The sequence below is a fragment of the Podarcis pityusensis genome (assembly GCF_964106645.2).
Source record: "Podarcis pityusensis genome assembly, chromosome: 16".
Lineage (NCBI taxonomy): Eukaryota > Metazoa > Chordata > Lepidosauria > Squamata > Lacertidae > Podarcis > Podarcis pityusensis.
Genome location: NC_138041.1, coordinates 38296135 through 38433242, shown reverse-complemented (window position 1 = coordinate 38433242; position 137108 = coordinate 38296135). Strand labels below are relative to the sequence as shown.

The 137108-nt window shown below is 43.9% G+C and overlaps 5 protein-coding genes and 2 long non-coding RNA genes across 9 annotated transcripts in view; 3 read left to right on the top strand and 4 right to left on the bottom strand.

The window, feature by feature from the left end:
* LOC308465430 overlaps positions 1–9513 on the top strand; it is a 10060-nt gene extending 547 nt beyond the window's left edge. The window contains exons 2-3 of the long non-coding RNA XR_013980431.1: positions 3809–3877; positions 9121–9513. This is a non-coding gene — a long non-coding RNA (uncharacterized lncRNA). The remainder of the gene's footprint in view (positions 1–3808; positions 3878–9120) is intronic.
* Positions 9514–18491: 8978 nt separating this feature from the next.
* SBNO1 (strawberry notch homolog 1) lies at positions 18492–55661 on the bottom strand. Its single transcript, XM_080985045.1, has 32 exons — positions 55490–55661; positions 51669–51796; positions 50117–50221; positions 48664–48973; positions 47030–47130; positions 45625–45721; positions 44438–44598; positions 44192–44325; positions 43997–44087; positions 42049–42210; positions 41214–41349; positions 41022–41127; positions 39876–40029; positions 37932–38114; positions 37675–37772; positions 35813–35964; positions 34387–34584; positions 33601–33768; positions 33311–33480; positions 32178–32309; positions 31535–31670; positions 29908–30020; positions 28442–28513; positions 28006–28105; positions 27488–27562; positions 25913–26059; positions 25237–25331; positions 25031–25123; positions 23504–23641; positions 22627–22703; positions 22035–22228; positions 18492–19987 (listed from the first exon to the last, which is right to left on the bottom strand). Exons 2-32 carry the CDS (start codon positions 51792–51794, stop codon positions 19845–19847), a joined length of 4167 nt encoding a protein of 1388 aa, XP_080841171.1. The 5' UTR covers positions 51795–51796; positions 55490–55661; the 3' UTR covers positions 18492–19844.
* A 5381-nt stretch (positions 55662–61042) lies between these two features.
* Positions 61043–77659, top strand: KMT5A (lysine methyltransferase 5A). 2 transcript variants are annotated; one of them, XR_013980464.1, is made up of 8 exons: positions 61043–61186; positions 64596–64714; positions 66325–66481; positions 68691–68898; positions 70362–70449; positions 71788–71847; positions 73814–74091; positions 75307–75443. XR_013980464.1 is itself a non-coding variant. In XM_080985422.1 (8 exons), the coding sequence occupies exons 1-8, from the start codon at positions 61177–61179 to the stop codon at positions 75515–75517; spliced, it is 1044 nt and encodes a 347-aa protein (XP_080841548.1). In that variant the 5' UTR covers positions 61044–61176; the 3' UTR covers positions 75518–77659. The 2 variants fall into 2 exon arrangements, 1 of the variants encoding a protein (XP_080841548.1); XM_080985422.1 differs by having other exon boundaries at positions 61044–61186; positions 73814–74004; positions 75307–77659.
* A 3827-nt stretch (positions 77660–81486) lies between these two features.
* RILPL2 (Rab interacting lysosomal protein like 2) lies at positions 81487–89468 on the bottom strand. The gene is made up of 4 exons (XM_080985376.1): positions 88879–89468; positions 84788–84939; positions 82604–82717; positions 81487–81785 (listed from the first exon to the last, which is right to left on the bottom strand). The coding sequence occupies exons 1-4, from the start codon at positions 89239–89241 to the stop codon at positions 81764–81766; spliced, it is 651 nt and encodes a 216-aa protein (XP_080841502.1). The 5' UTR covers positions 89242–89468; the 3' UTR covers positions 81487–81763.
* Positions 89469–93489: 4021 nt separating this feature from the next.
* Positions 93490–95684, top strand: SNRNP35 (small nuclear ribonucleoprotein U11/U12 subunit 35; the record flags this gene model as incomplete). The annotated part of the gene is made up of 1 exon (XM_080985300.1): positions 93490–95684. One exon carries the CDS (start codon positions 93490–93492, stop codon positions 94231–94233), a length of 744 nt encoding a protein of 247 aa, XP_080841426.1. The 3' UTR covers positions 94234–95684.
* A 4065-nt stretch (positions 95685–99749) lies between these two features.
* Positions 99750–132858, bottom strand: RILPL1 (Rab interacting lysosomal protein like 1). Of its 2 annotated transcripts, XM_080985189.1 has the most exons (8): positions 132191–132858; positions 128317–128467; positions 120737–120855; positions 119054–119272; positions 110299–110474; positions 108985–109077; positions 104373–104460; positions 101496–101635 (listed from the first exon to the last, which is right to left on the bottom strand). In XM_080985189.1, the coding sequence occupies exons 1-8, from the start codon at positions 132488–132490 to the stop codon at positions 101630–101632; spliced, it is 1152 nt and encodes a 383-aa protein (XP_080841315.1). In that variant the 5' UTR covers positions 132491–132858; the 3' UTR covers positions 101496–101629. The 2 variants fall into 2 exon arrangements, with proteins under 2 accessions (XP_080841314.1, XP_080841315.1); XM_080985188.1 differs by lacking the exon at positions 104373–104460 and having other exon boundaries at positions 99750–101635; positions 132191–132853.
* LOC308465431 lies at positions 120394–120646 on the bottom strand. Its single transcript, XR_013980432.1, has 2 exons — positions 120522–120646; positions 120394–120446 (listed from the first exon to the last, which is right to left on the bottom strand). It is a non-coding gene; the product is annotated as an uncharacterized lncRNA (long non-coding RNA).
* Positions 132859–137108: the final 4250 nt, after the last annotated feature.

Genomic DNA, 137108 nt, shown 5'->3' with positions numbered 1-137108 from the left:
GCTAAAGTGGTGCTTCAGGTTAAGAACAGTTTCAGGTTAAGTACGGACCTCCGGAACAAATTAAGTACTTAACCAGAGGTACCACTGTATCTTCCTCAACCGCTGTATGGGTTGAGAGTTCAGGTGGTTCTGCCCCAACCTAGAGGTGACTTCTACTCAACTCCTTGGCAGTTGTCCCAGGAGGGGTCCATCTTGCTCTCCCCAGCTGTTTCTCCTTTTCATTGGGATCAGGTGAGGCTACTTAATCTCTGGAGGCAGTGATGGGCCACACAATGAGAAACAAACGGGAGGTAAATCCTGACAAGATGCTGTGGGCTGATGGCTCCCAAGCCCAGGAATTCAGTGGGTCACCTGTTCTGGAGAGGGCCTGAGGGCACTGCACCAACAGAGGAACAGGTAGCCCTGGAAGGCTGTCCATGAGGGAATGTGACCTCAGCTGAGAAGGTTCTCCACCTTGGCTTATGGCTTTCATGGTTTAAACCAGCAATTTGAATGGGGCCCAAAATTGGACTGGAAACCAGTGCAGATGACAGAGCCCCAGAATAATGTGATCACGAATTTTCTAATATGCATGTTAATGCAGGCTTAATTAATTGAGCAATCAACCAACATTTTGGATGACAGCCCAAATGATAATGATATTTAGCATTTTTATAGCTTTTTCAAGTAGGCTTGACAGCAGATCACAGAAATCTCTTGCCATTTAATCAAATAAATATTAATTAAATTTACATATATTTTCATATGACTCATATATTTTCATATGCCATAATTGTATGCCATTCAGTAACAAAGTTCTTTGGGCACCTTAAAATAAAGAATTTATTTTTAAAAAAATAAATACAATTCCCCCCACCCCATAAAATCAAAAGCTACATGCATGCAGCAAAAGACAGCAACTACTCAACCCCCCCCAAAAAATAAAACAGGCCCAGACTGTATAAGTTATTTAAAGATCTTCACCTGGCACAGAAAAGACAACAAGAATAGTGGCAGGGAAGCCGTTTTGTGGCTGGGGTGCCACTACCAAAAAGACCTTTTCCCCTGGTGATTAGCTCCCTTGCTTTCTTTGACAGGGACACCGAGAGCAGGGCCTACAAAGATCTTAAAAGTTAGGGGGGCTAGCTTGATATGATAGTTTTGAAGAGGAAAAAACTTGTTTTGTTTTGTTTTTTAAAAGAGCTTTATATTTGTGTGGCAGCAGGCAACATCTTAGAAGCGGCAGTTCCTTCCAGTGCAAGTATGAAGAGAAAACTCTTCAGACAGCGCCTGCCATCAGCAGTATTTATATTTATATTGAAAATAATTAACTTTTAAGTGTGTTAGAAGGCACCCCAATTTATCACCCCCCCCTTTCTAAAACCTACTCTTTCTATATCAGCTATCTTATTCAAGGGCAGATTTATTACTCATTATTATTGCATTTTATTTACATACCACGTTGGAACGCCAAAGGCCCCTGAAATAGTGAACAGCATTTTATAACAACATGTACAACAGAGTACAAAAAAATCATAAACTAATCCGCAAGTGGAACAAAAAAACACAACATTGGTCAAGCAAGCAAGAGGGTCAAAGGGTCTCTTGCTCACCCTTCTTTCCATAGGCTAGAAACCTGAAGGGACAATGTGAAATGGTCAACGAGATAAATGACCCCAACTAAAAGTATTCAGGGTGTTCTCAACATTCTTTCTACTTGAGAGATTCAAGGTGGACAAGTAATCCATGTAATTAACTGCCAAAAATATTTTTAAAAGCAAAATTGGGAATACTTGAGATATTAAGAGTTTCCACAAAAGTGTATGATGTCCTACGCCCATGGCTTCTTAGAATAAAAAGAATGCAGCCTTTTCTTACAATAAAATAAAAGAAAGAAGTCAAGAAAATACAACAGCAGCATCTGAAAGTTGTAAAGCAACAATTAAAAACACAGAATCAAACCAAATGCAGTTAACGTTTGAAATGACCTGAGGAAATAAAAAGGGGGTTATCTGGCACCAATACCACCACCCCACAAAAACAGGTGTCAGATGAGTTTTTACGGAAGGAGCACACCAGAGATTAGGGGCAGAAAACCTGTCGGCTTCCAGATGGTCTTGGACTCCAGCTCCCATCATCCCTGACTCTTGCTTATGCTGGCTGGGGTTGATGGGAGCTGGAGTCTAGACACCTGAAGACTCACAGGTTCCAGTCCCTGCCATACCACCTGCCCTCAGCTTGGTGTTTTGACAATGAACATAGGGTACAGGCAGGTGTGTTTTTATATATTTAATAATGATTTTAATCTGCTCAGTTGGGCTTACTTCTGAGTGGACAAGCATACAATTGCACTTCAGTTGCCCACATAAAATTGCAGTTCTGAACACATGCACACTATGGAAACAGTGGGCTAACTTTTGAGTAAGTGCATAGGATTATACTGAAAATCTTAACATATGCATTTTGTCTGCTAGATGCTGATGGAGTTCTAAGGGAGGTTTTGTTTTTAAGTTGCTATTTATAGTTAAAAGGGAAGTCATCTTTAACATTTTCCTGTCGTAGGAACCAACTCCTAGAGGCTAAGGTCCCTTTGCTCCCCAATAAAATATATGAGGGGGCAAGGTCCCCCCCAGAGTTGATGGGCATTGCTGTTTAAATGGTGTGTGTGCAAACCTTGTGATTGTGCAATAACACCCCTAAACCAAATCTACTTAAGAAGATAATAGTGTGTCCTCATTTAAGTATAGAGACAGCCTCATCAATTTAATTTAGCCCTCCTTGATTAAATGGCTGCCCACCAGCCAACATTTAATTGGTTAATTTACCAAACAGTGCCAAACCTTAGTGATAGCAGCAATAAACTCCCCAACACTGCAACCCCCTTGCTTATTGTCAAGAAAACTAGGCAGTGACTTGCATTCCCTTCCCTTCCTTCAGGTTGCTCCAATGACTTGTGGAACTAACAGCTGCCTCTTTTTATCCAACTCCCAACTGAAGGCAGCCCTGTATATAGGGAAGGTTTTTAAAAAAATGTTTAATGTTTTATTATGTTTTATATATGATGGAAGCTGGTCAGAGTGGCTGGGGCAACCCAATCAGATGGACACGATATAAATAGTATCATCATCATCAGTGCTTTTTTCTAGGGGGATGCAGGGTGGAGGCATACCCCTAAACATTTTGTGAATCTAAGTTTGGCCTCATTGAGGGGCAGTATTTCAATACAGTGGTACCTCGGGTTACAGACGCTTCAGGTTACAGACTCCGCTAACCCAGAAATAGTACCTCGGGTTAAGAACTTTGCTTCAGGATGAGAACAGAAATTGTGTTCCAGCGGCGCGGCGGCAGCGGGAGGCCCCATTAGCTAAAGTGGTGCTTCAGGTCAGGAACAGTTTCAGGTTAAGAACAGACCTCCAGAACGAATTAAGTTCTTAACCGGAGGTACCACTGTATGAGTAAGAAATTGAGAGTACCCCTAAACATTTTTTAGAAAAAAAGCACATGATGATGATGATACGTCCCTATTTTCATTGGAGAGATATTGGAGGGTATGTGAGAGAGGGAATTTGATGCATTATTGCAGCTAAAAAGTTATCTAAATAGGAAGGCGACTTTCACCCCTCCCCCAATAATTTTTATTGTTTTTCATTTAAATACAAGAACAACCTCTAACTACAGTAACTTGCCCAATGGTAAATTCTTATTAAGTTCCATATGCAGTACATAGTACACAAGCAATACATTTATTTATGTATTCAAGTAGCCTCTCCACGGAGATTCTTGTGTTGATGATGGTGGAATTAAAATATTTTCCGTCTCATTTATAAAGGAAAAGAAAGGAAGTTGGCATCCCACCAAAAGTTTCCATCGATGAAGTGCCTTTAATTACCCTTCTGTGGTGAGTAAGGCATTCTGGTAGAGCCACATTCCAAATACTATTTAAGTAGACTTCAATGGGGATTTCTAGGGACTGTTTCCAATATCAGGCTATTGTTCAAATCAAATACCTTTATTGGCATCACAGTATAAAACATTTCAAGTCACTGGGATAATTAAAAGGACAAGGGTGAAGTTGTTGAGGGTCATAAGGTCACACTGTGATTGTGTGCACTTAGATATTCTGCTTCGCCCTGTCTGTTCCCCAAAAGGATGAATCGTTAGGAAACCTTTCTGGTAAGGTTGTGGCTAAAAAGGAGGCTACTAAAGCAGTGATATCTTTGTCCCGGGATCTGCCAGGAGAAACCTCATTTGACTTCTTCTTGGAGTTATAGGCCGGAAGTCCAACATTTTGCTCAGCATCAGTTGGCGAGGTCTGCTGTGTAGAGAGCAATCTAAGAGAATGTGGTCCATTGAATCAGGTACTTCTTGGTTGCAGGCACACAAACAGGCTTGATATGGAGTATGTGAGAATCTGCCTTTGGTCACTGCAGAAGGGAAAGCATTTAATCTCATGAGCATAAAGGTTCCTTAATGGGAGGGGAGTAGTAGATCCTTTAGATATTTGGCACAGGTTCCATAGGGTGTTGTGATACCTAAGGCCTCCGGAGAACAGAATCTTGGAGAATGAGGTAACAAGCGCTGTCTTTCGTGGTCGTAGAGCAGCTGCTTGATTATTTGGAATGTGTAACTTTTGTCACATGCTTCAAGGCTCTTGAGAGCAATGCCCAAACTACGAATTTTATCTTGAATTGCTCTATACCTACCAAATGAAATGCGATCTTCAAGCACAGCGGTTAAGAAGGAGTTAGATGTTGTTCTGAAGTGGACTTTCAGCCAGGCCTTGGTTGTAGTCAGCCATGCTTTGGTTTCCATCAGATGTTGACTGATTTCAACACATAAGGCTAAGTAACTCATGTATTTAGGGGCACCAAGGATCTTAAAAAGAAAAGTCGCTTGAATTTGTTCAACTTCTCTATTAAATGCTTGTATCCAAATTGGAATGCTGTACAATAACTGAGAAAGGACCTTGGCATTAAAAATATTTATTGCAGCAGGGACCATCCGGTTGCCTCTGAGGAAGAAAAAATGAAGAATCCCAGATGTGGTGCATTTTGCCTGGATGATCATTTGGCATCTGTGTGTTGTCCAGTTTAAATTTGACTGGTAGAATATCCCTAGGTATTTGAAATATTTTACCTGGTCAATGGGGTGATTATCTAGTCTCCATTTGACAATTTGACGACTTTAATAAAAAATCATAATTTAAATTTTTCGTAATTCCCAGGGAGTTGATCTGGCAGAAGGAAGAAAACAAGTTCAGAAATCTTCTAAGGCCGACCTGGGTATGAGAAAGAATTGTGGTATCGCCCACGTATAAAAGCAGTTTTATTTTATGTTGGCATAATGTCGGTGGATGTCCATTTACATCTTTAGAGTGATGAGCCAGGTCATTTAAGAAGAGGTTGAATAAGTGGGGTGCCAAGACGCATCCTTGCTTTACTCCTTTGGTTATATTTATTCTTTTTATCAGTATGTAATTTTTTAATTAAAAGCAGCAGGCATTGGTCAATTCCCATTTTACATAAATTGTGCCAAAGTGGATCACAGGGGTCAGAAGCTCCTTTTAAGTCTAGGAAGGCTACGTAAAGTTCCTTCCTCCCATTTTCCATGAATTTTTCCGTGAGGTGTGAAAGGACTATGCAGTGATCAGTGGTTGATTTGCCATGACAAAAGCCTATTTGTTCAGGCCCAAGAACCTTGTTAGATTTCCTTTCCAAAAATCAGGTATACATTTTGCCAAGGTTTGATAGGAGACTTATTGAACAGTAATTCTCAGGCAGATTCGGGTCACCTTTTTTAAAAATAGAAGTGATGATGGAGTTTAGCCAAACATCTGGTAATATCCCGAATTTGTCAATTAAAGTAAATAAGTTGGCTAATAGAGGGGCCCACCAATCCGGAATGTGCTTAAAAAGTTCACCAGGGATCCCGTCTGGTCCTGGGGATTTATTTGATCTTAACTTCTTGATTATTGAGAGTATTTCATCTGGTTCCACTAGGGTCCAGTCTGGAAAATATACATAACTGGGCCGATTTTGCATAGCTGATAGATTCGTTGGCGCTGTAAATATTGCAGAATAGTGATTAAACCAGCTAGAGGCAGGAATGATGGTGATTGTTTGGTTGGTTGTGTAATGGGTTTAGGGGTTGCTCGTGCGTAAGTTGCCGCCACTACTGGCTAGGTTACCTGGTTGAACCCTTTCTGACTGGACAGCCTCTAGCTTCGTGACTGTCTCAGTCGCTGGCAGAATCCATCAGTGGGCGTTTCTTGAACGTCTTCCAGCAAAGAAGTTCTTTGACGCCAAGTCTCCTCCTAGTCTCCCTGCGCGGAAGCCTTCTGCGCAGGGAGGGTGTGGGCAGCAGAGGACCCGTGCTCTCCCCGCTGGTCCCTGGCGAGGAGTCATGGAGCCTCCTCTCCGATTCCCCCATCTGCCCCCCTTCTCCACTGGTGTTACGCTGATTTCCTTCCCCAGCAGATGGGCTGCCTCTCTCCCTACTGGGACCCTCTCCAGCATCCCTCTGGAGCCTTCCCTCCGCCTCTAGCTCCGATGGCAGTTCCCTGACAGGTTGCTACCATCTTGAAGGGCACCAGAAACTATCCTCAATAATTCCTTGCTGTCCTTCACTTGAATTGCCCTGAGCAGATGATGCCAACGGCCTTCGTATAAAGATTTCTTTTTCTTATGGAAGAGCTCTGAAAGGTGTTTTTTTTCATATTAGGTATTCTTTTAAATGGCTCAGGTTCTTCCTGGATTGGAATACAGTGGCACCTCTAGATGCGAATGGGATCCGTTCCGGAGCCCTGTTCGCATCTAGAAGCAAACGTAACCCATGTCCGTGTGTCTGTGCGTGCGCGGATCACATTTGGCACTTCTACGCATGCGCATGCCGTCACTTTGAGCATCTGCGCATGCACAAGTGGTGAAACCCGGAAGTAACGTGCTCCGTTACTTCCAGGTTGCCACGGAGCGCAACTCGAACGCACTCATCCCGAAGCATATTCAACCCGAGGTATGACTGTAGTTGAAATGCTCGTCTCAGAAGAGATTTCTCATGATGGCATTCTTTGTCAAACCATGAGACAGCTTTACGTGTTTGTCAGGCTATTGTTAATCAGGCTGCTAACAGAATAAATAGTAAGTCTCTGCATTTAAGGTTATTGTTTGAATTTGGGTCTAATGATAATAAGGCGAGAGCTGAGTTGGGTGAGACATTGCTGTGTAATGTTAATAAAATATGAAATAATGTGAGACACCTTTTTCCCAAAGGAGTACACTGACATGCAACTCCACCAGGCATGAAAGCACGGGTCTCTCTCTCTGCAGCCTTTCTAGCATAGGGGAGAGAGAGACGCTGGTGTTTATTTTGGCTATAGGAGGGGCAGTTTGTAAAACACTTAATTTTTTTAGGTGGCTCTTCTGTAATACTTTGAATTAAACTAGATTAGGATTGTATTCAGCTAAGTCCAACTCAGAGTATACCTATTTACATTAATGGACCTTATCCACTAATTTCAATGGGTCTTCTCTGAGTAGGACTTAGCTGGTTACAACCCTAACATTTATAAGAAGTGTGGAGTCCCCCTGTTCATTGTTCCAGTCAGCATATATGCCCTATTTCAAGATACTCCATTCCATCTATCCTCCCAAGAGTCAACATCCCATGACCACTAACCATGCTCACTCTTCATTTGGCTACGTAGGTCATTTCCTTGTCCACTTTAGGGTTTGTTAGTTGGTTGGTTGGTTTTAAATGTTGATGTTGTCTGCAAACCTCAGGACTTCACTGAGTGTACGTCCCATCCTGTGCTGAGGTGGTGCCATTTTGGCTGCAAATGCATTGGCACTTGTGCCTCAACGTAAGAAATAAATTATTGCTCCCTTCCCACAGGGCATGCTTGCAAGAAGGCAGGTCCAGAGTAGTGAGTTGTGCAGATGTAGAACATGCAACCCCCTCCAAGGATGAGCAATTCTGCTAGGTCTTTGTATCAGGATGGATTAATGCATACTTGATACAGGGATAGGCCAAAATTCTCTTCCGCAATGAAGCCTGGAAGTAGTTAATCTGTAACAGCCTCTGCTGAGATGAGCAACTGGGCTAAGAAAATGCTCTCTTGCTTCTCAAGGCAGAGTTTGAAAATTTTTGGTTGACATAAAGTTAAATTAAGAGATGCATACTACAAAATACTGAGTCTCTCTGCTGAATCCTTTAGAATTAAAATGATTTTGACAAAAGCCATGCCAGGGTACTTAATATGAACAAAAGATAACAGGCTTGGAGGTTTCCTGAAAATTGGGAGTTGGAAAGTGGGTGCACACTTTCTTTTGAGTGGTTTGTAAAACACATGTCATTGACCTGTAAAGATACTTACAGAGTGTCTCAGAAGCTGTTGATTTGTGATGCTAAAGGCAGCAAAATTATTGGTTGCTGTAGCTTTCCTTGTGGGATTTTCCTCCTCGGGTGCCAAAATACCTTGCTTGGCCTTGGGTACTATACACCTTGATTGTGTAGGACAGGTGTGTGTTGGGGGGAGTGCCATTTGGTGCTCCACCTTAGAAGAAGGAAGTCTTACACTGGTCCCAAGTGCAACTACAGAGCTGGTATAGTCTTCTAGGTAAATAGATATTTAGTGAAATGCTTAAGCCAGGCATGTCCAAAGTCCGGGGGCCTAAAAAAACCCCCTCCAATTCTAAAAAAAAGCTCAACAATTTAAACTCTAAAAAAAGGTCAACAACTTTGGTTGGTCCTTTGGTCAGCCCCACGGCCCTTCACTTCATCAAATCTGGACCTCTTTGAAAAAAAGTTTGGACACCACTGGCTTAAGCTTTAAACAGAGATTGTTGGGCTCTCTCAGTTCTCATCAGCCGTTCTGGCCGACGGTCTGGGACAAAGGCTGCTGTAGCCCAGAAACACACCCACAAATCATGTTCTAAACAACCCAGCTTACATTTTAAAAGCCGTTTTGATGCTGGGATTGTCAAAACAATTGGCATCAAATCTTTGCAAATCATTATGTTGCAGCAATTCCTATAATCCTTGCAAAGTACCTAATCACAGAGGAGGCGTCTACTATCCAAAGCAGGAAGTTTCCTAGTGGATTGCAACCTTCTTTAAACCTTCCCCTTCCTTTTTTGTTCCTAGAAGAGTCTTCACCAACATGGCCTCTGCATATTTCATATCCTCCAAGTGTCCTGATTTTTCAGTGCTGGAATTACAAAAGCAATCCTGGCTTCTGATTTGATCCCAGAACGTCCCAATTTCCCCTGCCAGTGCTGCTGCTGCTGCTGCTGAACTTAGGGGGAAAGGATGAGCCATCCCAAACTGCGACTGTGAGGGAGCACCCCTTTGCCTCTCCTGGTGCTGCCACCTCCTCCCCATGGCAGCTCTTAGTGGCTGCCGGAGAGCGGGCGAGGAGGAGGAGGAGAGGCGGCCCCTGCCCCTGAGACCCAGCCCCACATGACACACTGGCTCTGAGAAGGCAGGGCCACCCTGGGCAGGAAGAAAGGGGGAGAAGAGCACAAGAAGGCTTGGGGTTTTAAACTAACACCAACTGGCTCCTTTAGATGGAGGATGAATGACACCTTATTTAGAGATGAAGAAGTGCTTAAGAAGGCCCAAAAAACCTTGAGAGACTATTTTGAGATAAATATGAGCACCAATGTGGAAAAAAGAGTAATCTGGGACGCAAGTAAAGCGGTTATGAGAGGGTTCTTGATACAACAGAATGCATTAAGGAAGAGAACTCAAAATGAGAAGGACAAAATATTGGAGAAAATAAAGGAAAGTGAAAAAAGATTGAGAATAAAACCAAAGTCCCAAGAGATTCTGAGAGAACTAAAGTTATATCAAGTACAATACATGAAAATGACGAATCAGGAGATAGAATGGAAAATTAAACAAATGAGACAAAAGACATTCGAGTCGGCTAATAAATGTGGGAAACTGTTGGCTTGGCAAATTAAAAAAAGACCAAAATTAAATACAATTACAAATTTAGAAGTGGAAGGAAGGAATATACAGAACCCAGCTGAGATTAGAAATTGTTTCCCGAGGTACTTTAAACAACTATACACACAAGGGCCATTGAAAGAAACTGATGTAGATAGATTTTTGAAAACAAATGGATTACAAAAAATCTCTCAAGAAAATAAATTAATGTTGAACTACAAAATAACTGAACAGGAGATAGAAGGCGCCATTCAAAACATGCAATTGGGTAAATCTCCAGGACCAGATGGATTGACTTCTAGATATTACAGATCCTTGAAAGAATGGCTAGTACAACCTTTAAAAGAGGTTTGTAATGAAATAATGGAGGGGAAAAGGGCACCAGAGTCGTGGAAAGAAGCTTATATTACACTTGTACCGAAAACAGAGACTGAAAAGACGCAGCTTAAGAACTACCGCCCCATATCATTACTTAATGTGGATTACAAAATTTTTGCAGACATTTTGGCTAAGAGACTGAAAAAAGTCTTGTTGGAAGAGATTCATAAAGACCAAGCGGGCTTTCTCCCGGGTAGACATTTGTCTGATAACATGAGGAACATAATTGACATTTTGGAGAAATTAGAAGTGAATATAAACACTAAAGCAGTTTTGATATTTGTGGATGCGGAGAAAGCCTTTGACAATATTTCTTGGAGTTTTATGAAGAAGAACCTACAAGGTATGGGGGTAGGCCAAGGTTTTGAAAACGGTATAAGTGCAATCTATTAAGAACAAAAAGCTAAATTAATTGTAAATAATGTGGTGATGGAAGAATTTAAGATTGAAAAAGGGACACGACAGGGTTGCCCAATCTCCCCACTGCTTTTTATTTCGGTCCTGGAGGTTTTGCTGAACATGATTAGAAGGGATCAGTTGGTTAAAGGTATACAGGTCGGAGCCAAACAGTACAAATTGAGAGCATTTGCAGATGACTTAGTATTGACGTTACAGGAGCCAGAATCTAGTACCAAAAGGGTTTTAGAATTGATTCAAGAATTTGGTCAAGTTGCAGGATTTAAATTGAATAAGGTAAAAACTAAGGTTTTAGAGAAAAATCTAACACCAATAGAGAGAGAGAGAGAGAGGTTTCAGAATGTGACAGGTTTAACAGTGGTTAAGAAAGTTAAATATTTGGGGATTAACTTGACAGCAAAAAATGGGAACTTATTTAAAGATAACTATGAAAGATGTTGGACTGAAGTGAAAAAAGACTTAGAAATTTGGTCAAACTTGAAGCTTTCACTGCTGGGTCGTATTGCTGCCGTAAAAATGAATGTATTGCCTAGAATGTTGTTTTTGTTTCAAACATTGCAAATTGTGGACAAAATGGACTGCTTCAAGAGGTGGCAGAGAGATATTTCTAGATTTGTCTGGCAGGGCAAGAAGCCCAGAATAAAATTTAAAATACTAACAGATGCAAAGGATAGAGGTGGATTTGCCCTGCCAGACCTTAAACTTTACTATGAATCAGCAGCTTTCTGCTGGTTGAAAGAATGGCTGCTTCTTGAAAACACTGACATTTTGGATTTCGAAGGTTTTAACAACGTATTTGGATGGCATGCATATCTGTGGTATGACAAGGTCAAAGCACATAAAGGATTTAAAAACCATATTGTCAGGAAAGCTTTGTTTAATGTTTGGATAAGATATAAGGACTTATTGGAAAATAAAACCCCAAGATGGCTGTCACCAATGGAAGCGAAAGCCTTGAAAAAGCTCAATATGGAGGTCAAATGGCCAAAATATTGGGAAATTTTGGAACAAGATGGAGACAGATTGAAATTGCAGAGTTTTGAAAAGCTAAAAACAAAGTGCGAGACTGGCTTCATTATTATCAGATAATGGAGGCATACAATTTGGATAAGAAAATTGGCTTCCAGGTGGAAAAATCAAAATTAGAAACAGAACTGTTGGAACCCAAAACTAAGAATTTGTCAAGAATGTATAACTTGCTGCTGAAATGGAATACTCAGGATGAAACAGTGAAATCTGCTATGATTAAATGGGCACAAGATGTTGGACATACAGTGGTGCCCCGCAAGACGAATGCCTCGCAAGACGGAAAACTCGCTAGACGAAAGAGTTTTCCGTTTTGGAGGTGCTTCGCAAAACGAATCTCCTATGGGCTTGCTTCGCAAGACGAAAATGTCATGCGAGTTCCTGTGGTTTTTTTTTCCTTTCCCCCCCTTTTTCTAAGCCGCTAAGCCGCGTATCTGCTTATCTGATAAGCTGATAAGCCGCTAAAAGCCGCTAAAAACCGCTAATAGCGCTAATCCGCTAATCCGTCAATGGGCTTGCTTCGCAAGACGAAAAAACCGCTAGACGAAGAGACTCACAGAACGGATTCTTTTCGTCTTGCGAGGCCCCACTGTAACATCATGTTCGCTGACTGGGAACAGTTATGGACCACAGGTATGAAGTTTACGGCATGTAATGCCCTAAGAGAGAATATTATGAAAATGATATACAGGTGGTACATAACCCCAGTTAAGCTTGCAAAAATCTACCATTTGCCTGATAACAAATGTTGGAAATGTAAAGAAACTGAAGGTACATTTTTTCACCTTTGGTGGACGTGCCCAAAGATTAAGGCTTTCTGGGAGATGATATATAATGAATTAAAAAAGGTATTTAAATATACCTTCTTGAAGAAACCAGAGGCCTTTCTCCTGGGCATAGTCGGCCAATCGGTGTTAAAAAAGGATAGAACTTTCTTTATGTATGCTACAACAGCAGCAAGAATACTCATCGCAAAGTATTGGAAGACACAAGAGCTACCCACACTGGAGGAATGGCAGATGAAAATGATGGACTACATGGAATTGGCGGAAATGACTGGCAGAATCCGTGACCAGGGAGAAGAGTCGGTGGAAGAAGATTGGAAGAAATTCAAAGATTATTTACAGAAACATTGCAAAATTAATGAATGTTAGAGTGATGTTGGATTGAAGTTAAGTGGCTTCTAGCTGTACAGGCTTTAAAGTTATAAATATATCAAGATTAAGGATTAGGATTAAAAAGGTTAAAAGAATGGAAAAATTGGTTTTTAATAGGTAAAAATTTAATGTTATAATATATTAAGATTAAGGATTGGGATTAAAAAGGAGGGAAAGAAATTGCTGGATTAACAAACTGAATTGGAATACAAAAGAGGGAGGTATGAGGAGGTCCGGGAAATAAGTAAATATAAAAGAAGTGATGAAAAGACGGAATTGTTTTTAACTGTTTTTTCTTTTTTCTTTTTGTATTTTGCATTGTGTATTTTTCCCTTTATTCTTAAATTCTTCTTTTTTATTAATGTGATTCTTTTTTTGTGAAACTTTAATAAATATCATTAAAAAAAAAAAAAAGAAGGCTTGGGTTTTTTTTTTTTAAATGCTTTTTGCCCCTGCGTCCAATCTTGGCCCTTTCCAAAATTTATTTATGGTGTGTGTTTTTCTTTTTGTAAATCTACCAAAGAATAAAATAAAACCGGGATTAAGTGGTTTTCTCAGCATGGTGTAGTGCTGGTGGCACTCGCCCTTCTACTGATAGGAAATGCTCTGCAAGGGGTGGGGACACACAAAAATGGGGCATCAAGGAGGGTCAGTTCCTGGGGAGTGAAGAATGTCCTTATTTTCACCTGAGGGTATGATACTTGATGGGAGTGGTAGTCCAAAACATATGAGAGTGCCATGTTGGCAAAGTCTTGTCTACTCTAGACAATAAATAAATTTAGACACCAGAAGCTGAGTGGACAGACAACTCAATGAATAGAAAATCGGGGGGCGGGGGGCAGGGGAAGAGCAGAAAATGAAGCATTGTAGCCATAAGGGACTATTGCTCACCCACCCACACAAAAAGTTACAGGTCTGCTTCTATGTCGCTATCAGTCTCATCCCCACCTTTCAAGGGTTGCACATTTCAAGATAGCGACAACCCATTTGGGAATTTATTCCAAGGCACAGTTACTTCATCTCTTGCTATGTGGTAACAAAGACTTTATTTTAACTTGGAATCTTACATTTCTATTCCCCTTTCACTCAAAACACTGTCCAAGTAAGCTTAAATTAAATTTTAGACAGTGGAGTATATTTTGAAATACATGCATGTTGCTCTTTGTAAAACGTTATAGCAGTTGAACAGACTGAAACTAAAACCTAAACTAAAACAGGCAAATGAATCATTTTACATTAAACCAGAAGAATCAACACATCAAACCAGGAAAAGCAGCAAAAGACTATGAAATAAAGCCATCCCCACAAAAAAAGTAATTTTCAGCTATCGCCAAGACAACAAGAGGGAATAAGCTGAATGAACCTCCTGGGGAGAAGGTTCTGAATGGGGCTACCACAGAGAAGGGGCTTGCAGAACCCAGGGTGGAGACATGTGGCCTTCAGGTGTTGCTGGGACTACCATTTCCATCATCCCTGGCCACTGGGCCATTCCATCTGGGACTCATGAGCTGGGAGTCCAGCCACAATTCCTTCCTGAGAAGTATCTCAATCCTAGATGCTGATTGTTGACAGCATATGCCCCTGTTAAATTCTGTTTGGATTTCCCTCTCTCATCCCACCATCTTGTGAAGTTCTTCAGAATTCAAGAAGGGTTGAGCAAAGAGCTAAGGTTGCATAAACACAGCAAATTCCAGGACGAGGTGCATTTGAACAGCCTCTGCAGCCCCAATTCAGAACCAGAATGCAGACTTGTTTCATGAAAGCAGTATCTGAACTGGAATAGGTCCTCTGCTTTTGTCCATGTAAAGCAGTGCAATGCTATTTATTTGTTGTGCCTTGCTAGCTTTTGCTGTAGCCTTTGTCCAGCTTTGCAGGGCTTCAGCGGCACCTTCTGGCAAAGCACAAGTAGGTCCATTAAAAGGAGGAGATTGTTAATAAACAAATGGGAGGGAGCAAAACTTTACAGTTGGGTTTGAACCTTCATCTCACCCCTAACCAAAATGATCAATTGTCAGGGATGATGGGAATTGTAGTTCAACATCTGGAGGGCCAGAAGTCCCCCATCTGTGCTTTACAGCCGTGACAAAAGCCAACATCCTTTTTGACCATGTAACTTTGGTCTTATTTAAGTTTGTGTAAATCACTCTAGGAACCAAGGGTAGGATATAAACTGAACAAGCATTTCTCAAATTCAGTAAGTGAAGGCACACACTTTGAGGAAAAGACTGAGACTAATTTCACTCCCACCAAAACAAGATTTACTTTTTGGAATTAGAACCTTCCTTAGATGATCCCACCACTTCTACTGGAGTCACCACTGATTTGAACATACCTCCTGGTTGTTATGAGGCAAGCCCAGAGCACGGACTCCAGAGCGTGGCCAATTCAGCTGTAAAGGGACGCGGGTGGTGCTGTGGTCTAAACCACTGAGCCTTGCCGATCAGAAGGTTGGTGGTTCGAATCCCTGCGACGGGGTGAGCTCCCGCTGCTCTGTCCCAGATTCTGCCAACCTAGCAGTTTGAAAGCACACTAGTGCAAGTAGATAAATAGGTATCGCTCCGGCAGGGAGGTAAACACCATTTCTGTGCGCTCTGGCTTCCATCACGGTGTTCCGTTGCACCAGAAGCAGTTTAGTCCTGCTGGCCACATGACCCAGAAAGCCGTCTTGTGGACAAACACCGGCTCCCTCGGCCTGAAAACGAGATGAGCGCCGCAACCCCACATTTGCCTTTGACTGGACTTAACCGTCCAGGGGTCCCTTTACCTTTTTTAAATGCCGCTGTGCTGAGAATGGTTGATTCAACCACACCTTAAGCAGGTTAATGGAAAAGAGGCAAGTACTGTGGTAAATCAGTGACAAGCTGGCCACCTCCCCCTTTGCATGGGTTCACAAGTGCCTTCACTTGTTTAATCCTGAGTAATTGAGACATGCTCATGAATCCAGGCAGTGTTTGGGAGTTAGTGGTGTGAACTTAGGTTAAAAAAAATGGTAAAGGACTTCCAGGTCAGCGCCATTGGTGAATGGCAGAGTTCCTCCGACCGGAGGAACGGGCTCTGTGGAAACTGGGTCTTCCCGCCGCGGCGAAGGTGGGGACCCGTTAGAAATCCCAGGCAGAGGAAGCCTGGGAACGTGGGGTTCGGCAAGGCACCAGAAGCGCCCCCCTACTCGCGGGGAATCCCATTTAGGGGCTCCGGAGCGAAGTGGGGTGAGAAGCGCGGTGCTGCAAACTGACTGCTACTTTCACGGAGTGAAGCCACACAGTCATTGCCAGAGAGCGCTGACTTTTTCCTGTGGACAATTGGACTTAAAACAAGTACCTGTGAGTAGAAACGGAAAATTGGATCAATAAATTGCTTAATTTGGTATCGAAGCGGGAAGGTGCAAAACAGGAAGACCGCCTTCCGCTTTTTGTATATAGACTAAAGCAAAAATTTTGTAAGCTAAAGCCGGGAAAGCTGTCAAAAAAGCCTAAATTTCCTTCATTCAGAATCACTGAAACCCCCCTTGGAAGCAGGAGAAAAGGGGGGGAACTCTGTTTAACCCCTGCAGGAGAGGGAGTGAAGAAGGATAAGTTTCCACCGTCTCTAACCTGAGAACGGGGTGTCAGAGACAGAAACTGCTGGAGAGGTTCATTGACTGTGAATGGAATATTTTGACAGATAGCTATGAAGAGAGACAAGTTGATTCTAATGTTGCCTTTTGCATTCTAAAGAAACAAAATATCTGAAAAACATCTGAAATATCTGGAAAATGAAAGTAACTTTCCTTTGCCTTTAAAAAAAAAATGGATATAAATAGAAAGTCTCCTCTAGAGGGAGCTTGTTAAATTGTTGCTGCAGTATACTTGAGGACCCAACATCTGTGACATTAAGATCGTGGGAACAGTCTTTTCTGACCTTGACCAAAGATGAGCTGGGAGGAAGATTGGGTGCTTGCTTTATGCAAGACAAATGCCTTGCTGGAACAGATGCATGAGAAGATGGACTTGATGAATGAGAAAATGGATTTGACTGTTGTGGTTAATAACTGTGGACAAACAGGGAACATGGATACAGAAATCATCCAGGGACCAATCTATGATTCTGTACTGACTGGGCAAGTGCAGCTGACAATGGAGGAAGATGCGGTTGCACCTCAAATAATACAAATGGAGAGACCCGAGGCCCTACAGGAGCATAAGCCGTTGTCATTGAAGATTGAAGTTGAAGTGGGCCAGGGGGAGTTTGGAGATGAGGAGGTTCCTAACTTCGGAGAGACCTTGAAATATGATTTTAAATACTTTTTGGATTATATCGAGGACTGTGGGGAGTGGGACTGTGGGGAATGGGCGGGCTGGATGAAGGGAGGTGGAGACAATTTTGGGTTGGAATCCCCCAGAGATCTACTCCTCAATGAGAAAGGAAAGAAATTAAGAAAGAGACCAACAAAAGACAAGGAAAAGGGCAAGTATAAACAAGAAGAAGAAGATCTGCAGAAGGGACATGGAAGAGACTTAAGGGCCTCGGACATAAGGCTTCCAGGTTGATGGACTAGATGGAATGGACAGTAAGGACTGACACGACCCGAGACCAGGAAGAAGAGACGCTGGATGATGATTGGAAGAAAATTTATAAAGGAAACTTTTTATTTAGAATTAGCTTAATGAATATTAGGGGAAATGTTGGAATGAAACTATATGACTCTAGCAGAAATGATATCAGGAGCTATGTATATTTGAAAACTAAGATTTAAGCTTTAAGGTATTTTGGGGTAAGATAAGGTTAAATAAATTAAGGTAATTTGAATAACAGAATATGGGGAAAGATGGAAAGGATTTGCTGAGTTAATTATTAGGTTAAATTGTTAAGATATATTTTTTAACAAAAATTGAGAAAGATGGAAAGAATTTGCTGAAATAACTAATTAAACTAGAATACAAAAAGGGAGGTGTGAGGAGGTCAATGAAACAAGCAAATGGAAATTATAGATATGCAATTTGGGATTTGTGTCTTTTTCCCCCCCTTCTTTTTATTCTTCTTTTGCTGTATTGATGTATTGGTTTTTATGTTCTGCGTTTTTCTCTTTTTTTGTGTGTTGTAGTGTTGTTCTTTATTTTTTCTTTTTTTGTAATTTTGAAATTATTAATAATTATTATTAAAACAAAAACAAAAATAAAAAAAATGGTAAAGGACCCCTGGATGGTTAAGTCCAGTCAAAGGCGACCATGGGGTGTGGTGCTCATCTTGCTTCAGGCCGAGGGAGCTGGCGTTTGTCTGCAGACAGGTTTCTGGGTCATGCGGCTGAACTGCTTCTAGCAGAAAGGAACACTGTGACGGAAGCCAGAGTGCACGGAAACCTTCCCACTGCCACAGTACCTGTTTATCTACTCGCACTGGTATGCTTTTGAACTGCTAGATTGGCAGGAACTGGGGCAGGTCACACAATTTGAACCGCCGATGGAGACAGTCGATTGGCAAACCCAAGAGGCTCAGTGGTTTAGACCACAGCGCCACCTGCTTCCTTCTGGTGTGAACTTAACCCATGACTCAATCACTAAAATGTTCTGAGAATTGTGACAGACTGATGAAAAACACAGGACTCATTGCTTGTTAGAACAATAGCTTTTTTATTTATTTGACACCTACAAGATTTTGGTATCTTGCAGTTCTGTGGACAGGTTTATACAATCTCAAATTTTCAATAGTGCAACCTGTGCAAGCAAGAAGAAAAATGACAAACATTGTTCTTCACTTTCTTTATAAACATCTACTATTATAGGCAAAACAAAACTTACCCATATTTTTTAGATAAGTGACTATTCACATTTTGTACATTTACAATTTTAAACAGCTCCAGGATAAACTCTACAATGTCTTACAACATAAACAAAAGTATTCAAGTTACGGGGCAACGGGGGGGAAAATAAACCCAGCATACACATCGGAACCCTCACGTGCTGCTGCCCCCCTCCCCCCCCATGTCTAATTTACAGCTCAAGTATTGAGTAACAAAAAACAAAAACTTTTTTTAAAAGGGCTGTAATGTGAAATGGAAGTAAATTTGCACTTGTGTTTCCTATAAACCTCACTGGATAAAGGAAACATTTGAGAAGGAAAGAAAAAAGAAAATAAATCGGGCTTTTTTAAAGCCATTCTTGCAGCACACAATTAGGAACACCATTAACACATTTTAAAAAAGGAACTTTAAAAATTTAAGATGTTTTCATCACACACGCACACAAACATGTTGCAGATTCAAATATATAACCTCTAGAAGAAAGCCAGAAAATGCAATTGCTGGGCCTTTTTCTTAAAATGCAATCCTCAATGCTGTACTGAGATTGTCTCTCTCTTCCTTTTCCATGTTGACTTTTTGTGTAGGAGATCCTGCTCATGCCTAATCCAAAGACATGCACAGCCCAAACAAAAATCGGGAACAAACTTGAATGTGTGGTTTGCAAACTTTTAAATTTTCATGCTGCTTTTTAAATAAATGTACTTTTTTATTGAAACCTGTGTTGCCACAATTATATATATCATCTCTACAATATGAACTCAAAATACATGCATCCGAGGACCTCTCCCGCAGCAATGGCACCGATGTACTGCATTAAACCCTGAGCACTGTATGACAAGGTGAATGGATAGGTTGGTTGGGAATTTTCAAGCCTCTTCAAAAACAAAAAGTCATGGTTTGTAGCTTAAGTAGGACAAACATTTTTTGTAAAAAGAAGCAGCTCTGTAAAGAGCATTGGGGGGTGGGGTAAAAAAAGGACACATGGACCACTGTGAAACAATGTTTGGCTTTCAGTTTGACCACCCTTCAGGTGTCTCTCCACTTCTGCACAGTTCTAAGAGAGCATGATGGAACTGAAAGTTATTTCTTTGGAATCTGTCCCTGATATTTTTTTTAAATGCAATGATACGCTTGTACAGCCAAATACCAAAGACTCTCTTTTCTTATGCATTGTTGAAGTTGGTAATGCTCTGTGGGTGATGCTGTTGCCATATTTGTTGCTGTTGCACTGCAAGCTGTTGTGACTGGTCTGATGTCGAAAGGAGGTTTACAAGGGGAGACACACAATTTGCGGGAATGATCAAGCCTGCAACAGAAAAGATTGGGTCTTATTTCACAGACATTCATGCTGCTTGGAAGCAACGTACAGTATCCTTCTTGACTCCAAGGCAGTGAGTGGTCCTCAATTAACTGACCACCTAAAATCTTTTACTCTGAGGACAATCACCAGCTTTGTGGATTTATGGTGGCTACTGATGTCCAATCCCATATACTGTGCACACACAGGGATACCAGCTGCTGCCATAGATATTAAGGAAACAGGTAAGTTCTCCGTGCATCTGGGATATTGTCCTTCTTTAAGCAGAATTTGGCCACAAGAAATGCCGTCTGACCACTCCTCCTCCCTTTTTACCTCATTTAGGGGATAGAGGCCTGATTAGAAAAGGTTACTTTAAGCATGATCAAGGGCTTGTGGTGAGCCCAGTACACCCATCCCTCCACCTTTTCAACTATGAATGAATGAATTAATCTTTATTTACGTCAGCCATTGGCCATAGCAATAAAACAACAATACAATATACAATTTTGTATATTGTATATTGTATTGTATATTGTATACAATATACAATTTTGTATATTGTATACAATACAATATACAATACAATATAAAGAATAGAAATGAAAAGTCAATTATATAAAATACATTTTAGGGTTTTGAATCAATAGTCAAATAGTGGATCTTTTCCTAACTGCCCCAGCTAAAAACCTTGCAACCTTTGCTGTCAAACACCTGCTCATCTTGATCTGCCAAGAGAAAGGTCACTGTGGCAGTGGTTAGGCGACCCTGAATGGACAATAAAAGAGGGGTGATAACCTCATTCCTCAAGTCTTTATAAAGAGTGCAAGCCAGAAGGGGATGCACCACCAATTCGGTACTGCCATCTCCACAGGGACATAAGTGTTTTTCGTGTGGAAGCGAGAGTAAAAGTGTGTCTACATTTTAGAATTGCTAGGTTATGCAGATAGGGTGCCAAAGAGTCAAAATGGGACGGTGGAAAATACAGTGGTGCCCCGCAAGACGAATGCCTCGCAAGACGAAAAACTCACTAGACGAAAGAGTTTTCCGTTTTTTGAGTCGTTCCGCAAGACGAATTTCCCTATGGGCTTGCTTCGCAAGACGAAACGTCTTGCTAGTTCTTGCGAGTTTGTTTCCTTTTTCTTAAAGCCGCTCAATATCATTTAGGCACTGACAAATTAGACTGTTTGCTTTACTAAAACCCAAAGTGAGTAGCTGTTGTGGTGATAAACCACAAGAGTGAAGTTTTTGATAGACATTTTTTGTCCAGGCGCTCTTGTGACAATCTTGCAGCACTAGGGATATTAGACGAGGGGGATTTAAGCTTAGGCGAAGCCAATAGTTAAGTGTCCTACGCCAGATCTGTAATTCTACTGAGGGAAGATTAGCCTCTAGGCGCAACGATGCGTTTGGGACTCAGTGGTACACAGATAATTTGCCTTACGAACTTTGATTGGACAGCTTCCGTAGATTCAAGGTGAGTGCCTGTCCAAATCTGAGCCCCATATAACAACTGTGCTAGTGGTTTAGCTCTGGAACACTTCCAGGACTGATGGTATAGGTTTACCACCTTTTGTGTAGAAAATGCGTGTCAGAATTTTGCATTTCTGGTGTGCTCCCCATGACCCCGTAGACTGGGAAATAAGGCCAAGATATTTGAAAACTTTGACCTGTTCAATTAGCTGGTTGTCCATGCGCCATCTATGGGCCCTATAGTTTCTTGAGAAAACCATGACTTTGGTTTTCTTGTAATTCACGGCCAGCTGTTCTCTCTGACAATATCCTGAAAATGCTCTCATCAGTCTTTTTAGGCCTACTTTTGCTTGGACTATGAAATGCAGGCCCTTTGCTCCTCAGTGTAAGACACTAAAGAAACATGCTGCAGATTCTATAATGTATCCTTGGGGGGGGAAATAAAATAAAATGCAAAATGAGACTTCTGTTCCAAGAAACCAACAATACACAAAACTAGTTGTACACTTTTTAAGGTTAGAGAGACTTCAGGAGTTAAGACTGCCACATGGACCAAAAGGTAATGACAAATTATCAGACTTGCCTACAATCCTCTGTCCATCCTCCGTCCGTAGCCGAACGATCTGCATTTTAACATTTGTACCGCTTACTGAGGCTAGAACTCCTTCTACCTTTGTCCAGACACTTAGGACTGAACCACACAGGACATAGTACGTCCGACAGCGCAGGCCAACTTCACAAACCAGGCCCAGGCCTGCTTTTTTGCAGTTGCCTCTCCTGAAAGAGGAAGGAAAGGAGGAAAACTTAAAGGTAGATCCTTTTCTTTAACACATACACAATTTTTAATGAAAAGCAACACACAAGGATACTGATGTCCCACAATATTTTCTGAGTAACACTTTGATTTTACATAACAAATTGTTGCCACACAACAATGAGCTGCTCAAGCATGCAAGTCAGACAAGAATAGAGGATAAACTTAGTTCTGAACAAAGAAGGTTCCTCAAGCCTAGTTAGAACTAGCACAAATCTCAGGCTCGCTATTTCTTGTGGAAAAGCTGCCAATGCAACGCTGTGGTGAAGCTTTCACTATGCTCCCATGTGAAGCTTCTTTTCTCAGAAAAGCCCAGCACACCACACTAGGCATTTTGTACCGCAGCATTTCAAGAACTCACCAGTAAGCATGGGTGCAAGTGTCTGCTGATGACGTGTACTGCTCTAGCCAGTGGGCCACAGCATCGTCAGAAGGAACCTGAAAATGAAATAAATTAGATATTACATATTTATTGCAGCCAGATTTGGCTTCTTGATTTCCAAGATTAAGAGTAACTTTACAGGTCCCATTCAGATGCACGGCCAAACCATGCTCTCATGGTACATGGATGAGAAGAATCCCAGGGCACCTCAGGCTCACATGCTCTTCCTGCCCACGCAGCCCCCAGTCCTTAATGATAGAATACCATAGCTCAACAGTTGTCTGAAGGTGCGATCTATGGTTTGCAGAAAAGCACAAATCAGAGTTTGCTTGTTTGGAAGAACTGGCCAACTCTGATTTGGAACAAGAATCATTTTTATTTTTATTTTGCCAGGGGGAGAGAGGGAGGGTGCCACATGTGAACAGAAGGCCCTGCAGAAGAGGACTATTTAACACCAAAATTATGGTTTGGCATTATGCCTAATTTAGTTGTAATACCAACTATTCAGCACCAAGTATTTCCACAAGGTCATCTCATTTGACTATGGCTGCAATCCTAGGCATGCTTTACTTGTGTAGGAAGTAAATAAGATGGGTAGTTAGCCAGTGTGCGAGAGGGCAGCCCAGGTGAGAAGAGGCAAGCAGCAGGGGTGGGGTATGTGCACAAATTATGGGTCATGTGAATAAACTACTCTTTACATCTAGGATCTGTGTATTTTAAATGTAATGAATGCATATTAAGGGTATTCATGCATACTTTGTTTCTCCCTTCCGCAAGATTATAGGTTTAATACATATGTGGTATTTTAATGTTTTCCACGTGTTATAGTTAATTTTGTTTTTAAAAAGCAAGTAACCTTTTTATATTTTTTCTTTATTTCTGCATACGTCTCCAATTTCAATTGTTTTCCGGTATTTGGTCTATATACTAGAAAAAGCTTCTTTTTGGGATTCACTTCTTTCACCAGGATGGCAGTTTTCTTATTGTTTCGTATCTGGAAGAAAAAAAAAAAGGGGGGGGGGAAATACTGTGAAAATGCAGTATGCATTACTTACGATACTGTCAGGATTTAACATTTATTTAAAGACAGACCAGGTTTAGAATGTGTTGGATGAAGCAAAACTTACCAGAAGAATAAGAAATCAAGATAACAACCTTTTTATTAAAAAAATGGAAATGGTTTATTGAATATTTATACATTGTAAACAGATAAAAACATTGGCAGGAGTATTGTAATAACCTGGTTTCATAAGAGTATATATTTAAAGACGATGAATAAATGAGCAAATTAAGTTAATTTGGATAAGCAGAAAATATTAAAAATAAATTTAAGGAACCGCAGAAAGGGGCAAGGAAGTCAAGTTTTGAAATGTTAAAACGATTGTAAAATTAGTGAAATGTATAAAATTAGTGAAATGTATAAACTTGAAAAGTATGAATAAAAAAAATTTAAAAGGAAAAAAGAAAGAAAAGAAAACAGTCCTGGTGATGGTGAAACACATCCCTAAACGCAAAACAGAATTTGTTTTATACAGAAGCAGAGTTGGCGGCTTGTTTACACACACGTTGTGGTAGCAGTCAATAAATCACACTACACTCCCCAGAAGAAAAAAAGAAACTGTTGGATGAAGTTAAGGAGGCAACAAAAATTTCAAGGAGGCAGCTTTATGGCACATGCAAGAGTAGTTCTGTCCTTCTGACCCAAACCTCAGCTCTGCTCCCAGATCTGGTCTGAGGGGGCTGCTATTCCGGGAAAATCCATCTTTTGCCACCATACTCTCAATCTCAGGCTCCCACCTGAAATACTGACTACACAGTGCTTCAAATGCTTAAAGATACACTGCATAAATGTCAAGTATTATTTCTTTATTACCTTAAGAAATTATTAGGTTTGTAAGAAGGTAAAAGGTAAAGGACCCCTGGATGGTTAAGTCCAGTCAAAGGTGAATATGGGGTTGCGGCACTCATCTCGCTTTCAGGCCGAGGGAGCCGGCGTTTGTCCATAGACAGCTTTCCGGGTCATGTGGCCAGCAGGACTAAACTGCTTCTGGCACAATGGAACACCGTGACAGAAGCCAGAGCGCACAGAAACAGTGTTTACCTTCCCGTCACAGTGGTACCCATTTATCTACTTGCACTAGTGTGCTTTTGAACTGCTAGGCTGGCAGAAGCTGGGACAGAGTAACGGGAGCTCACCCAGTTGCAGGGATTTGGACTGCTGACCTTCTGATCCGCAAGCCCAAGAGGCTCAGTGGTTTAGAACACAGTATCCACCCACTCCTTTTTTTACCTTTCTTTTTTTGCTTTTATTACACACAAGATATACTAATGTCCAATGAAATTAACATGCTTTTGGGTGGAAGTTTGCAGAGAACAATCTCACCTGAAGTGATAAATAAAATCCATCTTCTGGTCCAGTTTGTTCAGCCCAAATCTTAGTTGCTTCTTCCCAAGACATCCCTCTCTCCACACTTATCTAGAAAATACATTAAAAGTCAAAGGGTACTTAGCAAGAAGTTTTACCATTTAAGAGTCAACAAAAAATGTCAGTGGCTCATGCAAAGGTGAACAATTAACCAAGAAACTTACAGTATACAATTCAACATGTCCTGAGGTAGAATATCCTGGTGTGAGGAATTTTTTAGCATCTGCCTTCCTCACTTTCTCATCTCCTGAACCCAGATCTTCAAGAAAGAGAGTCACAAGGTGCGTATGAGTACAGGACATAAGAGAAGAACAAAAGTCTGCAATGATTCCTGTGTGGAGGAATCACCAGTCTCTGAACAGCCTCCTCTACTGAGGCAGCATATCACTCTCTGAGGCATTTCTGAAGAAAAGAAGGCAGCACGGCACATAAAAGCAGCATTACTCAAGCCTGCCTGCCTTGCCATCACAAGAAATACATGAGCAGGGCTACAGAGGCATGAGATGGAGGCCAGGCATCTGGGGCACTGCAACCCTCAGTAAGCATTACAGAACAGCACAAGAAACAGTGACTATGCATGCGATGCCGGAATGGCAGAAAGAGAGAGCTCAAACAGGGGACTAATCAAGGAAGCAGGTCTGAAGAACTTCAGTTGTTTGGCTCTTGCTGCTACTAAAACCATGGAGCACTTCCTATCCGTTCAAGGCACCATCTCATTCTTGGAGAGGCTGAAAGAGGTGGTGGCTGGTTTCCATCTGCCTCTATTACTGGCAGTGGAAGAACGTGGGCTCTGAAAAAAGCCTGGCATAGCAGGTTGTGCGAACAAACTCATGCTCTTACCTAAAATGCCCATGTCATATCTTCCGTTCTTTTTAGCATTCTGTATTACTGCATTTAACGTGTCTGAGAAATACTGGAATAAAGCATTCTGCTGGTGCACTTCCATACCCAGAATCCGGTTTAGAAATTTTCCTATATTGTTGTAATCTAGAACAAGAGGAGATGAAGCACTTTAAGACAGATATTTGGGGGGGGGGGGGAGTGGAGGGGAGAAACACAGCATTTTATTTCATCTTTGTTTTATCGGTGGAAAAGCACAATCCTGGCAGTGTAAACAGAAGGCAGGAACCTATGGCCTTATGGATGTTTTTGGGACTCCCAGCTCCCATCAGTCATAGCCAGAATGGTCAACAGTCAAAGACGATGGGAGCCATAGTTTGGCAACATCTGGAGGGCCACAAGAACAAGGAGGAGTCTGCCAATTCTTTGCAGGGTCATGCCACAATTCCACAGAAGCACAAAACACCTGCAGTGTGCTGTATTGGGTACCAAATTCAGCTCCTGTTTTCAACATTTCCCGTAGCTGCGGGGAGCACGGCAGCATTTTCCATAGCTCTTTGGCTCAACTTTATCTACAAGCACCTCTGCTAGTAAAACCAGAATTGTGCACAACAGGAGAAATGATGGAATACAAATCTCCTCGATTGGTATAATTAAAACTAGTTGATGAAGTTAGCTGTCTTGGAAAATAATTTATTTTTTGAAGCACGCAGTACACACAGCCCCACCCTTGCTATAAATGCAAGTCATCCACCCACAATGAATGCAACCAAGATCCTACATAAATGGATTGGTTAACTGTAAGACAAATCATGAAACAATCTCCCTTAAAGTTCAGAGACATACAGAATACATTTATGGGTATTCTCCAATTCTCTGAAGAGGCAGATCTGTCTGGCACCTATTCCACTGTCTCATGGCTCATCACAAGGTTACAACTGCATTATGTAGATGCAGATGGAGGTCATAGCTGACGTATCCCTATAACCCCCTTGTGTAGGCACCAACTGCCCACCTTTCTAGCTCAGTAAGTTATTTGCACTCTGTAGTATTTCTTCCTTAGTTATACTAGGCATTCTAGATTATTTTATGAGCAAGGATATAGGCAACTGTATGAGGTACACACTCTTCCTGAACTCTGTCTGAGCAGTTTCTTCCCACCCTACCAACCTCAAATCTAACCATAAAAGCTGCATTAAGTTCTTCTCCTCCCCCTCCCAAGCCCCCTTCTGTATTAGGTCAGTGAGGCAGAGGGAAAGAGACAGGCTGGCTTCCGTCTTTAGAGCCATAAAGGACTTCAAAAGCACACTACCAATTTCAGATCACTGTGTTATCTGAAACCGTAGCTTTGCTTTGTATAGTCACACTTGAAGACTTCGGCCTGTATCCAGCCAAGTTCTGCTTAGAGTAGACCCACTGAAATGAATGGACCAAAGTTAGCCATGTATTAATTTCAATGGGTCTACTCATAGAAAACAACCCTTTCAAATTTTGCTGTTGACTTACAAGGCCATTACAGATTTTTTTTTATTTTTTTTTAAGTCAGTTACATAGACATTAAAAAGGAGCAAGTACCTTTGTCAAGCGTGAGAATTCCAGACCGGTCTTCTACATTTATTAGGCCCACACCTATTAAACCCTGACGGACATCTAGGAAGAACAAAGTGAAGCTGTCATGGGTTCCATTCTTGCTGTTTACTAGTTTACTAAGGTAATTTAAGTACCATCAGTATTTGTGAAATGTAACCAAACATTTGATGGTTTCCCTCCCCTAAAAACTAACACAACTGATTCAATGTGCAAGAGAGGTCATATGGCAGTACAAACAGGTGTTGTTATCCACTACCCAAAGGCCCAACGATTCCGTAGCTGGAATGCCATAATTAACCCAAACCATTTGTACTCTCATATCCAAGTTCTGAAAACAGATCATGCAATTTCAAAAGGAACTGTTGAATTTAGTTGTTAGGAAAAGGGACATATAGTCTCACCAAACAATTAGAGTACATAATTTTAATTCACTCTATGAAACTGTTTCCCTTCACTGATAAATGTGATTATCACCTCAGTATTTTTTCAAAAAATTCACAAACCTTTAAAGAATTCTCCTGGATAGTCAGCAGGTGGAGACACCAACGGCGAGTCTAAGTTCACAATGGACTTCATCACTATTTCCAACGCATTTCGGCCATACTGTTAATGAGAGTGGGGGAAAACTATTGTAGCCACCATAAAATACAAACATCCTTCTTTTAAAAGTATTATGTTTTCCCCTAGAAAGTTAGGACACTTGCCTTTCACATCCAAAATCTGGCCAATTTATACAGGCAGTTTTTATTGTTTAATGTTTTACTATGTTTTTATATGTGCTGTAAGCTGCCCAGGATGCCTGGGGAACTTCCAGAGCTTATAACCCCAAAAGGAAAAAGGATAACGATGCAAAGAACCGCCCCCCCCCAATAACAACCTATTTTTTTTAAAGTGTCAAGGCAAGATAGGCGTGCTTTATTCAAAAGGTGTCTTGCTTACCTTGTTGTCGAAGTTGAACCTGCTGAGGTCTCTCGTTTCTGTTGCTCTTCTGTCGCCATGAGTGAGAGCTCCCTATCAAGAGACAATAATTTTGAGACCAAGTTGTTTTTATAATATATCATCTCCTAAATGCTTAACACATCTTTATTCACCAGTATTTCAGTTATCCGCTGAAGAATGCCTATCATCTGAAGCCAACAGCCTGGATCCAGAGATAAGCATAATGAAGGGGCTGGTGGAAATGGACTTTCCCACTCCCTCCTCCCTCTTGCAGTCTCCAACCCTTCCTCTCTGAGAGTCGGGACCTGTTGACTGGAGAAGACCTGCAGTGCAGGAGACAAAGGGAACTCTCAAAATTAGATAGAGGTGCCTTCTTCCAGCAGAACTCTCACTCATGGAAGCTGAGTCTTGAGGAGCAGGTGGAAAATTCTGTTTCCACCAGCCCCCTTTGATATGCTTATTTCTGGATCCAACCCAATTGGCTTGTGCCTCAGCACATAACAAACATAGTGCAATTTTGTTTGATGAGAGGTACATTTTGCCCACTTGATTAAGAATTTAATCATCCAGGAGCATGGAAGATATTACAAAAAGTTGGCATAAGAAGCCAAAAGTATGTCAGAGAATAAGGCTCATCAGGTAGTGACTTGTACGACCACAGCCAATAAAGATGGGTTGTTGTTTTCTCGTTAAATATTTTTATTGAAAGTTTTCAACATAAGATACAATAAAAGCCAAACTAATCAAAAAAAGAGATACAGAAAAGCCAAATTAAGAGAAAATAAAAATAAAACGGCAAGGGGGAGGGGGAGATATAAAAGCCCTCTATCACAACTGTATCATGTCCTTTAACCATATACAAAAAGGTAGACCTTCCCAGCTCCCACCTGGGAACTTCTGTTTCTTCCCCAAGACTCCCACCCTGGGGGATCTTTTCTACTCTGTCTCCCACACAGAGCCCTTCATCATCTACCTCTCACTGATGGGAGGTACATTTTGAACACCTGATCATGTCCACAAGACAGATCCTGTTCATTCTGCAGAGTAAAGTACAATCTATACTGGGGATAGGAAACCTGTTGCCCTGTAGAAGATGCTAGACTCCATCTCCCACCAGCTTCTCCCAGCAAAGCCAGCAATTGGAGATGATGCGAGTTATAGTCCAGCAACATCTGGTGGGCCAGATTCCCCATCCTGCATCTACCCAATGATTTGTACTGAGTCTCCAACATATTAACATAAATTGGGAACTGCTTAAATCCCTCTATGAACCCCTACCCCACACAATTTGAGATACCAGAGCCACTCTCTAGACCACAGAATCTTGATGTTTTCTCCTTTGTTTTCAACTTTAACAGAACCTGGTATAATTGAGAAATGTGTTTTCAAGTTTCTGTGTCTTTAATCAAAATCTGCTCGCTTGCAGTGAATTTCCTAGTCAAAGCTACACCCAACAATCCGCTTACCAAGCTCTCCAGGCGTTTGGCAACGATTGACGCAAATCTTTGTTCTCCAGCCAGTTCAGATATTAGGAAGACATATTCTGGTGCGGTCACTTGGTTGGACCTGTGAGTTCGGCCTGGATAGGAAGAAAAAGAGGTTTTGTTCACTCAAGTCACCCAGCATCAGCCACCCATTCTCAAAAATATTGGATAGGAAAACAAAGGTATATTTGGAGGCCACGTTCTTCACAACAATAAAATAAATGATTCAATTAACCATCTCAAACTGTTTTCCAGGGAATTCTGTGGTTCCTTACAAATTAATAAGAGGTTTATTTTATGATTATAAAAACATTTCTTTACTGCCACATCATAAAATACCAGGGTGGGGTATAACAGCAGAATAGAAAACACTATGAAAACAACAATACATATAATAAATTGAGCAGCTGATCAAAAATTTTAAAATTCAACAGCCACACAGGCCTGCCAAGAAAAAAAGCTTCCTCTGTGAAAATCAGGAATAGCCAATAGCTTGCTAACTGCTATCATATCCTCCTTTCAGTATACAACCACAGACACGGGTGGTGCTGTGGTCTAAGCCACTGAGCCTTTTGGGCTTGCTGATTGGAAGGTCATCATTTTGAATCTGTGCTACAGGGTGAGCCCCCGTTGCTCTGTTCCACCTCCTGCCAACATAGCTGCTCAAAAGCATGCCAGTGCAAGTAGTAAATAGGTCCTGCTGCAGCAGGAATGTAAACGGCGTTTCCGTGCGCTCTGGCTTCTGCCGTGGTGTACTGTAGCGCCAGAAGCGGTTTAGACTTAGAAAGCTGTCTGTGAACAAACATCAGATCCCCTGGCCTGAAGCAAAATGAGTGCCACACCCCATAGTCAGTTCATATGAGGCACAACAGGCCTAGGAAATGTACACTGGTGGGATAAGACCCCACACACACCAAGAAGGGAACACAATCCACAAACACCAGAACCTGTCCAAACCCCATGTTCATTGCCAAAAATAGTCTGGACATAGTATTGACTTGAAAGAAAGAAAGACCACTCTCTGCGGAGTGGACAACACCAGGCCTAAGCAAATTTGAATCACTCTATCCTTGGAGCTAGTAGGAGGACTAACTCTTGAAGACAAACAATTTTTATTGAACTATGAAGATTCAACTTGCTTGTGTTTGAAGTTACATTTTGGCTCAGATATACCCTAAGTAAAGAAACAAGAATTTAAACTTTACTTTTTAAGGAAACTGTTTTAGAAGTGAATACTTAACTGCCTTGCAAGTCACTTCTTCCATAGACACAGATTGAATTGTGTTCAGTAGTTTGTCTCTGTGGCAATGGAAATACAACTCAAACTAGACAGAACTAGAAAACTCTGTTCGAAGAATCCTACCATTATGTACAGATCAATGTGTCGTCAGATTTCATTATCTTCTGGTACTGTGCAAAACCTAGCATAGACTGAACTCTAGTTTACTTATCAGAACACTATGTAATTTGAGAGCCTACACACATCTGTTTAGCAGCATTGCAAAAATAGGCTACTCAGCTAAAACTCTCTTACTGCAAATCTTACTCAACATTATGTGCCTGACAAAGAAGCATCATTTCCAAGTAAAGCCAAGACAAAACTGCTTACCAAACTGCTGTATTGCCCTATCTGCACTCCACGGCAACTCCAGAGTCATATGTACCCTTCGCCTCTGGTTCTTGGCTCGTCGATCTGCTTGCAATGAAATACCAGAGCTGGCTGCTTCCGAAATGATGGCAATATTCTTTAAGAGAGAAAGAATGGAAAGGTTGGATTTTTAAATTAAGTCTATGGACTGTAATTCAAAAGGCAGATCACATTCTTTGCATGCAGAAGGGATCTCCAAGTCACCTTTAATGAAACAGAAGTTACATGTGTTTTATCTCTATTTTACCTCTTTAGCTACTATTAACTTTAATAATCTTTTGAATGTTTTAAGTAACTGTTTTAACAGTCTTTTATCGAGAACAGAGTCAGAGGTTTCCTGTTACTGTTCTGCTCTTGTTTGATAGAGACCATCTTGGCTTTGAGTCCTGGAAGACCTGCAGGCCTTGTCCACCTGTCCTGGGAGGGCAGGACCCTGACTGACTCCAGCTACAAGAGGTGAGGCTGCTGAAGAGGACAGGGACCATTTTGGCTGTATCTTAGTGCAGACCCAACCAAAATACTGCCAAGAATTCCCTGACATCTGTCCATCTATTTTATATGAATCTTTCCTTGAGAACTGATGTAGAGTAACGAAAATGGTTACCTTATCTCCATCCATGAATCTTTGCTTCTCTGTGATGTTTAGGATTTCAACAGGAACATCTAGCTCAGACCTGGACTCGTAAGAAATGCTGCCATCATCATTACTCACGACTCTCCCTTTGCGACCTGTCATCTTGGGAAGAATGACCTGTTTTAGCATGCTAAATAGTGCTTTTAGGAATCTATTAAATACTTCCAAGCAATTTCACATGCACTCAAGAGAAAGCTTGTATGATTAAACATGCTGCCCATTTCTAGCAGAGTTTGTGTCCAAAGCCTGACTCGCCCTAACAAACGTTTAGGTTAAGATAAATTCTGGTTTCCTTATTCTCCTCATGTGTCCTGATAACACCTGAAGGCTCACTCCAACGGAAGTAAGAACTGAGGGGTTGGTGGGTTTGGGGTGAAATAGTGACCGGTCAGAAGCCAGTGAGTTATTTTTAAAGGGACACGGAAGAACTTGTGTTTAATAACTTCTCTATGAACAAAAGGTTGCTTTTGCAACTGTTTGGTTTTTCCTATTTGACAAAAGAGGGGGAGCAGGGAAGTCAGGACAGTAGTGCTGGCTTTCTAAAACACCTACATGCTGAAGACATCCAAGTCTACTTCTCTACCCAATAACTTTTGCCTTCCATTCAATTCCTTATCTATTAGTGTCTTATATTTCCACTTGGAAGCATCATCACCTAAAGCTCAGGATATCCCAAACTCTGGACTTCCAATCACTGAAGGCAATACCTTCTTTCTTTATTGACAATGTCACCATCCGTGTTGTTGATATAAGAGAGAGAGAGAGAGAGTGAAAGAAAGGGCGGGTGGACAGGCAGTTCTCATCAACAGTTGCCCAGAAGGGAATGTAATCCTCAGGCTAAAATAGGTTTGCTACCCCTGTTATTAGTGGAAGGTAGTTTGACTCTAGGCCAATTAATGCAAAGGCACTGGCATGAACATCACTAGGCTTTATTTTATAAAATTATGTTTTGGTTTATCAAATCTTTATTTAACTGCATTTAATGTTAAACATGATAAGGTATGTGGATGTTCTGTAGCAATTCCTGCTCTTATGTTTGCACACCATAACACCTCAAACTACAGGTCTGCTTCCCACACAGTTACTTGAGTTCCAGCACCTACCTCAGCCACATTCTCAGGACCACCCAGTTCATCTATAAGTTCATCCAGTGTATTAGGAGGAAGATCTTCTGATAGTTTTTCCAATTTATCAAGCAATTCCTTTTTCATCTGCTGGGCTCTCTCAACAGCATCCTGACTTGTTACATAGCTGGTATGTGTATTACTGTTAGCTGCAGCATATATATAAAAAAAGGAATGGTGGTGTTTAGAAATGTGAAAGTGTTGTTTCCCTTGCTGGAAGGAGCATTCTGGCTTCAAAAGCCAATTCAGAAGCTGCACATTCAACATACCAGACGTATTTGTAGTAGAGGAGGTAACTACTGTGGAAGAAAGAGAACTGGGCCGTTTGGATCCAAGTCCAGACGCTAGTAAGGCACTCTGAATGGAATCTGGGTCTATGCTTTTCTTTTTTTTCTTTTCTTTATTTTTTTTATGTTCTTTCCTAATTAGCCAGGGGTCTGAAAAAAAATAAAATGTATTAAAGGAGGAAAAAAGGCTTCTGGAAAAATATGAAAATTATGCACCAGAGCAATTTCTTTTGTAGGTAAATCTTGTATCAGCTTAATGAAAAACAGTACAATTGTAACTTATGCACATTTAACACATGCGGTTTCAGCTCTATGTGGTTAAAGGTTGGCCGGCTGAAATCACACAAATTAAATGTATAGAAATGTATGGAAAGCAGAAAGCTTAAAAGATCTTTTGTGCAGGGTTTTCCCAGCACAGAAGCTTCCAAGCCTTGCTTACATGGCTCTTGCAAGATCTTGTGGGAACTTGAACAGCCTCTTGAACTTGAACTCTCTTATGAGAGCACTCCAGAGCTTGAACAAGAGTATTCCAGAACTGATCAAGGCCCACTTACTAGATGGCTCCAGAAAGGTAAGGATGCTTGCATGGCGAGTAGTTCAAGTATACATGCTTGTGTGTATATCCCTGGAGCGTAATCCCCCCACAAAATGTGATGGTACTATACTCAGCCTCCGCAAAGTAATACTACAGTGAATAGTGGCAGCACATGCAACAAAGCAACAATTGAAAAGAAATACTAAATTACATGATACCCATTATTATCTCACCATCTTCATCATCCTCGCTAGATTCATCCTTAAATGGGTTGAAGTCATCATCTTCCCCAGAGCTTAAAAACCTGGAGCTCTCATTGTCACTCTCTTCATTGTCCGAGATGTCCGACTCACTGTAGCTTTCATCAGAACTGCTCCCAGCTAGCCCGCCAGTTTTACGCGCTTTCTTGGCTTCTCTGCTTATTTCTTCACCTTTTTCATATGAAAAGTAATTAAGAGGTGGCTATCACTGAGTGGCATTTACCCCCACTATTCTCTCTATGGGTTGTTAGCTAAGACTTTGTAGATTTTTTATTATTTATGTATGTTTAACAAGGTGGAAAACCATATCAAAAAAAAAGAAAAAAAGAAAAAAAGAAAAAAAGAAAAAGGGGGGAAAGGGTCTTGTTGTATTCCTTGCACATTAACAGGCTTCCTTTCAAGTTTTCTTCAAAGTATAAAATTACAGCTTCACTGGAACTGATAAAAAAGGGCTGGAGATGAGAGCACCTCACAGGACATTGCCAAGTTTACAAGCCAAATGTTAAAAACCCAAGGTCGTACGTATGTGTGTGAGTTTTCCTTTGCTTGTTCTAACTGTATGGAGACTTTTCCTGTAACAAGTCATGATATTTCACTGCTGTTATCACCTACTGTACCAATTATAATATTTTACACAAAGTTAAGGAGCTGGAGAGAAGGGTCCTCATGGGAGCAAAGCAGTTTAAGACCCTGGTCACTCTGATGTGGAAACTGGGATGGGAGGCATATATAACAGCAGGGGTTGCTGAAGGTTCTATTGTTTGTTGTGGTGCAGCAGGACTATTAAGTCCCTATATAGTAAGAATGAGCAGTGCAAAGCCCTCTGCAATCAATTTCTGAACACTCAAAATTAAATGAGCACCACTTACAAAAGGGGTGGTTCAAATGAGATTTGCTTTTCACATCTCTTGATATTTAAATCAGTTCAGGCATTAGAGAAAGTGACAAACATAGTAAGTATTTCAGACAAAAAGCTTCACAGCAGAAGACAGACGCTATGGTCTGTTCAAATAAGGAAGAACTTGCAGCTGAGTGTGGGTAAAAATCAGTGTACCGGTAGCTTGAATTAGTTCTTCAGTGACCCAGTGCCAAGACTCCCTGCTCTATACAATTGCTGATTAGTCTTCCTTGCACACCTGTGAACACAGTTACTTGCCAATACTGCTAGATTGTCCTATTTCATTTCATCTGTATCCAATATTCAAGGTGGCGTACATGGCTCTTCCCCTCATTTGCTCCCCACAACAACCCTGTAAGGTAGGTTAGAATGAGAAACAGGCCCAAGTTCACCCAGTGAGCTTCATGGCCAAGTGGGGATCTGAAACTTGGTCTCCCAGGTCCTAGTCCAAAACTCTAACCACTATCTTAACTATATTAGAATAGCATTACAACTATGTACCTTTGCGTTTCTTCATTTTGTCCTCCTTGCAAGGGCTGTCTCTAGGAGAGTTGTTATTACTTTGAGCAGACAAGTCGATTCCCAGCAAGCTAAAAAGCTTCTTCCTGTCAGGAGCTGGGAAATGTTTCTCAATGAGAGACTGAAATACTCCCCTGCAGATTTAAAAAAGAAAAAAAACAGTTTTGCTTGGTTGAATGGGCAACCTAAAAATTCTCTTCTCCCAGCATTTTTAAATGCTGCTGTTTATGTAGTATCTTCTTGAAGGTCTGACTTGTTTCAGGCAGATGCTATTAAATCTCAATTCAGTCTGAACTGCCGCACCAAGAGCGGCAATGAATCAGATGGGGACTGGTTAGTCTTGGGTCAATACAGTTCAAAAGAAGACCATCCACAGTACTGCATCATGGCAGAAAATTATGAAGGACCATGACTTGGCATGTGAGAGTCACTGAAAGCACACTATATTATATGCTGCTTGAACAAAGACCAATCAACTAAGAAACCAAAGACCTTAGAAACCATCTCCCCTCTTACATGAAATTGCAATTTCCACAGCTCCAGAGGCAAACCGATCACAGAAAGTAATAGTACCACTTTATTCTGCCTTGATCAGACCACACTAAGAGCACTGTGTCCAGTTCTGGGCACCACAAGTTAAGGATACTGACAAGCTGGAATGTATGCAGAGGAGGGTGATCAAGATTATTGACGTTCTGGAAAGCAGGCCTTATGAGGAATGTTTGGGGGAGTTGGGTAAGCTTAGCATGGAAAAGAGGAGACTATGATAGCCATCTTCATATATCTAAGGGCTGTCAAAAGCTGTAGCAAGCTTGTTTTCTCCTGCTCAAGAGGGCAGGACCCAAACCAATAGATTCAAGTTACAAGAAAGGAGATTACGACTAAACATCAGAAATAACTTTTTGACAGAGCTGTTGGGCAGCGGAATGGACTCTTTCAGGAGTTGTTGGGCTCTCCTTCCTTGGAGGTTTTTAAGCAGAGGTTGGGTGGCCATCTGCCATGGATGCCTTAGCTGAGATTCCTGCATTGAAGTGGGCTGGACTAGATGACCCTCAGGGTCCCTTCCAACTCTACAATTCTAATATTCTATAAACAATGATGCAGCAGAAGGCTGCATAATTAAAAGAACATTTTGCAGTCAGAGATGAGATTTTTAAAAATAACTTAAAATCAGCCTACAAGGTGCCGCTATACCCAGCAAAGTCACTGTGCAAGTCGCATGGCTTCTGCTTCTTTTTGTCCCACAACCCACATACACCTCAGGTCTGCTCCCAGGGTTCCTCCCAATACACCAGAGCAATCTGGGGTGTGCAGGGGAAGGATGCTCTGGTGTGGAAGCAAAGGTTGCTCTACTTATGCAATGACTTTGCTGGATACAACCCAGTGAATACATGAACTTATGTACAGCACCTATAATGAAAGTAAAGAAACTTGTAGCAGTTATGCGATGATTTTAGAGCTGGCACGAACTTTTCCTCAGGATAAAAGATCCAATTAAGTTCTGTAATATTCTTTCCTATTGTTCTCAATCACTGTACACTCTCATTCGGATTCAAAGAGTTTCCAGAAATTCTGATTGCTTGGGGTGAAGAAAAAAGGCAGCTGCTGGACAAACATCTCCGACATTTGCAGTTTTCAAACAGCATTGAAAGACTAAGTGCAGTTGATTAGCCTGCCCTCTTCCTCCTCCACTTTAGCGAGCCCTCCCTCCCTTCATGTTCATTTTTTAGTAAGCTTGCTGGCGAAACCTATATTGATTTTTATTGTACACTTCTCTGCATTTTACAAGAACCTGAAAAACTAAGTTACTTCTCCCAGATTTGTATGACTGATAGGAGACTTACTTTGCTGTGGAAACAAAGTCGTTCAGTTCCCCACCACCTTCTTCCAAAGCTTCTAAGGTTCTTGCTTCCCCTGTGGACTGCAACCCAATGACTACACACTGGAAAGAGAAAAGGACACTCAGTTTAAAGCTCTTCCAAATATACAAAGCATATCCAACCCCACCCATCCACACACATCCGGTCACTCTGACATTCCCCTGAGAAAATGAAGCCATGTTTTGAAAACATTCTAGAGTCAAGGCCAACCTGAAACTTACTTTGCCATTCTTTATTTCTTCTCGTGCTAGCTGTACCACCCTTTTCACTTTGGAAGCTATGCAGAGGTATTTGAAGAATCTCTGGTGGGCAGACCAGAACTGGCCCCACATAGACTTCTTCATCCGCTGCTCAGCATCAATGAGGTCGGCTGCTTGCTGGAATTTCTCCCTGGCACTTACCCACTGAAAAAGGAACACCAGAAATTTTTCTATAAGTAAACATGATGAACTTCTACGGTGTAACTTTACCATCACAGCAGGATTAACCTGAGATGATTTGTCCAAGAATGTTTCAGTTTATCACAGTTGTTTTCTAACTTGCTACCTTCAGGGAATCAAGGATGTATTGTTCTAAGGTGCTTAGTCAATTCAGAAAGAGTGCTGCCAATAACTACAGGACCTCAGCGTTGCCTTCTATGAGTTGAATACACCCTAAAATGGGAGACGGAACCTGGTGCCCTCCAGATGTTGGACTACAACTTTGATCTTCTCTAATAACTGTCCATGCCGGCTGGCGCTGACAGGAGTTAGAAATCCAACATCTGGAGAGCCACAGACTCTCCATCCCCACCCAAGAATATACCCCATGATAAAACAATGCCAAAGAAGACTAGCAACAATGAGTCTCCTGTCTTTCAGGGAAACTCACTCACTGCACTGATCTTCTCATTGAGGAGTCCCAGGATTCCCTCTAAACTACTGCACTATAGAATGATCGCTGTAACTTTGTTCAAATCAATAATTTTATCATTAGTGCTTTTAATCTGACTCTGAAGACTGCAGTTACATTATGATGTACAAGACACACACACCTGAATATTTAAAAGTCAGGACAAGTGACAGCCATCTCTTACAGGCTTTACAAATATGCATTGAGAGGTCCAGTAAAAAAAACGCATTTTCAAAGGATGGGAAACACATCAGTGATAAAATAATAAAATAACTTATTTGAAACATTTAAAAACATGTTCTCCTATCTTCTTTCTAAGCCTTCACCAATAAGAGCATGAAAACCAACTTTTCAAGGAAATATTTTTATTTCCATAGTACAAGCATGTCTCAATCCAGAGAATTTACACATAGCACTGAAATCAATGGGATAAGTTAGCCATGACTAATTTGAATTATTTAAAATATTATTTATTATTGTAATATCAATCTCACGTGTAGAATAAATAAATTTAAAACACACTACTTAAAGAATCAAGTGGTATTAGTCTTAACAGGCAACATTAAATTAACAGGCTTCAAATACCCAACAAACAGCAATGTCTTCAGTTGATAATGATAATGGTAATGTGTCAGGTGGAAGAAGTTCCCCAACTGGAGCATCAGCACCAAGAAGGATCTTTCTCAGGTTACTGCATCATATGCTTCAACATATGTGGAGGGCCGCCACCACAAACCTTAACACAACCCTTTAGGTAAGAGCAGAACCACTGTACTGCCAACTGCCAACCTACACAGCCAATCTAGCAAAATACCACGGGTGTTGGTATTAAGAGCTGCTGAGAGATCAAAGAGGAGAAAGAGGGTGGCACCTCCCCTTCCGCCCTCCATGAGAGCAGCCAGGGCTGACTCAGTCCCTAACTCAGGCCTGAACCCCAACTGGAATGAGTCCAGATAATCTGTATCCTTCAATAACATCCGGATGGCCATCACCCTCTTGAGCACCTTCCCCAAGAACATGTGCAACTGGGCAACAGCTTTTACAAACTGCTGGGTTCACTCTCCCCACCACCACCAACCGAGGAGCAGGCACACTACTGCATCTTTAAGAGTGGCAGTTACCTCCCCATCCTGCAAATATTCATTTACCACACCTTGGACCCACCTGGTCAGCCACCCTACACCAGTCTGGATTAGGGTCTGTGTGTTCAACTACAATTCAAAAGGTACAGTGCCTAGTTTAACATGTAAAATGCTGTATTTAAATACACTTACCATTTTTACAGATTTATTATACATTTTAACATAGTGATGTGAAAGCTGAACCTCATCAATTTTGAAGGTTACACCCGAAAAGCTCAGCTGCCTTGCTATATACATTCCTCGTAGCTTCATATCCATAGCAACAATTTCCATGGCACCTACACCTCTGAAAACAAACAAACAGAAAGGAACCACCAAGGTAATTTATAAGATGGAAATTATTTTAAAATAGAGAATTCTTGGATTTATTAGGGAAAGCTAATGTTGTATTAAAGCCTGATTAAATATGATTTTTCAATGGAACAAATATCTTCAAGCACTATCACAAAATGACACCACCACCAGACTGAGTTGCAAGCACCATATTTTAAAAACACACTATAGACATGAGAAGAGAGAATCTGTCAAGCTTTCTATTATTTACATCAATGGACGACATGGACTTTGCCTCAAATAAGAAAGTGTGGTGTTTTATGTCTGATTCTTATACCACAGTGATATTTTAGTATGGTGGCATATAGATACTTTTTTTAAAAAATAAAACTTCCAAGTGACACAATGCAATGCAGTATCTGCTTTTGAAGGTAGAAATGGGTCCTTTACTTGCCATCATTGACAGAGACCTCTACAGACAAGATCATCCCACAACTGCTTTTGCATCTCTAGGAAGTCTGGCACTGAACTGAATAGTCTTCACATTTAGGTATTCTACTTACAAGCATGAATTTTGAATAAGGCAATTCACTATATTTCACTAGAAAGCATTTCAGATTTTCCTACAGCAAGTCTCCATTTTGTTTCATGCAGCTCCCCAGATTTAGTATAGTATCAGTTTCATTTCTGAGTCACATGAAATACTCCTCCCTCCTCTGTCTAGGAATTAAACGTTTGTTCTTACATCCTCTGGCAAATAATGTTGCCTTCAAATTCAAGCCCTGAGTTGTCCCCCTAAAACAGGGAAATCTTCAAGAGCCATGTGCAACTTGATAACAAATAACACCTCATATGAAACTGTCTTATAGAGTCAGACCATTCCCATGAGCCATCTTACTGAGGATAACCATTTTCATGCTGGATCTTCTTCATATAAATCTTGAGCTCTACCACATAGCCTGCATATTATACAACAAGAGTTGACATATGGAGTCAACAACTTACCTTCTTTCAACAGCCTGAATAAAGTCACTGAACTCCCTAAATGGAGTTCCTTCACCCCATATCCCAAGGCGGTTCATATATGCCATATTGCGTGGCTCAGATGCACCTGAAAACAAATATCTAGATTAAATTTCATACCTTTCCACCAACTTAAGTAACAAAACAACAACACATTTAAAACAGAGTACATACCTGTGGCACTAGCATAGACTACTCTGGCTTTTGGAAGTTTATTCTGCAGCTCCAGAACCGCCAAACCTGTCTTAGTTGGTTTTGACGACCCAACAGGACAAAGATTTTTAGCCTTGTGACATTCATCAAATACTATCTGAACATATTGTTAAGGAATAGACATTAATAATAAAAATAATCTTACTCCCAAGGAAGTTTTGACTTACAGTGAAACAGAAAGATTGGTCATAATGTTACCCAATTATAAATAAATAATGCAGCACAATCCTAAGCACTTCTCCTTGCAAGTGAGCCTCACTATGTTCAGTTGGACTTTCTCCCAGATAAACTGGATAGGGTTGCAACAGCAGCCGATTAATCATACAAGTTTTAGTCAATCAAATGTGCATATTGGTTGTTTTGGTATGACATATATATGCATGTGTTTCAGTGGACACCTTGTAAGATCATTCCTTCTATTTGGAAGAGAATGAGGAACACCTCAAAACAATGTTTAACATACACAGTTTTTAGAAGTTTTTGCAAGTAAGAAAAGGTGCTCCATCTGGACAATCAACTAAGAGCTAAAAAGTCAATCAAATACTGCAGCTTAAAGATCAGTTTAGCTTTTTATTAATTAACTAGACATCCATGTCTTTACATTTAATTATAAATACAAAAGTTTGACTGCTTGGAAACACTTCTACACTTGACAGATGTCTTTCCCAAGTGACTGAGAGTCCAATAATTTAAAATCAGCAAGACACACATGCTTAAGAAAGTGAGTGCAGGCACAGGTTTAAAGAGCTATGGGAAGAGTCTGTTATTGTACCAAGTTAGAACACTGAAAAGATACAACTCCATCAAAGTCATCTCCGCACCAGTGAAGAAGTTGTTTGAGCCTGGTTTTATATTTACCCCCGGACTGACTTTCTCCAATAAGAGAGGAATAGGTGGCAAATATGACACCTTTCTTCACACTCCCGTTGTGTTTTGAAGAAATTTTTCCATATTTGAACTAAAATAAAAATACCATATTAGTATAAAAGACACCCTGCAACTGGCACAACTATTAGTTCCTTAAACTTCATTTACAAACCTGTACATCCAACATTCAATTTCCATCAATATAATTATTGTAAAGTTGCAACAGGATGCACATACCCAATATAAGCAACTATGTTAAGTGCAACACAGTGATCTTAATACCTATACTTTCTCCTACAAAGATCATACACATTTCCTCTATTTTTAAAGCTAAAGTTCAAATGAGAACTGTTCCTAATCTTGGCAAGTTTGTCCCTGTGCCACTTTTTGTTTCTGCTGAAATAGTTCCAATACCAAGACACATGGAGAAATGTTTTTTGCCTGAAATCTATGGTCACAAGTTACAATACCCTTTTATACTGTACAACCCTGGAAAATGCATTTCCTTAAAGGAAAGGACAGCAAAAAGGTGGGCTAACTCCCAGCATTCAGTACACTATAGTAAGGGAAGAAGCCCAAATATTCAACCCTGCAAAGAGAATTAGACTTCTTTATTCAGCGTGAAAAGTGGCACTGGTATGGCACATTCAGTACAACTTTGCTCTTTATTAGAAATAGGGATACTGCAGGATTTTGTTTAGTACACATTTTTTAATGAACTGACTTGATTTGTACTTCCCAGACCAATACACAGATTGTAGCAGTTATCCTTCAGTTTTTGCACTTGTTCACATTTTGTGACAAAGTTCTTGGCCCAAACATGTTCCAAAATGCTTATTTTATAAGAAAAGAGTACAGTCATACCTCTTGTTAGGTTAGGTTCAGGTTACGTTCTTTCAGGATACGTCCTGCCACGACCCGGAAGTAACGGAACAGGTTACTTCCGGGTTTCGCCGGTTGCGCAGACGCTCAAAATGACGTCACATGCATGCGCAGAAGCGGCGAATCACGACCCATACACACGCGGGTTGCGTTCTGCTCATGTTACGAACGGGCTCCGGAACGGATCCCATTTGCAACCAGAGGTACCACTGTACTGTAGTGTGGTTAAGAAAATTCACAACTGATGCAGAACAGAGTGGATTTATGAGTGAACACATGCAAAACAGAAGTGGACTAGAAATAGATCTGTCCATTCCCAATTAGAAACCTGCACAAATGCAGTTCTTTCCAAAAACTTGTTACAATGTTATGCAGAGCTTCCACCCAGATCAATAAGACTCTTTTCCACTGTATATTTAACATCTAGTTGCCACTAACTCATTTGTTACTATTATCTTGCAAGTTTAATAACAGATTTGTTAAATCTATGAATGTCTAAGAGATAGTTAAGACATGGGAGACTCATGTAAATGATGTTTCATAAAACTAATCATATTAATTAATTAAGTCTAGCAAGATATCCAATGCTGTAAAGCAAAGGATTAAAGAAGCATTTCCCACAACTAAATTTGTTGAGAACTACAAATTTCAGTGGAAGAGTTCAGAAGCAAATTACTACCCAAATAAACTCAAGAAAGCTCAAGCAATTGTCATGTGTTTTAATAACTGGACACCCCCCACCCCAATCCTGAAGTGCTCATCAAGCCTGTAACAGTGTTCTAACACCATGCCAACATCTTGATTTTATAATACTGCACTGGAATAGCGGCATTGTAAGCAACTGTGTGCTATTATTGCAATTTAGGCAGGAAGGCAACAAAACCATAAACAGCAGGTTTTAGCATGTCTAAGATATACAGCATTCACATAACGTGCATCTCACACAAGCATACCTAATACTTTGCTTCAACTGTACATAGTAAAAAAATCCACACCTTGTTTAATGAATGAACCAAAATGTTTTTTGCTCCAATATCTCTCAGATCTCTTTCTGCATCATATTTCAAATCATTTGAAACGCTAAACCTAGGAGAGAGCAAACACAACTGTGAAGATACAGGCAAAAAAAATGTTAAGGATCTTGCTTGCCTAGCATTCCCCCCCCCCCTATTTAAGTGATCTCTACTTACCATACTGCCCTTTTTCTACCCAAGAGGTAGTTCTCATATATTATTCCAGCTATGGTCCTTCCTTTTCCTACACCTGCACCATCACCTATCAAGAAACCAGCTCTGTCTCCATTGGGTAGGAATGTTTCATGTTGCTGCAGAATGTTAAAAAAAGGAAGATAAAAGATTCAGTGACACACCAACCCCACACCTTCTATAGCTGAGCGGGAACTTTTTGTTTTGAGTAAACATGAAACCATGACATACCTGTGCTGCGTATGTAACAGCTTCAAGCTGCAATGCTGACAGCCAGCCACTATCAATACTCTCTTCAGGAATTGAAGACTTATACCAAACTTCTGGAGGGGTAACACTGGAGAGAGAACTGGTTTCTACCACTGGATCAGGATGACGCAGACCAATTTTTACTGTTTGTAGAATATAATACAAATATTATAGGCAACATCCGACCAGAGGTTACTTCAGCAAGATAAATTTTTAGTGACTCTAATTCAAACATTTGCTCTTTATAAAACTAAAGCTAAGAACTGCTCTAAATACAAGGCTCTTAATCTACAAAGCCAGCAAGAATTCTGAGGGTTTATGAAGTAAAGGGCAGAAACTAGAGTTCTATCTCAGTGTGACTCATGATTTATATACAGCCTTGTTTGCAAGATTTACATGTGATGGTACAGGCCTAGTCCTATCTCCTGAAGAAATGCAAGGGACTAAAGATGCTCCACAAAAAAATCAGATGCATGCAAAGCAACCACACTGCCTTAGACCACATGATAAAGCCACCTTGCTGAAGCTAATGAGGTTTGAGTTGGTAGAATGCCTGGATGGGAGATCCCATGTATGTCACCTTCAGCTCCATGATGGAAGATGCAAGACATAAATGTACTCAACACATGAAACAAACATCTGCTGATTGCTTACTTACTGATTGCTTGCTTACTCAAGCAAGAGGCAAAAATGCCCTGAAGAAATAATTCATTGAAGTGATATCCTAAAAGGAGCCTTGGATAAACACAAAGGCAATTCTGCCTATGCAAGGAATTCCCTCTTCTAAATTCCTGCATTTCCCCTTGGGCAGCACATACTTCCATTTGTGTAACTATCCAGTATGTTTTATTACATCATGCTAGCCCCCGCAACACTAGGACGAAAAACATCTAGAGATCTGTGGAGAGCGAAGAAGGCAGATGTTCACCGTGACATCTTGTATGGATGGTTCCCCCCTTTATGATTTTATTGTCTAAATTATGCCAATGAAGGCTGAATGAATGAATCTAGAGATTCGTTGAGACCCAGTCTTCAAATGAAAAGAGGCAGGAGATATAAAAATACACACTAGAACAATTATCTACTTACAAGAAAGATACTGGTATACCTATGTACTGTAGTTTAATATTTTTTAACAGTTGAATAACCTATACAGTTGAATAACATACACTTTATGGGCATGTACTCTGCATACGTCTCTGCATGACCCATTTCTTCTTCATCCTCTTCTTCAGGCTCTTCTTCCTCTTTTGCTACTGGAACTTTCTGCAGCAAAGATGAATATTTGTAAATTGTGTTGATACAGAAACAGCAACACTAAAGACTAATCAGCAAGATGGAGCCAAAAGACTCTGCTACACCAACAGAGAATAATGCTTATCTTTTAAAAGTGCTATGCCAGACTTCCAGTGTGCTGCAGGCTATGGTGGACAATGGGGTTCGCTCATCCTGAGCAACCCAACTGCTGCGAGGAGGCGGGAAGGGAGCACTGGCAAAGCACCTTCTCTAAAAAGCCCAAAAGGAAAATTCAGGTTCTGAAGGCTCCAGTGGTGTCTGGAACACCCTCTAGTAGCCCCCAAAGCTCCGGAGGGAGCCATGGGAGCTCTGAGATTGAGCACAGACACAAGGCACGATCAAGACCTCACAACAAAATGCTTCATTAAAGCATTTTGCCATTAAAGCAGCGACTTCTCTAAAAAGTAAAAGGAATTCGGGCCAATTTGGATATGGTCATTTAAAACAACAACAACAACATTTAATAAGAATATATCAATCGGATCCACACCCAGGAGGGAAAGAGGAGGGCCGCCCTGCAAGCAGCTATTGATCTGCATGGAATAAAATCTGCAGGGACTAAGAGAAGAATACATAAAATACCTGCTAATGATTTTTCTTTTTAAGCATTCCAGTGGATGAATCGAATTAACATTGTAATTTGAGCTAATACTGGATGCATAAATTTAAGGCTTTAAAGTTCTTTTCCTGCAAGCTTGCCAAACATTGGAAAGGTAAGAGAAGAAAGCAGGACGTGAACTTTGTGGATTATCAATACTTTAAAGAAACATCTTTATTTCATTTGTTTCTTTTTATGAACTAAATGAGACAGACACTGTATGTATGCATTTAAAATTTAAATATTAAATTGGGATTGGCTCGGAAATATTTTTAGAGCATGCCATAAATGGGTGGTTAAATATATTTATTATTGCGATTGTTGTTTCCATAATCATCATCATCATTATAAGGGTCCAATAGAAACCAGAAACAATTTGGAGGTGGGGTATTTATTTTTTTAAAATAAACCTAAATCTTGACAGCTGTAGGCACCTGTGAATATAGCTGGGTAAGGAATTCCCAAGTCACAGTACCACAAGAGAAAGGCTTTCCCTAATCTCTGGATAAGCAGAGCAAGACCTCAGTAGATCTTAAGGAGTAGACTTATTTGTTACAGGAGCAGGGCACTCCTTCAGTAGCTTCTATATTTGGATTCTGGGTGCAGGGAACTAAAATTTTCAAGAGCAGTGTTCAGTTAGAGAGCAATGTATACCTTGCTGCTGAGGAAGTTGCACCTACCATTGTAGGAGAAAAGCTTCTCATTTTCATGTCATTTATCCATATTCTTGCTACCTCTTTAGTAGATGCCTCCTTTTTTACAGTACCATTGCTTAGATCAGCTACAAAGAGAAAATTTCCAAGTTAATATATAACAAATTAAATTTTCTAGAATACAATCAAATCTTCTCTATAGTTGAATGCTGAGTCAGAGCATGTAAATTTCTGCCAATCTTAAACAAACAAACAAACAAACAAACAAACAAACGTTTCTCAACAGGTTCTGCCACAGCAACACTAAACAGGTTGCTGGCTGTTAGACCAGGGCTACTAGTGCAGGTGCCACCGTTAAATCAAACTTACATCTGGATCACCTTGAAGGGTGGGTTAAAGAGAGGAAGCCCAATTCCCAGTTTTAGCAGTGAAACCAAAGTTTATCTTACCTGATTTGGTGGCATTTACCACCATTGTAGAAACTACAATTATTTCTGGAAGAAAGTCAACATTTTGGGGTCTAAATAATTTTTACATTATTTAGATGAACACATAATTTAGCAGTCTCTCTTCATCCAAATCAATAATATGGCAATAGTACTCATCACTTGATATGATTCTGGGATGTGTATGTTATGTTCAAAGACTTGTAGAAATTATTTAATTTCCATGTGTCACATCCATGGCCCCTGGACAAAGTGTACTTAAAGAAAACAATTTCACCACATCTTTATGAATCAGAATGTAAGGCTAAAATGCAACTCTATTTTCACAGGAGATTTTCACAACAGGTAACAGCGTAAATGCTTTTTAACATTCATGTGCTTCTATGCCACCTAAGAAGAGTCTATTCATTCACAGAAATAATGCCCCCCTCCCGAGGAGTCTTTATCTTTCTGCAAGAGTTTGCTTTCCATCAGTCTGCATTTAGAGAAAATGAAACAGAGCAAGTATGTTCTAAACAAAAGTCCCGTTTGCAAAGGTACTCAAATGTAAACTTCATGACACAGGTTAGCTTTTAATGCACACCATGCCTAGCAATTCACCTACATTGGCCTTCACTAACTTGGTGCCCTCCAGACATTTTGGACTACAAGTTCTATCAGCAGTGCTGCCTGTGAAGGTCATCAGGTTGGCAGAGATTGGCCTACAGTATTACATGCTACAAAGTTTACTACTTATTTAGAAGCGTCACATTAACATAGTTGGCCTGTCCAGTTTATGCTTGCACACCATTTTGTTTTAAGATGCTGTACCAAAGAAATCAGGCTGAATACCAAATATCTAACATAGCCTTCTCCAATCTGGTACTCTCTGAATCAGGCTTCCTCAACCTCGGTCCTCCAGATGTTTTGAGACTACAATTTCCATCATCCCTGACCACTGGTCCTGCTAGCTAGGGATCCTGGGAGATGTAGGCCAAAAACATCTGGAGGGCCGAGGTTGAGGAAGCCTGCTCTAAATGTTTTAAACTATGAACTATCATCCCCAGCCAATGATAAGAGGAGATGGTAGCTGCAGTCCAAAACTTGGACTGCTGAGGAAAGGTGATCTAGCATAAAGACAAATGGCTAAGGAGTCAACAATGAGCACGCTAGATTATTCTGTTCAAGTCCCCCGAAAACTAATACTCCATCCAGTCAGCCTCTTAAGCCACTTACTTGCAGCTGTCGCAACCGGCTGAGCAATGTTGGGAGGTGGCTTCAGCTTCATCAGCTCATTAAGACTATTGTTTTTTAGCAGATCTTTTAGCTGGATCTGGTCCTTGGGAGTTGTGGAAGTCAGGGCATTCCGAACTGCTGGCGCTGCAACTGACGGCCTGGTAGTGGTGCTGGTCTGTATAATTTTTGCTACAGTGATCGTCTGCCTGGTAGTGGTGACTGGGGTTGTTTTTGTCATTACTATGGTAGTTCCCAGAGTAGGAAGCTGGTTTATTTGATTCAACACAAAGGTTGTAGTTGATGGTGGTTGCTACAGAAAGAACAGAAAGATCATTACCGTTTGCTGGAAAACCAAACTTAAAACTGTTATTTAGTCTTGGCTTGCAAGTGAAAGCAAAAACGTAAAACTGAATAGTTCCGGTTTCAATTTCAGACTCCACAGCAGTGTCTCATTTGTTTGATTGAGCTGGGCAAGTGTTTGTATAAAATCTTAAGTTTTTTAGAAATTTGGTTATAATATCTAATAATAAAAATTAGTGCTTGCAATAATTAATATAATGAAAGCAGTGAATGGAGGAAATGGAGTTGGCCAACAATGCAGCAAGAATGAAAAAAAATTTAATGGCATGCAGAAACTGTGAGCAACTGTGAGTTGGTGGGGAGGGAATTAAGATGGGGTACTTATAAAGCTTTGTTTTTTGTTTTTAAAAACACATGCTAAGTTAACTCTGGGGCATCAGAAAAGTTCTCAACACAACTTACCCTATGCAAGTTTCCTAACTTAGGTAAAAGTTAAGTAATTTTTAAAAGATTTTCCTGGATTCCCGCCTCCAAATTACTATTTAGTTTTTTTGTTGAGCTGTCATTTTAATAGTGGGTGGCATCCAATGTTTTTGTTCTGAGTGGATGGGGCTTTCATTCACGGGATCAAGAACAGTGCATTATACAATGTTGATGGTGTGGGCAGTTTGGGACCTGTTTAGTACAACAGGTCTTAAGAAGCACCGTATACTGTACAATACTAAGGGTTCCAAATATACTCAAGTAAAATGTCTCCCCAAGGTAGATTTGGCCCTAACCATACAATACATACATGAATCAGCATGATATGCAAGACAGTGAACACTGAACTCTACACTGTAGTTTAACACCTTTCCCATAGAAAAAACTGTTTCTTCATAGCTCAAGCCATTCTTTGATACAAGGTATCTGTGCTTACTCATTTTTCTTTCTTCATGCAATCAATTCCATCAGAGGCAAATTTCCAACTCACACACTTACCATATTTTTCCGTGTATAAGACTAGGTTTTTCCCTTAAAAAATAATGTCAAAAGTTTGGGGCCATCTTATACACGGATACATCTCTCCCCATTTTCTTAAATCGGAGTCCCCCAAAATAGGGGGCATCTTATAGGTTGAAAAATACGGTAATTAAGGCTTTACTTCTCTTACCCTGATGTTCAGTACAGCTGGAGAAGATGCAGTCTGTGGTTCTGTTTTAACAGCAAGTGATGCTTCAGTCTCCATGCCCAGTTCTAAGGCACTAACTGGGGCTGACTAAAGAAAGGCAAGAGAATAAAGTCACATTGTGGAACATATCTTGGAAACAACATTCAATTAAGACAAGCATCTGACTTGCTTTGCCTTTTTATTTATCTATTTAACACAGTCTACAGTCAAGAGGAAGCCAAAGGCAGTTGGTCTCTCAGCCAGCAATGAAATTGCTCAGCAACCTGAGTGAATGGCTTAATACCAAATGACAGTTGGAGGAGAGCTTTTTTTCTCAGATATATTCCAAAGAAGATACTGTATGCGCAGACATGCAATATGTGTTCACAACAGGTATGCAGATATTCCACACAAGATACTCTTGCACTTACTACTGAAAAATAAAAAACACTGACAACTGTGACCTCATGCAATGTCTAGATGACAACACATATTTTTATATAGTGATTGTACGAGTCCTCTTCAGGCATCTGCGATGGAGTTTCTATATGGAGTGACAGTGGTGCCCTGCACGCTCACCCTCCATGCAAGCGCAGTGCTGTAGCTCAGTGTTTCTCAACCTTTTTCCGACCATGGCTCACTTCCGATTTTGTTTCCTTCCTGTGGCCCTTCTGTCCTACTGGACAGCTTGGTGCAAACAGTAGTGGAGTGTGGAAGTGGGAAGGAGAAGGGGAAGCAATGCTGCCATAGAGTATGCGTGGCGATTCATCCACTGGGAAGCGTGGTCACTCCTCTGTTCACGCTACTTGTTTTCTATTTTCTTATGTTTGTGCCATGGCCCCCCATTTACCCGTGGCCCCCTTGAAATAACCTGGGGGGGCCCAGGGGGCCATATGGCCACCAGTTGAGAAACAATGCTATAGCTTACACCATTAGCCTACACACATCTTCTCCTCAGTATCAAGAGGAGGGCAGCACAGGGAACAGTAGCAAGAGTTGGGACAAGCACACAGCCTCTCTCCATATGACTTCAATGGCATGAATCGAAATGCTTAAATGAGGCTAGGTTATTGCAATTAATTTTGAAGACAAGACTGACCAGGTGATGGATCTGATATTATTAAATGCTTAAAATTTTGCAAGACGTAAGCAGCACCACAGGCAGAAATACAATATGTTACAATGTCACAAGAGAAACTTTCCTAAACTTTCTACCACTAGGAGCAGCACATAACCCAAAAAGTTTATTTCCTAGGTTTTATCACCCTATCTCTAGCCACAACACTAAAGCACATTATTGACTTGGAACTGGGCAAATTTAATGTACAAGAGGCTAGGATACAATGTTTGCACCCAAATTGAAGTTAGGCACACTTATTCAACAGCCATGTTACTTCATATCCAAGCTATCACTTTGTTTTAGTGTAGAATAGGTAACTTTTAAAATATCATTCTTTTCCCTTTTCAATCACCCAGTATCAGCACTGTACTTGAAAAGAAAAAGCAGCTCAAACGTTATTACAGTAACCAATTTAAGTGTTTTTGTTTTATCAACCTGCTGAACAGCTGGAGCTGGGGTTGCAAGACCCATATCTGTAGACTCAATATCAAACAGGTCATTTGGGCTGATTCCACTCTCACTCAAAGCAGCCAGCAACAGATCTTGTCCTGGTTCCACCATCTCTGAAACAAAGCAAATTTACAATTAGGTGGTTTAAGTGGCAAGAACTCAAGAAGACAATCCGCCTGTGCACTTTCCACAAGCACAGCTACAGCACCTATGAAGTTACAAATACTTATAAAATTATAAAATTATTCATAAAGCATTTAAGTCTTCACGGCATTAGGTGAAGAACTGTTGTTCCTGTTAGGTAAAGTCTATTAGGTTAGGTCACACTTCTATTGTTCCAAAGAACCACCATAATGTCACTGGGATTTGCTTCTAATAAACTGTATAAAATCAGGGCACTGGAAGGTTTGGTCAGAGCAGTGGAACTTAAGTTACAAATAACTATGCTGTTAGATATAGAGCGATTCTGACAACAGTTCATAGTTAAGAGGACTGCACGCCTTGTTTCGCCAAGCCAGTGATGGCCAACTGTTTTGACAAGTGAACCTAAAGTCTGAGGTATTAGGTCAGAGGTAGGGAACCCTTAGCCCTCCATATGATGCTTAACTACAACTCTTATCAGCCCTAGCAAGAATGGCGAATGGCCAGGGATCTTGTCTTCTGCGCATGATAGTAGGCAGGAGTGCAGGCATGACTATGCCACACGTAAGCTAGTGGGTTCTTCTACTCTCTTCCAGGAGTGCCTGTGTCACATAAGAAAGGGGTATCACATGTTGGCCACAGCCACCTGGATAAGTTGGCCAAATTATAAAGTATCACCCCCCAATACTTTTATTTTTCTGCTTTGGGTCCTTAATATGGACATTATCACTTGGTTCTACTTTTCTGTAAAGTCTGCTCAGCATATATGGTTGCTATACTCTGACCATATTCAATACTGTTAACTTTAAACGCAGAGCCACAATTTCTCTTTCATTTACTACAACTGTTTGCATTAGACTAACCCTTCCCATAACAAGGAAGGTGATACCATTAGTTTCCAGTAATGAAGAGCACAGAGTGAACTACCAAAAAGCAATACTAAAACACATTTACTATTAAGGTTATTCTCCCTTGAGTTTTGAATGAACTGAATTGGTCTCTAAAGTTGTGTGCAGCTTCATCAAGAGCTCTACTAAGTTTTGACAATTTCTCTCTCTCTCTCTCTCTCTCTCTCTCTCTATATATATGAAGCCTTCCACCTGAATCATTTTTAAGGTGGATTATAGTGGTTGTAATAAAGTACAACACTTTGCCCTCCAACTGATGGATGGGGCCTTTGAAAACAGTTTGGAAGCTTCAGTTACTGCAGCCTCACAGGTTTAAGATGAACAGAACAGAACACCAATTCTGTTCACATTAAATTGGTTGCCTGTATGATTCTGAGCCCAATTCAAAGTGCTGGTTTTGACTTTTAATATTCTTTATGGTTCAGGAGCCCAATATTATTGGGAAAGGCATTCCAGAATTGAACATACCTGGACCCTTAGATCATTATGTGAGGCCCTTCTCCAGGTCCCTCCTCTGAGGGAGGCTTGGAAGGTGGTGGTGGCAAAGGGAGACGGCCTTTTCAATAGTGGTCCCATATCTGTAGAATGCTCTCTTTAGGAGGCCTGCTTGGCACCCTCACTGAAATCTTTTCAGCACCAGTCTAAGAGACAATTTACCCAGGCCTTTGATAAATTCAGTTGAGTTTGGTTTACAACCAAAGCTTCCTGTAGCTGTTACTGGGGGTGGGGTTTTTATATGTTGCATGAGACATTTTCCCCTTGCCTACAGTACAATGTATTGTGTATATGTTTTTAAATGCAAGTCACTTGCAGACATTTTAGGTAACAAATGATTAATACATTTAATAACTAATAATATGAAACTAGGTCATGGATAAAATATATTCATTTTTAAAAGAGAATCTCAGGAAAGCCTGTGAAAATTATCACAGTCATTTATCAGGATTTTAAGTTGAATACAACAGCTTTCAAAAAGTGCCATTTATTTCAAGCAGAATGTTTTCTGTCTTTGGAGCAAGAAAATATACTCATGTTCACAAAATAGATCCAGGTAAGTTGTTCTCCCCTATCAAACTCTGAGAATTATGTTCACAAAGTTAAACCAGCAGGGTTAATGGCCAGGGATGATATGAGTTGCAATTCAGCAACTTCTGGAAGGCCACAAGTTCCCTGGCTCTGGGTTAAACAGACTTTGGATCTATTTCACAAATTAATGTTTTCCAAACAATGATGATTCCACAGGAATGCCGCGAAAAAGTTCCTATATGGATCACCAGATCTTAGCCTTCCACATAAACCACATGTGCAGGACATAAACCTCCAGGTTTGGTTAGATCCACCTGTGTAATTGTTATACACATGGTATTGATTGATCAACTAGAACACCCCCTCTTAGTAGCAGAATTTTACATTTCCCTCAAAGATGAAAGTCTGCTTGCTGAGATAAGGAAAGAGAACTAGAAACATCCAGGAATGAAAATGATTTCTGCTTAGTCAGGCAGGCAGAACAAACTACAGCTGTCCCCACGTTTAAATGCAGCCAATTCTCTTTAGAACTTACACACCTCAACAAGGTAGCTCAAGGCATCCTTTGACAAAGGGCTATAAGCTGAAGATTGTAACTTCTTTCACAAACAAAAGAAGCATAAATTCCAGCTCACTGAAAAAGGCTCCATACATTATAGAGCAAGCCAGAACAGCCAGCTGCTATTTCAAAACACTGGAGTTGAAAGACCATGCTTCTTTACTATCTCTAATCTTGATGTATCCACTGATATTAACATTTAGATTTAAGCAAGGTGTGTGCAAGGACCTTGGTTTAGAAATGATTAGATTTTTTTTTAATGGACCATATACAATTACAGTGCTATACATTAGGGGATTACCTGTTACACACTCAGTCCTCACCATCTTTCTTCTCTGCCCAGCCTGTGTGGAAGCAGGGGGTGCTAGATGATTAGTTCAATTAAGGTGGAAACAAGACCCTGCCCTAACGAAGACACTAGGTCAGTGGTAGCCCATGTGCTGTCCTCCATATTTCACTAGACTACAATACGCATCAGTACAAGCTGGCATAGCCAATGATGAAGCATGATGGGAACTGCAGTCAAACAGTAACTCGAGGGCACCAAGCTAAGCCGCACCAGGAGCTGCAAGGCTTTTCCAACAGTAAAACAGCTTGGCATAAACCGCAAAGAAAGTAGAAAACCCCATTCCTAATGGGGAAGGAGGAAGAAGACCCCTTGCACCATAGACAAATTGAAAGGAAAACCCGTAAGAATTTTTTTTGGGGGGGGGCGAGTGTGCGAAGGAGACGACACACCAGCTCAGTTACTTTCTTCCCAGGGGTGGCTTTAAAGCAAATTCCTCCTCTTTTATGTGTGTTATATGGGGCCAGTTATGCTTATTCTCAAGCTGAAGGGCTGGGGGAAGAAAGAGCCCCCTCCCCGCAATGCAACGGAGAACTTCAGGGCTCTGCGCTGTGTTGGTGTTCTTAAGCCCGTCTGGGGTGCGCTGAGGGGAGGGAAGAGGCGGCAGAAAACGTTCCCCTGCGCAGCCCTGAGGGAGGGGACCCGAGAGCAACACCTGAGAGAAGGTGCGTGTGGGGGAGGAGAGCGGGGGGGGGGCGCTTCTTCCTTCAATACAGCAAAGCTACGAGAGACAGAGAGAGAGAAGGCGGGGCGGCAGCGGAGGGACCCCCCACCGACGAATGAAAACCAAAAACGCCCCAGAAGGGTCGGGGCAGGAGGGACTCACTCTGGCCGGGATTCCTTCCGCCGAGCTGCTCTCCCTCCTCGACGCCTCAGCCGCTTTCTAACTCGCCGCCGCCATCTTTGCGCGCCCGCCTGCCCTCCCCTCGCGCAGAGAGGGCAGGGGGAGGGAGGGGGCGGCGCGGCGGCGCGCGACGAGGGAAAGGCTCGCGGCGGCGGGTGACGCTGCGCCACGTGACCTCAGCAGGACGGCTCGGCTGCTGGAGCTGCTGCGGCCGCCGCCGCCTTCTTCTGCCCGGAGACGCGCGACGCCACTGCGCAGCCACGTGACCATCGCCCGGACTCCGCCGCCCCTCCCGTCTCCCTTGCCCCTCGCGCCCAGGGAAACGCCAGTGCGCACGCGTGCTCCTTGCTCTCCGCGGCGTCGTCACCACAAGCTCCTTCGCCGCCTTCCCTCGCATCACGTGGCGGGCTGCCCGGACGATCCTTCGCCGCGTCCCTCGGTCACGTGGCCCGCCGTTTCCTCACGCTCTTCCCTCACTTCAGAGGAATGCGAAGGGGAGGGGGAGGCGCGGCGGGGGGAGGTTTCTCAAATGCGAACCCCCTCCGTGAATCCCGACGCCGGCTCGTAGTTCGCTGGAGTAACCCGCAAGCTGCCGCCTCAGGCTCGAGGGCCGGCCTAGGCCCGATTTTTTTCCCCGTTGGGAGGGGCAAAAAGGAGGAGGTCGAGGAGACGACCGTTGGGAGTCACGTGATGCTGCTTCCCAAGATGGCGGCGCCGTGCGTGCTCACGCAAGACTAAGAGGTCACACGTCCGGCCGCATCGCGAGAGTTTGTTACTCGTGTGGTCTGACGGGAGAGAGTCGTGCCTCCCGAGAGAGCCATGAGGAGAAGGTCCGGGGGCGCAGATAAGGCACCGCGCAGGCGCGCACGCGGGTCTCTCTTTCGCATGGGAAGTATCCGCAGCAACGCGTGTCGCGTTTGGCCCCATTCCCTAAATGTAGCTGCACGTCCTCGTCTTCTGGAGCCAGCGCGGCGTAAAAACTGAAGCCCAGTTGCTCTGCCTCTCCACCTCTCAAAGTCGAATTCCATTTCAGAGAAAATGCACACGCTATTTCTTATTACCACTACTGTATTTAGTATAGAAATACAAAAATACGTAACAAAAAACAGTGACTCCACCCACGCACAAAACCATTTAAAAGGCTGTACGTAGATGGGTCAAAGGCCGTTGGTGTAGAGGAATGTTTTTGTCTGGCACCTACCGTATTTACAGAGAATCTTATTGTTACCACATATACTGTGACTTATACTATGAACGCAGGTGTTGCACTGCGCAAAACTCCCCAGTAAAGGTCTCATGGGGAAAGCTGTGTAAAAAATTTCCTGGTGTTTTTATTTAGAATCTTGTCTGATTCTGTTGGAGTCTCATCATCACACAAGGGGCAGAAACAGCAGATGCCCATCAAATGGGACTTTGGTCATATCCGTAGCACAATGGCTTCTTCCAAAGAATCCTGGGAGGTGTAGTTTCCTCAGAGTTTCAATTTCCACCACGCTTAACAAACTACAGTTCCCAGGATCCTTGGGGGAAAGCCATGTGTTTTAAATGCACTGACTGCTATGGAAAAAAGGTTAAGACTGGATCTGGAAGTCGTTTTCCATTTCTGAAATAAATCTTCCTGTTGCCAGTTCTCAGTGTTTTCATTTTCTGTGGTGTAGAGCATTCTTCAATATTTTAGGCATCTTTTTATTCACTCACAGTGTGATAGGAATTTTATTGTCTTAGATATATGATAATGTTCATAAGTGTACCAACCAAGCACATACATAGATCAGCACAGGAAGGCCAACCTGAAACCATTTTGATTCCTAAACTGAGCAAATGTTTTCTCTGCAAGGTCAAACTGGAAAAGCGTCCCCATTGTCTTTTCCTTCACAAATCCTGTCTTAAGGGTATGTCTGTGTTTGAATAGGGTGTGAGTCTGTGACCTGGCCCAGGAACTAAGTATTTATCACTACAAAAGAACGGCCAGGCTCCCCAGGCAATCCAATTAAGTAACCTGCCAGATAGGAGATAACAGGAGAAAACCATTATTCAAAATTCTGTTTTAGACCGCCTTTTCTGTGATGTAGGTGTGATGTATCTGAGGGATGGTCTTAGGTTACACCCCTTCTGTGATGTATGTACAGTGGTACCTCACAAGACGAATGCCTCACAAGACGAAAGAGTTTTCCGTTTTTTGAGTCTTTCCGCAAGACGAATTTCCCTATGGGCTTGCTTCGCAAGACGTTTCGTCTTGCGAGTTCTTGTGAGTTTGTTTCCTTTTTCTTAAAGCCGCTAAGCCGTTAATAGCCGCTAAGCCGCTAATAGCCGTGCTTCGCAAGACGAAAAAACCGCAAGACGAAGAGACTCGCGGAACGGATTAATTTCGTCTTGCGAGGCACCACTGTATGATGTTTCTGGGGGTGGTCCTGATTTACAGGATGGGAATTTCAAAAGTCTTTATAAGGCCTTGCATACCATTTTTCTGGGTCCCTCCTCTCTCCTGTGGGTGAGGGGAGCACCCTGTTGCAATAGATCAATAAAGATCAAGCTTAATAGCTACTTTGCTTCTCAATATTCTCTGATTGTCCTCTGTTATTCTCTCCTACCAATAGGGAACCTATGTAAGGACTCTATATGGGCTCTTGGATACCCCATAAGGGAAAAGGGCAATTTTTGTTTACAACACAGGGGAGACTCTGTCTTTATGATTCTCCTGAGACAGACGGATACCAACAACAACATACATACATATACTTACATACACACACATATATATAGCTGTCAACTTTCAGATTTGAAAATAAGGGATCAGCAGCCTCACCTGTCCCGGGGACAGTCTATGGGATATCTAACAATCTGGGATAGCAGCAGGAAGCAGTGGGAAACGGTGCTGGAATAAGGGAATTTCCCGCAAAAAAAGGGAATGTTGACAGCTATGCATATACATATGTTGGGAGAAGCAATATATATAAAAATGTATTGCTTCTCTCAGCCTTGGATTCAAGTAGAACTCAAACATGGCTCTCACCACTATTTTTCTTGAAAATTTGGTGCTGGAACTCACCATTAAGACCTCCCTCAGTCTCTTAGAATGGCAGTGGTCCCCACCTGAGAGGTGCTGGAACTGAGTTCATGCGAGTTCCAGCTGCAAAAAAAAGCCCTGGCTCTCACACTCAACTTCTGCCTGCTTCTAGCCCAGCTCTCTCTCACACAGGACTCTGGTTTTGTCTTTCTTACAGGAGCCAGGTGAGAGAGCACCCCCACCCATTTGTCCTTTTGACAGAAAGCCACTTCCATACTTAGATGATAACTATGACCTTTCCCTGGCTAATTCAACAATGGAATCTTCCAAAGGATTTTAACCCTTGCTGGATTCAAGAATTAGAAGGGATGCAGGCATCATACAGCCTAACCTCCACTCCAGTTTACACCATTATGTTACAGGATGCACATTTGAGGTGTTTTGTGTTTATTTAAATATTAGATGAATTGTTTTAATGAATTGGCCTTCATGGTACATTCCAACTCTACAATTCTATGATTCTAACTTGTATTTTATGTTGAGACACTCTGAGACTTTTTATATAAAAAGCAACTGTTAAATAATAAATAATAGCTATTAAAGAATAATTTCACTTGTGAAGAATACTCACAACTTCAGCAGCGCCATAGTTGCATGTCTCCTCAGAAGTAAAACTCATTGGTGGTTCGGTAGTTATGCACTGCATATCGGGAGTGCAAGGTCTGCACTGTGTTTTACTCGAGCTCCAAGATTCACCAACAGGAGTCAGGCGAAAGAGACGTTCACTTAGGGCTCACCCATACTGCTGATTAATGTGGGTAGAAAGCTCCCTGTACCTCCACTGATTCTTTCCTGTCTATAAGATGTTGTCCCATAGACAAGTCCTGTTGTTGTTGTTTAGTCGTTTAGTCGTGTCCGACTCTTCGTGACCCCATGGACCAGAGCACGCCAGGCACTCCTGTCTTCCACTGCCTCCCGCAGTTTGGTCAGACTCATGTTTGTGGCTTCGAGAACACTGTCCAACCATCTTGTCCTCTGTCGTCCCTCCTCCTTGTGCCCTCAATCTTTCCCAACATCAGGGTCTTTTCCAGGGAGTCTTCTCTTCTCATGAGGTGGCCAAAGTATTGGAGCCTCAGCTTCATGATCTGTCCTTCCAGTGACCACTCAGGGCTGATTTCCTTAAGAATGGATGCGTTTGATCTTCTTGCAGTCCATGGGACTCTCAAGAGTTTCCTCCAGCACCATAATTCAAAAGCATCAATTCTTCGGCGATCAGCCTTCTTTATGGTCCAGCTCTCACTTCCATACATACTGGGAAAACCATGGCTTTAACTATACGGACCTTTGTTGGTAAGTCCTATATCACTGCTTTCCCACACTTTCCTCTCCCTCAATCCAGACTTTCTCTTACCCTCTCCTTTATGGAGTATCCCTGATACAGTATGAGAAAATATAGATTGTGGGAGGGAAAATGAGGGAAGGGTAGGGTAATTTTAAGATGTTTCAGTATTTTAACCTTTGCATATTTTAAAATAGGTTTGTAATTTTTCCTCAGTGTTATTATTTAATCTTTTTGTAAACCGATTTGAGTGGTGGGTTTTTTACAATCAAACAATGAAACGAGCAAGGGACACGGGTGGTGCTGTGGGTTAAACCACAGAGCCTAGGACTTGCTGATCAGAAGGTCGGCAGTTCGAATCCCCACAACGGGGTGAGCTCCCGTTGCTCGGTCCCTGCTCCTGCCAACCTAGCAGTTTGAAAGCACGTCAAAATGCAAGTAGATAAATAGGTACTGCTCCAGCGGGAAGGTAAATGGCATTTCCGTGCGCTGCTCTGGTTCGCCAGAAGTGGCTTAGTCATGCTGGCCACATGACTCGGAAGCTGTACGCCGGCTCCCTTGGCCAATAAAGCGAGATGAGCGCCACAACCCCAGAGTCGGCCACGACTGGACCGAATGGTCAGGGGTCCCTTTACCTTTACCTTAATGAAACGAGCAAGCAAGCAAGCAAGCAGATTCCACACCTGATTTACAGCCTTAGGGTGCAACCCTAAATCCCCTTATTGGAGAAAAGCCTCAGCTTGAACTCTGTGGCACTTTCTATCAGATACGTGTTTCCTTATGCCGGGGTTTCTCAAACTTGGGTCCCCAGCTGTTTTTGGATTACAAGTCCCATCAACCCTAGCTAAGAGGACGAGTGGTCGGGAGATAATGGGAGCTGTAGTCCAACAACAGCTGGGTCCTTCCGCCTGCTACACATAATAACTCGAAACTGTTACACACACGTGGAGTTAGTCCCGCCGAGAGGAGGGACAACTATCACCCTTCTCCTCCTATCATGCGCCTGCTCTCCCCCTCGCTCGCCAATCAGCGGCAGCCGAACGCCAATTTTAAACACTCCTCCTCGGGAAGCTGTACTGAGGTTCAAGTGCAGAAAGGGAGCCGTAGCCAACCAGAGGCCCGGGAAACGTGAGCGGCGGGCAGCCGGACCAATCGAACAAGGAGAAACTCCACTGTATCCATTTTTTTGAAAGCGGTTGAGAGGTTGGGGAAAGCTCCCGCATCTTTGCTGCGGGTTGTCCAAAACGGGGAGAAAGGAGCCCCCCTCGGCTGGTTCTCGTCTGCCCCGTTTGCTGCTGGCTGTGAGCTTTGCTACTGGCGACCATGAGCAGAGGTATTCCTCCCCATTGGTTTGAGGACTATTATGGGATGGGGTTTCGGGAAGAATTTGATATGGGAGGAGCGGGGTCCCAAATGGAGAGAGATGGTGGGGAGTGGGGGGGCAAAGATGGGAAGTGGGGAGGGGTCTGCCTTTTGAGGAGTGAATTTTTAAAAGTGAACGGAAGCTAAGCTGCAGGATGGGAGATGGGATTTTTGGTGCGTGGGTGGAAAAATTCAAGTTGTCCTGGGGGTGGGGAGCAGGGGCACCTTACAAGCGGGAACCATGGATGGTGGTCCCCAGTTTTAGACGATTATTGCACTTCTGTAGGGATCTAACAGCAAAAGGCGTGGGGCTTTCCCCCGGCCCTGATTCTACCAGTTCTTCTGATATCTTCTGAGCTTTTACAGTGTGTAACTGTAATGGATAGTTGCTGAAGGGAGTTGAATTATACCAGTGTTTCTCAAACTTGGTTCCCCAGCTGTTGTTGAGGCTATGTACATTGTCCCTGCATAATCCATAGCTAGCAGGACCAGTGGTCAGGGGGGTGGTGTTGGGATGTGGTTGTTACCTGCATCTAGGATTAGTTGTCTAGCAGCATGGCTTTTAAAATTGATTAAATCTGCACTCTCAGTGTCATTTAGCCGGGAGTATGCCCCAGTGAATTCAGTAGGACTTACTTGGAACATGGTTAGGATTTGTGCTGTAAGTTTGTGTAAATAGCTACCTGACAGTTCTGAAGGGCCCTATCTAAGGAGAGGCATTCCTTTCTGAATATGAGATAATGCCTCTTCTAAAGGGGAACCCTCCCATCCACGGCTTTCATAATTTTAATTTTAAAAAATCAAAAAGAAGTCTGCTGTTTAATTAATATTGGAAGCACTTCCAATATAAATAAATAAAGGAAAAGGATTTGAATCGATAAATTGTGGAAGCTTCCGAAATTAAGATTTGTATGTAGAATAAAATATAGTGTTTTGTTAATTCACCCTTCTGAAAACTGTTGTTGTTGTTTTGGTATTTTTTAAATTTGCATTTTCACATACTGTACAACAAACATTTGAAAGACAAATAAAAAAACAGCAACAGCAGCTAGTTGCTTAATTCTCATGGAAGAAAGTGTAACAGGCAGCTTAAGGTTAACGCCAATACAAAGAGAATGCCTACACTGTGAATTAAGGTCATTAGTCCAGTAAATTCCCCAAAGGTTTCCATGAGTTTGATGTGGTTGTCTGATTTGATAATCACATCATCTTTAAGAGATGAATGGATGCCAAGCAGTGTAGGAGGATAAAAGATCCATTTTGCCACTGGCTGCTTTGATCTGGCATGTCAATTTCCCAACCTGAGCAACTGACCAAACATGTATGTACCAAGAATCAACAGACAAACCTGCTGCAGACCCCCAAGATTTGGCTACTTCCAGATGTGTAGCCACAAATAAGAACATTAGCATCTCCCTCTAGAAATTGTTTAAGGTTAGGAGTTCAGGTGATGGGGGGCACTGTAAGGAATGCATAATTGAATATGAGATCACCTCAAAAAGGATGCTGAAGAATTGGAAAACGTTCAGAAAAGGGCACCCAAAATGATCAAGGAGATGGAGCGACACAGGAAAGTACAGTACTTATTTACACAGTGCATAGTTAAACTATGGAACTTGTTTGCACAGGAGGTAGTTATGGCCAGCAACTTGGATGTCTTTAAAAGAGGATGATGAGACAAATTCTTGGAAGAAAAGACAACCATTGGCTGCGAACCATGATGCTTCTGCTCTGCTGCATGGTTGGAGGCCGTAATGCTTCCGAATGCCAGTTGATGGAAACTGCAGGAGGCGAGAGGCTCTTGGGCTTGGATCCTGCTTGAAGGTGGCCACTGTGAGAACAGGAGGCTGGGCTAGAAGGGACACTGACATGATCCAACAGTCTCTTATGTTCTTAAGTAGTATCTGAGGTACCTTGCAGAAATGTTAGGAGGATATGAACCGTGATACTGTGTGCTGGGAAATCTGAAGGAATATGGAGTTGAGGCAGTTATATGTGTAAGGTTGCAGCCATGGGCGAGTGTCTGAGGTCCCAGATTTTGTAGCCCAACCACTTCCAAGGAAGCAATTTGCTTCTGCTTAAAGAGGTATAAGGAGCTATTCTATGACTGGAGCTATTCCATGACTAAGCCATCACTGTATACATAGCTGTCAACTTTTCCATTTTCTTGCGAGGAATCCTATTCGGAATAAGGGAATTTTGCTTAAAAAGGGGGGAACGTTGACAGCTAGGCACAAATAAACTTGTGATCCTACACACCAAGGATCCTTCAACTTGGCACCCTCCAGGCGTTTTGGACTACAACTCCCATCAGCCACAGTCTGTATGGCCAACAGTCATCAATAATCTGAATTGTAGTGCAAAACTGAACACAGTGAATATGCACAGATAAATGTCAAATGTCTGAGGCTGCCTGTATTTATGACTTGGTTGTTTTGCAATTATTCTGTTTCCCTGCCACAATATTTCAGTCTATAGGCTGTGGAGCATGTTTAGGTACAGAGGCAGGGCAAAGAGTTAGTTGGCAGATAAAGTGCAAATGACAGCAGAACTCTCTGGGGAGGAGGGTTTCTACTTTGTAAGGGGTCTGGGGCTCCCTGTGGAATAAGAAAAAAGCTTTTTAAAAAACTATCGTGGGGGTGCATACAATTGCAGGTTCTTGTGTGGCATACAGAAATTCAACAAGTCGTGTTTGTTGGTGTCAGTGCCTCTTCAATGTCGTCCTGCAGCACCATTATTAAAGAATCTGAAGTCCTAATAAAAAGGTGTGAGCTCTAGGGGTGAAGGGGGAAGCTGAGTGGTAGCAGGAGGTGGACTGTTTTGGGGGCGCCGGGGGAAAGCCATGCTATGGATCAGGCGCTGTCATAAATACCAGGAAGGAAGGAATGGTAACTTGGGAAAGTCATCCAGCGTTATGTGTGTTTGAAGAGGCTGGAAACTATATCTGGGGGTCTGGAAGTGGGGTAGTTTATGCTCAGTGCATATCAGGGCCGCTGTTGGGGGGGCATGTGCGGGAGGGGCGGAAAATCAAAGGGAGAAAGGCTTTTGCGGGACTTGGGATGAATGGCGATTTGGTCTGTGCCGGAGCTTGAAGGCTGCTTGCTGCCGGCAGACGGAATCGGGGGCGGGGGCGGCTAATCCGTGGGGTCGGGGGGGGGGGGGGACGGAGATGACCCCTGGCTGCTGAGCTGCCTGCAGCGGCTCCACCTGGTGGCCGGGAAGGAGCCTGGCCAGCCCTTTAAACATGGCGGTGGTGGGAAGCGGGGCGGCGGCGGCGGCTCCTCTTGCGCGCCGGGGGCTCCGGGCATGAGCCGGCGCCGCGCTCTGACCGCCGCCTTTGCCCGTCCTCTTCCCGCCACCCGACCCCGCTCCACCCGCAGGCCGGAGGAGGAGGAGGAGGAAGATGTCCCGACCCCGAGAGGGCAGAGCCGACGGCGGCGCGGAGGTGGTCGCCGAGAGCGCCGAGAAGCGGGGCGCCAGCCGGCCCAGGATGAACGGGGTAAGCCGGGGGGATCGCTGCTTCCCTTCCTCTCCCCCAGCCTCGGATCTTCCCCCTGCCCTTTCCCCGCAGGGACACGCACGCTCGCTCTCTCCTGCCCCGCAGTTGCCGACCGGAGACGGCGAGGCTGCTCGGCCTCTCCAGCGCGCCCGGGGCGCAGCGCGGCGCCTCCGAAGCGGGCGGAAAAGGCCTCTGGCGCGCCAGGCTCGTGGGCTCGGAAGCGCAGCCGGGGACGCCGCGCCGGGGGCTCCCCCCCCGGGTGACCCGCCCCCGCGAGGGCCTTTGCTGTGCGGCAGTCGGGGGCCGAGGGACTCCTCCTGCTGCTGCTGCTGGCGGCGGGGCGCCGTCTGGGATCCTCCCCGCCTTCGCCTTTTTGGTCATCCTAGGGTCCCACCAAGTCGGAAGGTTGGAAATGGCAACTCAAGATCCTGTTTTGGAAAAGAGCCTTTTAAAGTAGGGTTCTCAGGAACTTTAAAAATTAGTTGGGGCACAGATCTGGATGGTAGCCTTTTATGGGCTCCCCCCCCCCCCACGAAGAGTATTTTATACTCCAGATTGTGTATGCTGTCCACCCAGGGCAACTCTGATCAAGCAGGCTGCATCAATCCCCATTTTATAGATGAGGCCAGAAAGGAATTGGGTAACTGAGGCCAGCATTGCTGAGCAAGAATTTGAGCTCCTTGCTCCAAGCTCAGAAATATAGCACTAGGTCTTAACATGAGTCATTTTTCTTCCTTTCTCCTCACCCCCCCCCTGCTTGCTGCTACTTTCATTATCACTACTGTTATTGTTATTTCTAAAGTGCTTCAAAAGCTAAATGCTGTACAAAATTAGACCTTTTCTCCTGGGATAGAACTGTTGGTCCCTTGTACCATTTTGAAAGTGTAATATTTACTTGGAAACAAATCCCCACTGTTTTAGTGGGCATTGCTCCCTAAGGCAGGAGTTACCACTGTGGTGTCCACAGAGGCTCCCCCTTCTATTCTCCCTAGTAGAATAGGATATGGTGTGCACTTAGTTGTGTCTGGGTAGAGCCCTGATATTTTCTCCAGTTTGCAGATTGTTAGTGTTACTAGATTATCACCTGCCCTTCACCAAAAGGTACCAGGGCAGGTCAGCAGCTGTATAGCCCTGAATGTGACAGAGAGGCTTGTTGCCTTCCTGCCTCAGTTGTAGGCTTCCTGGTTAGCCACTGGGAGTGGCAGGATGCTGGACAGGATTCGATCTTTGGTTTGACCCAGCAGGGCTTTTCTTATGTGCTCAGTCCTATTCATGACGTGGAAGAAATTCACATTGAGTCCAGTAGCAGTTACTGCCATGTCAGTGTGCTATGATTGTATGCATGTGCACTGCCACTAAGAATCCTAGTCATGTTTCTCTCTTCCAGTGTTGCATCCTGATATTTTATTGGGAATTGTACACACTGTTGTAAACCTCAGCTTCAGGGGCTAGAAACTTGGTGAGTTCCCCACTCTGCCCGCCCACCCACCTCCAAAAGAAAGCTGGCGTTATCCACCACAATTCTAGAGTTGCATTTTTAAGAAGCACAAAAATATGCCAAGAGAACCCGTGTGCCTGCATACTAGAATATTTTGACTGTTTCATTTTAGGAGAACATATTTACTTGCCAGTCCAAAATCTATACCTACATGAGTCCAAACAAACCTCCTTCTGTACGACCTCCACTTCAAGAGGAAAACTCTGCCACACATCATGAGGCAAAATGCCAGAGCAAAATGGGGAATGAAAGCTACAGAAAAGGAGACGGTAAGCACGAGCTTTTGTTATTAGCAACTTGGTTGGCAATGGGGCCAAACCCATTTCGATCAAGGTGTGTGTGTGTGTGTTTGCACGCACATGTATGTTTCTTTTTAAATTTGTTGCCTAGATTTCACTCAGAGGGAAAACGCTTTTTCACAAGCACCATAAGAGGTTTCTTACAGTAATGTTGCATCATCTCTGTGGGCGCTGCATCTTTCCCCTTCCCCACCCCGTGTTGTATCCTCACAACAGCCCTGTGAGGTAGGTTAGGCTGAGACGCAAGGATGAGCCCAGATCCATCTGGAGAGCAGAGATGTGAACACAGCTCATCCCCCCCAGCCCATCCACATTCAACTTTTCAACGTCACACTGACTCTCAAGCTCTCTAGAGTCTAGACCAAGAGAGGCTAAGCCTTTTCACTGCAAGGGCCACATTGCTTAGTTGGAAAAAAAAATGAGGGGGAAGGGGACCAGTACCTCCCCAACCCCAAGCCAACATGTTTGGTGTTTACAGGGAGGATTTGCATATCCTAGTATCCAGGGCATTTCTAAGGTGGAGGTAGAGACATGGGGTGGTATCCAGTGCTGGATTACCCATTAGGTAGGCTAAGTACATGCTTGGGGCATGAGATGTTTTATTAAAATAATGTGGCATTTGAAGAAGCATCACGGGAAAATATAGTCTCATACTCTGCCCACGCGCCCCCCTCTTTTCTCTTCTCTTTTTATTACTTATTCCCACCTAAACCAGGGGTCATCCTACAAACGTTAATTTAACTAATGCAAAGGAATCAGATCCTGTGTTGTAATAAATATATGTTTTATTACTGATATAGTATTCTGAGTTATATGTTCCTGATTTGGTCTCATCCCCCGTCCCCTGATGAATATTGTGCAATTTGGTTTCTTTGTTGTTTTTATTTTGAATTACATACCAGGGAGGGTGCAATAATCATTTCAGTCCTTAGGGCCTCTAAAGGTCTTAATATGTCCCATGTTGTGTCCACTGTGGTGCTGAGTTGAGGTCACTTACAGACTGACTTGTTCCACTGGTGAAAAGTGTCTCCCCAGTGGAACGCTGTTGCGCTAGAGAATGCCTAAGTAGGATGCTGGCAATATCTGTGACGTAACAGACTGCGCAATCTCTTGCACAATGGGCTTCTGCTTGCACAAAATGGTTGCGCTGGATTTCTCACTTGCGCAATGTTAAATCCCATCTGTCCACTAGCACTGGATACAGCCCAGAGGTAACATTCAGGTTTGTTGCTCTGCACACCTTTGCCTCTGGTCTCCTCTATTCCTGGCATGTGGCCTGAGGAATGTTGCCCAGATGGTAATGTAGCCCTTGAGGCAAAAAGAGAGAGAAGATTTCTATATATATATATATATATATATATATATATATATATTGAATATTTTATTAAGGATTTTCTTGTTTTACAGAAGTGTAGTGCCTCGTTGTTGTTTTTTTCATGTAACATTTTTACAAATCCGTTTCATTTGTTGAGGCATTAGGGGGAGAAGAAAAAGAAAGAAAAAAGAAAGGGGGGGTGGAGAGAGGGAAGATGGATGGGGGTGGGGTCGGGTGGCGGTGTTTCTATTATGTTTAATGTATGTAGAGTTTGGTGTCAGCGTTGCTTGTGTTGTTCACTTGTGTTCCTTTGGTGGTGAGAGAGGTTGGGGTTGGCCTAGGGTGTGATTGTTTGCTTGTGATTGGCTGTGGTGATCTTTATTTTCGTGTGTGAGTGAGGTGGGTGGGTGTTTTGGATCAGGTTAGCCATATTGATTTGTATGCTGTTGGTGGATTATTGTCATTGTCCTGTTGGGCTGTGTATGTGATAAAGGGGAGCCATACCGGGGTGAAGGCGTCTTCTTCTGTTTGTCCCCGTGTCAGTTTCAGTTTATTAGTTAATTTTTCTAGTAGGGCTGTTTCCCATACTATTTGGAGAGAGAAGATTTCTGAGACGTGCGGTAGAGGAACCAAGGTTTGGGTGGGAAGCAGAGCTCACTGACTTCAGCACTCGCGTGTCCATTCAGTTGTTGGATGGGTTTAGCCGTCAAACGCATCTGTCTATCTCCACAGCCTTTTTCGCCTCCTGCGGGTTAGAATAATGTTTAAGCTGGAGCACTGTTTTGACATGGAGCAAAGCAGATGTGAGCCTCATCTCCTTTCATGTTGATTTGCATCCCCCCCCCCCCCGGCCATCATTTGCAGACAGGCTAAATATTGGCAATGCAGCCGACAACACTATGAAATCTGAGGACCAGAACAGCAAAGAGTGTGAATCTCCAGCCTCCTTCTCTAGTCCCAAACCTGAAGCCCCACAGCCTCCAAAAGCCCTGCCTCCAGAGCCCGCTGATGCAGCAAACAGAAAGGAAGCCCAGAAGAAAGGTAGCAAGACCAAACCTGGCTCCAAGAGAAAGTAAGTGTGGCTCCAAGGGTGGCTGTGGAATGCAACTGATAAGGCAGCTTTCAGGCTTACAGTCTGAAAGTCATGATGCAAAAGGAAGAGCAGAGGTTGAGGGAGGAGTGGGGGAAAGCGAGCACTGCTCCTTAGTTTGGGAGTTCTTGTAATATCCAGCTGGAATGGAAAATAATTTGAAGAGAGGAGGACCACATGTTGCTGGTCTCTCAGCAGGGCTGATGGCAAGACCCTGCAGTCCCGTTTTTCTTCCTTTCTTGTAGCCTGATGGAATGGCTTTTCTTGGCTTAATACAGCTGCCACTTTTTAAATGGGGCTAATGCCTGCTTAGGGACGCGGGTGGCGCTGTGGTCTAAACCACAGTCCCCACGACGGGGTAAGCTCCCGTTGCTCGGTCCCTGCTCCTGCCCATCTAGCAGTTCAAAAGCACATCAAAGTGCAAGTAGATAAATAGGTACCACTCCGGCAGGAAGGTAAACGGCGTTTCCGTGTGCTGCTCTGGTTCGCCAGAAATGGCTTAGTCATGCTGGCCACATGACCCGGAAGCTGGACGCCGGCTCCCTTGGCCAGTAAAGCGAGATGAGCGCCGCAACCCCAGAGTGGGTCACAACTGGACCTAACAGTCTGGGTCCCTTTACCTTTTAATGCCTGCTTATTGTCAGTAGGTGCCATTAGAGTGCAGTCTGTAAACAGTAAAAAAATACTGTACATGCAACTCCTGTTTTGGATGCATTCTGAGAACACGCAACTGTGCTCACGAGCATCACCACAAACCTCTAAGTGGCAGAAAAAGGGGGTGGGGTGGGTATATGCATGCTCTGCCGACGCACATGATGACCCAGAATGTAATCCCTGTGCAAAACGAGGGTTGCCTGTACTCCCAGGCATAGCAATAATGACACCTAGTGGGAATAACCAATTATAACGTGAAGAGGATAAAAAGGACACACAAGAGGAAGAGGGGAATCATAGAGTTGTAGAGTTGGAAGGGACCTCAAGGGTCATCTAGTCCAACCTCCTGCAACATAGGAATCACAGCTAAATCACAGGAAAGAGGTAGGACATTTAAAAATTGATCACATAAACTGATTGTATAAGCGGTGATTTCAATTGCAAGGTGATTTTGGGTGTTGTTACGGTATAATGTAGGGCTTGAGGATCTGTGGTTGCTGGATGTTGTTGGACTCCCAACTTGCATCAGCTGCAGCTGGCATGGCCAAAGGTCAGAGGTGTTGGGAGTCCAGCAACCTCTGAAAAGCCACAGCCCCCCTCCCCCATCTCCAAGCCAAAAGGATGCAGAGCTTTGAAGGGACACTGAGCTCTTTCCCAAGCAGAATGGGGATGTGGCAACCTCATAGGCGTACTCAGCACAGAGATGCCTCATCCTGGGAGAGACGAGGCTGATTTAAGGGGAGAGTGGGGGAGCCCCTGGGCATTCATGTGGCTTTCTCCATCTCTCTCAGAGCCCAAGGGAAAACGCAGCAGAACCGAAAGGTCACAGATTATTACCCTGTTAGAAGAAGCTCCCGGAAGAGCAAAAAAGAATTACAGGTACTGTCTTCTCTTGTAGTGCCTCTTAAAACAACTTTGCCAAACCCCAAACACCCCTTGGGGACAGATACTCCACCAAGGAACTGTGAAAACTCTTACAAAGGGTACCATGGGAATGACTGCCCCATCTGACAGCCCAGTTCCTTGTTTCTGGTTTTGTTTTCTTTTAATTCCACTTGCTTATTTAGTCACTTTTTGGGGCCAAGCAAAGCCTAGTAAAGCAACATACAGAGAGAAACTTAAGGTATACGTACATACAGATGCATGGGAGGTGCTGAGTTAGATCATCAGCGTCCTCTTAAAGGCAATAGTAGAAAATTGTATGGCCCTGGCAGTCAGCAGGATTAAATCCTTCGCTCACCAATCCTGATGGGGTCTGCTTTGCCAGCCCTGTCAGGCAGGAAGTGGCAGAGGAGACCCCTGCAGGGTCAAACTTTCCTGAGGGTTTAATCCCACTCAGTTTGCCCATGTGTGCTGGGGATTTAAAGAACAGTGCTGTGCTTTGAGATGTCAACACTTTGAAGTCTCAGTTTGGCCTGTTGGGGGAGAATCAGGATCTGGCTTAAGGTTCCCTACTCCTCTACTGCACATGTAACCGAAGCAATTGCGTTACATTACATTGCACCTCTGTTGCATGAGGGTTTTGAGGTAATGGGGTTTGGGGGTTATTTTTAAAGGTTTCTGTGGCCTTTCTGGAAGGGTGGCATCAAGAGGAGGTCTATGAACTATTTGCTGCCCCCAATGCTGTTGTTTCTATGTGACATTTTGGCTGTAGGGACTAGGGACCCTGTGGCCCTCCAGAGGTCGTTGGACTTCAGCAGCCCTCAGCCCCAGGCAGCATGGCCAGTGGCCCAAGCTGGAGGAAGTTGTTGTCCATCAACCTTGGGACATCGTAGGTTCTCCACCACAGACATTCTATGAGGCTTTGAGAATCCTTTTGCCACTTCATGCATATAACAAAGCCAAGACTTTTGCTTCAGATTTTATCATTGTGCAGTAGCAATCCTATGTGCATTTACAGGGAAACAAGTCTCGCTGTGATCAGTTTGACTTCCCAATAAGTGTGTGGTTGTGTGTTAGGATTGCAGCCCAACTCTTTTGCTTAAGTGCTGTATCCCTCATCATGTTTGCTTGGGAGCAAGCCTTCAGGAACTTTCTAAATAGTAGCACTTAGGCAGTGATCCTGTGCACACTTTGCATGTCTACTCAGCAGTAGGCCCCATGGAGCCCAGCAGTGCTTCCTCCCTAGAAAGTGTGCATGGGATCACAGCCCTAGGCTCATTCTTATAAATGTAGTGTTTCCAAGTAGCATTGCTATGTTTCTTGATCTCTTTTCAGATAGAGGAGAAAAAACGGATAGATGACTTAATAGAGAGCGGCAAAGAAGATGGCATGCAGGTAACAGCAACAGCATCCTGGCACTGCTGCTGGCAGTGGTTGTCCTCCAAGGGCAGGCCTGGGCTGCCAGTGAACCTCCAGGTGAACTATGGTTCCCATCAGCCCCCGCTAGCAAGACCAGTGAGCAGGAGTGATGAGGCTGTAGCCCAGCAGCTACTAAAAAGCTACAGGTTCCCCATTCCTGCCTTGGGGCAGCCTTCCCCAACCCGTTTGGGTCACAACTCCCATCAGTGCCAAGCAGCCCAGTTGCAATCCCAGGAGCTCCTCCCAGTCCACCAGGTGCCATTTTGGCAACGCTGGGATTCTCCTGTGGAGAGTGAGTTAGCTATTAGTATACAGCAGGGGTACTGGGTAGGATATTTTTAAGGTAACCCCACCCCCCACCCCAAGTGGGAGGTATTTATTTTTAGTTGTTTGTAGTATTACAACAGATTATTGTAATATTGTAATGTAAATATTTTTAAAGGGTTTTTTGTTGTTGCCTTGACCAAAATAAAGCAACTAACAAATTTAGTAAATACAAATAATCATAATTCTGTCCTCCTCTGACCTCCAGTGAGGTAGCAGCTGCTCTGTGCTGGGTTCAGGCCGACTGCAACAAGAGAGCGGAAATCGGGTGTTGCTGCAGCAACGGTCGGCCTTGGACTGAGTCCCACACAGAGGCAGCAGTTCTGTCCCAGCCACAAACTCTGCTTTCTATTAAAGGGCCCCAGCCTGCTCCAGCAGCCTTTTACTCTAACAGGGCAGGGGAAGCTCTGGTTGCGCCGAGGGCTCTGTGGTGAAATCTTCTGAGGACAGCAGGGCGAAGTCCTTGGCTTTTGGGGGGGCCTTCCCCGTGTGCAGTTCTGCTTCTGATTCAGAGGCCCCACCAGCAGTGCATATTTAAAGCAGTGTTCCACCCCTTAAATTTCCCTCAGAGAATCCAGGGAATGGTGGTTGAACAAGGCTGGGCCAAGACTTTTTGGCAGCTGAGGCAAACCACAAAATGGCAACACACCCTGCCGGGGAAGAGGGGGTGAAGAAGATCTACATCTGGAACGAAGGGGGATGAAGATCTACATTGGGAAGGAAGGTGGGAGGAGACTGGCAGCACCCTCTATTTGCCTGTTTGCCATGGGGGGGGGGTCCTGCCAAGGAGGGCACCACAGTTCCAGCCTCCAAGGAGGGCACCACAGCCATTGCTGCCACTGTGGCAGCAGCAGCAGGCAATGGGTTCCTTGGAGGCCGGAACTGCTGCCCTTGTGGCTCCTGCTGCCCAAGACAGTCGCCCCACCTTGCCTCATGGGTGGGCCAGCCCTGGTCCTGAGAATCATTAGGAGACCCTCGTTCCCCTCACAGAGTTGCAGTTCCCAGAATTCCCTAGGAGTAAATACTGGCTGTTAAACCACTATGAGAATTTTAGCTCTGTGAGGGCAAACGGTGTGTGTGTGTGTGTGTGGGTGGGTGGGTGTGGGTGGGTGGGTGGGTGGGTCTCCTAATAATGCTCAGCACCCTTAACAAACTACAGCTCCCAGGAGTCTTTGGGTAAGCCATGACTATGTAAAACAGCATCATAGTGCTTTAAATATATGGTGCTGTTAGGGCCAGAGTCCCTGGACCGCTTCTCCAAAAGAAAGGGAAATCTGACCCCAAGGTAATCAACTTGGTGCCCTTCAGATGTCACTGGACTCCAGCTCCCATCAGGCTTAGCTAGCACAGCCAGTGGCTGGGAATGATGGGAGTTGCAGTCCAGCAACAACTGGAGGGCAGCCGGTTCCCCACAGAGCTTTGGGGTGTTTGATGTCTTAGGCAGTAATCTATTTTAGAAATTTGGGAGGTCTCAGAAGCAGTTCATAATATGTTAACAGGGATCGGCTCCTCAAAGATAGAACGGGGGAGATCCCAGTGGAGACCCACAAGTCCATAGCTACAGCTGCAGTCGTCCCTGGCCTGCGGGTAGGTTAACATGTCTTCTTCTTCTCTGCAGATTGACTTCATTGCTGGTAAAGGGCGAGGGGTCATTGCAACCAAGCATTTTAAACGAGGGGAGTTTGTGGTTGAATATCACGGGGACCTCATTGAGATCACGGATGCCAAGAAACGAGAAGCTGTATATGCCCAAGACCCTTCCACTGGCTGCTATATGTACTACTTCCAGTACTTGAGAAAAACATACTGGTGAGCTCCACTCCTTCTGCGAAGATGCATCTTACATCAGGGCTGGGGAGCCTGTGGACTTCAACTCCCATCAGCCCCAGCCAGTAGGTCAGTGGTCATGGATGATGAGAGTTGTAGTCCAACAACATTGGGAAGGCCACAGAGTCCCTACCCCTAATTTGGAGGGTGAGGTAATGTTGCTTCAGACAGCTTCGCACTTGGGGTTTTCCTTGGCTTGGAGATATGGGGGCGGGTTCCTGAATGAAAATGGAAGGGGCATATTTCCCTCTTATCCTGGCAAAATATTTACTGAGAATCAGGCCATGTTAGAGTAGTTTGGAAGCTTTTTCTGCCTATGACTCCCATGACACAGAGCCAGGATGGGAGACATGTGGTGCACCCGACGTTGTGGGACTCCAATTCCCTTCAGCCCCAAAGGGCCAGGGCTGATGGGTGTTGTGTTCTAATGTCATACAGAAGGCTGCAGACTTTCCCACCAGTGTGCTAGAGCACTGGTTCTCAAAGGGTGAGGCAAGTGTGGTGGAAAGATTCAAGGACAATTTAAACATTTAAACATTTCACCATAGTATAGTATAGTATAGTATAGTATAGTATAGTATAGTATAGTATAGTAATAATTTCTTTTGGATACACAACCAGGAACAGTACTCACGCTTTTCTTCAAGAGCATTGGCTACTCTACAGTTCTCCATGACATATTGTTGTGAACAGGGATTTTCAACTCTGACAAATATGGAAGATCAGAAAAGAGAGAGGCTTCTTTATGTTGATGAAACGAGAGTCTGTTTGTCTCAAATTACGACCTAATATAGATGAGATTACCTGGAAAAAGCAAACTTACACCTCTCATTGTGTTTGTGTACATACTTAAGGTACATATTTAAGAGGCTTGTTTATAATTATTTCTGGGAATGTTTCATGTTCTTATGTAGCTGCATTGTTCTATACTTTCTGGATATCCCAAGATCACAGTATAAAGTAGTTGTGTTCTATGTAATAAATCAAGCACTGCTGGGAATTTTTCTTTTTCTTTTCCAGTGTATTTCTTATCAATAAAAAAAAACAGTGTGGCATGAACAAATTTTTATTCTGAAACAAGTTTGAGAACCACTGGCCTAGAGCAGCTTTTCCCAACCTTGAACCATCAGAGGTTGTTGGGCTACAACTCCCCTCATTCCTAGCTAGCAGGGCGAGTGCTCAGGGATGATGGGAATTGCAGTCCAACAACATCTGGGGACCCAAGGCTTTGCTAGAGAAATTGTGCCTTTCTTGATTTAGCGTTCCTTATCTTCTCTGCTCTAGTGTTGATGCCACAAAAGAGACCCACCGTCTTGGAAGGCTGATCAATCACAGCAAATGCGGCAACTGCCAGACAAAACTTCATGACATTGATGGCACGCCCCACCTTATTCTGGTCGCCTCCCGTGACATTAAAGCCGGCGAAGAACTCTTGTACGATTATGGAGACAGGAGCAAAGCTTCCCTTGAAGCCCACCCGTGGCTGAAACATTAGCGCAACTTCCTGGAACGGACTTACCAAGAGGACTCTTGTTTACAGCTCTTGTGGTAGACCCCCTTCCTGAGTCTGCTCTGTAACGGTGATTTGAGATGGCCGCTGCAGGGTGGAAGTCTTCCAGCCCTACCCCAAGCAGACTTGAACCTGAATTCCTGGTGATTTTAATACATTATGCTCATCTGGATTGCCTAATCCTCACTTCCTCTACCCATCTGCATACGAACAGAAGAAATAATCAGTGATTCCTGACTTGGGGTTTTGGGGACTGAATTTTTACTGATGAGAAAGCAGCTTTTACTAAGGTTTGTTTGTTTTGAAGTCACAGTTTTGCTCGTGCGAGGGAAGGAGGGAGGGCGAGGAAAGGATAATATTAGGAAAATAAATGTCTGAGGAGTGTTGACCATCTCAGGTGAATGTCAGGGGCAGGGGAGATACCTGTTTCCCCTTCCTCTTTGGCCACTGCTTCCGTGAATGCCTTTTCCGGGGCACATCAGACACTTCCGAACTTCATCTGGGATTCTCTCAATTCACAGGTGGGTTCTGGTGCTATTAACAGAAATCAGATTCCTGCAACCATTGGGTCTAATCTAGGCAGAGATGTACTTGTCCCAGTAACCCTGGGGGCTGCAAATGGGGAGGAGAGGAAGGAGAAGTTTTGTTGCACAAGCAGAACAGCTGCACTGGATACAGTCCTGTTAGGTTGGCAACTAGATGGGCAAAGGGGTTATGTGAGGCTCTGCTAAAGGTGAGCAAAGCTTTCTCCTTTCCACAGTGACTGTCCCTGCAACCCTTCTGGCACTGATTATGCAGCTACTGCTTCTAGATGTACCTTCCTGGCTAAAGGAAGTAAACTGGAGCGAGTTGGTCTGTCATCACCTGCCTTGGACAACCATTGACTATATGGTCTGCCACCCTTCTCTGAAGCCTGGGATGGGGAGCATGTGGTCCACTGGTGGACTACAGCTCCCATCAGCCCAACCCAAGCAATGACCAATGTTCAGGGAAGATGGGAGTTGTAGTCCACTAACATCCCGAGGGAGCCACTGGTCTCCCCTCCTGTCTTAAACCCAGCACGGATAAGTAGTCAGAGAAGGGAAAAGCTCTTCCTGCGTTTTAGGCCCCAGTGAGCGGCCTCTTGCCACCTTGGGATGGCCACACAACTGTCCTTGTTTGGCTTCCTGTCACCAAGTCCTCCAGTGCTGACATAGGATTTAGGGACCCAGCCTCTGTTTTTCTTTTTTAAAAGAGCTGTGAACTCCACTCCTGAGGTTGCTGGATTATTATTTTAAATTTATTTTAAATAAAGGGCGTTTGATCCACGTAGAACTGTGAAGCCAACATGTTAATAATTAACTGCACTTTCTCTCTGATAGAAAAGAGGGAGAAGAATAACTTGGAGAAAACTCGATGCTTTTTATAGAATCAATGGCCGACTTTTGCCTAAGGGGATTTTTTTTTAATGAAAGTTTCTTGGGACAAAGCTCTTTTTCAACAATCTGGCTGCTGGGAAGCATCAATCAGTTCTGGTGCGAACATGAGATTATTTATTTACTCTTGACTGCTCTGTGGGGACCATGTCCCCAAACTTGGACTTCCTCTTCTCTCTCTCTCTGGGTGGGTGTACATACACACACACACACACACACACACACACACACGTATGTGCACACACATACAGGCACCCTTGGCACACCTCCGATTAGATCTAGTGGGATTAAATAGGTACTTGCAGTATATCTCTTAGGGCAAGGATGGTGACCCTGTGACCCCCAGATGTTGCTGGAATCTAGTTTTCATCACCCCAGATCACTTGCCATCTTTGCTGCCATGGCTGGGAGGCAAAGTCCAGCAACATCTGGGGCACATCAGGTTTCCCACTCCTGATTTTGGGTGTGCTCCTCAAGCTGGCACCAAGTGCTCTTGGACCTTGGCTGCATCCGAGGCTCTGGGAGACAGTTGGGGTGTGTATGTCCATGAATACTGTGACATCCTGGTTGTATGCTTGAGCAGCAAGTGGGGTGGGGTGGGGCAAAGGGAGATGGGACCTGACTTGGTAATGTATTTTTAAAAGCTTAAAAAAGACACCTTGAAGAAAATAGTATTTCTCTGTATAAGAAAATAAAGTGATGTATTTATTAATGATGAATTGATTGCTTTAGCCAGCATTGTGGTTCTGCCTTCACACTTTCCCAGCTGTCTCTGACTATGTTCGTACTGGGTGTCATTGGACTACAACTCTCATCATCCCTGGCCATTGGCTGGCTGGTTGAGCCTGATGGGAGTTGAAGTCCGCAACACCTAGAGGGCAACAGAATGGGAAAGCTGCTTTTGAGTGTTGTCTATGAGGTCATTTTATTTGCCATGTGCGAGCATTTGGGCTTGTGGGAACACCAGTGGCAGTTTTGGGATAGCACAACCGGTTTGGCTGCACTGAGTTCCACACTGCAGGGGGGCGTCACAACTATGCTGTAGAACAGAGCATGAGAAGCAGAGGGTGGGGGTGGTTGCCACTGGGTACACTGGGAAGCTCTTAAAATCCCGTGGCTGCAGCATGGAGCCAGATTCAGCCTGATTAGCGCACCTAGTCGTAAATATTACTGCCCTGCTCTTTGTGAAACTAGGGTTCAGTTCCCTGGGCCTCCAAAACATCTACTTCATGCATGGCATAAATTAACTTATGGAACTCACGGCCTGTTAAGATGGCTGCTAACCACAACGCTTGTGATCTGCACCCTCTTTTGGAGGCCATAGGCCCCTGAATGCCAATTGCTGGGAATCACAAGTGGGGAGGGTGTTACTGCTCTTGGTCCTGCTTCCGGGCTTCCCAGAGGCATCTGGTAGGCCACTTTGAGAAAAGGATGATGGACTGTTCCAGTGTTTCTCAAACTTGGGTCCCCAGCTGTTTTTGGACTACAACTCCCATAATCCCTAGCTAGCAGGACCAGTGGTAGGGAGATGATGGGAATTGTAGTCCAACAGTTAAACCCAAGTTTAAGAAACACTGGGCTAGTAGAAACACTACAGGACACTTACTGTGTTCTAGTGGTTGTGGTCTTCCATATGTTGAAAGTTTAAAGAAAACAGCAGGGAGCTGCCTTATGTCAAGGCAGATAATTGGCCCATCTATGTTGGTGCTGCCTACATCAGAGTTTTGGATCCTGTGTCCCTCCAGATGTTCCCAACTACTCCCATCAGCCCCAGTGAGTGTGTCCAGCAGTCAGGAATAATGTAGTTCAAAATGCATGGAGAGTACCAGGTGAGGGAAGCCTGCTCCACAGGTTACTGGCCTCTGACTTCCACCAGCCCCGGCCAGCAGGCAAATCGTCAAGGATGAGGGAGCACTTAGCCAGCCACACTGGGGGTGGTGGGACACAGTTTCCCTATCCTTGTGATGAAACATGGATTCAGCCAAGTCAGGGAGGAAGAATTTGCCAAAGGCGATTCAGGTGTGATGGCGAGATGAACCCTCCCAATGCTGTGAGGGAGTGTTTCACTAGATGTAAGGAAAAACAACTGTGGATGGCTGTTGCCTTCATGTTATTCTCTGTGGCTTTGCAGGACTGCTGCCCTGGTCCAGCAGGGCTCATCTTTATAGTCCTCCTCCTTCCCGTGATAGCAACATCCTGTACCGTGATGAACATTTTTTTCCTACCAACATGATTTTCTGACCAATTCATGATAAGACTCTCCCTCCTGTGTGACCTGGGAGGTTATGCCACTGAAGGGGCTGTACCCCCTGACTCTCAAGAAGAACATCACAGCAAGGCGAAGACTAGCTTGGACCCCTCCATCAGCCAGAGAAGGAGTAGGGCTGAGGACCTGCTTTTTCCTACCAGAGAGAACATTTGGCTCTAAGTGCTAGTTGCCCTGTGGCTGCAGAGCTGCAAGGAGGCACCCTCTGTCATCACCCATCAGCCAAGACCTCTGGGAGGCTGCTTCCCCCTCCCCCTGCATCCAAGGAAGGATGCTGCAGAAAGGTGAACACCAGTGATGTACTATACAATCACATGTGGGTATGAGAGGGTTAACCAGCATTTAAATTGGACAGGAAAATTGGCTTCCAGGTGGAAAGATCCAAATTAGAAACAGAATTGTTAGAACCCAAAACTAAGAATTTGTCAAGAATGTATAACTTGCTGCTGAAATGGAATACTCAGGATGAAACGGTGAAATCGGCTATGATTAAATGGGCACAGGACGTTGGACATAATATTATGTTTGCTGACTGGGAACAGTTATGGACCACTGGTATGAAATTTACGGCATGTAATGCCTTAAGAGAGAATATTATGAAAATGATATACAGGTGGTACATAACCCCAGTCAAGCTTGCGAAAATCTATCACTTGCCCAATAACAAATGTTGGAAATGTAAAGAAACTGAAGGTACATTTTTTCACCTTTGGTGGACGTGCCCAAAGATTAAGGCTTTCTGGGAAATGATATATAATGAATTAAAAAAGGTATTTAAGTATACCTTCCCCAAGAAACCAGAGGCCTTTCTCCTGGGCATAGTGGGCCAAATGGTGTTAAAAAAGGATAGAACTTTCTTTATGTATGCAACAACAGCAGCAAGAATACTCATTGCAAAGTATTGGAAGACACAAGAACTTCCCACGCTGGAGGAATGGCAGATGAAACTTATGGACTATATGGAATTGGCGGAAATGACTGGCAGAATCCGGGACCAGGGAGAAGAGTCGATGGAGGAAGATTGGAAGAAATTCAAAGACTATCTTCAGAAACACTGCAAAATTAAGGAATGTTAGAGTGATGTTGGATTGAAAATAAGTGGTTTCCAGCTGTACAGGTTAAAGTTAAGGATAGATTAAGATTAAAGATTAAGATTAAAGATGTCTAAAGAAATGGAAATTTGATAATAAAAGGGAAAAATTTAAAGCTATATGACATTAAGAGTAAGGATTAGGTTTAAAAAAGTTGAAGTTATATATTTTAACATTTTATTAAATTAAAGATTGGGATAAAAAAGTGGAAAAGAAACTGCTGGACAAATAATGTGGATTGGAATACAAAAGAGGGAGGTATGAGGAAGTCCAGAAAATAAGTAATTTAAAATTGGAATTGGAAAAGAGAGTTTGTTTTTAATTGTTATGTTTTATGTTTTCATTGTTAAGTTTTGTATTGTTTTTTGTGTGTGTTGTTTTTCTTTTTTCTTTGTTTAAAACTTTAATAAAAAATTATTTAAAAAAAATAAAAAATGAGAGGGTTAACCAGAGCCCTGAGCTGAAGTTGCCAGTGAGTGTGAGCAGGTTCCCAGCAGCCTTTTCTCCCCCAAACTTCTTTCTCTCTTTACCACCTGCTGGAACAAGCTGGAGCTGCGGCATGGCTCCTAGCTACAAGCAAAAAGCCAAGTGAACTCAATCTCTAAAAAGAGATTTGTACAGCCTGCATCTTTGCTAACCCAAATATTATATGATCCTTTTTGTAAGGAAACAAAATTCTTTTTCTTCTTTGTTTTTACTGCCAGCGGAAGTAGACTTGTTTGCTGTAACTTCTGAAACGTATTTGCACTTCACTTATTTGCAAAACTAAGTGTCTGTGATTTATTCTAGCCTAAGTATTTTCATGGGTAACGTTAGTTTAAAGTTGGATGATGGCAGATGTAAATCTAACCAAGTTTAATGTGCTTGGAGCAATCAACACTGTTAGCTCTGCTACAAGAGAGTAAGGATCTCTCTTCCAAACCCCTCCCTCCAACAAGTTTGGCCCCATTTGTTGGCCAAAGAAGAACAGCTGCAGGGAGTTTCCTACCACCACCACCACCACCACTGTCCCTTGCAAGCTGCTCTGATGAGTATCATTCAATTGAAAGCCAGATTGTAAACCTTCACAATAAATATAGAAATGATATGATAGGCGTGCACAGTCCAGACAAATAGTTCTTTTCCCCGCTGTGAAGTAAACCTTGTGAAAAGCAACAAATCAATAGGCAAACCTCAGAATGATTAAAGAAACAAAGGTGTGTACCAATTTATTCCACTCTTTGCAGGCATACAAGCCTTTCCCGTAGGACGGCTGCACCCATAATATGGGTGAGAAACATTTTGTAGCAACAAGGAACTTGGGAAAGGGATGCTAACTTTGCACAGAAACACAGTGCCCCAACCTTCCTGCTGCTGCAGTAAACAACCAGCACAGCCTTCAACTAGTGCAGTCCTTGAGTTTTTGCTCCAGATGTTGTCTCCCATGCAGCCTTCAAAGCTCAACAAGGGAGGCTCCTCTTCAAGGCTTTTTAAAAGCAAACCTGCATTTGGAAGGAGGAATAGATGGTGGGTGAGGATGAGGTACCCAAGTGCAGTGAGGCAACAACTAAGACCAGGGCCACCATCACAGGTAGGTACAGTGGGGCACATGCCAAGGCCAGTGACCCACTGTCACCCCGTTCAATGGGGGGAGTAGGGACATGTAACCCTATGATTGTAGTAGAGACTACCAAGTCCAATCATTGGCTTATATAGATTAGTATTGTCTACTGACTGGCTCTTCACGCCCCCAGCCTGACCTAGAGATGCTGGGATTGAACCCGGGACCTTTTGCTTGCAAAGCAGATGCTTTGCCACACAGAACTAGAGCCCAGACTGTGCAACGGAAGGTGAATTACTGCAGGAGGGCGATAGGCCAAACGTGGCCCACCAGGGAGGACATATTTGGCCCACAAGTCCACTTTTTTTCAACAAGCAGAGTCACCTGTCAATCAGCTGACATCACTGATGGAGTGGCCCCAGCTGATGAGTGGGAGGTGGGTTCCATTCTGTGCTGGCTGCACAGGCCCATTTCCCTGCTGGGAACAGACGTGTGCAGCCAAAGTGAGGCTGAGGGAGCTGTGACCCTTCAGATGAATGTTGGACTCCGGCTCCCATCAGCCCCAGCCAGCAAGGCCAGGAGTCAGTGATGATGGGAATTGTAGTGCAACAACTGGTTCTCCATGCCTGTTTTAGCTGATTCTAATAATGGTGTTACCTTGAAAGTAGATTTCAGCTTCCCCTGGTAATAACTAGACCAACAGGACTGCCTAGGCTTTCTTTCCTGCCCCTGGCCCACAACTACAGCAGCAGAACTCACAATCGCTTGATGGTGGTCTTTTCTTCCCTTCTTTGACACGAATCTGAAGTGGTTACCACAGTCGGAGCCTTCTGCAAGGGATCACCCCAGTCTTGCTTCTCTGGAACAAGGCCACTGACAGAAAAAGAGAGGGGATTATGCCCCTTCTAACATGACATGTGGACGTCATATACCCTTTTGTAATCATTAAGCACGAAACTGGTCACAGGCACACCATACATTGAAAGCATATTTTAAACTACCGTATTGGCTGGAATATAAACCTCACTATTCCCCCAAATTCCGACTGTGAAAAATTAAAGTGTGGCTTATATTTGTGGCTTTACGGTCTGCAGCCAGGTGCGTGGGGCAAACAGCGCCAGGAGTGCGGCAAAGTGGCGCCAGCCCTGTGCATAGCCCCCCATCCTCTCCTCCAAGGCTAGGAAGGGAGAGAGTGAGGAAGTGGAAAGGCCGCCGGCAACACAGCGTCCTCCCTCCCCCATATGCAGTCATGAGAAGCGAGGAAGGGAGCGGCTTATATTTGGGTTCCCCTCCCCCCCAATTTTAAAGGTGTGGCTTATATTTGGGCTAATACGGCACATGACTTCCTGCTCCCCTCACAACCTTAAAGAATTTTGGCAACTTAGCTCAGGAGTTTTAAACTTCGACATGGCATGTGAATACTATCTCCTGTACCGCTCAATATCAATTTTGACAGCACAGCACTGGAAAGATCTTTCCAATACCTAACTAACAATCCTAACAATCCTTGCAGCTTGTAACATATGTCCAACAAGTTCATTACTGTGTAGGTCTGTTATCGTCTGTAAAAATATTCAGTTTAAGAAACACTGGTGCTACCTCAATTTATTTCTGTGTTATTATAGTCATTTCAGCAAAACATAATAACCAAAATACTTTTACATCAGGGCAGTCCCACCATACATGGAAATAAGTACCCAAGAACAGCAGCCTCTCTAACAATTCAGTGATGATCATCACTGCTAAGTTTCTAGGGGTCAAGTACCACCTATGTATTAATTTCAAAATCAGTTTCAAGTTCCTCACTGAAACTGATCTGAAATGAGGCTTCATCCACAGTCTAGTCCACTGATCTGACTATTTCTTCCCCTAAGCCTTGTTTTCACTGATATTTTAAAGAGTCTAAAGAACATACATAGATCTTAAGAAGTTAAACCCTTCTCCCCTGCACTGATTTTACAAAGGATGAGAGTTGTTCTCTCTGGTCAGTGGAACACTATTATTGTTGAACCAACATTAGCAGTAAAGAACCCCCCTCATCATACACACAACTAATATTACTTCAAAGTGGGTGGAAAGCCAAAGGAATCACAGGTGACTGAACATCAGGAAGATCTTTCTGACAGGAAAAGGGGTTTGATAGTGGAACAGACTCCCATGACAGATGGTGGATTCTCTTTACTTGAAGGTTTTTAAGTAGAGGTTGGATGGTCACCTGTCATGTATGATCTAGTTGAGATTCTTGGACTAGAGGACCCGCGGGATCCCTTCCAAGTTACTCTACAATTCCATGATTCTATTAACACATCTGCTTTTGCCTTCCAAGAGTTAAACATGGTTTATGTAAATCTATTTTCCATCTTAAGACCGGTTTTAATTTTTTGTTTCAAAGAAGGGAACATTGATATTGGAAGCCCACTCCCTACTTCCATTTCTGTTTGAACCAAGATATTCTCTCTCTTTCTGACACAACTTTGTCTCTCTCTCTCTCATGCACACATTCACACAGAACCTCTCTCACTCATCCTTATCACTCTCTCCATCGCTGCAACCCAGCCCAGTAGGCTGCTGGAAGAGGGACAGATCACACTTACTAGAATCCTGAAGCTCTCACTTGCTGAGGGCTCCCTCTACTCCTCTGTCCATTTCTGCTTCCCCCTGCCGCCCTGTCTTCCACTTCTCCATCTGTTTAGGTTCTTCCCTATTTTTCCTTTCCAGCCAGCCCCAATCCCGTGAAATTAGAGGGCCACTATCAGTCAAGCAATAAACACATGGATGTATGTTACCCAGTGTCTAAATCAGAGCTACACAGCTTAATTCCTCAGCTGCTCACAAACTGCAGATAATTGCACAGTCCAGTACAGTAAGTCTGCATTCCAGCAGGAAAAATGTATTTGACGTTCCAAAGGGCTGCCTTAAAAAAGCCATAGCCTAGCAGCTTACCTCTTGTAGCACTGCAGCTCCTCCTGGGCCACCAGCAGCTGGGCCTTCAGCTGGTTGCGTTCCTGAAGCACCTCCCTCAGCTCCTGCAGCGTGAATCGCGGGCGGTTTGCGTCCGTGAGGTCTATGATCATTTTGTTGGGGCCAAGGTTTACCTACAAGGCAGAACAACAGCAAGACTCAGGTGGTGCATGCCAACAGAAAGGGAGCCAAACAAAATGGCACCACCTGTGCCTTCTTGACCACTTCGATCAGCAGAATTGGCACTTTTACAGGCGCCACATAATACCTGCACCACATCTGTAGGAACTCAATCATTTAGTGTGACAGCAACGACACTTTGAAACTCCCTGCCTATTGATACCAGGCAGGTGACTTTACTGTATTCTTTACAGTAGCCACTGAAGACACTCTTATCTAGACAAGCTAACCCACGTGTTTAGAAAATTTAACACAGAGTTTTAATCTGTGTTAGTCTATTTAATTGTGGTTTTAACTTTCTATAATTTATGGTTGTAATTTTCTTAGTGATCATTTTTATTGGTTTATCTTTTTTGTAAACTGCTTTGATGGTTTCCCCCCCTGATGGATATAAATTTTACAAAATGAAAAAAAGAGGCCCATGGAGAAACAAGAGCAAGGCATCGACGGGGTTGAGGAGATCCCTGACATTTAGGTGCACAAGATAATCCTCACCACCAGCCCCAAGATCTGAGCACACTCAGTAAAGTGGGAATGCCAGTTGTAAAATAAAAAATGGAAATGGGAGGGAATCAGAACATAAGAAGAGTCTGCTGGATCAGGCCAATGGTCCAGCTAGTCCACCCTCCTGTTCTCACGGCAACCAACCAGAGGCCTGTGGGAGACCAGAACATGAGCCCATGAGCCCGCTCTCCTCCAGCTAGTATTCAGAAGCATTGCTCCCTCAAACCACGGAGGCACAGCTGAGGCACTGTGGCTAGCAGCCATTGCTGGCCTTCTCCTCCATGAATTTGTCTAATCCTCTGTTGAAGCCATCCAGGGTGGTGCCATCACTGCCTCCTGGGGGAGCGAAGAGGTACTTTCTTTTATCTGCCCTAAGTCTTCCAAAATGCGGCTTCACGAGATGCCCACGAATTCCAGTCTTATAAGAGAGGGAGAAAAACTTTTCACCATCCACTTTCTCAATGCCATGCATAATTTTATGAACTTCTATCCTGTTGCCTTACTCGCCTTTTCTCTAAACTAAAACATTGGAAACGCTGCCACCTTAACCCTGTGGTCCCTTTGAGCTTCTTCCAGGAGGAGGGCACGGCTGGCCAGAATCCTGAACAGCACTGCTCCTGCTAGGAGGCAAGGGGGATACACTTCAACATTCTGTCGCAGATCCTACTTGCAAGACCATATGAGACTTAAAGAAAAAATCAGGTATTTAATGCTCCATTCCTATAGTTTGGCAAGGGCCAGGATGCTTACAATAAAGAACGATGTACACACTGCAGCATATAAAAACACAGGTCAGCTGTTTGAATTTGAAAGCTAGGAGAGAACTGAGTTCAAATTCCAGCTTTGCCATGCACCCCTGGGTGGCCTTTGGATAGTCACTTATCTTCTGACTTCTGCGCTGCTGTGTTATTACATTTATATCCCACCTTTTCATCACTCCAAGGAGCTTAAGTTCTCCTCAGTTTATTTACCATCAGAACAGCCCTGTGGAGTAGACTAGATGGTTTACACCCAAGTTCACCCAGTGAGTTTCAAGGCTGAGTGGGGATTTGAGCCTGGGTGTCCCAGGTTCCAGTCCAACACTTCGTTTTTTCCTTATTTTTCCCATTTTTATTTCCTCTTTTCCCCTCCGTGAATTTTTGTAAAACAGGAATAATAATAATTTTCCTTTTAGGACTGATTGCAAAGTGTAAAACTTGTGTAAATCACTTTCTCTTGTAGGACTTCAAAAAAATTCACAAGCATGTAGTTTCAGACTAGGACCAGGAATGCATCTCCAGGCAGGGCTGGAAAAACCCTCTGGGATGTTGGATAGCCACTGGCAGTCATTGTAGACAACTAGGTAGATCGATAATCTGATTTGGTATAAAGCACTTTCCTCTGGCCAAGCACTCCCTCTCAGCCTAGTCAACCTCACAAGGCTGTTGTGAAGAAAAAGTGCAAGAGATTTGATGTATGCCAGAGATGGGGAACCTGCGGTCTTCTGAATGTTGGCCTCCAACTCCCATCAGCTTCAGCCAGCAGAGTCAATGGTTGGGGAGGTGGGTGTTGTAGGCCAAGAGCATCTGGAAGCAGAGCACCAGCAAGGGCAGACTGGCTAAAAATCTATGCACAGCATCTAAAATAAATGTGTGGTCTCATTTTTATGGTAATGATAAATATGTTAACATTCATACCTGATGAGAATCTTAAGATCCTAATGACTAATATCAATTATGCAAACACCCACACGATTGCTACCAAACTAACCGCACACTCTAAACATTAAACTTCCATGTGTAACACAGCAAACTGTGCGTCATGCAACGAGTTTGTTGCATTCACACAGTGTTCTCTTACAAAAATGCACAACTGCAGCTGCGCTTCAAAAGATGAGACTGCAGCATTACACCATCAAAGCACAGGCGCAAACAATCGTACAGAGTTGGAAATGCTCAGTTCACGGCACAAGTTTGCAAGCTGTAATTCAGAATTCTGTGTGCATTGCACATGAAACATACATTTTGTTGAGAATCAGATAAAACATATGCAAGAAAGTCTGGCTCCCTTTCATCGGCCCTGTCTGGAAGGTGTGTGTGTCACAGATTCCCAGTCCTCAGTGGACATCACCCTGAGCTTGGAGGAAGGGTGGGATAAAAATGTAATAAATTTCAACCATGTGCATTATTTTCACTTCTGCTCTTGCATGTGATCTGGCATGGAGCTATGACACTGCAAACAGGGGAGAAGGTTGCCACATTGCGATCTTCACAGAGGCATATCTGCTAGGTGCTGTGGTCTAAACCACTGAGCCTCTTGGGCTTGTTGATTGGAAGGTCAGCGGTTTGAATCCCTGCAGTGGAGTGAGCTCCCGTTGCTCTGTCCCAGCTCCTGCCAGCCTAGCAGATCAAAAGCATGCAAGTACAAGTAAATAAATAAGTACTGCTGTGGCAGGAAGGTAAACGGTGTTTCTGTGAGCTCTGGTTTCTGTCACGGTGTTCCGTTGTACCAGAAGCGGTTTAGTCACATGACCCAGAAAGCTGTCTGCAAACAAACCCCGGCTCCCTCGGCCTGATGGTGAGATGAGCACTGCAATCCATAGTTGCCTTTGACTGGACTTAGCTGTCCAGGGGTCCTTTACCTTCTTTTTTTTTTTAAGCTTCCCAGATGCATATTTGGCTAGGCGCAGAATGCTGGCTTGGCTGGTCAGTTCTCTTTTCTCCACTCAGCTGTGGGACACTGGAAAGAACTGCCTGGCTTTGTGCAGGCATGACGCTCCTTCCTTTCCCCCCTGTGAGTATTTCTTTCCAACACTTGCATGACTGATACGATACGATGCCTGCAGACAGCTTCCTGTCCAAATGGTGCCAGACCCAGATAAAGGCATCTCTTGCATCTCCAAACCGATGATGACGGTGATAATGAGTCCCATCAAGGGAAAAGGCAGAGTATAAATAAATATATAACAGTAATAATAATAATTGTAATGGGAACCTAAGGAGTTGCCTTATACCAAGCCAGACCCTGGGTCCCTCTAGCTGCTGAAGACTCTCCCAGCCTGCCTGGAGTCGCTAGGGAGCCCTTATCCCTGCAAAACAGGTGCTCTACCCCCTGAGCTATGGCCCTGCACATCTCATAATGCGAACCCGTGTTGTGTGGTGGTGAGAGTGTCTGACTGGATCGTGGGAGACCACAGTTGGAATCCCCACTCAGCAATGACGCTCACTGGGTGACCCTGGGCCAGTTGCACTCTCTGCCTCTCTCTCGCCTAAACTACCTCTCAGGGTTGTCGTGGGGATGAAATGAAGAAGGGGAAGAACTGTGTGACCACCTCGAGGTCCTTGGCGAAAAAAGGTGGGGTATAAATGCAATAAATTACAACAACAACTCAGTCCCAAGTTTGGACAGACCTCTTTTGTGCTTCCGCTGGCTGCCTGCTCCCGGAGCCCCTCCACCTCTCTTCTCAAGCTGTCTCTCTCCATCTTCAGGGCTTCCACCGTCAGGTTGGTCTCATTCACCAGCGCCTCCAGCATCTCCAGGATGCTGACGATCTTGAACTGCAGCTGGGCCACCTTGGAGGGCACGGCCACGCGCGGCTCGCTGCTGAGCTTGTGCAGCTCCCTGCCCAGGACGTAAGAGATGTCATAGACATCCTCAGCAGTCAGTTGGAAGGGGCTTTTCTCGAAAGCGCTGTCAGGCCCCCCACTGCCTTCCTGCTCTTCATCTTCCTCCTCCTGCTCCTCCTCCTCCTTCTGGTGCTGCTCAGCTTGCATGCCAAACTGACGGGATGCACCTGGGAGATCCAACTGCGCGGAAGGAGGAAGGGGTCTCCGGATCGCAAGGAGTTGCCTGTTGCAAACTCCAGCCACTTCCTTCCTCCTTTGAAAGTTTCGAGCAGAGGCCAAATCCAGTCCGCCTTGAGGGCGAAGCTCCCGAGGACCCAATCAAAGACCAGCGGGAGAGGTGGAGCTAAGGGAGGAGGGAGCAGGGTTGCCACAGGGATGCGGGCGCGCGGGCGGGCGGGGGGGGGCGCAAGCAGTGCGGTCCCGTGACGAGGGGGCTCCCTTGGCAAGAAATTTGCTCAGCTTCCAGTTGTCCAAGAGTTATGTGCACGTGCTTGTTTCTCAAAACCACACCCCCCAGTGCATTTATGACCCATATCATAAAAAAAAAAATAAACTTAATGATTTCATCTGTAGGCATTCTACAATAGAGTTCAGCAAGGCACTTGCTACTCATACAAATACACGCATGTGCAAAGCAGTTGCATCCACATTTATAGCACTCTTAATAGCATAAAAACTAACTTCATGATTTCATGCAATGTGTACACATTACATATCAAAAACCCCAAACACCCATATTTAAAGCGTTCAGTTTAAAGCTTTTCTGAAAATAATAACAAAGTTTTTTAGTGTTAGAGAACTAAAATAATTATTACACATAGAAATAAATATAACCACAGTGTACTTACTGCACAAAGGGTGCAGATACTTCTGCTGCTTTTCCACCTGCATAAAGCTAAGATCGCATACAAAGCACTACGGTCACATCCATACCATACATTTATGGCACTCTTATATTACTTTTAATAGTCATGGCTTTTACCTCCCACAAAAGAAGATCTGGGAAGTTGAAGGGAAGTTGAAGGGCAGAGAAAGTAATTGGCCCAGCATATTCCTGAGAACAACCAGTGCTTACACTTTTAAATCACATTTGAAGCACATTCTTTCCCTCAAAGAATTTTGGGCAGTGCAGTTTACCGCAGGGTTACACTTCTAGCAACCCTATAATGTCGTTTAAATGTGTCTGAAAGATATACAGGCAGCTCCGTTTACGTGCGTTCAATATGTGCATGACCGAGTATAGGCACATCACACTGAACTCAGAAGTGACCTGGAAACGCCATAAATACATGACTGAAACATCGCTGAAGGGGGGGGGCAGAACAGGGGTCTGCAGGCTTTTTCAATGCATTCCCATTATACTTGATTTCATTGTGTGTGGTGCCCTGTGTAAACAGAGGGCTGCCTGCAGTGTATATGCAACCACACTTGACTTCTGTCAATCTCCTGGGGGTTGGACTCAATGACCCTCAGGGTCTCTTTCAACTCTCCAATTCAATTGCATGATACAGGCTATTGGGATTCGGAAACCATTTCCAAAGCTGAATGTGGTTTAAAAACTGCCTCCTCCTCATTGTCATGACTGTAAGCAACAGAATACTGACTGTTACATACGCTTCAGGTTACAGACTCCGCTACCCCAGAAATAGTACCTCGGGTTAAGAACTTTGCTTCAGGATGAGAACAGAAATCGTGCGGCAGCGGGAGGCCCCATTAGCTAAAGTGGTACCTCAGGTTAAGAACAGTTTCAGGTTAAGAACTGACCTCCGGAACGAATTAAGTACTTAACCCAAGGTACCACGGTATTGTTTAATGGATAGGACATGTATTGTACAGCTGCTTGTAAATATAACAATTTTTTTTCTTTACCCAGAAAAAAATGAATTGTACAGTGGTACCTCAGGTTAAGAACTTAATTCGTTCTGGAGGTCCATTCTTAACCTGAAACTATTCTTAACCTGAAGCACCACTTTAGCTAATGGGGCCTCCTGCTGCTGCCGCGCCGCTGGAGCACGATTTCTGTTCTCATCCTGAAGCAAAGTTCTTAACCCGAAGCACTATTTCTGGGGTAGCGGAGTCTGTAACCTGAAGCGTCTGTAACCCGAGGTACCACTGCACTTTCTTACTGACTGGATTCAAAAAGTTTTTTGCTGGTTTCTGCCTTTTTTTTTGAGCGGCCATGAAGGGAGATGGCAAGGCAGGCCAAATCAGTCCCCTGAGACGCTTGATCCATATTATCCAATAAAAAGAACTATTTGACACCCTAGAGACCTTTGGGCTCAGTAAAACAAGGTTTTGTAATGTGTTGGGCTTAGAAAAACCTGCTTCTTTATTATTATTTAGCAAAATGTATATACTGTACTGCTTTTAATATATATATATATATATATATATATATATACAATATCTAAGCAGTTTATGTGAAATGGTATAAAATTGCTGTGAACTGCCCTGAGTTCTTTGGATGAAGGGCAGTACACAAATTAAATAAATAAATAGATAAAATAAAATAAAATAGATTTTAAAATCAGCTGAGTTTTAAAACACACACACACACACACACACACACACGTATATAATAAAATTACATTTCTAAGTTGGGTTGCCTAAACAAAAAAGTGTTTAGCAGGCGCTGGGAATAGTACAACGAAGACGCCTGCCTAATAATAATAATAATAATAATAATACATAACTTTCAAGGCATAATAATAGGAGGGCGCTGAGGTAAAACCAGGTGTAATGCGCGACCTCTGCCGCCAGGGGGGGCCGCGGATACCGCGGCAGGCCAAACGCGTTTCCGGTTCCTGCCCCGCAGATTCGCGCTGGGTTGCTGGGGAAATTCTTTTGGCGAGTCCGGGCCGCGGAGCCTTTGAAAATTAACAAACCAACCAACAAGTATTAAGATCCATCGCTTTTCTTGCCAGGTCCACGGGATCTAGTGGTGGCGAATGAGCCGCTGCCAATGAGAAGCCGCCTTGCGAACTGCCTGCCTGGTGGGCTCCGCCTTGTTTCCTCTGGCAGGTGAGGATTTTTCCCCTTGGGAAAAAGGAATCATTGGGCGGGGGGCGGCGTTGGCTGCTGGCTGTGCAGGCCCTTCTCGGGGGGCTTTTGAGCCGCCGGGGAAGAGGAGGAGATCCTGGGCTGCCAGCGGATCAGAGAGAAGCAGCTTGCTTTGCTTCTGCAAGTTTTCCTTTTCTTTTTTTAAAAATAATTTTTATTAACAAACCAATCAAATCACATTAATTCCACATTATATCAATACATACTAAATTCCAAATATTTCCAAATATTTAACCGAATTTTTTTTTTTTTTTAAATTGTTGGGGGTACCCATGCTTCGAGCTCAGAAAGTTTTCCATTAGGAGACTCGCCTCCTGCTTCCCGGCCTCTGGGGCTTTGCAAGGCAGGCTGCGTTGGGACAGACACACGCACACAAAAGGTTAGGCAGAAGTTCCACGTGGTGTTAAATCTCCGGATTGTTCAAGCAGAATATTCCTGCACTGGATGCACAGCTTGCATTTAAAACGCACGACTCTCCCACCAAAGAATCCTGAGAACTAGTTTGCCAAGCGTGCTGAGAGTTGTAGCTCTGTGAAGGGGTAAACTACTGTTCCCAGTTACCTTTTTCGGGGGGGGGGGAGCCGTGTGCTTTTGCTGTGCAGCGCACATACAACCCAAGTCCATTGGTCTCTACATCTGGGCTCCGACCCACATCAGTTCTCCAGGATCTGAGGCAGAGGTCCGCCCCATCTCCTGCTGCTCAGTCTCCTATGGGAGTTTTCACAGGGGGTTGTTTGCTGCTGTGGCAGCACAAGGTCCTTTGATTCCTTTCCGCTGAGCAGTGCTGAATCATCTGCAAGGAAGGGAGAGGGAGGTGGGACGGATGAGAGCCCAGTGTGGTGGAGTGGTCAGAGGGTCATACTAGGACCCAAGAGAGACGAGGGTTCAAAGCTGCCCAGAATGGCTGGGAAAATCCACTCAGATGGGTGGGGTATTATTATTATTATTATTATTATTATTATTATTATTATTACTCTCCTCGCTGGGTGACCTTGGACCAGTCACTGCCTCTCAGCCTTTTGGAGAAAAAGGTGAGATTTAAAAACTGCAATAAATAAATACAATACATGAAATTAAGAATGGGAAGAGAAGGATGGTTGTGGAGGAGGGCAATAAGTCAGATCTCTCACCTCCCCGAATTAAATTTTTAAAAATGGAATGAGGAATGTGACAGTAATACAAATATAGTCCTGTAGCAAACCAACACTGACTTGTTTTACATTACAGGTAAGAGGTGTGCTAAATATCATAAATAGATTTTTTTAAAAAGAGGAGGCACAAACGGAAACAGGAACCCTGAAATCTGGAATGCACTAAAGGCTCCCCCTGCAGACAATGAACGAGTGGACGCCCATTGCAAAAGAGTATGATCCCCTCAAAGCTGGGAGCATTGATGGTACAGATGAAGAGCCCCACGACCGGGCTGTTTCGAGGGCCATGACAGCACGGTATGTCCCCAACCGAGGCGTTTCAGGGGACCCTCACCTCACGCTGTTTGTGGCCAGACTCAACTTGCAAACCACAGAAGAGAAGTTAAGGGAAGTCTTTTCTCGGTACGGAGACATCCGGAAGATCCGCTTGGTTCGAGACCTAGTCACTGGCTTCTCCAAGGGCTACGCGTTCATTGAGTTCAAAGAGGAGCGTGCCCTTGTGAAAGCTTACCGAGATGCCAACAAGCTGGTTATTGACCAGCGTGAGGTATTTGTGGACTTTGAGCTGGAGAGGACCCTCAAAGGGTGGATCCCTCGGAGGCTCGGGGGCGGCTTTGGGGGCAAGAAGGAGTCGGGGCAGTTGCGGTTTGGTGGCAGGGACAGGCCCTTCCGGAAGCCCATAAATTTACCTGCCATGAAAAGTGAGTTTTACGGGGAAGGACAGGCAGAAAAAAGAGAGAGAGGTTGGTCCAGGGACTGGAAAAAGAGGAACAGAGACCAGAGGCGCTCCGAACGGGAGTGGTCACGAGGATGGGGAGAGAGAGATGGAGCGCGGCACTCCAGAGAGGAACGGAGCAGAGGCAGAGAGAGGAGAGATCGAAGTCGGGACCGCAGCTCAAAGAAGCAAAGAGATGAAGACAGGCACTGATGGGCCGCTCCCTTCCAGTTCTACGCAGCCACAGAACACCAGTGGATTATGGGAAATTGTGGGCCCATCTTCAAAAGCAAACTGGGACAAAGCCTGGATAACTGGCTCGTAAGCTTCAAAACAGTGGGGTGTTTTCATCATCACGCTCCACTGCACACTTAATGGGTTTTCCTGTATGGTGTTGCAGGTTTTGATGAAATTGTTTAGTCGTCTTGCTCACTCTTCTACACCACCCTGTCCAAGCTTTTTGGTGCATATGACCAGTGATGCACAACATACGTGGAATTCTAACAAACAGAGCAGAGAAAGGAAATCTCAATTTGACTAAGGGGAATGTAATAATTCACAGGGCAGGGGGAAAGGAGGGCCTGCAGTGTATAGGCAGGGAGGGTGGGTGAGGAGAGGGATTTTAGAGAAGCAAGAAAAGGGGCCAGATAGAAGGTTGCTAAACAAAAGGAGATAAAGAGTAGGCCAGAGGTGCTTAACTCGTGTCCTTTGAGATGCTGCTGGACTGCAGTTCCCATCATCCCCAGACAGCTTGGCCAACAGTTAGGGCTGATGGAAGTTGTAGTGCAGCAACACCTGGTGAACCGCCGGTTCCCCACTCCTGAGATAAGCAGTGGGTTGAGGAGCATGTGGTTCAGTGGGATGAGAAAAGGAGACACTAAGGAGAAGCAAGGGTAGGCCGGGAGGGTTCTCCTGTAGGCCTTTGAGGTAGGAGTGAAATAGAGCAGCAAGACTGTGGACTGGGATAGGGAACCTGGGACCCTCCAGATGTTGCTGGACTACAGCTCCCATCATTCCTGACCACTGGCCGTGCTAGCTGGGGCTGATGGGAGTTGGAGTCCAGTGGTGTCAGGAGAGGCACCAGGTTCCAGCAGACTGGGCCTAGGAGGTAGGACTGGATTTCTTGTATCAATTTGGATTAGGAGCCAAACCTTTGCCTGAGGTCTGTGGCTTATAGAAGATGCAAAAACAGACAACCTCTTGTTAATCCAGAAATAGTTTATTTAGAATATTAAAAAGATCTACTGTTAACATAGCCCTATACCCACCCATTCCCTCCAAACATGCTGTTTATTGCCTTTTTTTTTACCTTACAGTACCCTGAATCTTTATTAAAGATACACATTCACTCCTTTTGCATATCACACAGTTGTGTGCTAAGCCTTATCAGACAATTGCATTAAGGGAATGCTCAAGTCTGTGACACTTAGCGAGATGTTAGCGCCTTGCTAGGAACTGAAAGCACATTGGCAACCCCTGTAATATGGGATTGATATGGCATGGAGACTTGTGACTTGTTTTGATGGTGGTTCTTCTGGGGTTTTTTATTTGCCCTGCACACCTTTGAAATGCGCCCTTGGGAGCATGGTTGGGTTTGAATCCAGCCTTTGGGTTAAAAGTGTTTCCCAAGCCCTCCTGTAGTGTAATAAATTATGCAAAACAAGCATCTTTGCAGTGTTTATTCAGGTTGTTGCATCTGTGTGCATGTGATAAAGAGCAAAAATAAAAACAAACCCCCCTTTAAAATTATAGGACTATGGGGAAACTCAATTTCAGCAACACTTAAGCATGTAAAATATTAACAAGGATTTCCATTATTGCATTCATACTGTAGTCCAAAGTGGCTGGTGTCCATTAGGACAGGTAGGCTGTAAAGCAGGAGGCCAAGAGGTGGTGGAGCCAGAGCCAATGAAAGGGTGGAACTCACCATAGTTTTGTCTCCATTCTCCCTGCTAAGTCAGCGCCATCTCCCTGGACTGGTTTTAAGAAGGCAGGCAGCTGGCAGCTGCTGAGGGCAGACTGAGATTGGTGGGGCACTGCCCCATTTGCCCTAATAGACAAGCCTCCACTGTACACACAGTTCCAATGATGACCTCACGGACAGAAGGCAGCTGCTGATGTTGCTGCACAGGTCAAGTTCTTGGGATACACTGGACTGCCTGTTCACAGAGCCATGGAAAATGGACGAGCTGCATATTTGGGGCAGCTCTCTCCACTTCTTCACAAGCAGTCGGAGAACAAGAAATGGCAAACAGAGTTTTAAAAAAGAGCTACATGCCAAAAGCTTTTAAATACAATCCAAAACCTAATCTGTATTAGGAGCAACAAAAAATGCTTTCCAGTTTTCCAAAATACTTCTAATTTAAGAAGAACTGGGGAGGGAAGAAAAATCAAAGAATTGTAAGAGTTTGTAGGGACCACAAAAGTCATCTAGTCCAACCCCCTGCAGTGCAGGAATCTTTTGCCCAACATGGGTCTTGAACCCACAACCCTGAGATTAAGAGTCTCATGCTCTACTGACTGGCATGATGTTAAAGTCCTGAAATCCACAGCTTGTGGCAGCCGGGAGGAATTGTACACTGGACTTGAAAACTGCAGGCTTGTAGGGCAGCCTTGTAAATAAATAAATTCACAAAATTTACTAACCCGCACATAATTTTTTTAGGTTCCTAAAGGGTTAATATATTCTGCTGACCACTCCTCTGTATCAAGCTTGGAAACACAGGCTAGCATCTTAGCAAGCTCTTAGGAAATATACAGGTTTGTGGGGTGGGGTTTATTCTGTTATGGCTACCATAGAAACCCAATGGGCTAGTGGTGGAGGAACCATGATCTGTCCTTGTCCTCCTCCAGCCCACTAACTTGCTCGCAATGTATTGTGTCATATGGCTACAAAGCAAGTTGGTAAATAATACAGGGTTGCTCCCAGGCTTTAGCATTGTGTAGTATTTTATCTCTTCCTCTGCCCTGCTTTGTTTAGCATCTAGCTCATGGAAGAACTCTGAGGAACTCAAAAGCAGGCTCATAACATGACATTTTCACTGGTTCTGATAAAACAAGCCTGGGGATCCTGTGGCGCTCCTGAGACCCGGTCTACAACTTTCATTATCCCTGGTCACTGGCCATGCTAGAAGGGACTAAGAGTCTCACTATATCTGAAGAGCCATCTGTTCCCCATCCATGCAATAAAGGGATTCTGCCTATTGGAGTAGTATTTTTAGTCGATCAGCACAACTACCCACAATGTTTAGCTATAACAATGTTAAGTGACGGCAACCAGACACGATGAAGCAATGGTTGTCAGTGGTCAGTTTTTGCCAGACTTCTCCACCTTTTGCAGCTGCACAAGAAACAAATTTAGGAGGCAAAGACCCTGCCCCAATCATTGCTTCTGAATTTTGGAAGAACTTTAGCTGCATGGCCTGACATGAAGTCACTGAACATTTAGCGGCAAAACTGCTATCAAGCAGCCCAGTTCTTAGCTTGCCTGCAGCCTGGACCTAAGCCTATTTACTCAAGCAACTTTCCAAAGAGGTTAAATGGGACTTGCATCCTGTGCATGTAGGATTTTCGTTTAACTGAGAAGCAAGTCCCTTTGAGAATCCAAGGGGAACTGCCTTTGCTTACAGGTATTTGGGATCAGTTGGGTTTGCTTACATTAGAGAAATCTCAGTCATCCCCTAAACCCATTTTTAAAATTCAGTATTAAAATCTGCCATATGCCAAGTCATACCACTGCTCCATCTATCCCCAAACAGGCTACTGGGAATGGCATAAGCTCTGTGAGCTGAAGACTCTCCCAGCCTTGAGTTCTTTTATAGTAGAGAACCCAGTTCTTTTAAGGGGCACTTTAGTACAGTGGTACCTTGGTTTGCATATGTTTTGGATTACAAACATGTCAAACCCGGAAGTGCATGTCCTGGTTTGCAACCTTTTTTTGGGATTACAACCCATTTTGGATTACAAACAAATTATTTTTGGAGGGCCCATTGGCGAAAGTGTGCCTATGGTTACAACCTGTTTTGGTTTACAAACGGACCTCCGGAACGGATTATGGTTGTAAACCAAGGTACCACTGTAATTCCAAAATATACATTAGAACAAAACAATACATGTATTATACCAACCAAAATGTGGACAAAATAACTGTGCTCACAAGCTTCTGAGTTCCCGAGAACTGTGCATCAGGCTAGATGCAACTGGAGGATTCAAAAGCTTTGCACGCTATTTTGTGACACAGCTAAGAATGGACCCACTGAAACTAAAGCACACAACTAATTTAAATGGGCCCACTCGAGTTTAATTCAGTTGAATACCACCCATTTTGGTTGGTTTAATGGAGGTATTGCCTTAATTCAGCCTTCGCTGACCTGGTGCAGATGTTCAACTGCAACTCCCATCTGAAGGAATCTGTAGTCCAACAGAATCTGCGGGGCATCAGGTCAGCGCAGGCTGCCCTGTGTGCTGAAATGACTGGAATGAGTGTCCCTCCTTAAGTTTATGAACACTTGCCTTAAACAGGCTTATTCCCAACAGGAAGAGATTTGTTTTGGCCACATAAATGGCTTCTTTAAGGATCAGGTGGGTCCAGGCAGCTGCCAGGCAACACCAGACCCTGTTCCAGGAAGAGGGTCTTTCACATGAGATAGGAACTCTTCCAGTTGGAAAAACACTAAGTAAAAACCCTTACAGCTGAATCGCAGGGCTGTTAGTGACAGTGGCAGCTCTAGAGATACTTGGAGTGTCCACACCACATAAAAACAGTGGCCAAGGAGTCTTGCCAATACTACCAGCCTCCCTTTATATATAGATTACTGTGATCATCAGAGGCCACCAGAAAAAAATCTTGGTTTGCTTTTTCCGCAACCAAATTAAGACAGGAATTATCAGAGTTAAAGTGATTTTTAGCTCAAAGGTCATCCGGCTAAGTTCTGCTGAGGGAAGGCCCATTGACATTCATGGACCCAAGTTAGTCACGTTCATTATTTTCAATGGTCTACTCTGCATATGATCAACACCAGATACAACCTATGCTAGTTTGTGTTCTGGAATGGCAAGCTTTTTTAAAAAAGTATTTTATACACTGGCCCTGCTATGTAGAGAAGATTCACTATGCTTTTAGTATTCTACATATGCTATTAGCCCAATGCTGAGAACCATAAGTGTAATTGTTACCCATATAGCATTTATGTTTAACTCAGAAAAATGCTTGAAAATGTTTGATAACCTTTACAACAGTCCGCAATGGATTTGTGGTCCAGAATTTTTTATCCCTGTATTGTAGATGTGAGGCTGAGGGACTAGCAGCTTGGTTAAGGCCACTAAGTTGTGAAGGGGAGGTCTGAACAGGAGACCATCCAGCGCAAAGTCTTAGCTAATATACTGTGTGGAGGAGAAGGGTCTTCGCACAAACCCCTGCATTATCTCCAATGAATATGTGAGGGGGAAGCAGAAAGCTGGCAGTTAGCTAATACACCAAAATGGGACAATTGACCAACACTGAACAATGACCAATCAAGTTCCCACTGAGTTTGGGGTGGGGGGATCCCTACACACACATGACATCATTCCATTTCATAGCAAACACAGGTGATGAGCGACAGCATGAATGGAGCCAAAATGAGATTGCTGAGAAACAAGAGGGAGGTAACATTACACTCTGGGAAACCCAGAGGTTTGCAAAAGTACAAGAAAACATCCTCCCTCTCTTTTTTTGAAAAGCTCCTGCCTGCCTATTAAATAAATCCCAGTGAAGATGGAGCAGGCTTACCAGCCTCGGAATGTTGAATGCCAGTTGGAAAAGTAATATGGAAAATGGTAGGATGAGGAGGGACTTTCTTGGAGGAAATGGCTGGCTGCAACCTTGATCAGGAACACTCCTGCTGGGAGTGGGGGATACACGGCAACATTTTGTCGCCAGTTTCATTTGTTCTCACTATAATGCCAAGTGGGTGGTTGCCAGGGTTGGGGGCACGGCCACTGGCCACATCAGCATCCATGGGACCCCATAGGTATGAGCTGACTCCTTCATCGCACACTTAATTTAAGCATGGGGTAGGCAGGAGATTGCATGGAGACTCCTTACATCAACTTTGAAAATATATTTCCTGACTTTGCCAAATGGCACAAAAAGCCTTGGAGGTAGGCAAGTATGTGTGTTACCCACATAGGTGAAAAAACTCAGACACAAGCACAGTGTGGCAGTGTGACGGCCCTGTCGTCACATCGATAGATCATGTACCATGTAGCAAAGCCACCTCAGGGACAGCCCTACTGTGAGCAGGGTCCCCAGCGCTGATCACTCAAGGAGCACATTTAAAGCCATATCATACCCCTTTAAACAGTCATGGCAATAACTACTCTAGGGTGCTGCAAGATGTTACAAGAGAGTTGTTACAAGAGAGTTGTCTATTCCTGACACGGAGCTACAATTCCCAGAATGGTTTAGCAATAAATCCTCCTTCGCAGGAAGTCTGAAAATTATAGCTCTGTGAAGGGGTCAGGGGTCTCCTAGCAGCTCTCAGCACCTGTAGCCAATTAGTTCCCAGAATTCTTGAGGAGGACACTACTTTAAACATTTAGTGTGCAGCGGGCTCCATGGAGGCAAAATTTGTTTCAAAACCGACTTTTGTTCCCAAAGCTATTGAAGAAACAACACCTGTGTTTTCTGTAGAAGAAACTGCCCTCGCAATGACAGAGGGGGAAGAGGTTAGGATACAAGGAGGAATTTTTAAAAGGGTTAGCATAAATTTCATATGTTTAGTTTCCATTAATACATCAGAAAATTCATAGCAAAAATGCAAGGCACCATCACCTTGTACACCATGCTTTAGGCACTATAAATAACAAACCAAAAATAATAATACATAGTCCTGATCCATTTGGAAGGCGATCCAATTCCAGTATGTTGCATTAGTCATTTTCCACCATGGATTCATTCCTGCAAAAGGAAGGCCCTGCTTCAGCTTCAAACAAGACTTGCATTTGGGCATGACAGCTATGACTAGACGCCACTTCTCTAGAACAATCATTAGAGGAAGATGACGGCTGAATGATCAGGACGAAGTTCCCATCCCCAATAAATTGGGCAAGGGGAGTCTTCAGACATTAGCAGGACCTTGAATGCAACTCTTCAGCAACAACATAGATCTCTTTTTTTGGTTTAAAGTGAACTTTTGTTAAGTGAAGTGAATGCAAGCTTTCAAAAACAACCCACAGGCTTGTTAAATTAGCACACAGCAACGACCCTGCAGGGTGCCCACACCAGAGTATGCAAAGCCATTGCCCCAGGATCTTGCTTTCGGAGTGTAGTCACCAAGTAAACATCAAGGGATTCTGTGTGGAAAAAGAAACCCCTCATTCCAACTGGGTAAGGGGTTGGGAATGGGGAGGAGAGCCATATCCAGGTGCCACAGTTCCTTCATCTTTTCTTGTGTTGTTACCATTGCAACCGCAATCCCTGGGCTCCAGTCACAGGTGTTGTAGGGCCTCCAGGCCTTGTTCGGTGTATGCATCGTCTTTGTTAGAGTTGGCCCACTCGCCAAAGGAACTCTGAAAGGGGGCATTTCTCTGCATCGCTGGCATCCGCTTCTTATCACGGGAAAAGAAACTAAACCTTCCAAGAGAAGTGGGGTGTGGAGAAGAGGAGAGAGGTTAAGGCGTTGAAACTTGGAGGAAGGATTTGAAAACATCTTTCAGTGCTAAGTGATGCAACAAACATGGTCAAGCAATGCAAGAAACCAGGCCAAATTCTAACAGGGGAGAGAAATCTCTTGTTTTGGGGGAGAGAGGTTTAGAAACAGCCTCTCAACTGGGACAAGAACCACATAAGTACCATTAGTGGAAAAGTGTAAGCCTTCTGTAGGTATTTCTCCATGCCATCATAATATGCTGGATTCAAAGTCACAGGGGGCAGTTTATGTGCACAGAGCAGGTGCCCCCAGGCCCCGGGTCCAAGGTATTTTGCCACCTGAGGCAAAGGCCAATATGGCACCTGTCTCCCATGTATAAAAGCTGACCAGATTGACAGCTGAATCTTCCTTTGACAATGGCAGTGGACCAGTCTTCCACTGCAGGATAGCTGGGTGGGGGGCCCCACAGGGCAGGCCATATGACACATCCAGCGCTGTCCACTTCTCACCCCACACATTCTGTATCTGAGGCGGCCGCCTCACTCTGCCTCATGGGCCAGGCCTCTTCCTCAAATGCTCTCCCCGTAAACACAAGGACAGCTGAGAGGGGGCAGCGGGGGCAGGACCAACAGGCACACTCCCACCCCCTGCAGGCCATGGGATTATGGGCACATAGAGCAGGCTATCTGGAGGGGGGCTTGTGATTTTGTACCAATTACCTCAAGTGACATTGCTTTCTGTTTTTACACCAAGTGAAGGAAATTAAAAAAGTGAACAACTAGGGAGAACAATATTTCAATGTTCTTATTATTATTACCTTAGTCTGTGTGAAGGGAAAGGGATTTCTGTGCATTTTTTGAATTATCTATTATGAACACTCAATGAAACTGTAACTTGCCCCCTTCCATCCACTCCAGCCAAATTCTGCCCACTTAGAAATGAGGGGACTTTCCAACAGGCCAGATTTTGAGCAGGTTTTTGTGACAAGCACAGATCTAATTCCAGCCAACTGAAAGCTGTTGGCAATTATCCTTATGTTAAAATTTTATTTGATTCAGTCTTGGGCAAGCTATTTCTCTGTCAGTCTCAGGTTCCAATTAGTAACATGGATTGTGGGGATAAATGCAGAGATTAAGCAAAGGGTCTCCCAATATACACAGTTCCAGTTATTTGTATGTGCAAATCCAGCCCAAATCCCCTCATTTCCAAAAACAGTTTGTTATACAGACTGGGAAGAAGTTGGGGTAGCTATTTGACAGGTGCAAGTCCAAAACCCAGATTTTTAAAAGCACAAATTCAGCAGTCAGTCAGAATTTGGGCAGTGTACACTTCACAGTTAGTAGCATTTCAGCACAATCCTGTGACATCTACTCAGAACCAAGACCCTTCAGTTGAATGGGGCTTGGGTCTCAGGTACATGAATTTATGATTATAACCTGAATTACACTATGATCTTCTATTGGCACAGCACAGTCCAACAGAAGCAGAAGAAGCCAACCATCTTCTTTGAGATGGCCACAATTAAAATATACATTGAATTTAGAAGCAGGATAGAGGGGGACAGCCCAGGTGTCCTGGTAGCCCAAACACCTACAAAGTTGATGCTGGCACCTCCAAACTTGAGATGGGTCTCCAGCCATGACATACAGAGGTGAGCACCTGTGTTTGGGCATCCATCTTAACAAATATATCCTTTACTCCAATTTGGGATGGTCTGTGGGCATTAGAACCAGGTCGTAAACCTAGGTTGCCAACTTGACAATGCTTGTTCACTGCTGTTTTGAGGTTTGATACCCATTTGAGTCTCATTACAAGCTGACATGTAAGATGACAGGCTATGCTATCCTAACATTTGGGGCTTTGTCAGTTAAATCAATATTGCATATCATATTTTCACCTGTTGCGATTAAATTTAAAAATAAAAACAAAAATTGCTGTGATCTGTCAGTAGGCAGGTTTCAAAAAGCAAGATTAAACAACATTAGTGATTAATATGCTCCTATCTAATAGGTCAACAATAGGTTCTTGTTTGTCTGAACACCCGCTCCATCACTGGCAAAGTACATGTCATGGATGCCTAAACACATCCTAGCTGCTGAATGGGAATGGCTCACTATCAGAATGTTGACAAAGTGACAATTCTACAATGGCAGCACAATGCCAGTTGAACAAAGTAGGCTTATAAGTTGTAGCCAGACAAGCAAGGGAATTTCAGGTAGAGCACTGGGGGCTGGGGGCCAAAGGGCCAGCAATATGGTAGGAAGGACCTGAGTGTCATATATAATTTTTTAACCAACTGTCCACATATTTGCTTGAAAAACTCTCAGTTAAAATTCCTTGTCTATTAAGCCAATTATTAAACCAGGGATGGGTAACCTGTGACTCGCTTAGTATTGCTGGACTACAACTCCCATCATTCCTGGCCACTGGGCATTCTGGCTAGGGCTGGTGGGAGTTAAGAGTCCAGCAACATTGGTGAGGCCAGAGGTCCCCCTTCTTGCATTAGAAGAAAGTGCAAAGGGGCACAGACTGCTTGGTAAATAAGCAGTTACATCATGCAGCAGAAGAGCATTCTGATTGGCCATCTTCAAAAAAAAGTTTTATGATCCCACAGTCAGCCAAGGAGAATACAGCCAAGGTTAAGGTGAGGAACAGCCACACATCATGCACAAATAGGAGAACAAAAACTCCACAGTAACCAATTAAAAAGAGAGTTCCTACAAGGGACATAAGTCTTCTTATTGGCTGCAATGTGGGATCATCAGGGATCAATCCGGCAGCTACCATAGGCATTATAGCTGTAAACATCCTGGTTGGGAAAGCACAGACACAAAAGAGAAAAGAGGCTTAAGTAAGAAATTAAAAGGTATTCAAGTACACACAAGCACAGGAGAGGGGGGGAGCAAATAAAGGAAGCCAGAGGAAACGACAGACACAAGAGCTGACTTACACAAAGGACAATGTTTTTACAAGGTGGGGAAGGGTCTGTATTGCCCAGAGAGCCTCTGATCTCAAGGAGAGTCCTTCTGAATCAAACCAATAGAGAGTCAGTTGTGGGGGAGTGAGAAATGTCCTTATTATCATCTGAGGAATGTTAGAGAGTATGAACATAGGATCCAACTCCTAGGGGCTGAGGTCACTTCAGCCCACCCAGCAAAATACTGGAGGGGTCCAGCCCCTCCCTCCAAGTTGATGGGCATTGCCATTCAAATGGTGTGCATGACCGTGTGATGTGATTATGTGGGGCAGGGCTTACCTGCACCTCCATTATTTTATTCGAGTTGGCACACCTGCCCAGGAATGTTAAAGTAGTGCAAGAGGGCTTGACATGTTTACTGTGCATGTGACCTTAGAGCTTAAGACACAAACAGGGAAAGACTAACTCCACCATGTCCTGCTTGTGAGTTCCCAAAGGCATTTGAGGGCTCTTGCACTAGCGGATGGGTAAGTTTTGTGCAAAAGAGGAATCCGCTGTACTAGCAGAAACTCATTGCGCAGTCTATTATGCCTGGGGCTGCCATATGTCCAGATTTTCCGGGGGGCGGGATATCCAAAATGTGGAGTTTTGTCCTGGATCTTAGGCAAGTCAATCAAAAAATTGCAGCTCAACAATTTTGGGGTCTTTCTAAAAAAGTTGCTTATCTATTCTTAGGCAACCGTGTCTCACGGGCACGAAACATTTCACCAGTGTAGTGTAGCTGCTGGAGTGTCGGGGTGAGAGAGTTCAAATCCCCACTTGGCCCTGAAGCTCCCTGGGTGATCTTGGGACAGTCTCTGCCTCTCACAGGATTGTTTCAGGGATTAAATAAGGAGGGGGAGAACTGTATATGGAGGGGGAAAAGGTGGCATGTAAGTGCAATAAGTATACCACTGGCTTTAACTTAGTGCTCCACACAACCCATACATTAATAGCAAATTCCTTTGCTGAGCGCCTGTCTTTATGTAGCCAAAATGGCACCATCCATGCACAAGACAGGAAATGCCAACAGGTTTGGGGGAACCCAAAGGTTTGTAGAAGTACAAACAAACATCTGTGGGAGAATAAAACTTAGGGGGGCACAGAAAAAGCCCCATGAGGACTGAGCATGTTCTCTATGCATGGATGGTGGCTGATTGCTGGAGTGGAATGGGACATCATGTTGGGACCTGGAAGGGGAGCAATATCCCACTGCAACCATTTGCTGCAGATGCCACTTGTTGCTGTTGATTAAGGACACAGCTGAGATCACCAGAGCACTTTTTTGCTTCTGACCTAAACACAGCTCCGAGACATTCCCAACAGAGCTGCTTCTGGGAGATGCTATTATTAGAATAAAAAACAACACACAGAGTTGTTTTTATTCTGAACGGGTTTTCTACAGTTACACAGCTTGGCTGACTGGGTTGCATCAAGCCTCCCCCCACGTCATTAAACACACACACACACACACACACACACACACACACACAGAGAGAGAGAGAGAGAGAGACAGAGAGAGAGAGAGGCTTTTGTCTGTCTTCTTTTTAAAGCCAGCACTGATCATCATGTCAGCAACAAACAAGTGACACAACCTTTGAAACAAAGGGCCCTTTTTGCTCAGTGTACAAAACGAGGTAGATCTGGCTTCTTAAAAAACAACAACCATGTAAACGAAAATCCCTGCTCAAAGATTTACAATTTAAAAATTTCCTAATCGGTTTTTGCCTCCATTAATTTTTTTTGGTCCATGACAGCGACACAGTCACCATCCTGTGCTAGCATCTCACACAGCTTGGGGAGCGGAGAGGGACGTCCCTCCTCAAAACACCTCTTTGCCAGTGCTCTCCATTGCTGAACCTCTGATACTAATAGAAGGAAAGGTACTTTTCACCTACAAATGAGTAATGAATCACAAACTGGAAATTAAGCACACTTTTTTGAAAGTTTAATGCTAGGAGAATCAATACTTTGGAGGAAATATGGTTTAGGATGCTAATGTGGAAAAAAGGGGGTTCTTTTTTGGCACATCTAAACATTTGGGACAAAGCTCTCTCTCATATAGAGATTCAAAATGCAGTTCGTCACTTTGGACCCACCCACCACCCACCCACGTTGCTTCTTAATCCCCTCTCCATAGTCTCAAGAGGAGAAAAAAACAAAAGAAAACAGAACTTCAAAGGAATTTATGCTAAGGACATAGTGAAGCACCACATGCTTACTGCAGTTTGGTGCTTGCCATTTTCTAAGGTAGCAGCACCAGGGTTTTCCAGGAAGCCCACACCCTGGTCCGGAGATGAGAGCTTGGCAGGCATCTAACTGTATGCACTGCCCGGCACTCACTCTTTTTGCACTGCAGTACCAACAGATTTGGTGCCAGTGCATCCTGGCATTGTCTTCTACTGGCACACGGAACAGCAGGGCAGGAATGAGAAAGCCGGAGCCCCCCAGGGGCTGCTGGACGGTCATTATCCCAGACTGTTTAGCCATGTTGGCAGGTTGAAAGTTGGAATCAAACCCTATTCTGGAGGGCTACAGCTCCCCCCCTTTGCAGTAGGGCAGGGGTTGCCAACCTGGTGCCTGCCATGAGCTTCACTGGCACACCAAGGCAAGGGCCCTGGACTCTGGGCTTTCTTTCTTTTTAAGTGCATCTCTAGACCTCCTAGAAAGAAAGGTATGAAGAAGTCACCCTTCAGAGTAATTTCTGTGAAATGAACAAGGCTGCCAGTTTTTTTAGCCAATGAGTGAAGTTGGAACTGTGACGGAAAAGTGCACTGTTTGGACATGAGGAAATAAGAATCCCTGAGGTCCTAAAGAGCTGCTGCCCCCCCCCCTTTAATACACTTTTATTGTTTCTCTATAATCTTGCAAGCAGAAATCCAACAGGTCATACCTTTTATGAAAATACAATTACAGGGAAAGCTTCACCATGATTGTTCTCTCTCTAATTTCATGTTACTGCCCTGCCATCACAAGGCAACCATTTTGTGACTGGCGCCCCAGCACTCTCTCAAAATTCAAAATGTGCCCCCACCCTGGTCCAAGAGAGTTGGCGACCCTCGTTGTAGGTGATGACGCACACATTAAGAAAATGCGTGCTGCTCATTATTTACATAGCACTATTGGTGCAGCACATAGCGCTTTTTGGAGTCCAAGAGGAGCGGTCTCTTGCCTTAAGGAGTTTATAGTCTAAATTTCAATGCAGGGGAAACAAAAAAAGGAAGCAGGTAGAAGGGGAGTCAAGAGGTAAGCAGGTGGCAATATGCAGTTGTTTCAAGTACACGTTTAGGCTTGGTTACAGACTTTGCTGCAGAAGGGTCATTATTAATTATTATTATCTGTAATTTATTATTTGCTTCTAAACCACAGTCTCAAGGCAATTTACACATAAAATAATTTAAAATGGTTAAAAACACTAACAATGAATACATTTAAAACAAGATTAAACCCCAAACAAGTGTTTAGGGCCACCTAAATGTGGCTCACACACCAATGTGGCGATTGGGCAGGTGGGCAAATCACATGCTTCCTTGCTCCACCCACTACACATTAAAAAACAAATTCCTGCATATTAAAAAGTAGCTCACCAGTGAGAAAAATCTGTAGTTGGGTCTCATGGGGAAATATTCAGAGAAAGCTTCACGCTAGGAATAGCCAAGGTAGCAATTTGTTACTACTGACCCCAGGGGAAAATGAGTTTGGTATGGGGGAGCAAGTAGGCAGAATGCGAGATCCTCCTCACCCCTTGCCCTGCCAAGCATAAGTCAGACTGGCTTCCTGTGTTGAGGTGATCGCCTGGGTGATGGGCCATGAAGAGAACAAAGGAACGGGGGCTCAGTGTGATAAGATAAGTGGGTGGGGCTACTCCCTCAACACAGAGATACTTTGAAGGACAAAGCCTAAGTTTAGAGCTGAAAGGGGCAGTGCTGTGACCTAGAAGTAAAGAAGCAAGCTGGAGAGTCAGAGCAAAGTTTGAGAGCAATTTTGATTTATTCTTGAATCTACTGCACTTATGGAGGAAGCAAGACCCTTATATATGTGTAAATAAACCATACACCAGACAGGGCACCACAGTCTCTGTTGTGTCTCATTCCCAAAGGAAACACGAACCCTGGGTAAGCACCTGGAAGCCCTGGAATCTCGCAGTACTCAGAGGTTGGGGAGGCAGGCAACAGTATTTAAACTGTGTCAAAATGAATCAAACAGATAAACGAAAAGAGGTGCTTTGTGGCATTATGGAGATTATTCAAAGGACACTGAGCACCATTCTTTCTTAGAGCATTTTTAAAAGCCCAGGGACCCCAAGAAGCATAGGAAAGCAAGTTTCTTCCCCCCATGCTTGGTTTAAGGCAGCCTTGGGAAGAGGAGGGTACTTACAGTCGTTTGATTCCAGATTCCTGCTGAGTGGATGGTTTTGAGTGAATAATGGTTGTGGGTTGGGGAGACCTCATTTCTTCATCAGCCTCATCACTTTAAAAAAAAGAACAGGAAAAGATACGAAATGTATACGTTAGATACCAAATACTCTCATTACACCTAGGAAAAATTAGTCACTCACTCTTCACACAGAAAGGAGAGAGAAAGCATACCTCTGTCAGTGCATATAATTGTGTATATAAATAAAGGGGCCTTAGTCCTCTTGTCCAGCTGCCTGCTCATTGCCAAGTGCCACAACCGTATCCATGACAGGCAGATGCCCAGTCTCTGCTTAGATACCTCCAGCAAAGGTGGAGAAAAAGTGTGAGGAAAAGGGGCCCCATGCAGTGTAGAGAAGGGGTTCCCAAATTGTGGGAATGATGGATGGGTCCGATATAAGCTTTATTCCAAAACATGTGGAGGGTACCACATTTTCAGAGGCTGCACCAGAGAGCCACTCCCAGTCAGAGTAGACCAGAACTTTCTAAACTGTTTCGCAACATGTTAGTGTGTCAGATGCAGTGTATATGTGTGTCATGTGAATGCTCTTTTAAGGGATTAGTTTAGCTAGTAAAACTGAATTACTGTGTCTCAAAACGATGCATGTCTAAAAAGTGTGTCACCAACATGAAATGTTTGGAAAGCTCTTGAGTAGACTCATCTGGGCTAAAGAAACAAACAGCCTGACCTGGTATAATATAGGTTTACTGATTACTGCCTGAACATTTTTCCTTATCTTCATAAGAAAAAGGAGCAGAGGGAAGAAGAAGAAGAAGAAGAAGAAGAAGAAGAAGAAGAAGAAGAAGAAGAAGAAGAAGAAGAAGAAGAAATTGGAGGAAATAGCTTGAAATATTCTTGGCCCTTTTGACTAGCGGTGCATTTAAAAGTGTACCTAGTGGCTTCTGAAGAATGTGAAACTTGTGGTTCTCTAGATGTGGTTGGACCCCAACTCCTATCAGCTCCAGACAGCATGGCTAATGGTCAGGGACAAGGGGAGTTGCAGTCCTGCAACACGTGGAGAGCTGTAGGTTACCCCCAAGTGGCCTCACCCAAGAGAGCTCCCCATTCTGGCTCCACTCCACTTCCAACTAGTGTGGGCTTGCAACTGAAGTTCAGTGCTAACACACACACACACACACACACACACACACACAGAGGAACTGAGCAGACGACTGCAGCCTCAACAGGACTGATCCCACTGAAAAGCAAACCGGCTTCAGTCCAACTGCTTCCACATAGAATCAGACTAGAAAGGAGCTGAAAGCAACAGCGCACCTCTTATAATACAGAAGTTCCTCTTGCAGCAGAAAAACTTTAGATTTCAGTTCATTTCTCTCATGCAAAACATCTCGCAGCTCTTGCAAAGTAAACCTTGGACGGTTGGGATCCTTCAAATCCATGGCTATCTTCTCAGATTCTGAGATGTATTCATCATTGTTTGGTTCTTCGGCCTGCGAGGAACAAACAAAAAATCCTACATTAATACATGGCTTGGGTCTTACAAGTCGCTTCGACTGCATCGTATTTTTTTCATAAGTAACCTAGGGCAAGCGTTTAATCTTAAAAACAAACAGCCAAGGCTGAAAAAGGGGGCAGCCAATGATGACGGTACTGGCTGTAGAGAGCGTATGGTAATGTCATCTCTCTGCCAGGGTCTATTATAGAGAAAGCTGGGAGCAGCTCTAAGGATAGAAAAGAGGCAACATCACCATAAACCAACAGACTATAGAACAGCAGAAGAAAGCAACCATTCCTTCTAAGGGTCTGTGCACAAACAGACCTGGCGCCTGGCTGTGGAAAACTGGGTATTGAAGCCAAATCTTCCCCACCATCTGAATGAACAAAAAGCCAGTCAGATGATAATAATAATTTACATTCTTAATTATGACTTATTGATGCATTTGTTAATATTTATCATTCATAATAAATGTCATATTTGTTTAACAATTTTTATATATTGCTTAATCAACAGAAACCTCCAAGCATTTAAAATAAAGCAGTACAAACTACCATATTTTTTGCTCTCTAAGACTCACTTTTTCCCTCCTAAAAAGTAAGGGGAAATGTGTGTGCGTCTTATGGAGCGAATGCAGGCTGCGCAGCTATCCCAGAAGCCAGAACAGCAAGAGGAATTGCTGCTTTCACTGCGCAGCAATCCCTCTTGCTGTTCTGGCTTCTGAGATTCAGAGTCTTTTTTTTCTTGTTTTCCTCCTCCAAAAACTAGGTGCGTCTTGTGGTCTGGTGCGTCTTATAGAGCGAAAAATACGGTATATGCTGGATAAGCAAATACTGTAGCCAGAAAGTATAGACTATATAATCCGCTTTTCATAGAACTGTAGTGTTGGAAGGGACCACGAGAGTTATATAGTTCAAACCCCTGCAATGCAGGAATCATTTTGCCCAACGTGGGGCTTGAACCCACAACTCTGAGATTAACAGTTTTATACTCCATCAACTGAACTATCCCAGCCCAGAACAGCAGTCAGAAGACATTTAAAATATCCATTTCACAATAATCCTAAAAGCCAACACAACACATATACACCTAGACAATTCCTAGCACACACAAACCAATCTATAACACCAAACCAGCAACCAAAACCTGCAATCTGTCAAGGAAAACAAAAAAGGATGCCCACTCTACTCCTCAGCTTGGGAGAGATTCAAATTATCTCCTTTTGTTAAAAGAATTCTAAGGTCTCAAATATAGAATAAATATTTATAAATGCACACGTATCTGAATATATAAACCATGTGTCTGAAATAGTATAGGAGAGCAATCCTGAAGAAATTTTGACTCTCCCAATGACCTCAAATATTGCTCTGAAGTAAAGGAAACAAATGAGGAAAGCTTTCCCGTTGTCTTTTTGCTTACAAATTCTTCAGGAACTAAAGTATTAACCATCACAAAAGAATGGCCAGGCTGCCCAGGCAATGCAATCAGGGACTATTATCAGGTATCCGGGCAGACAGGATTTCTACTGTAGACCCGCCTCCTATGATGTATGTATGATGATTTTGGGGTGGTCTTTGGCTAAGGGGGTTGGGCAATGTCAAAAGTCTTTAAAGCTTCCTGCACACTTTTGTTCAGGGTCTCTCCCTCCTTCTGTTGCAACAGAAAAATAAATGTCTGCCTTGCTTTCCACTGGATTCTGCCACCACCCATTCTTCTCTGACCGATCATGGACTTAGGGGACACAAGAGTCCCATGGGGAGTTGCGCAGCAAAAGTCAAACCTGAATTTTTACATCAGTTGCATGTTCACATTCTGTTTTGGGAAACAAATCTCACATTTCTTTCTTCTTCCTTGGCGCACAGTGTAAAGCATTTTATTTTAAAAGCTATATACAGAGCCAGATTTAGAAGCAGACAACCGAGATGCCAACTGCCTGAGGCACCAGGTTCTGGAGTGCAGTACAGTAGTGTCTGAGAGAGGGCATTTATTTAGCTACTCTTCTCTTAACTGCTGGCTTTAAGCCATGGTTTTCCCAGTAGTGATGTATGGAAGTGAGAGCTGGATCATAAAGAAGGCTGATCGCCGAAGAATTGATGCTTTTGAATTATGGTGCTGGAGGAGACTCCTGAGAGTCCCAGGAACTGCAAGAAGATCAAACCTATCCATTCTGAAGGAAAAAAGCCCTGAGTGCTCACTGGAAGGACAGATCCTGAAGCTGAGACGCCAATATTTTGGCCACCTCATGAGAAGAGAAGACTCCCTGGAAAAGACCCTGATGCTGGGAAAGATGGAGGGCACAAGGAGAAGGGGACGACAGAGGACGAGATGGTTGGACAGTGTTCTCGAAGCTACCAGCATGAGTTTGACCAAACTGCGGGAGGCAGTGGAAGACAGGAGTGTCTCGCGTGCTCTGGTCCAGGGGGTCACGAAGAGTCGGACACGACTAAATGACTAAACAACAACAACAACTCTTAACTGCTGAAATAAATACAAACAGTACAAACAGTTCAGGCCCACTTGTAAAGCTGGCAACCCTCAAGCTGTACAGAGAATTTGTATTAATGCTAGGGTTTTTTTTGCTTAATTTGCAGGAAAGAGGCACAGCTCAGCAGTTCAAGTTTCTGATTTGCATGCAGAAGCTCCTAGTTTCAACCCCCAAGATATCCAGCTATGACTTGCAGAGAGCCCTGCCTGAAATGCTGACGAACTGCGGGCAATCTAAACAACACTGACCTAGATCAGGGTAGTCCGGCCCACGAGACCTTTCTTAGCGACCCCTAGCAACAATCATGAACCATCTTGAAGGCTTAAAATTTTATTTTTTGTGTCATGCATCGTTAACAAAAGCGCAATCATCTGCCTGTGTATTACATTTGTTTAATAATTAAAAATATTAAATCTATTAGTTGCATATTTAACTATATATATTTAATTAAGTATATTAATTGTGTATATTAAAGGTAAAGGGACCCCGGACAGTTAAGTCCAGTCACAAACGACTCTGGGGTTGCGGCACTCATTTTGCTTTACAGGCTGAGGGAGCCGGCGTTTGTCTGCTCCACAGAAAGTTTTTCCGGGTCATGTGGCCAGCGTGACTAAGCTGCTTCTGGCGAACCAGAGCAGCGCACGGAAACGCCGTTTACCTTCCCCCCGGAGAGGTACCTATTAATCTACTTGCACTTTTTGGCATGCTTTTGAACTACTAGGTTGGCAGGAACAAGGACTGAGCAACAGGAGCTCACCCCGTCACGGGGATTTGAACTGCCAACCTATTGATCAGCAAGCCCAAGGCTCAGTGGTTTAGACCACAGAGCCACCCACGTCCCTCAATAGTGTATATTAAATAATATTAAATATACTGCAAACACTCATTTATGATATGGAAATTTAATTCAGCATGTGGCGTCCGGGTTCTGTGTTGAAGGACTCTTGCAACCTACTTGGTATGGAAATTTGGACCGCCATGATCTAGATGGACCAATGGTCTGGCTCCCTCTAAAACAGATTTCTCTGCTCTAAAGTTTACAGCACCAACACAAATTTAATGAATGGCATGGATGAGGCCACTTGTGGCAAAGGAGGTAAAGTAAAAAAAAATATAGAAGTAGCAGTTGGGGCAGGAATAATCTTCCTTACCACTTCCATGAGAGGTTTAAAACTGTGATCCTTCATTTTACTTTGTTTTCATATACCCATAGCACAAAAATGATGCCAGTTTGAGAATATCCCAGCTTCATGACATCATTCTATTTTTAATACTGACTGCATACTCATGAAGGGACAAAATGGTTGATGGTTTCCTGTTGGCCAAACAGCAGATTTAATTGAATGACTGGAATGTGAACATTTTCTAGAGCAGGCATCGGCAACCTGCGGCCCATGGGCCAGAAGCGGCCTATGGAGGCCATTTAACCGGCCATGAGCCTCCCCAGAACCGAGTCGGCCACTCGGCAAGTCCTCGTGCTGCGCCTCATTTCCGCAGTGTCGGAAATTGCACATGAGTAGACTCTCACAGACGCTGGAAATTGCAGGCGCTCACGTGCGCTCACTATCCGGCCCACAGAGGGAGCTCTGCGGAACTGATCTGACCCAGGCAAGGTAAACCTTGCTGACCCCTGCTCTAGAGTACAATGAATGAAGCAGCAGTCAGGGATATTTTTTTTTTAAAAAAACCCTCTTTGTATTATCACATGACTAGGAGTACTTGGGAATACAGTCATCCCTTGGGTTACAGATGCTTCAGGTTTGTTTTTTTGGGTTGCGGACTGCCAAAACCCGGAGGTACTGGAATGGGTTACTTCCGGGTTTTGGCAGTCGCGCATGCGCAAAAGCGCAAATTCATTCTTTGCGCATGCACAGATGCGCCGAATTGCAACCTGTGCGTGCGCAGACGCACCACTGTGGGTTGCGAACGTGCATCCCGCACGGATCACGTTTGCAACCCGAGCATCCACTGTATATAAAAAAGAGCAGTACTTTTATAGCAGATGCAGAAGCCAAGCCAGAACTGAGATTGTGGAGGAGGAGGAGGAGGAGGAAGTGGACAATCAGGCCCACAGAACCGATTGTAAGTAAGAAGGCAATTCACCCTAGTGGGCCACCCTTCACTGGAAGGTAGAGTGGTTAGTGTGTCAGGACAGAACAGGACCCAGGTTCAAATCCTGACTCAACCATGAAGCTCATTGGATGCCCTTGCGACGCTCACTGACTCTCAGCCTAACCTCCCTCACAGGGTTGTTGTGGGGGTTAAAAGAGGAAGGGGGAAGAACCATGTGCGCCATCTTAAGCTGCTTGGATAACAGGTGGGATATACGATAAATGCAATATATAAATCATCTAACTACTATGGTATCCTGCTTGCCCTACAGCTCCCTCACTTTAGTGGGGATTGGTGACATTTTTAAAACTCACCTCGGGAACTTTGAGAGTTAGAAACCTTTAAAAAATATAATAAAAAGAGAAAGGATGTTGCAGTTAATGCCTTGTACCCGATTTTAAATACTGTACACCAGAGCTTTCTGATGTGTGTGTCAAGACACATTAGTGTGTCGGCTGCAGTGTGTAGGTGTGTCATGTGAATGCTCTTATAAGGGTTAGTTTAGCTAGTAAAACTGAATTACTGTGTCTCAAAATGATGCATGTCTAAAAAGTCACCAACATGAAAAGTTTGGAAAGTTTTGCTGGACACTGTATGGTTTTAGTCAAAGAATCATGTAACCAACCACACCAGCTCTGTTAGCAATGTAATATTTCCTTCCAAAGTCACTTTTTCTGTAAAGCCACTTTATTTTGAAAAAAAGTTTCACATTCTAAGCTCCCCTCAGGTATAAAATAATGAACCTCCTGAGTATTAGGGGGACAGGCTGTGTCTAAGCAAGGAATCCTTCACGTATCACAGAATCCAGTGCTTGGTGTTATTACATATGATACCTTAAGAAGTCTTGTGTTTTGTTTTTAAAATGATATATGTGGGCTGTTTCTTTTAAAATACCAAGCTCCTAGCCCTCCTTATTATGCTGACAACTTCCCTTGCACTCATTCTTATACATCACCTACTTCCTTGTTAGGAAAGTAAATAGAAACATTTGCATACATGAAAACACAAACAGAATTATGCATTAATATTTAAATTTGTTCTGCACCCACAATTTGAATATCCATTGAGGAATTAGTACTGGGAGCCCTTCATGGCATTTACTTCTGCTTCACTGTCAGCTTTTGAGCCTCGGCCATAAACATGAGAGGCAGACAATAGTCCTCAATCTCCATAGCAGTGTAGAAGGTCAAATGTTTCAGATGAACTCATGCATTAAAGAAACTAAAACTGCACTGCAATGGTGGTGGGGGAAGGGAACATTGGATATGATATTGGCTCATGGGACACAATCTTAAAATAGATCCCAGAGTCGCTTCTGCATTTCATCCACCCCTCCAAAATAAAAATCAATTAGCCGTTCAAGTGAAATGTTAAGAATTCAAACTATTTCGAATACAGTCCTGCCAAAGGCCTGGGGAACCTGTATGAAAAATGCTGGTTGGAAGTGAAAAAGGATTTAGAAATATGGTCAAATCTGAAGTTATCATTGCTAGGCCGAATTGCTGCGATAAAAATGAATGTATTGCCAAGGATGCTGTTTTTGTTCCAAACATTGCAAATTTTGGATAAAATGGATTGCTTCAAGAAGTGGCAGAGAGATATTTCTAGATTTGTCTGGCAGGGCAAGAAGCCTCGAATAAAATTTAAGATATTAACTGATGTTAAAGAAAGAGGTGGATTTGCCCTACCAGACTTTAAACTTTATTATGAATCAGCCGCGTTTTGCTGGCTGAGAGAATGGCTGCTTCTTGAAAATACTGATGTGCTGGACCTAGAAGGTTTTAACAACGTATTTGGGTGGCATGCATATTTGTGGTATGACAAGGTTAAAGCACATAAAGCGTTTAAAAACCATATTGTCAGAAAAGCACTGTTTAATGTCTGGATAACATATAAGGATTTGCTTGAAAATAAAACCCCAAGGTGGCTGTCACCAATGGAAGCGAAGGCTCAGAAAAAGCTCAAAATGGAGGCCAACTGGCCAAAATATTGGGAAATTTTGGAACAAGAGGGAGACAGATTAAAACTGCAGAGTTTTGAAAAATTAAAAAATAGAGTGCGAGACTGGCTCCATTATTATCAAATAATGGAGACGTATAATTTGGATAAAAAAATTGGCTTCCAGGTGGAAAAATCAAAATTGGAAACAGAACTGTTAGATCCCAAAATTAAAAACTTGTCAAGAATGTATAACTTGCTGTTGAAATGGAATACTCAGGATGAAACGGTGAAATCAACTATGATTAAATGGGCACAAGATGTAGGACATAATATTATGATGACTGACTGGGAACAGTTATGGACCACAGGTATGAAGTTTAGGGCATGTAATGCCCTAAGAGAGAATATAATGAAAATGATCTACAGGTGGTACATGACACCAGTCAAGCTTGCAAAAATATATCACTTGCCCGATAATAAATGTTGGAAATGTAAAGAGACTGAAGGTACATTTTTTCACCTTTGGTGGACATGCCCAAGGATTAAGACATTCTGGGAGATGATTTATAATGAAATGAAAAAGGTATTTAAATATACCTTCCTGAAGAAAACAAAGGCCTTTCTCCTGGGCATGGTCAGCCAATTGGTGTCAAAAAGGGATAGAACTTTCTTTATGTATGCCACAACAGCAGCAAGAATACTCATCGCGAAGTATTGGAAGACACAAGATCTACCCACCCGGGAAGAATGGCAGATGAAGGTGATGGACTACATGGAACTGGCGGAGATGACTGGCAGAATCCGAGACCAGGGAGAAGAGTTGGTGAAAGAAGATTGGAAAAAAATTAAAGTTTACTTACAGAAACATTGTAAAATTAAGGAATGTTAGAAGGATGTTGGCATGAAGTAATGTGGTTTTAGCAGAGATGCCGTAAAGGATTAAGAAAAAAACAACAGATTGTTAAATGGTGAAAGGAGGGAAAGTAAAGTAACATTATATTAAGATAAAATAGAGGACAAAAACTGGAAAATATGGAAAGGACTTGCTGAAATAGCTAATTGAACTAGAATACAAAAAAGTGAGGTGTGAGGAGGTCAAGGAAACAAGGAAATGAAAGATAAGCTATGGGAAGATTCATTGTATATATTTTTTTTCTTTCTTCTTTTTTCTTTTTTCCCCCTTTATTGTGATGTGATGTTTTGTTTTTGCTTAGTATGCTGTTTTTTTATTTTTTATTTTTGTAACTTTTCAAATCTTAATAAATATCACTTAAAAAAAAAAAGGCCTGGGGAACCTGCAGTTTTCCAGATGTTGCTGGACCACAAATCTCATCATACCTCACCACTGGTCATGCTGCTCAGGGCTGATGGGAGCTGCAATCCAACAACATCTGGAGAGCCACAGGTTCTCCACCCCTGCCCTCCAGGATCAGATAAAAAGGTCTACCACCCAGCTGCCAGCTACTCACTGTGGCAAAAAAAATGCCTCCAGGAAGCCCCCCAGGAGGCCATACAGACAATAGCCCTTGCCACTGTCCCCCACCCGGCCCCAACAACAGACATTAGGAAATATGCCGTGTATGATTTTGGGGGATACATCTATCCACTGTGAGTTTGCCACACCTACTTGCCTACTCAGAGCTGAGCTGCCAACCCCACTCCCCAAGTTCAAAGGGATTTACTCCGGGTAATTACAGGCTTAATTACGCATTATATGAAGGAGAGAAGAAACATTGTGGTACATCTGCAGCAGCACAACCAGACGCCTTCATCTGCCCCAGCTGAAACAAAAGAGGTGTCTTCTGTATTGGTTTCTACAGCCACAGCGGACGCTGCCACCTTCCAACAGTTTAACTTCACCCCCAAAGGCGCCCTCCCCTCCACTGTCTCCCAAGACAGACAGATGCCAACAATTAGGGAAACCATGACGACTGAAGTGGTATGAAACAAACACACACACAAATACATCATACTTATCTTTATATATACACTGTATAATATTATATATATTTCGTGGAGACAGAAGCAGGGCTTACCTGGATTTCTTCTCCATTTTGACTCGGCTCTCCCTGCAGTTTTTCTCGGAGTTTTCCGAGCTCAGCCCTCAGGGCTCCCATCTCCTGCTCCTTGGTCTGCAGGTAGGCCTCCAACTCTACTTTCTGCTCAATCAGAGCTTTTCCCTGAGCCTCCACAACCGTGATTCTGTGGCGAAGGTCGTGATTGATTTTCATTAACCTGTTTTGCTGTTGCTGAAGCTGTGAGAGAAAAGAGAGGGAGGAAGCTGATAAGCCGCGGCAATTATGGCCCCATCTATGGTTATGGCCCCATCCTTGGGAAGTGTTTAGAGCGCTGGGACTTGTTAGGAGACCCCTATCCCTTTCACTAGGGATGCAGGTGGCGCTGTGGGTTAAACCACAGAGCCTAGGACTTGCCGATCAGAAGGTCAGCGGTTTGAATCCCCGTGACGGGATGAGCTCCCGTTGCTCGGTCCCTGCTCCTGCCCACCTAGCAGTTCGAAAACACGTCAAAGTGCAAGTAGATAAATAGGTACCGCTCCGGCAGGAAGGTAAATGGTGTTTCCGTGCGCTGCTCTGGTTCGCCAGAAGCGGCTTAGTCATGCTGGCCACATGACCCGGAAGTTGTACGCCTGCTCCCTCGGCCAATAAAGCGAGATGAGCGCCACAACCCCAGAGTCGGTCACAACTGGACCTAATGGTTAGGGGTCCCTTTACCTTTACCTATTCCTTTCACAGAGCTACCACTTCCAGATGAGCGCCACAACCCCAGAGTCGGTCACAACTGGACCTAATGGTCAGGGGTCCCTTTACCTTTACCTATTCCTTTCACAGAGCTACCACTTCCAGAGTGGTGTAACAATCCCTCTTGCCAGGAAACTGAGAATTTTAGCTTTACTTTAATTTAGTACTCCCACATCCCTCCCTGTCCTCTGTTCAGGAAAGCAAGAGACCTTAGCAGACACATTCTAGCCAGGGAGGGTGCAATGCAGAGCTGGTAAAGGGGTTGGGTCAGAGGAGAAGATGTATGGGCTTCAAGGGTCAGATGAAGAGGCCTAGAGGGCCGCATTCTGCCTCTGGGGCTGAGTTTCTCCATCCCTTTTGAACACAGGAGCACCATTATCTACTAATAGGGATAAGCTGGCCTCTGTGAATTTTCTACATACAGTGGTGCCCCGCAAGACGAATGCCTCGCAAGACGGAAAACCTGCTAGACGAAAGGGTTTTCCGTTTTGGAGGTGCTTCGCAAAACGAATTTCCTATGGGCTTGCTTCGCAAGACGAAAATGTCTTGCGAGTTCCTGCGGGTTTTTTTCCCTCCCCCCCTTTTTCCCAAGCCGCTAAGCCGCTTATCAGCTGATCCTAAGCCGCTAAGCCGCTTAACAGCTGATCCGCTAAGCCGCTTATCAGCTGATCTGCTAAGCCGTTTAACAGCTGATCCGCTAAGCCGCTTATCAGCTGATCCGCTAAGCCCGCTAAGCCCGCTAAGCCCGCTAAGCCGCTAATAGCGCTAATCCGCTAAGCCGCTAATGGGCTTGCTTCGCAAGACGAAAAAACCGCAAGACGAAGAGACTCGCGGAACGGATTCTTTTCGTCTTGCGAGGCACCACTGTATCAAAATAAATGGATTTAGATATTGGGGCCTTTAAAAAAGTTACTTGGCAGTACTTTGGCATTTATCCCTAAAGGGATGAAACAGACTTACAGCTTCTACATCCTCATTTTTAAGACCAAGTTCACGGTCCTTTGCTCTGATTTCATCCCTTTGTTTATCTACTACTTCCTTCAGTTTTTTCATCACTTGCCTTTCCCTTTCAGACATTCCTGGAAAAAAAGAAAGAAAGAGTGATAGGAGGCTCCAGTTGCAATACTGCTTCTGTTAAGTAAACATAATTGGTTGTTGAAAATACATAACTAAGGTAAACATTATTTTTTCCCCTGGCAAGGCTCCTGAACTTTTTATCAATTACATGACAGGCAGAAATTCATCAGGTTAGGGCCATCCAATAGGGCAGGGATGGGAAACCTTTGGCCCTCCAGATGTTGACGAACACTAACTCCCATCAGCCTCAGCTAGTTTGGTCAATGGTGAGAGATGATGTGAGCTGTAGCCAAGCAGGATCTGGAGGATAGCCAATGCCGTGCCCTCCGGATGATATTGACTACAACTCCCATCAGCCTCATGCAGCATGGAGGTCAGGGATGATGGGAGTTGTAGTCCCATCATACCTACTACTCATTCAGCCTTTAGACAACAAAACCATAAGAGAAAAAACCATCAAACATTGGCAATCCCAATATATTAAACACATAAAAAGTATAAAAGACTCAGTAGCCACCATTAAGTAAAATTAAGTAGTTTTAAATTTGACTTTAAAAACCTTGGCTACTAGCCATGGCTACTCTGCCTCCATAGAGGCGCCGATGCCTCTGAATACCAGTTGCTGGAAACCACAGGAGGGGAGAGGAGCCTTGGGCCTGAATCCTGCTTGCTAGTTTCCCATAAGCATCTGGGTGGCCATTGTGAGAACAAGATATAAGGCCAGATGGGCCACTGGTCTGGTCCAGCAGCCTTGAATGAACGAATGAATGAATTTATTAATACGGTCACAGACCAGCGTCAACACACACAATATCACAGATCATAAAAAAAATCAGAAATACAGAGGACAATATAAATATAACAAGGATTTAAATATAAAAAATTAAAATTAATTATTAGCGTGCCCCCTATAATTAACATTTGGGGGTTTGGTCATTATGGGATACCACTTGCTTCCTGCGATTAATTGCAGACGCACAGAATTTGGCTACATTTAATGTAGTCTTGGGATTCTTGTCCTCTAACAGTAATTTTAAACTATGGTGTTCCGATTCTTTCCTGGACTTTTGCAAAACAGGTGTAATAAAAGTCAAACGTATATCCTCATAAAAACAACAACATAATAGTACATGTGAAGCCGTTTCAACTTCCAACGAGCCACAAGGGCAGACCCGGTCCAGCAGCCTTTTCTCATGTTCTTGAGGGGGAATGGCATGGAGTAGGAAACTATCATAGCTGTTGGTACCCAAAACAGAAGCACTCCGCACTGCAACATCTGCTTGTGCGGATGTGTAGCAGTACCTCTCTTCCATTACTAAGCTTATTTGCTTCTCAGCCAATATTAACGACTACAGGGGGATTTGTAGATGCCTTCCAAACTGACTACCTAGTTTCTAAAAAGTGTTAAAGCTTAGAAAAATAAGTTTAAGCGTGCCCCCCTAATTCTTCCAACCATTAAGAATAAATCTCTATTTTTAGTTCTCTGCATTGCAAGATTTTCTTAATTCTGTTCCTCCATTCCCATTTTGGTTTCTGTTGGGGAGGGGGGCATATGCATAATCAGACTCCCAGTACCTTTCTAAAATTTCCAAGCAACAAGCTAAATCATATCCTGAACCCAAACTAGGGATGTCTCTACAAAAAAATAAGTCTCACCACTGAGATTGTTTCTTCCTCTCTGCAGCTCCACTGTGTGAAGTCTGTGGTGGACCTTAAGGATTCTCTAAGCAGGTGACTCCACCCCCCACATCAAAAGGATGCTCAGAAAGCACCTGTGGTAATGAAGAGCCCTCAAGGCAAGCAGCCTCTCCAATTCTGGAAGCTGCATTACTTGCTAAGCTTCTGGTGTGGCTCCTGCTAAATTCTGCTAAGGTTGCATATTTTGCTGCGTAGGAAAACATCAGAAACCTGCTTGCTTTGATCAGATTTACTCATTTATTCTTGGCACTAGATTAAAATGTTTTCCCCACACACATCTGAGCATTAATTTTTTACTTACAATAATTATTATTGTGTGTATGTAGGCATGTTTTGTGTATACACATCCCTTTTGGGGCTATATGTGGTAGTTAGGGGATGGAGAGATCGCTTTTATGGTCTGATTGCTTCAAATTGTGCTTTGCTCACACGCTCTCTCTCTCTCTCTCTCTCTCACACACACACATTTATTTGTAAGCCATTTTAAAACACTTATTTAAAGCAACTAATAAATACTATTTAGTATGTAACCCTAATTAATTCTAAATGTTGATTCAGCACAGATGTACAGAATGGCATCTATGCTGCTCTGCACCTGATCCTATACTCATTTGTTTAGCAGTAAATACCATAGGCTTACAATTTGTTTCCAAGGAAGGGTGTGCTGTAGGACCACTTATAGCTCGGTGGCCTGCTTCTATGCATTTTTATTCAGAAGCCAGTCCCATTGAGCTGAGTGAGGTGGACTCTTTAGAACGGTAGCCTTTCATTTCACTCCCTTTCCTAATCGTGGTTGGTAACAGATGGATTGAATTTTCACCTCTTCATACAAAAAATATGTCCAAGGCAGCTTACAGCTCAATAAGAAACAAGACATTCCCTGCCCTCAGGCTTCCTAATCTAACAAGACATGACAGAAAAGGAAATGGGTGGGGAGGAAAGAGGAAATAAGCAAACTCAGGCATCAGTTGCAAGTTCTTTTAAAATAACCTAAGATGGAGAAAAGCCATATTTTAGTGGTGGAGTACAACATTTGCAGGGATGCGGATGGCGCTGTTGGTTAAACCACAGAGCCTAGGACTTGCCAATCAGAAGGTTGGCTGTTCGAATCCCCGTGACGGGGGGAGCTCCCGTTGCTCGGTCCCAGCTCCTGCCAACCTAGCAGTTCAAAAGCACATCAAAGTGCAAGTAGATAAATAGGTACCACTCTGGCAGGAAGGTAAATGGCATTTCCGTGCGCTGCTCTGGTTCACCAGAAGCAGCTTAGTCATGCTGGCCACATGACCTGGAAGCTGTATTGGCTCCCTTGGCCAATAAAGCGAGATGAGCGCCGCAACCCCAGAGTCGGCCACGACTGGACCTAATGGTCAGGGGTCCCTTTAGCTTTACTTACAATATTTGCATGGAGAAGTCCCCAGGTTCATTCCCCAGCATTCCTAGACAAGGCTGAGAAAGACCCCTGGCCTGATTTCCTGGAAAGCTGCTGTCAGTCACTGTAGGTAGAGCCTGGTTCACACATAATCCTTATCTATGAGTTGTCCCACAGAGAATCAAATAAACCATGGCTTGTTCCTTCCAAGTTTGTTTTGTTTTCCAGATGCCCTTGCTTTGTACCTTTGCAGTTTGGCCAACCCACCCCAGGCATTCACCAAACAAACCATGGTTATTGGGTTAGCATACTTAAAAGCAAACCAAGGTCTGTAAGCTACCAACAAACCATAGTGTTGGATTGTGGTTTGTTGGCAGCAAACACAACATAAACTGGTGGGCTGGGTTTATGCATAATGTAGAGTCAAGGCATAGTTTAATAAACAACAATGTATGGGATTGCAGCTTAAATGTTCTGAGACATTTCATGGACTGATGACAAAGTTCTCAGCATGGCTCCCTACAAATATGCCCTATTGAATTCAATGGGTCTTACTCTCAGGTAAGTGGGGATAGGCTTGCAGCTTGCCTCAAAGATTGAGAACTTGTGGCTTACAGAGGCTCATGACTCCATCAACCCCAGCTAGCATGCCTAGTGGAGCAGAATGGATGAGACATTGTGCTCTTATGAGAGCTTGCTTCATCAGGCCAAGGCCCCACTAGTCCAGCATTGTGTTCTCACGTAGCCCAACCAGATGCCTATGGGAACCCCCAAGCAGGACCTGAGGGCAACAGCCCTCTCTCCTGTGTTTCCCAGCAACTGGTGTTCAGAAACATTACTGCCTCCAACCTTGGTGGCAGAGCACTGTCATCAAGGCTAGTATTGTTCTTGGGGGACAGGGGGCGGGCTGGTGTGGAGGACTCCCTGGTCCTGAATGGGGTAACTGTGCCCCTGAAGGACCAGGTGTGCAGTCTAGAAGTCATTTTGGATGCACAGCTGTCCATGGAGACACAGGTTAATTCTGTGTCCAGGGCAGCTGTCTACCAGCTCCATCTGGTACGCAGGCTGAGACCCTACCTGCCCACAGACTGTCTCACCAGAGTGGTGCATGCTCTAGTTATCTCCTGCTTGGACTACTGCAATGTGCTCTATGTGGGACTACCTTTGAAGGTAACTCAGAAACTGCAACTAATCCAGAATGCGGCAGCTAGATTGGTGACTGGGAGTGGCCGCCGAGACCATATAACACCGGTCTTGAAAGACCTACATTGGCTCCCGGTATGTTTCCGAGCAAAATTCAAAGTGTTGGTGCTTTAAAGAAGCCCTAAACCGCCTCGGTCCAGTATACCTGAAGGAGCTTCTCCACCCCCATCATCCACTGAGGTCCAGCGCTGAGCTTCTGGCAGTTCCCTCCCTGTGAGAGGTGAGGTTACAGGGAACCAGGTAGAGGGCCTTCTCGGTAGTGGCACCCACCATCTGGTACGCCCTCCCATCAGATGTCAAGGCAATAAACAACTATTTTTCTTTTAAAAGACAACTGTTTAGGGAAGCTTTTAATGTCTGACACTGTATTGTTTTTAATATTCGGTTGGAAGCTGCCCAGAGCGGCTGGGGAAACCCAGCCAGATGGGCAGGGTATAAATAATAAATTATTATTACATTATTATAGCAGCCATTGATAGCCTTGCCATCCATAAATCTGCCTAATTTCTTTTGGAGCTGTCCACACTGGTGGCCATCACTGCCTCCTGTGGGAGGGAGTTCCATAGTTTAACTATGCACGGTGTGACTTCCTTTTCTCTGTCCTGAATCTTCCAAAATCCAGCTTCACCGAATATCCATGAGTTCTTGTGTTTTGAGAGAGGGAGGGGAAACTTCCCTCTGTCTACTTTCTCCATGCCATGCATCATTTAATACTCTTCTATCACACTGCCTCTTGCTCACCTTTTCTCCAAATCCCAAATGCTGCAACTTTTCCTCGGAGGGAATCTCTCCATCCCCTTGATCATTTTGGGGGTTGTTTTCTGACCCTTTCCCAACAATACCCTTTGTGAGGCGAGGTGTCCCAAACAGTACACAGTACCCCAAATGCAGTTGCACTTGTTATTCAACAGCACCGGGGGAGGGGAGTACAGTGGTACCTCGGGTTACAGACGCTTCAGGTTACAGACTCCACTAACCCAGAAATAGCACCCCAGGTTAAGAACTTTGCTTGAGGATGAGAACAGAAATCGTGCTTCGGCTGCACAGCGGCAGCGGGAGGCCCCACTACCTAAAGTGGTACCTCAGGTTAAGAGCAGTTTCAGGTTAAGAACAGACCTCCAGAACAAATTAAGTTCTTAACCAGAGGTACCATTGTACAGGTTCCACTCCACCTGGGCAAAGTGGCTGTTCTCTAGGAGAGATGCAATAACAAGGGAAGCAAGTAAGGGGACAACCTGTGGCCACTGTGGAAGTTTTGTTCTGCTCCTCTGCTGACCTAGATCCTGACAAAGCAGGTGTTCCACCCGCTGCTTCCCAAGAAGATTCTTTCATATAAAAATAGTTTTATGTGAAACATGACGCTGGCAGCTCCGTTCTGTGGGTGCCGTGCAAAAGACCTGATGGCGCATGACTAATTCCACCAGGGCAAGCTGCACAGGATTCTGCAGGTTTGTCTAGGATTTGTTTACCAAGGGGATGTCATGGAGGTAAGACAGGAGCCATCACCCTCATTTCATGTTTCAGCCCACACGTCTACAATATATTTCGGAAATTTGTTTTGGCTCTTGCTGTGTGTTGAGACATCCTTAATTTATCATAACCAAATTTTGCATGAGGGTTCCTGAAATCAAGAAGCAAGTTTTCATTTATATTTGGATATGATTGGACGTTGCTTTGAATCAAGAGGGCAGACTGAACCTTTCAAAACTTCACTGATTTTAACAACTTATTTCAAAACTGCGGGAGGTGGGTTGTTTCTTAAAATTCCTGGGCAGCACTGGCTATCAGGCTGCTAGTATTTAATATTGGAATCATCCTGGAAACTTTTATTTTTCAAAGCTATTAATGATTAAAAAATAATAATAATTTTCACCCAGTGAATTTGGCTGGCAGTAGATACAGCACTCAGCCAAAACAAGCTGTACGTTACACAACACGGAGTTAATTTATGGCTGGACTGGGAACTGTGCAGCCCTGTAATGTTGTTGGACTACAACTTCCAACTATTAGCTCTGCTGACTAAGGGACAGATGGGAGTTGTGGCCCTTTGGATGTTGTTAGGCTTCAAGTTCCTCAGTCCTGATTTACAGAATTTGCGGCCACAAAGGCTGGTGGCGCCACTTGCCTTCATGGCTTCAAGAGAGCAATTGGTGGAAAGGTGGTATAGAAATGTAAACAAACTAATAAAAAAGGACTTGGGCCACTCCTCCTCAAATCTATCAATTCTCAGCAATGCAATGGAACCTCTGTGGTTGGTGAATAGTGAATAGTGCTTGCTGAGGCACACCAGGAAAAGGAGGGCTGTTGCTTCCACGTCCTGCTTGTGGACTTCTCTGAATTAAGAATTTGATTGGCCACTGTGGGGAGCAGGATGTTGAACCTCAATGGACCTTTGGTCTGATCCAGCAGGTTCTTTTAAAATTCTCCCTCCTCAACAGCACCCAAATTTCTAGTCAACAAAGGCAATTGTTATAAACCAGAGGTGGGGAACCTGCAGCTCTCCAGATGTTGCTGGATTAAAACTCCCATAATCCCTGACTATTGACCATGCTGGGTGGGATGAATGAGTGTCAGAATCCAACAACATCTGGAGGGCTACAAGCCTCCCTGGTATAATTAAGTGGGTCTGCATGACCAAAACTAGCCCCACATGCCAAGAGCTCAAATCCCTTTGTTTCTCCTCCCATTTAATTGACTATCTGGCCTGAGTGCATTTAATTACTATAGTTATTACAGGTGATATACAATGAACTGCAACAAAAGCCATTATTTTCCCATGTACTTCGCTCCTGTGCACCTGAGGTTCTGCACAGTATCCTCTGCCAGCTGAGGTTCAGCAGGTGAGCAAAAAAGAAGGGCCTTTTCAGTTGTGGTGCCCATAAGCCCCAGCCAGAATAGCCAATGGTCAGGGCTAATGGGAGTTGCAGTCCAGTACCATGTGGAGTGACACAGGTCCCCCATTCTGGTTTAAAGGTGGTGAAAGTCAAAACCAGGCATTTGAACCGGTCCAGGAAACCAAAAGGAAGCCAGTGAACTTGTCATACAACCGAAGTCACGTGCTCCATACAGACTTATGTCAGTACTTTTTGTCTGACTGCTGCCGTCTCCTATACTTTCCCCAACAGTTTCTTACTGAGTTTCAGGTCAAATGAACCCAATGCTGTCAGCAAGAATCTCTGGCTACCCCACTTGCCTTCATGCTTCTGGAACTCTTCTTCCGAAAAGTTGACGTCCTTGTGGGAGAGGTTGGTCATCAGCTGCTTATTCTCTTCCTGAAGCTGGGCGATTTGGGTGAGGAGATCTTGAGCTTCCCCTCTCCAAACATCTTCCACCAGCTCCAGCTCCTAGAGGGTGAGATTGCATACCATCACTTTCAGGTCCCAGACGGTCAAATGTCTCCCGTTCAATGGAAGGGCCAGATCTTGCTAGCTATAGCATTTTTCCATGCAGAAGGTTCCAGGTTCAAAGCCCTGCATGTCCAGGTAGGACTGGCAAAGACTGCCTGTCTAAAACTCTGGAGAAATGCTTCCAGACAGTGTAGCCACCCCCACCCCCATATTATTGGATTACAACTCCCATCAGCCTCAGTTTTCAGGGCTGAAAGTGAGGAATGTTGGAAGCTATAGACCAAGATCCTCTGGAGGGTCACAGGTTCTCCACCTTGGTGTAGACAATACTAGGGTTGATGGACCAATGGTATAAGGCCGCTTCCTACATTCCTATTTTCATACGGAGAATCTTGGAGGCACGTGAGTCACCAAATTTTCCTGAGGCTCAACAGATCTGGCTGAAGACACCACCTCCAAGCTCCGATGTACATTGCCTTTAGTTCCATGACATAATAAAGATAAGACATAAATGCAATAAATAAATATGAAAGTTTAAGGAACACAATAGGACCTTAGATGCCTTATGCCAGATCAGATTGCTGGTCCATCTAGCTCACTAAACTGGTGGAAGCTGTGTCCTTCCAGATCAGCCTCCCCTGACCTAGTGCCCTCTAGATGTTTTGGACTACAGCTCCCATCAGCCCCAGTCAGTATGACTAGCAGTCAGGAATGATGGAAGTTGTAGTCCAAAGTGCTTTTGTCGCAGGAGCTGGTCTTAGTTATTGCTGCTCTAGCCATGCTCCCTTCCCACCCCCTCTTCCGTTATTGCTTTAAAACCTGCTGAGCAGGAAGGAATTTTAAAGCACTTTTTGCAGTGCCAGTAGCAAACAAAGCCCATGAGAAAAGACACCAGCAGGCAGTGGATTGGGGAGAGCCATCTTTCTCTCCTTCCTCCTCCCCCCTCTCCATTCTGAGATTGAAAGCAACACACAAGGGAGGATCTGAGAGGCTGGATTAAGGAGGGAGGGGTGCCTGGTGCAGTTCCCAAAATAGGACACCCACCCCACCAAATGCATTAAATAAGGTACCATAAAATTAAGTCATGTGGGTTCTTAAAGACTTCCAAATGGATCATGGCATAAGCTTTGCTGGGCTATGAAGAAATATTCTGATTATGTGCAGTTTCAAAACTCTCAGCAAAACGCAAACACATTTTGCCGACCTTGATAAACAAAAATAACTCTTGAGCATGTGTAGTTTTACATTTAACACTCACATAACTCACTGATGTTTTCACTCACTACCTGCCTTGGGCCAGGCACCAACTCTCAGCCTAACCTACCTTACATATCTGTTGTGAGGATAAAGAATGCCCTGGTGTAATTGCCCCAATGCAATATGGCCATAGACACAGCACATGCTAACTACAGACAAAGCTTTGCTTAAAACAGATGTGGGGAACCCGTGCCCCTTCCAGATGCTCTTGGTCTCTACCTCCCATCATCCAGCACAGCCAATAATCAGCAGTGTTCGGTGCTGTAGTCCCCAAAACATCTGGAGGGCCATAAATTCTCCAGGGCTGGCTTGAAATAATTACCCAGAAGACTTAGGGTTCCCCATCCTATCATTCTTTGATCTTTCATTGAATGGAAAGTGACCTGGATGAGAAATTTCCCTGGAAGGGTGGCAGCTCTGAGATTATCTTGGGGCTGCAGTTGTTACCCAAAGCTATACACCCCAATATTTGGAATCAATGAATTCCAGAGAATTACAATTACGCAGTGCCTCTCTGCAACAGTTACCTCCATCCACCAGAGTTGACAGCCCAGCTATTGTTGCACAATTTATTCTGGGCAGAGAGAGGGAGAAGTGAGTCAAAGGCCTGTGATCTTTTTAGTGGCTGGTGACTCTATTTTAGCCTCTCGTTTACCACTTTAATGCACAACCAAATTGGAGGCTGATGTCAGCTCAGAGCATAATTCTAGGAGAACTGAATGGGTACAGTGGATAAATTAATATCTCTAGTTCCCATCCCATATCCTTTCTTATCTCTTCCATCTCTTTTTCCTTCTTCCTAGGGCTCTAACATAGTCCAAGCTCAGCTTGCAGAACCTCAAAGCCCCAGAACTTGTATTTGAAGCCAGGGATCAACTCTAGATTTACTGTAGAGCAACTCTAGAGTAAAAAGTAGGACTCATAAGAAAAACAACTTGAGTGCCTCTTGCCAAGTGCAGAGTACAGAGCTAGGCTGATGGATGCTTAGAATGCTAAACTAAGCCTGGGGAGACCCAAGTTTAAATCTCCACTCAGCCATGAGGCTCACCTTCAGCCCATCACTATTTTTCAGTCTGTCCTTCCTAACAAGGTCACTGTGAGAATAAAATAAGGAGAAACATATATGTGCCAAGAGTTCCTTGAGAGAAAGGTGGGATATAAATGTAATCAATAAAAATAGTAAGAATCTGTTTCATCACCAAATAACCTCTTTTCTGGTTAGAATCAAATGGGATAGGAATTCTGCCTCAATGAGTGCCAGGAGCACCTTAATTTCTAAGACTGCAACTATATCCCCACTTAATTTCAAGAGTTAATCTCATTGGGTACTTAGAGTAACCATGCATAGGCTCAGGCTAGTCAATTTGGGTAAAGTGAATCCCTTTTTATTTTAAATCTGGGCTGCAAATTGTTTTATGCTGCCTCTATGCAAATAGGAATTTCCAATATATTTTTATTGTTCATTGCTGGTTTTAAATAATACTTGTGTGTTTCATCTTTTTGTTTGTAAGCCACCCAGGCAATATTTATTGATTAATCAATGATGTGCTAAGTGGTTCTGAGGCAGAAGTTTATCTGGAAGCTTTTAACCTGAATTGTATCCAGATATGTTTGGTTGGTTGTTTTAAAGATTTATATCCCACCTTTCAGTTGAATGATGTTCAACTGTATGAACAGGGTGGCTAGTCAATGGCGATTGAATGGCATTCTGCCCATGTTCAGAGACTCGCCTCATGTCAGACATATTATTCCACAGCAGGAGAGGGAGACCTTTTTTCAGCCTGAGGTCCATATTTGCTTCTGGACAACCTTTTTGGGGGCCACATATGTTGCCTTTGTATAAGCACTGAAAGCTAATTTCTACACACACTCTTCTCTGTCCACCATCCCGGTAAGCAAAAGCCATTGTCAGCGTTAAAGGACACTTTCCAGCTAGGCAAAATATTTTGAGGGCAAAATAGGGTCCTGGGGGGAGAGAGTGTGTGGTTTAGAGAGAGTTCTGGGGGCCTGACAGAGAGGCCCGAGGGGCCACATTTCATCCACCCCTCTTTAGGAGTAAACCCCATCCTTGGAAAGAGTTACAGGGAAGGGAGGGGCGCAAAGGCTTCCTCGGGGCTTGGCGACTTTCCCCCTTTTCCTTTGGGGTCAGCAAATGCCCTGCACGGATTCCACCCACTTCCGTGTAGAGGATCCTCAATCCTAAGACACCCTTTTCCCGCGAGTAAACCCCACCGATCCCAGCAGGACTTAAATTCTGAGTAAAGAGCAGAAAACAAAAGCGAGCCCGGGCACCCGAGGCGGATGCCGCGAAGTCCTGCGGCACCAGCGCGCCGCGCAGCCGGCCAGAGTTTCGTTAGCAGCCGGGTCCCTGCCTCGAGGACCGCGCACGGGAAAGAAGGGCTGCCTTGCCCTGAAACCGAGCCCACCCCCCCGAGAGAAGCCCCGATCCCCGCCACGGCCGACCTTCTGGTGCTTCCTCTCCTTCTCGATGCGATCCACCCTCTCGAGGCGGAGGCGGTCGAGCTCCAGGCGCAGCTCCTCCATCTCGGGGTTGAGGTGGTTGCGGCTGACCAGCAGCTCCAGGATCTCCAGCACGCGCACCACTTTGGGCATCAGGCGCCCGATGGCCTCGCAGCCGTGCTGGTCGATGAGCCGCTCGAACTCCTGGCCCACCGCCGACGCGATGTCGTACACGTCCATCACGGTCAGCTCGGCCACGTTCTTCTCCAGCGCCGGCGAGCCCAGGCCGGAGACGCCGTCCATGGCTGCGCCTGCCGCTGCCGCCCGCTTGCCCGGCCCAGGCTCCCTCCCAGGCGGCGGCGGCGGCCAGCCAGCCTCGCGGGGCACCGGAGCGGCCTTTGCCAAGGACCAGAGAGCCGAGCCCGCGGGCCGCGCAACTTGCAAACTTCTCTGGCTTCGCGCCGCGCAAAACTTAGCTAGAGGCAGCAGCTCGGCCCGACCCCGAGTCCGGCCCCTCCGGAGGTCCGGTGGGCATCCTGGGAAGAAGACGGAGAGGGCGAGGAGCAAATCTCGGTCGCCGCCGAGCCCCAGACCCCTCCTCCGCCTCCTCCTCCTCCTCCCTCCGCTCACTTCCAATATAAACTTGAGCTTGTGATCAGGCCGAGACGGAGGGAGGAGGAGGGCACGAGGCTGCCCAGGACGCAGGCCCGCCCCCGCCCCATCCAGGCTGGGAAGAACAGCTGGGCTGGATCCGGGAGCAGCTCTGCGAGGGGATCGGGAATTGCAGCGCCGAAGGATGCGCCAGCCCAGCTCCCCAGGATGGGTTTCCCCGGCTCCTTGGTTTGGCTGAAGCAGCGGCGTGGGGCGGCCCGCCAGATGTTGCCCGGGGAATCCTCCCGGATGTTCCAAGGAAGCTGAACGTGGGAAGATCCCGGGCAGAAAGCGGCTCTTCACCCAGGAGCCGGAGGCGGGCGCCTTCCTGGGCAGCTTTACAAGAGGAGCGGACGGATTCACGGAGGACAAGGCTCTCAGGGGCTGCAGGTCGGAGACAGTTTGCCTCTGAATCCCAGGGAGGCAAAGGGCTGCTGCGCTCAGGTCCAGCTTCTTCCCGGCTTCCCACAGGCTGCTGGGAGAAAAGGATGCTGATCCAGCCAGCTGTTGCCTTCTTGATTCCCATTGTCCTTGGCTGGGTGGGAAAGAAAAGAGCTGGGGCCCCACAACATCTGGAATGGGCTTCCCCGACCTGGCAGCCTCAATAAAATTTGGACTACACGCCCTTCACGATGGTCGGTTTCATCTTGATTTGTTTGCATGGAAGTCAGACAATCCCAGACTGCTCTGATTCATTTGTGGGGAAGTTAGATAACAGTTGAGCCAAAGCAAGCATCACCCCACCCTTCCCAGTACATTTCCCCTTCACTTTCTTTACTGCAAAAAGTCTGGTGTTTTGGAAAAGCGAGTTTGTTGGGCAAGAGCCTCCAACTATAATTTCCCACCTGATTTTGACAGGTTGTGATCTGGATCCTGCCTGAAAATAGAGTCAAGCTGGAAGAACCAAATGGCCTCCATCCCTATTCCTGATTGCTGGCTATACTTGCTGGTGAGAGTTGTTTTCCAAAATATATGGAAGGCAGCAGGCTGGGGAAGGCTGATCTGGAGCATAGCTGTCAACTTTTCCCTTTTCTTGCGAGGAATCCTATTCGGAATAAGGGAATTTCCCTTTTAAAAAGGGAAACTTTGACAGCTATGAACTGGAGGGACACAGGGTCCTTCTTCCTCTGGTGTAGACAGAGCTGAGTTAGATGGACCAGCAGTCTGGCTTCCAACATTTGGAGGACACTGTGTTGGCTGCCCTTGATTTGAAACATCTGCAGCCTGCTTTAAAAAGCTCAAGGAAGCTAATAACAACAGGTAATGCTTCTGATGAAGCAGAAGGCAATCCAATAAAGTGTTGGTTGTGTCAGATTGTTGTCACACGAACACTCTGACACCGCTTTAACAGCATGGCTCCCCACCACCACCAATCCTGGGAACTGTAGTTTCTTAAGGATGCTGGGAGTTGTTAGGACGCCCTTAAGGAACTACAGTTTCCAGGATTCTTGGGGGAAGCCATGCCTGTTAAAAGTCATACAAGAGTGCTTTCAATGTATGGTGTGAGTGACCTTTGTCTTTAAGGTGCCACCACAAGACACTTAGTTATAAAATGAAGCAAAACCAGGCATTAAACATTTGGGCACCTTAAAGTCTGACAAATTTATTATGGTGTGAAGCCCACTTCATTGGACTTGGACTTCATTGGACTTGATTGTTAGCAAGGTGGGGTTTTTTTGCATCAACTTTCAAGAAAGGCCCTTTCATAGCGGAATAAGCTTTCATGAGCTGGAATCAACTTCAACAGATTCATGAAGGATGCTGAAGGTCACACTGATGAAGTGGACTCTGATCCAGGAAAGCTTTGGCCCTCATAAACTTGTTAAGGTACCCCAAGGACCCTGCTGATTTTGCTGCAGTGGGACTGACACAACCCACTAACATTCTGGAAACTGTAACCAGTAAGTTAACAACTGCTTAAAAAACACAAGTGACAAAATGATGAAAAGCAGTAGGCTACACACACACACACAAAATACAAAGCAGCTATTAAAACAATTCCAGTGCAGTACTAATCATGTGGGGGTGTTTTTTGTTTTTTACTTTTATGTACTTCAAGAATAATATCTAGGTTCAGAATAATAGCAATGCCTTCAGCAGTACATATATTTGTCGTTTTTAGTCAGTAACAGTTATTGCAAAGGAGGAGGGTTGCAATGCCTCAAGTAACAATTGAGCAAATAACTATTTCTCCCCATATTACAACCCCACAGAAACAATAAGGTTTTTTTTGTTAGCAATCTATACACAGTGGCTCCTATATAATAACACTTCAGCAAAACTCAGTCCAGGAAAACTGTTTACATTACAAAATATAAAAGGATAAGATCATATTAAGCAAGCACAATGAACATAATGAGAATGTGGTACTAAAACATAAATACAGATGTTAAGCATTCCAAATTCTTACATAGTATGAGAGAGGATGCTGTGAATTATCTTCCTTATTAATATAACTAATAAAAGAGCACCAAGTAAATGTGTCTGTCTTTGAAGTGCCACATAAAACTATCATTTTGGGGGTTTCTCCATAAATGTGATATATCATACTTTGTAGTACCAGTATGAAATAGTAGCTTCAGCTGTGTTCCTCCAGGGTTCAGCAACATTATTAATTAATGTTTAATCAAAAACAAGTCCTATTCAGTTCAGTGGGGTTTATTCCCAGGTAAGGAGTTAGGACATCCAGCAATAGTTGAAGCAGTGATAATAATGATAAAACAAACATCATCCACCTTCTCCATGATGTGCATACGGTAATTTTATAAACTTCTGCCGTTGCCTTCTATCAAGATGGCTAGGATGGGGAATACACATCTGGAATGCAACACTTGAATGTTATTATTATCAGGCACAAGATGGAAGAGAGCTATTCCTAAATCAGTTGTACCCTCTAGTCAAGGAGGCCTTTTCATTCCATTTATGAAAGTTGGAAATGCAGTCATTGACTCAAACATCACTTGTGAAAACAGTCACAGTGTATCACAACCTAGTCAGTCATGGTAAGTGAAATGAGCCAACTTCCCCTGAGCTATTCTAAAATCAACAAATTACATGGCTGAGAAGGCAACAAAAATACGCCAGTGTGTTTCCATTAGATTCCATATATATATATATATATATATATCTCACATCCTAGAGATTACCCAGCCTTTGTGCCTTTTAGTAATTTCGCTTTCCCCAGGCAACTTCCTTCACACAACACAGGATAATCTACATCTTGACAGACTAACCTGTTTCAAAAACTCAGGCAGTCTATTAAAATATCAGACCCTTACAAAGATGACAATGAAATGTCCATACAATAACTTGGTGAGACTAGATGTTATTACACCCATTTTACAGATGGAGAAATTAATCTGGAACCACACCATACATTTAAAGCACTATTCTACCACTTAAACTGTCATGGCTTCCCCACCCCAAAGAATCCTGGGAACTATAGTTTGTTAAGGGTGCTGAGAGCTGTAAGGAGAACCCTAAGCTCAGCAGTTCCCAGAGTTCCCTTGGAAGAAGGATTCATTGTTAACCACTCTGGGAACTGTAGCTCTGTTGGGGGAATAAGGATGTTATAACGATCAGACTACTGGGGGTGTGTCTCACGACAGGTGCAAAAATCTAATCATAGTCCTCTCCGTACTATTGCGAGTAACCTTTCACCACGTCTTCCTTTGTAGCACTCAACTTCACCTTCTCCCCCCTGCTTTACCTTGAATACTGAAATATACTCAGAGTTGCAAAGTGATTTTATGCTCTTTATTCAGCTCATAGTGGTGAGGAGGAATGAATGGATGTCCCCTCAAAGTATCTGCTTTATATACATTATTTACACAATGGGCTGCACATGATTGGCTAATTCCGGAATTCTACTGTAAGCCAATCAGGTTGTGGATTCACTTCTATCTGGAGCATGATTGGGTGGTTCCTGCCAACCAATCATACTGCTGCATTGTTCTAGGACCAATCAGACTGCTGCATTTTGGATCCTATTGTTCTACGACCAATCAGACTGCTGCAGTTTGGATCCTATTCAACTCAGTACATAACAAATACCCACTTCCTTGTAATAGTGTGTGTTGCTCCCAAATGCATGTGGGGACATGCAGTAGCCACTGCAGTGTATTTGGGAAGGCCAGCATCTCTCAGCATGCACCTTAGTCATCTCCATATGAGAACTGAACTTTCTCTCAGCAGCTGAGTTCTGTTATAGAGTGTCACTAACACTCTTTACACATGTAATCCCTTCCTTTTCCAGGAGGGTTTGAATGCG

Bases quoted from the DNA above. Each gene is read 5' to 3' on its own strand.
- RILPL1 (XM_080985188.1), bottom strand. From the start codon at position 132,490: ATGGACGGCGTCTCCGGCCTGGGCTCGCCGGCGCTGGAGAAGAACGTG. The intron at 110,475-119,053 runs GTAAGCCCTGCT...TGTTCCTCGCAG, and splicing joins AAAATGGAGAAGAAATCCAG to GCCGAAGAACCAAACAATGA. The intron at 109,078-110,298 runs GTGCGCTGTTGC...TTTTTTTTAAAG, and splicing joins GAACTTCTGTATTATAAGAG to TGATGAGGCTGATGAAGAAA.
- RILPL2 (XM_080985376.1), bottom strand. From the start codon at position 89,241: ATGCAAGCTGAGCAGCACCAGAAGGAGGAGGAGGAGCAGGAGGAGGAA. The intron at 84,940-88,878 runs GTCTGTCCAAAC...TCTGCCTTGTAG, and splicing joins CCAGCGGAAGCACAAAAGAG to GTAAACCTTGGCCCCAACAA. The intron at 82,718-84,787 runs GTAAGCTGCTAG...TTTTTCTGTCAG, and splicing joins GAGCTGCAGTGCTACAAGAG to TGGCCTTGTTCCAGAGAAGC.
- KMT5A (XM_080985422.1), top strand. The intron at 66,482-68,690 runs GTAAGCACGAGC...CATCATTTGCAG, and splicing joins AAGCTACAGAAAAGGAGACG to ACAGGCTAAATATTGGCAAT. The intron at 68,899-70,361 runs GTAAGTGTGGCT...CATCTCTCTCAG, and splicing joins AAACCTGGCTCCAAGAGAAA to AGCCCAAGGGAAAACGCAGC.
- SBNO1 (XM_080985045.1), bottom strand. From the start codon at position 51,794: ATGGTGGAACCAGGACAAGATCTGTTGCTGGCTGCTTTGAGTGAGAGT. The intron at 31,671-32,177 runs GTAACCATTTTC...TCTCTCTTAAAG, and splicing joins GATTCATGGATGGAGATAAG to AATATTGCCATCATTTCGGA. The intron at 25,124-25,236 runs GTAAGTTTCTTG...TGTATTTTCTAG, and splicing joins GACATGTTGAATTGTATACT to ATAAGTGTGGAGAGAGGGAT.